The following is a 144,179-nucleotide window of genomic DNA, read 5'->3' on the forward strand; positions in this document are numbered from 1 at the left end:
CGATCAATGACTGTCATGCCAATATATCAATGACTGTCATTAAAGCATATGAATGACAATCATTAGAGCATTAGGGCATTAGCGATCAATGACTGTCATTAAAGCGTATGAATGACTGTAAGAGGCACATTTGTGACGTTGTATACTTAGTGTCACTTGAAGCGTATGAATGACTGTCATGATAATTGTCATAGAAAACGAAAAAGTTTTTTTTGCAAAAAACGAGGGGTATATCATAGAAAACGAAAAAGGTTTTTTTGCTAGTGACCGTTGTTGTTAGTGTCATTGAAGCGTATGAATGGCAAAAGGTAGTAATTGTCATGAGGAGACGCAAGAGGGTCATGAAGAGGCACATATGCGAATAGGTGTGTCATTGACGAGAAGCGATCGATGATCATCATGCCAATATATCAATGATCATTCATTAAAGCATATGAATGACAATCATTAGAGCATTAGGGCATTAGCGATCAATGATCTGTCATTAAAGCGTATGAATGACTGTAAGAGGCACATTTGTGACGTTGTATACTTAGTGTCATTTGAAGCGTATGAATGACTGTCATGATAATTGTCATAGAAAACGAAAAAGGTTTTTTTGCAAAAAACGAGGGGTATATTATAGAAAACGAAAAAGTTTTTTTTGCTAGTGACCGTTGTTGTTAGTGTCATTGAAGCGTATGAATGGCAGTGGTAGTAATTGTCATGAGGAGACGCAAGAGGGTCATGAAGAGGCACATATGCGAATAGGTGTGTCATTGAAGAGAAGCGATCAATGACTGTCATGCCAATATATCAATGACTGTCATTAAAGCATATGAGTGACAGTCATTAGAGCATTAGGGCATTAGCGATCAATGACTGTCAATAAAGCGTATGAATGACTGTAAGAGGCACATTTGTGACGTTGTATACTTAGTGTCACTTGAAGCGTATGAATGACTGTCATGATAATTGTCATAGAAAACGAAAAAGTTTTTTTTTGCAAAAAACGAGGGGTATATCATAGAAAACGAAAAAGTTTTTTTTGCTAGTGACCGTTGTTGTTAGTGTCATTGAAGCGTATGAATGGAAGTGGTAGTAATTGTCACGAGGAGACGCAAGAGGGTCATGAAGAGGCACATATGCGAATAGGTGTGTCATTGAAGAGAAGCGATCAATGACTGTCATGCCAATATATCAATGACTGTTATTAAAGCATATGAATGACAGTCATTAGAGCATTAGGGCATTAGCGATCAATGACTGTCATTAGGACATTAATTGTCAAGCCAATGCGATCAATGACTGTCATTAAAGGCCAATGGATCAATGACTGTCATTAAAGCGTATGAATGACTGTAAGAGGCACATCTGTGACGTTGTATTCTTAGTGTCACTATTTCACGAATTCTCATGTATGACGTTGTAAGCTTGTGACAGATAAGTACTACCAATGTAAATAGTTAAGACAAAAATAGATGTACTCACATAAATAATACTTGACCCTACCCGTCACTAGGGAGATTTGCTATAACTGTTTAACTCACAAGACCTTTTTTGTACATTTTAAAGGACCACAATATGTGTACAAAGCATACACACACAATGACAACCATACTTCAACTCGAATAAATCGCCTAATTATTCAGTTTATTCTACTTTTGGAGGTCACATGCTCACGAAGTTGGTCCTTTTGCTCTTAGCCATTCTTCTGTCCGTTACCATCAAGGCTCCGATGTTATAGTTTACCTTAATGTTGTTGCTCTAGCTTTTACGATTTTTATGCTCTTGATAGGTATGACTTTGTAGTGCTAGATTTAGCTTTTGGGTTTCTGGTGCTACCTAGTCGAGTAGCTTACATTGTAACTCGTAGATCATTATAAGTTATTCTCCTTCCGTTGTCAAAAAAAAAAAATATGTTGAAACCGAACGCATTTTGGTGCAAAGCATATCCTGCTAGCCCCTCTAGCTCTACCACTGACTTTGAGGGTCTTGATGTTGAAACCGATCGCATTTTGGTGACCTAGACTATATGAAACTAAATAAAACCGACATACCGAGAAAAGGAAGCTTAATCTAACATGAGGCATTAGCCAAATGCCCAAATATATCATCTTGTAGATACACTATCAAAACGGCCTTGTAAGCACGGTTACACCATGTTAAATTCAACAACGGGCCTGGGCCGCACCCAAACTGAGGAGAAAGAGTCCACAACAGAGGCCCAAGAGGGTTCCACTCTAAAACCAATTGGCAGTAGATGGAGTAGCCCCTTGCCTTATAAAGTGGTAATTCTTCTCCTCTTTTATCAATGTGGGACAACCCGCACATGTGAGGCCCACTTTTCACACAGACGGGACAAATTCATTCAACTGAGCAACTTTGCTCGTCCAGCTGCAAACATGGCCCAGTATTAACTCAGACCGGACAAATTCAACTGAGCAATTTTTGCTCGTCCGACTGCAAACTTTGGCCCATGAAAACCCAGATCTTTATCCATGGGCTCTGATACCATGTTAAATTCAACAACGGGCCTGAGGCGCACCCAAACTGAGGAGAAAGAGTCCACAACAGAGGCCCAAGAGGGTTCCACTCTAAAACCAATTGGCAGTAGATGGAGTAGCCCCTTGCCTTATAAAGTGGTAATTCTTCTCCTCTTTTATCAATGTGGGACAACCCTCACATGTGGAACTTTGGGTTTCTTCACACACCACACCTAAGGTGCTAGCTCGACACCTCCTCGTTACACAGACGATATGACAGTCACAATAGACGGTATATACACTATCAATACAATAAAGCCGTGACGGCCTTTCTTGGTATAGAAGACAGCATTACATAGAATGACTTAACTAATTAGTTTCTTTGCCGAACCCTTCTTTCAGTTGTATCTCCACCATCCGAAAGTTGTGCCCACACACTTTGGGACTTTCCAACTGCGCTACTACAGCCGCCTTCACAACCAACAACTGTCTTCAAGAGCTCTGACTCAAGTGTTGGACAATGCTCTTTGAGGTATTCAAAACCATCAGAGCGCATAACAGCTGGATAGATGAGCCGCAGAAAAAAATATCAGTTCAGTGTGATAAAAATATTACAGCGAGACTCTTTCAGATATCAATTATTATGATCGTTATGAACAGTACACCAGAAAAGGATACCTGCAAGATTTTCAGCTGCATATCTTATACAAACAGCCTTTAGATCAGTGGCGTGGTAGCAATCTGATAATGCTAAAAACTCTCCGACCAGAGATACATCGAGCTTCTCACACAAGGAAGATTCACACAACTGCTTGAGCCTAACAAACCCATATTTATCTGCTGCTGCCAGCAATTTTGCTAAAAACCAGTCAGATACAGGAGACTCGGAAGAGGAACTTGATGATACGAGAGGTTTGTCCCGATCATCCATGAGGGTATCTTTGTATACGAAATGCAACATAGCCTGCAAAGAGAAAAATGATGTCAAAATTAGATTTATCTACACATGGCTATTTATAAATGAAGAATTAAAGAGAAAATTATACATACGACTCCGGAGTATAGTACATTTCATTTTCAATGTGTGAGCAAGTTATATGACAGTATAAGATTTATAATACAGAATAAGCATCATAGCCACCTTGAATACTGTAGGTTCCATGTCTGTTACAATTATCTCTTCGTTTCGTTCATTGGAGCTCTCAAAGAATTCAGATTGGAATACAGATGATCGAGCAGCCAGTACCAGTTTGTGTGCATGAAATATCTCCCCAGCGACATTGAATACAATATCTGAACCCTCCATATTTTCTAACAATGACCCAAAATGCGCTCCCATATCAGATTCAGGAATCCAAACTGGATGTAATCTAGGACAATCTACAGATGACACTACAACACCCACGGTACAATTAATTTTCAGACAGTCGTCCTTGAGATAAGATGATTGTTCAAGCAAATTTCTCTTAAAGAAACGCTTGTATCCCCTGCATAACATTACAAAAACATTCATTAGAACCATACACCATTGTTAGAATGATGACGAATAACCACAGGTCCGTAGAGGAGAAATCCAACATAGTTGGTCAACAAAAACAGGTTGCAAGTGGATTTAGACATAACTAGCTTGCCTAAATACTTCCACATACAGAAGTCACATACAGAAGTCGGAAACAACATTTCACGAGCAACACATAAGGTAAGGATATGCACAAACACAACCCTATCATATCTTAACACAAGGCTAATGCTTGTAAAGGGACTATGTAAGTTAGTTCAGAAAGCATCATTCAGACTGTGATTAGTTCTTCTGTACTGAAATAAGACTCGTAACAAAACCTTGATTCCCCTATAACCCTCCTTCCATCTGCTTTAGATTTAACGAAATATAAACGCATCATTCAGACAGCTTCAGTATCCCCCTAACTAAATGCAATGAAAGACGGGTCTTAGTGAGTATTCTATAAGCATAAACTTCATCTCTCCACCAATGTCAAATTTGCAAAACAGCAATTAACCTACAACAATTCCTCTTTCACAAAGATTTCACAGTTGTAGGTTTGCAGCGCAATATTCTGAATCTCTAACAGAACTCAAATTCCACCACTTATAGCTCCTCAAATAATTCAACATTCCCAGAAATCAATCGATAAAACACAAAACCCTGAAATACCATTTCAACAAATCAATCAAGCAATCACACAATGGCAACCTTCTTCCAGCATAAGTGGTTTTTTTTTTTTTTTGGAAATTAAACACTCTCCAGTCATACCTCAAATTCCATACTAATTTAATCAACAGTTAATCCCCTCGCATTTTATCGCACGACAATTAGGCCTGCCCTACTTTACGGCTCCGAGTCTTGGGCCGTCAAGCATTGTCACATTCAAAAGATGAATGTGGCGGAGATGCGCATGTTGAGGTGGATGTGCGGACATACAAGGAAAGATCGGTTAAGGAATGAGGTGATTAGGAAAAAGATAAAAGTGGCGCCAATAGAGGACAAGATGATGGAAAACCGGCTAAGATGGTTTGGCCATGCGAGAAGGAGACCTATGGACGCACTTTTGAGTTAGGGCTGGAGACTTGGAGAATGTAAAAAAGGTCCCTAGAGGCGGAGGAAGACCGAGACAGACATGGTTGAGAGTGATAGAGCACGATATGAGAGTTCTGGGGCTTGAGGAGAATATGGTGACGGAGAGGGCACAATGGAGGGAAAGGATACATGTGAATTTTTAGTATTTGATATTTTTTGACAGATTTAGTGTTTTTTTTTTATTTAATTTAAAGAAATTAAATTATTTATTCGTCTCTCATTTATTACACTTTTTTACCAACCACTTTCTTATAGATTTTACCTGGTTCATTCCGAATCCTTAACTCTATTTCGGTTTTTAAAAATCGTTTTAATCTTTTCTCTCGATTTAAATTTTAAGTTTTTATAAAAGAAAGACGGAATTCGATTTTAAAACCGCTAAGTTTACCTTGACTTTCCCTTACATTTTCGTTCTTTCTTTTTGTTTTTCATCTTCCCTTTTTTTATTCGCATTTTGAGGCGTGCGTTCACCCATGGACGGTTCGAAAGGATGATTCATGTTAGCCGACCCCAAATCATTTTGGGATTAAGGCTCTGATGTTGTTGTTGTTGTTTAATCCCCTCGCAACTCCTCAATTCGACAATTTCAGTAAACAATCAACGCAACAAAACAAATCTCAAACCAGTTTTCTAACAAATCAATCACACAATAATAACCTTTTTCAAAATACAAAACTAAATTAAACTATTCATAAACAAACCACATACTCCACACTAACCGAATCACCATTTTCACCTCTCAAAACTCCCAGATAATTCAACTTCTCCCACTTCTCCAGTAAACCATTAATGGAACACGAAAATCTCCAGCAATGTAGGTTTATATAAGGGACTTAATTTGACTAAGGCTCTCTTTTGCAAGGCAAAAAAAATCGGATTAAATGCTGCACATTCACATCACTTGCTCCTTACCAATCAAGCCAAAATTTCCACCTCTTACAATTCCTCAATAATCCAACATTTCGAGAGATCATTCAATCAACGAAACACATAATACCTCGAATCAACAATTCATATCTCATACACCAATTCAACATCTCCAGAAATCAATCAAACAATATCAAAACAATAATTCACACAGCACAATCAACTTTTTCAAACTCTCATACCACATAAGCACATATTACCCCTATACTTAGCGTATAGGGCCCATTTTTCAAAATTGATCAGGCGATTGCCAATGAGCTACTGACTATTACCAATTGTTCATAGTCGAAACCTACTTAAGCTTATAAAGAATCTATATGCCAGGTCCATACATGTGTTTAACAAAACTCGACCAAATCACAAAATAATAAAATCCCGAAACAAATAATTCAAAATTCTCATACCACATACTATTCCCTATACTTAAACGTATAGGTACTTGAGTACTTCTCTTACTGCCAATTGGTTTTAAGGCGGAAAGTACAACATAATCCCGAAACAAACAATTTAAAATTCTCATACCACATACTATTCCCTAAACTTAAAGCGTATAGGTAATTCTCCTACTGCCAATTGGTTTTACGACGGGATCACGGGAAGTACAATATAATCCCGAAACAAACAATTCAAAATTCTCATACCACATACTATTCAGTATTCCCTAAACTTCCTACTACCAATTGGTTTTAAGACGGAAACTAAACCACATAAGCCAGGCTCATGCACATGTATGTCTAACAAAAATCGACAACTCGACAACAAAACAATAAAACCAAAACCCGAAACAAACAATTCAAATTATCATCATCATACCACATACTACCACGATACTTAAGCGTATACGGACCGCTTTCCAACGACCGATCAAAATGACTATGAACCTTATGCTTCCCATGATCACCTTGATCAACAAGAGTAAGCTCAAATAAAGCTCTAACATCAGTACCTTCACTAGCAAGCGCAATAAAAACCGATACGTAACCCGAATTATCCTCAGGATTTTTACCGTCTGGGTAAAAGTAAATCGCCCATTGATAACCACCAACGGTAAAATTATCGGATGCTATGTGTTTACCCACACCCATTCCTTTTGCTAAGGAATAACCTTGAATTGTGAATTTGTGGGACCCGTTTACTGTTTCTGTTACTACTTTTGAGGTTGTTGGTGATGACATGGTTGATAATTGGGGATTTTTGTTAGGGTTTGTTGATGAAGAAATGATTTTGATCGTGGGGGTGGTTGGTGGGAGTTACGAATTCTTGTGTAAGACGGTTTTTAGTAACCGCTTTTTTTTTTACTTTTGTAACTGTATATTTGATTTGTAGATTTGTTTCTGTTAGAATATGTAAATATTCTGTTTTGATATTAAATTATCACCCAAATATACACAGTAGCCGGATGTCGAACGACGAGTGTCGGGGCAACCCCCCCAATCCGCGTCACTATACGCGGTCAAAGAATGAATAGAGGAGGCAGTAAGGTGTAGGCCGAAAGATTTGGTGCCTTGAATGTACCTGATCACGCGTTTTAAGGCAGCAAGATGGGCAGCTCGAGGATCGTGCATGTGTAAACAAATTTGTTGCACCGCATACGAAATATCAGGCCTCGTAAACGTTAGGTATTGAAGGGCACCAGCAAGAGAGCGATAAAGGGTCGGGTCATCTATTTTGGGGCCAGACTCGGCGCTTAATTTGGCTTTGGTGTCAACCGGTGTACTAGCAGGTTTACAAGTAGCCATTTTAGCCCGTGAAATTATTTCATCAGCATACTTCCGTTGGTGTAAAAACAGCCCGTTCTTGTGACGAATAGCGGAAATGTCAAGAAAATAATTTAAGGGTCCAAGATCTGTCATGTGGAATTCGGACCGTAGGGTACCAATAATAGAGTCCCGTAGTGCGTCAGATGAGGCAGCAAGTATTATATCGTCAACATATAAGAGTATATAAGCGACATGTTGACCTCGTTGATAAACAAATAATGAATTATCGGACCGGCTGTGAATAAATCCGATAGTAGAAACAAAAGATGCAAACCTGTTGTACCATGCCCGGGGTGCCTGCTTTAGACCATATAAGGATTTTTTAAGGAGGCAAACGTGATCGGGATATGTACGGTCACGGAATCCGGAGGTTGGTGCATATAGACGGTCTCAGCTAAATTGCCGTGAAGGAAGGCGTTTTTAACATCCAATTGATGTATTGGCCATTTTTGGGATACCGCAATGCTTAAGACCGTGCGAATGGTAGCCGGCTTCACCACTGGACTAAATGTCTCGTCGCAATCAATACCGACCTGCTGAGACCTGCCATTGACAACAAGTCGAGCTTTAAACCGCTCCAAGTCACCATTAGATTTGAATTTATGTTTAAAAATCCAAATGCACTGTGTTACATTAACATCCTTAGGACGAGGAACCAAGACCCAAGTCTTATTTTTAATAAGAGCGTCAAACTCGTCGGTCATGGCCTGCTTCCAATTTGGGTCTTGTAGTGCGGTGATAAGGCTTTTTGGGACGGGTGAAATAGTGGTAATGGCGGAGAGGTTAAGCATGTGTCTGGGCTTAAAAATTCCATGTTGGGCTCGGGTCGTCATTTGTGGTGAGGTTTGAGGTGGGTTGTCTGTCAACGGGGGGACGGTTTTCTGGGTTTCAGGAGGTGTGTCCGGGGTGGCAGTGGGAGAGGGTGGCTGGGTTGGTGACCGAGGGGGTGTCTCGGGGTGTGGGGTGTTGGCAGCCGGGTTTTGAAGAGTATGGAGGAGGTGTGTCGTGTATGGGGAGGGGTCACTAGTGTCCAAAAAAGTGTAAGACGGAGGGGAGTGTGTACCTTGGTTAGCGAACGGGAAAACGGACTCATTGAAGGTAACATGTCTAGCCACGATAGTCTTACGGGAGGACAGGTCGAAGCATAAATAGCCCCGATGATTGGACGGGTAACCAATAAAGACACACGGCGTAGTACGGGCGTCAAGTTTGTGGATGCTTGTCTGGGGAAGATGTGGGTAACATAAACACCCAAATGTACGGAGATGGGTATAGGAGGGTGTTTTGTGGTACAGACTAGAGGTTGGGGATGCCATCTTGTTAGCTTTGCTCGGAAGTATATTATGGAGGTATGTCGCCATTGCTAAGGCAAAATGCCACATGGAAGGAGGGAGGTGAGCGTGAATAAGTAGGGTACGGATAATGTTGTTGAGGGTACGTATTTTGCGCTCGGCCTTACCATTTTGTGGGGAAGTATGGGGACAAGAGAGACGAAAGGTCATACCTTGTTGTTTGAAAAACTCGTGAAATGAGGAGTTGTCGAATTCACGACCGTTGTCACATTGCATGGTTTTAATGAGTCGGTTAAATTGTGTTTTAATTAGATTGTGAAAATTGGTAAAAATGGAGAACACTTCAAATTTATGTTTAATCGGAAATGTCCACACAAAATTGGTATAATCATCTAATAACAAAATATAGAACCGATGTCCCATTGAACTCAAAACGGGTGACGTCCATAAATCACTATGAATTATGTCAAACGCGGATAAAGTATGAGATAAAGAAGGCGAAAAAGGAAGCTTAATATGTTTTCCGAGTTGACAAGAATGGCAAAAATTGTCTTTTAACGAACCACAAGAAATAGTCAGTACATCCTTCTAGAATTATTTGTTACCTAATACAAAGGCTATAAACTAGGAACATATCAGTACAAAATATATGCAATATCAAAACAGAATATTTACATATTCTAACAGTTTCATACTTCACCATGGTTGGTTGGTAAAACCGTCTCATAGAAGACCGAATTAATTTTGACTCGATAAAGTTTTTTTTTTTCCATTTAATGGCTCGACTTTGTTTATTCATATCATAATGGTTGGAGTCGTCATTTTCTGTGGCGACTTTACCTGATTGTTAGCTTCAGATAGAGCTGGCCATCAGAACGGGCTGACCCGGCTCGGCCCGGATCTGGCCCGCCTTGCCCCGACCCGATCTAGCCTTAGCCCGTCGTCGGCCTGGGTTGGCCCGGGTCCTAAAATTCCAGCCCGGCCCGTTCTTGGCCCGTCATTTTAGCAAAAATTAAAAATAAATTGATAAGGCCCGCCAGTCCGGCCCGCCTCTAGTCCTGGCCCGGGTTAAGCATATCCCAGCCCGGCCAAGCCCGCCCCTCCCCTAGCCTGGCCTGGCCCTGGTCTGACCATGAGATCCCGGCCAGCCCGGCCCGAGTACAGGTCTAGCTTCAGACGCTCGTATGAAAGTCGTTGTATGTGACCTCAAAGCGATAATTTTTTTTTCGGGGTATATTAGAATCGGAAATGAGAGAATTTATAAAGACAAATGTTATTGATAATTGATGTTGTTTGACGAAGATAGTCGATGATCTATTTATACTATTACGCATCTAGATAATATAGGAAAGTCTATCAATCTAAATAATCTTCTACTCTAATCTCGGTAACAACAATCTTCTACTCTAATCTCGGTAACAACCCAAGATATTATTTTATATGATCATATAAGATATTACGATATTATATGGTAGTATATTTCATATACCATATCTCCAACAGGGTACATTTTGACAATTCTTTTAAGCATTATTTTCAAAGAAATTCTTTCAGAAGGGACTGTTGGTATATTTCCCAAGAGTTGTGCTATGTTCCGCTTTAGTGACTCGAGGTTTGGAAATGTACCCGGCAATTGTCATCCAAATTAGTGATTCATACTATTATTTTCAGATTTTATTTGTTGATTGAAGGCCAAAAGGAGATCCTATATTACATTTCTAAGAACATTGTTTAAGAAAATTTGTTATTACTGTATAAAAGAAATCTCAGTATGTCTAGTTTTACAACTGTTTGTTCTAATTTACTGTCAGTAAACTTTACAGAAAATAAACCAGTAGAAAATTGCATTCGAGGAGGAATAACCCTCTACTGCAGCGTTAAGGCGCCTGCAGATCTGGTGAGTTGTCTGACAAAAATCGCATTCTCGACTTTAAAAACTTGTTCGCTGTTGTAACATGGTTTTACATATCCCGATCCTGTGTCCTTGAATGAGGCTCCGTTTTCTAGAATATCTCCTACTGATTTGAAATTCCATTCTTTTCCGTTTTCCTGGTTGATCTTCCTTGTTACCTCTTTATTCTCAGATGGCGCGACAAACAAGTTAGACTCGCTCTTTATGCTTGGATTCATACTCCCTCCAATTGCATACAGTTCCCATCCTAAGTAAAGATTATTAACGACGTGTGCATATCCATGACGAACCCTGCAAATGCATAATATCAAATCAGTGCACCTGACTTAGAGATGCGGGTGTGCTTTGTATAAGAAACCTATTTTTATGGCTGCCAAAAAAAAAAAACAATTATTTCATATGTCGGTACCTTGGCATGCGCTGGTGACAGTTAGGCCCAAATCGGTTATACACGACAGTGACCTTCATATTTTTGTCGTCCTTAAAATCATCGTCGTGACCAAGGAGCATGACTTTGTCATGCTCCCTAAACCAGTTATTGGAAATGGTAATGTTGGTTGAGCCAAGAGTTACATCAATAAGGCCGTCCTCGCATTTGTATAGCGTGTTATGGTCTATCCATACCTTTGTTGACGCAAGTAGCCTTATCGCATCCCCATCCATCTTGCTTAGCTGCATCAACTTCGCCCCTGGTCCCATTACCGACCCAGCAGGCTGAGCTCGACAATGGTGGATTCGTAACCCATGGATTATCACATCAGTCACCTGAAAATATCATGGAAATTTAAAATCTTGTTTTGGTCGCGACTGACTGTGACCTAGTTAAGCCAACTAACATCGACAGTTTCTGAAAATATCATGGAAATTTAGAATCTTGTTTTGGTCCGACTGTGACCTAGTTAAGCCAACTAACATCGACAGTTCCTGAAAATATCATGGAAATTTAGAATCTTGTTCTGGTCGCGACTCTGACCTAGTTAAGCCAACTAACATCGACAGTTCCTGAAAATATCATGGAAATTTAGAATCTTGTTCTGGTCACGACTCTGACCTAGTTAAGCCAACTAACATCGATAGTTCCTGAAAATATCATGGAAATTCCTGAAAATATCATGGAAATTTAGAATCTTGTTTTGGTCGCGACTGTGACCTAGTTAAGCCAACTAACATCGACAGTTCCTGAAAATATCATGGAAATTTAGAATTTTGTTTTGATCGCGACTGGACCTAGTTAAGCCAACTAACATCGACAGTTTCTGAATAATGTACCTTATAGAGCAAGATGCAACCACCCCTTGAAATGTGAATACTAGCGCCTCGACCATCAATAGTTGTGAAGCTTCCAACAACCAAAGTCCTTTCAAGCTTGATATTCATATCCTTTTGAAATGTGATCCATACTCTTCCCGGTAGCATACTAACACCATATCGAAGAGTTCCCGGCTTAGGCTTCAAAGGGTCATCACTAGGGTCAGTAACAACATACCTAATTGTCCCTTTACCAATGTTATTGGTCATCTTCCCTGCAAATCCCACCGAACATCTTGCCATTTGTTGTCGTTGCACTTTCCATTTAGGGTTGCGCCGCCAACAAACATCAATAGCATTCAGTTTCGAGAGTGCTGGTTTTTGAGCTAAAGACGACATGGTTTGTACAGCAAGTATTATTGAAAACATAACGAACAAACGAATGGATGAATGATTAGCCATTTTTCTCGGGTTTAAAGAGAGTTTTTGTTAAATGTTTTTGTTCTGAAGAAATTGTTTTCGACGAGGTATTTATTCTAATGAGAATGTCTGTTATGTTGTTATATAGCCAGGGGTTTACAGAGCAATGAACTATTATTAGCAAATTATCAGTTTTTTTTTGTTTTTTGTGTGCTGTGATTAATTTGTTGAAACAATGCCTAAAAATAAAGAGAATTCTTGTGTATGTACCGTTTGTCGGGTACACACTTGATAATAATGATCGCTTCCAAATAATATACGTTTATTGAACGTATCTTACAAATATATATTTGATTTATGGTAAATACAATAATAATAATAATGCTTAAGAAAATGGATCATTAAGCCTTGGGAAGTAAGGTGCCCTGTAGAAAGGAAGAGACCATAGTCAATGCTCTCTTAGGTTGATAACTTGGAACTAGATGTCCTGCTCCTCTTACTGTCACAAATGTCAATCCTTCGTACCCGACTACGTATCCTCCAACCTACAACACCATTTCATGTAGTTGAATAAGCATACAAATGACGGAATCTCATAAAGATACGTGACACTGAGATAATGTTATTGTTGTTAAGCTGTCGTATTTTTATTTCCTAGGTGTTTGACCTGTCATATTTTTGTTTTTTCTAATGTTACGATTTCCAAACCCATTAACTAATATTTAACGAGTTAAAAATATTTAAGACCGCACATGTACCTGACTATCGGTGTACCATGGACGCCAGGAAGATTTAATCGGAAGCTTAAGGGTGTTTATGGAGTACTTAGACGATGTAACCGGTACACGTCCATCAACGTCTCCGCTGCAAATTAAAATTAAACTACATGGTTTAACCATTTGAGAGCTTCATTAGTTACTGTAATTAACTTCAAAAAATTTTAACCTTTATTTACCTGTAAATCCATACACTAATGTTGCTTGCCATGAGGTTCCGAATGACCGGTAACACCGTGTCTGGACTATCTTGCCAATCAAATCCACTGAAATTTCCAATTAATTAGCAATAATTTTTTACTCTGCTTATTATAATTAAACAGTAAAAAAAAAAGTGAAGAGAAATGTTACAAATGTAAATTTATTAACCTGCAGGACTCCCATTTTGTGTGTTTTACATGCAGAGCTTTCTGAACTTCTTCTGAATTTAAGTAAGTTTCGACATAACTCGAAGCACATGGATCGTATAACTCAACCTGTAAAATTTCAAAGTTATTTGCAGTATAAGAGCTGGCCATCAGGACAGGCTAACCCGGCCCAACCCGCATTGACCCGTTATTTTATGCAACTTGGCCCAGCCTGGCCCGGCCATAGCCCGCCGTTAACCCTGGCCTAGCCCCGGTCCTGAAATTCCAGCCCGGCCCGGCCTTGGCCTGCCATTTTAGCAATAATAGAAAATAAAAAAATAAAATGGTAAGGCCCGCCAGCCCGACCCGCCTCGGGTCCTGGCCCGGGTCAGGCATATCCCAGCGGCCAGGCCCGCCCCTTCCCCCTGGCCTTGTTCGGGTCTGACCAGGAGAGCCCGGCCCGAGTACAGGTCTAAGTATAACCAATTTTCGTAAGGACTCGTAGTTGAACCTAAATCTGTACTCGGGTTGGGCTGGCTAGGGTGCGGGCCGGGCTCTCCTGGTCAGACCCGGGCAGGCTTGGCCGGGCTGGAATATGCTTGACCCGAGCCAGGGCCTGGTGTGGGCCAAAGGCGGGCCGGGCTAGCAGGCCTAACCTTTTTTATTTTTGCTAAAATGCGGGCCGAGCTGGAATTTTAGGACTTGGGCCAGGCCAAGCCAGGCAAACGGCAGGCCAATGCCGGGCCGGGTTAGCCCGTGCTGATGGTCAGGTCTAGTTAATTAGATTTGACCGCGAAATAGGTCGGTCAATGTGGCCTGATCTCAGTTGTTTTGAAAACGGCTGCAATGCGATATCCCCTAATTTAATACCGTGATTTTAATTGAATGTGAGTATGTGACGTACCGAATCAAGAATATAGGCTTCTTGATGCCCGGTATTTAGACAAACTGGAGCGTAGATGTTGTAAATGTCGATACTCCCTACTTCTTCACTAGCTGTTTCAATGGCATTATAGCAATCTTGGGAAGTCGTTGCGTCCGAAAAATTACAATACTTGACGACTTGGGCATGTGCTTCATCCGAAAACATAGCATGACTCCAAAAGAAATCGTACATTCCTGCTGTATTTGTTACATCGTCTATCCATGCATTTCCTATCTGCAAATATCGAGACAACATATATCATTCCTAAGAAAAAATAATAAAATTAAACATTGAGCTCAAAAAATCATGTTGATATGCAACGTATCGACTCACATGTAATGTTTCGCACCTAGTCATGACAAAAATGACATGTTTGATTAACATGGTTACGTTAAAAATGATATACTATCAGACCGAAAACAAACTACATAATTTATAACTTCAAAAATAACTAGAGAATGCAGTATATTATGATTTATGACAAAAGCTGAAATAAAATTGGAATGGAGAGAATAGTCGATATAACCAATATAATCGCACTATAGACTAGAAAAACAAACAAGTCGATATAACCAATATAATCGGCATATATCACTTACGTTTAAAATGATATACTATCAGACCCAAAACAAACTACCCCATATACCAGAAATTTATAACTTCAAAAATAACTAGAAAGCGTAGTATATTATGACAGAAGCTGAAATAAAATTGGAATGGAGAGAATAGTTGATAAAGTGAGACGTACGTACCGCAATGCCTTTGAGGTTAATATGAGTAAGATTTGTATGTTTATTGTTTTCAAGAATTGTATATGCAAGTTGAGGTACATAATGACCAGCATAACTTTCTCCAGTTAAATAGAAATCCCTAGTTTTATACTCAGGGAATCTCTCTAACCAATTGATTAGAAAAGTGTAAGCATCTTTTGCAGTGCTTGTATCTCCTGTTTGTTCATATACTGTTGATGCATTTCCGTACGAGAATCCTACTCCTGCTGGAGATTCCAAGAATATCACATTTGCCACTGTCATTTTGCACATATTCGAGTCGTTATTAGTGGCGGTTTGACCAATACGATATTCAGTTAGCACTTAGTCTCCTGTAAAGTTATTTTAACACCTCAAGTAGTTTAGCCTTGTTTGGCAAACAACATAAGCAGATTCATGATAACGGATAACAATAGTAGAATACGGTTAGCAGGTTTAGGTAGCAGGTTTGACCAATACGATATTCAGTTAGTCTCCTGTAAGATTATTTTAACACCTCAAGTAATTTAGCCTTGTTTGGCAAACAGCATAAGCAGATTCATGATAACGGATAACAATAGTAGAATACGGTTAGCAGATTTCGGTAGCAGGTTTGACCAATACGATATTCAGTTAGTCTCCTGTAAGATTATTTTAACACCTCAAGTAGTTTAGCCTTGTTTGGCAAACATCATAAGCAGATTCATGATAGTGGATAACAATAGCATAGTATGGTTAGCATATTTCGGTAGCAGGTTTGACTATCAAATAAATTAGCAGAATTAGAAAATGGTGTTTGATAATTAGCAGATTTTAAAATAATTAGAATGGTTTCAGGAATAAAGTGGATATGTTAATGCAATATGCTGCTATTAGTAGCATATTCAAAAACAGTAGATTCCGACCAATATGCTATCAGAATACGGCGTTTACCAAACACATGAAAATAGTAGATTGCTTGGTCAAACTACTAATTAGGACGGAATCTACTAATTTTGCTCAATATGTTATTTACCAAACAAGGCATAACTAGTAAAAGGGTGCCTCAGTACCAATACCCTAAATCCGTCTCTAATTCTAACGAGTTGATATATACCAAATTACCAATACATACCATTATTCCATGAATATGGATTTCGGTATAGTGTTTTCCCATCACTTTTGACTCGGAAAGGTCCTAATTCTAACAATCCTCCGTTGCCAAATGATGAGCATCCCGGTCCTGAAAATAACACACAGATCGACACAATAATTGCATATATGATTACGACTTACGAGTAATTTACAAGTTAATGAATTGCTTTTCGGCTTTGTGCTTAGACAAAATCTCATTTGTGACGGTATGTACATGCATACAACCGGCTCACATCATGAATTCATGATATTACACATGTTATTTCACTAATAAGTTAACGCATTTGATTGTATATATATACATCGTTCTCATACAAGACTAATCGATTGTAGAGATTATAGTAAGGCTAATCAAGTTAGACAATTACAATAATATAAAAGCCAGCTTTACATCATGGTAGGTACCCATTCTATAATGTTACCTTTATTTTGTATGATTTCTAAAGTCCAATCAATTAAGTTTTGCTTTCCACTAAGGCCACCATAGCACGTTATTTGGCTTTTGAACGAATTGGAATCAAGTGCAATAATAACGAGTGATGTACGTGATAACATTTTGAAAATGAATTATCATTAAAAATAAATTATTTCAAGATAAACCTATAAAAAAAATGTGTCACAATTAAGTTGACCGCGACTATTAATCATCAAAATAAAATAAAATAAAATAAAATAAATAGCAAGAGAAAATTGAGTGTTTGTTGAAGAATTATACGAGTAATTTGTCTTTAAAAAATCGTCAAAAATATATTTAAACAGGCTACTGCTGATCATAATTCATAAATACGGAGTGCTTGTGTAACACTACTTTATAAAGGTACGATGTTAAGACAGATTAGTTTAATAGCTACGTATTATTCACTGTTGGTTAACACAATATTTACGTAAAACCGTCTTATAAGACAAAAACTTTAATAATAACCGATTGAATTTTACAAAAGTAGTTAAATAATTACCTCCATTAAGCCATAACACCAAAGGCTTAGAAGAAGAGTTATGAGGAGATTCGGCAAAGTAATAAAACAGTGCTTTCTCAGAAGCTGGACCAAGACTCACATAACCAGCATACTGATTAAAATCGATGGAAGCGGGTTGACCCGGCAATGAGGTGATCATATCCGCTTCCTTAAGGCCATTTTGAGGCGATACATGGACCGTGTGATGGCCGGCCTTACTATGAGCCGGTAATGTGGCCCAAGATGAGGCAAATGAAGGGTTATTCTTTAATCTCTTTGACTTGAGTAATCTATCTAAGTTAGTGGCTTGATTAGTAGCATTGTTAGTGTTAAGTATGGTTAATAGTATGCTTACGTATAGGGTTAGAAAAAGGGAATTATAAGGTTTCATGTTTATAGCTATGGTTGTTATGCTTTACAACATGTTTGAAAACGTGGTGTGGTTCATGTGCTTATATATAGCATGTAAAAGGTGTCTTAGGTGGGGATCCGATTATTGGTTAAATATATTGACTTTATTTGACAAATAGCAGAAGCAGATTTATAACCGCAGAAAAGGTTAGCGGAATATGATTAGCAGATTTTAGTAGCAGATTTGACTAGAAAATTAATTTAGCAGATTTAAGAAAATGTTCACCGATCGTGATTAACCAATTATACCATTTTCATGTATAGATTGAATATTCTATTGCAATATGCTGCAATACAGCAGCATATTTAAAAACAGTAGATTCCGACCATTATACTATCAGAATATATCATTTACCAAACACATCAAATTAATAGATTGATTGGTCAACATACTATTTAGGCCGAAATCTACTAATTTCAGCCAATATCTTGTTTACCAAACAGGGTCGTTACCTTTTTTTTCTATTGATTAGGAGTATTTCATATCGAAAGTTGAGATAATCTTTTTTAGGATATCGAAGGCAACTTAATAGTAGACCTCCTCCCAAGTTTGATTTCTTTATTTGTAAGAGTTGGGAATTAGACGCCTAACTAGTAACCATTTGTCTAAAAAAATGAAAATTCTTACTACATACTCAAACCAACCAGTTTTGATTTTACCAGGTTTTTTTATGACGTGATGTTTTCACTCTTTATCTTGATAATTTGACTTTTAAAATCATAAATGAAGAGTTGGGAAACTATAATTTAAACATTATAAGAAAATTGGAAAGTGACAATACTTTCATAAAAGTATGAGATTATAATTTGGTAAATGACTAATAAGATCAAAATAGGTGCTTCGAGACTAATGGATATTGCAAAATATATTAGTCTTGTTTGATTTATCAATTATCATACGAATTTTCAAATTCTGTAGAGAATAATTTTTTTTATCACTATTTAAGAAAAGTTAATATATTTGTATAATGTGAGAGTTGAGACAGTCTTGTATTCATTTAACATGAGCCTAAGCCAATAAATCGAATCCTATATTTAATTAGTCTTCTGATAAACCGTCATACTATCATTTTTTAATTAATACAAGTAAATCATACTATCATTTTTAATTAATACAAGTAAATCGTCATATGTCCGTCATATATATGTATATGACGTGAGACCGTCTTGTAATTTATATTGATTAAGACCAAGCAAATGAATGTGGAAATATGGAATATTTTGATTGCAAGCAAACAAAAGCACTCGAGAACAGTCAAGGAGAGTGAACTAGGGGGAAGACGTTTTCTTAAAATATAAGCTACTTGTCACTTACGTTGATCAGTTGGTCTCTACGATCTTGACGGTCTAGTCAACATCAAATGTCACCATTTTAAAATAAAAAATAATTACTTGTAAAATATTATCTATTAAATAATAATCACATTATTTTCTCGTTAAAATGGTTATATTTAGATCCGTTACAATTTATAACGTAAAAGAAGCGGTCACAAATGAGAATTTTTTTTTTTTTTTTTTTTTTTTTGATTAGGTAAGAAAACTAGGTTGATCCTCTAGGGTAGGACCAACCTATCTCATCCTTTCGAATGAGGGAGGTAAGTTGAAGCCCACCGCTATCAAACCACCTCGAAAGAGTTGGACATGAATGTCCAACTCGAAACCATGAAGTCAAGAACTGGCTTGTTGGGCATTTAAAAGAATGTTTAATTATCACTTCATCGAAAAAATGAAGGTCTAATTTCACATCCTCGATAATACTAAAATTTCCCACTAATTTGCCAAGACTTAATCGAGTTAATAACACATAAATTATCACCCTCCACAATTAACTTTGAGATTCCTAAGTATTTAGCTGCTAAAATACCTTCTTTTAAAGCAAGTGCTTCCGCAACAAGGATACTATTGGATCCGCACTTTTTTGCTCCCAACAAAACGACTTTACCATTGTGATCTCTAATAGAATATCCTAAAGCAGCTTTATTACCTTCTATTCTCGATCCGTCAAAATTTAGCTTTAGGAAACCGTTTGTAGGTTTTTCCCACCAAATTTCTTCCTTACTATAATTGTTTCTAAATCTCTTCTACCTCCTGGATTATTGAGATCCTTAAATCTAGTCACATTCCAAGTCTTAGTGCTATTATTACATAAAGTAATAAGTTTGCTGATACTTAAATTAACATTATTAAATATAATATCATTTCTATGGAACCATGAATTCCACCAAATAAAAATAATCTTTATAAAGTCATCTTTTGGAATTAAATCCTTGAGATAATTAAGTTTCGTTAGAAAACTTTGACTTGTAATAGTATCATAATTTGACAAAAACTTGTTGAAACTAATAATGTTCAGGTCTTGAATGACAGACTCAATCAAGGGACATTCGTAAAAGAAATGATCTTTGTTTTCAATAGGGTTATTACGTAAACACAATGAGGTGGGGGATCAATATGACTTTTCTTGAGAAATCTACTTTTTCGTCGGGTTGGAAACACAGTCCAAAAAAAATTTCAATTTAGGAGGAATATATATACAAGGTCACAAATGAGAATTTGTATCCGTTGATTGATGGTGTTTTGTGTGAATATCTTCTAGTCATGCATCGTAAGTCGTAACAAATGGTGTTTATAGAGGACCATTTGACTATTCTAATTTTTCACTCTTGACTTCTTGACTTACTAATTAGGTCTTCTGTTTAAAGTTTAGTTCAAAAAAATTTAAAAAATATAAGTTAGTTCAATTCAACTCGTATAAATTCGGTGTAAAAAATTAAGCTTAATTTATATCCATTTTTCTGTAAGTTAAGCTTTTATAAACTTGGTTCAATTTCTACAAGTTCAGTTTAAAAAAATTAAAACATCTATAATTAAATTCAGTTCAGTTAAATTTTGCAAAATTAAGTCTAACAGAGCATAGCCTAAGTTATGATTCTTTAAAATATCTTTGATGTCGAGCATATGAAAATTCGTGGAAATTTTGTCGAACACAAATTCTCATTTGTGACGACACATATCCGTCACTTTGGAGTGACGGATATCATTTTCCCTCACAAATGATCCAAATAGAGGAGAGAGTGAAGCACATGAGGGGTGTCCCCACCTTGTCCCCCCTATCCGTTTTGTAAGTGACATTATCCGTCACTTATTCCGACCCGTCTTCAGCAAGACTAATTGTTTGTCGAAAATGTGTGCATACATGCAAACAAAATTATTAACCGGACTAGTCTTCATATAGGAAGAGTATGTACACATTTTTGCTATTTTGTGAATTAAGTATGTCATCTTTTAGGATACCTTACATTTCATATATTGGAAGAGTCCATTATTCTTTGTGACAATAACTAAGATTTATAATTACGAGAGTGATGAAATATTATTATTCAGTATGCATTAAAGGTAATGCGATTGCGAGTTTTAAATCGTAAATAAAAAAATTTACAATAAAATATTTCGTTAATATTACAATTTTTAAAAGGCGGCCGTTTTTAATAACCTCACTAGCTCATTCACTTTGTAAATTAGCTTATTTTTAGTTTATCATCTCATAATTTCCTAGAGAATTACGACTTACGAGTATAAAGCAGGCAATGCTTATGCTAGTATCATCAAATTACAAACAATTATGAATACAAGGTATTTGAGACACGTGATGAATAACTATTAAGTAATTTTAATGGGGATAAAAGATTGGCTTTTATAATTTTAAAAGAAAAATCTGGCTTTCTCTCTTTAGTGAGTGGGTTGTTAAAGTAATATCTTAAATCTAAAATAAATGTAATAAAAATTTAAGAAGATGAAATAGCATGTGCATGTTATATATGGTCCTCCCTTTTTGCTTAAGGTAACATGTGGGTTTAAAGAAACTCATAAATTATTAGAGGGAATTGAAAAAGACATTAAAAGTAACATAAAATTTCATTGAAGACGGGTATTATTTGTCATAAGCTGAAGATGGATAATGTCCCTCTCATAATATGCAAGTGACACTATTTATAGGTGCTCCATTACCTCACCTGCCCTCCCACTTGTCTTATTGTAAGAGGGACACTATCCATTTTTAGTTTGTGACGGATAGTGCCCGTCACAAGCAAGACCAATTGTAAAAGTAATTATCCTCTCTTTACTTTATTCAAGTTTTGACGATAATATAAATCATTTCAACTCTTTTAGCAAAAGGAGCAATTAGTATTAAATGCATGCATTAATGTTTTTATATATGTAATCCATGATATAAAAGGACGAAGGGTATATCAGGTAAGTCACCCGAGAGAGAGATGCATCAAGTTTAGAAAGTATGGACGCAATCACGCAAACGCAAGCCATGAATATTCCACAAAATTGCTCTTGATAGACTTGAACCCGAGTCTCCTGAGAATTTCATCCAAATTTTAACCACTAAATTATACCTTTGCGAGCATAATAAAGAATAATTAGTGATAATTAACTCATTGTCTCCGAGGCTTAGTGAGTTAGAGCTAAAACTGCCAAAATCCATCCGACCAGATTGACCCGATCTAAAAAGTTGACTAGAGATCCGATTGATCCGAACTACAGCACTCGAATATAATTCGAAATTTGAATTGGCCCGAACCGGCTCAAAATTTACTCGAGCTTTCGGAACCCGTAATTGACCCGACCTGAAATCACCCAAACTTTAAATAACCCAACAAAACATAACTTCAATTGACTCAAAAACTTGAAATGACTTTTTCTATCTTAATCATTGACCCGCTTAACCCAAAAACGTCCCGAAAAATATATCGGAACAAACCCGAAATAATCCGCCCCAACCCGAATTAACCCAAGAAAATGAGAAACCCCGAACTAATTCGACTCGAACTGGCTCGATCCGACTGACCCGTTTGCCAGGTTTACTCAGAGCTATATTGAGCAAAGCGGCTTGTACTATAGGCTTGTAAGTCGTTAGGTGACAACGGAAATGGGCTACAAAACTGCTAGCCCGTCTATTAATGTATCAGTCACAAAATACATGTTAGCCCAGTTTATGTCAAAACTACAAATTAATACTCGGTACATAAAATGAATTTTAGCCAACCCAAATAAGTCTGGTTTTCGATCCTTATTTTTGAATTTCCGGTTTTCGGTCTATCCAACACCGGTAATATTAGGTTCGGATGAATGGATCGAAATTTATAGTTTTTATGATTAATCTTTGAAACTTTGTAGAGGAATCTGATGTTTTAACTTTTTATTATTAAAAATAATATAAACTCAATAGTAATAATTATTTAAGTTCAATTTTCCTTCAAACAACTAATTTATTTGGTTTAATGAAATAAATGTCTAATTATCCTATAGTAAATAACGATAAATCTTAGTTTTCATTCCATTTTGGTGTAAGATCGGAACGAACTGAAAAATTGGGTTATATCCGGTCCAAGACCGAAAGTTATAGGCCCGATTTTCGATTCGGTTCGATCTGATGTGGTCCGGTCCTGAATCTATGTTTACCCGACTATGTTATAAACCTTATGGTAGTTTTGCTGGTTTTGTTACACACATTGTGTAATCTAAAATTCGAGAACTTTGTAAAGGAGATTTGTGACTATTTATGTATACAACATTCATTTTGTTACCAAAAATATTAGAGCATGACCCGAAATGCTAATTGCCCCAAACTAATATAACACGATTCGAAAGTGTATTTACAAACTGACCATTATCTATGAAAACTAGTTAATAATAAACCTGAAATAACTCGAATTAATGCAAACTACAAAATGAGCTAGCCCAAACTGGCCTAAACTGAAACTCAACTCAATTGACGCATTTACCAAATTTAATGTTAAATACTTAAATGGACTTACTATGTTAGTATATAGAGAAGGCAATGGGTCGTGTCGTGCCAGCCCGGGTCCCGGCTCGTCGTGCCTAGCCACAATTTTGGCCGGCACATGCACGGTCAATCGTGCTTTCGAGCCGTGTGTGCCACCTCGCTTCCCCCCCCCCCCCCCATCCCCCACCGCAGCCCGCCCCTTGACCCGGGCATAGTCGTGTGAGACTCGTGTCGGACTCGTGCTTGGGGTATTTTTAATGGTTTTTAAATTATTTACCTCTAAAATCGTCGTGCCTGACCCATCATGCCTCGTGTCGAGCCGTGCCTAAGCACGAGTTTTTTTGAATTTTGGCGTTGCGTCCCGTCTCTTACCCGGTCGTGCCAGACCCGAGCCACCTAGTTTTCTTCACCGTGCCCGTGCTCGTGCCGGATTCGTACCGCCCACCCTAGCCCGGCCCGAAATACCTACTCTATTTGTTACTTGGTCTTCCAAAAAAGTCAAAGCACCTCTTAAGACAGTAGTGAGCAACAAGTGCAAGACTAGAATAACAGTCATACTCCCAGTCACCCAGTCACCCTTTTCCGTATCCAATTGAATTACGAAAACGGTGATGTCCTTGCACCCTTGAAATATTCTAACAAAGGAATATTATAATTATAATTATAATTATAATTACAATTTATTATCCAGATGTTTGTCCACTTATGATTATGACAATTAATCTACAATTACTTCCTTAAGCATTTGATTATGACACTTTATTTACTCATAAATCATAAATCTAGTACAGTAGTACCATGAACTGATACTCATAATCATAATCAACCTCAAAAGTTTCAATCTTTAAACAAAAAACTTGAAGAATTTAGTTTGAATGCTTGAAAAATGGAAAACCCAGAAAAAATAGTTGGTAATTTGGTGTTTGCTGTAAATGGTGTCAGATTTGAAGTACCAAGTATTCATCCTTCAACTACTTTACTTGAGTTTTTGAGAACTCAAACTCCTTTTAAAAGTGTTAAACTTGGTTGTGGAGAAGGTTAATCTTTGCTAATCTTGTTCTTTAATCAGTAATTTATATTTCATTCATTTATTCTTTGGTTTGCATGAATTCTATGAGCATTGATGTTTTGTGGGTTTTTTAGTGTTTGATTTGTTTCAGTTGTTTGATTTCCTGTTTCTTGTGTTTTCTTTTATTTATATGTAATGGGTTTTTGACGGTTTTAAATGATGATTCATGTTAGCCAACCCCAGTCTCCGTATCATTTTGGGATTAAGGCTCTGATGTGTTGTTGTTTGTTTAGTTGTTGATTTGCTGGCAAGAATATTCAATGTATTATTTACTCATTCCGTCTCAGTTATTTGTTTACATTTAATTAAAATCCGCTGTAACAAATGAATGAGACAAAGGGATTAGTTTTCATGGTGATGTTAGTTACTTTTTCAAGGTTTTCTGTACTACAGTATGTGTTTTTGTTGCTGTGGCCTGTGAATATATGATTAAGCACAAGGGTTTAGTATATTTTGCTGCAGACATTTATGAAAAGTGGACCTTTTGATAATGGTGATGATGATTTATTAGTGGAGTGGACAGTAGACTGTGTCATATGACTCATATATGCACTTTGTGGCTTATTAATGGCTCACTTTATCTAGTACAGTACAGAGAATGTAGGCCTGTAGCTAATGATTATATCATTTTGTTGATATTGCTGAAAAGTGCATCAAACTGTTAAAAGTTTATTAAATCTAATGAACAATGAGTAGTTGACTTGTTCCAATTAGACTTGGCAAACCGATCAAGTCGTGTGGGCCAGGGTTCGGGTTCGTGTCACCTGTAAATATTAAAGCTATGTATGTCCGACCTCGTTAACTCGCTTTGAGTAGGTTTCTCTTATAAATGCAGGTGGATGTGGAGCTTGTGTTGTGCTGTTATCCAAGTATGATCCCGTGCGTGATCAGGTGGAGGATTACACGATAAGTTCATGCCTCACGCTTCTTTGCAGTATACATAATTGTTCTGTAACGACAACTGAAGGCCTCGGAAGTAGCAAAAAAGGGTTTCATGCAATTCACCAAAGATTTGCAGGTTTTCATGCCTCTCAGTGTGGGTTTTGTACCCCTGGAATGTGTGTTTCTCTATTCTCAGCCCTTGTAAACGCTGAGAAAACTAATCGACCAGAACCCTCTCCTGGGTTTTCCAAGATGACGGTTTCTGAAGCCGAGATGGCTGTTTCTGGAAATCTATGTAGGTGTACTGGTTATCGACCTATTACTGACGCCTGCAAAAGCTTTGGAGGTAATGTGGATATTGAAGACCTAGGATTAAATTCCTTTTGGCACAAAGAGGAAGGCAAGGAAGTTATGATGAATAAGCTACCATTATATGAACCGAGCAGTCAGATAACGTCATTTCCTGAATTTTTGAAGGATGAATTGAAGTTAAGTATGCTTTTGGATTCGGGGAGATATTCTTGGCATAGCCCTTTTACTATTGAGGAACTCCAAAGGTTACTGCATTCAGTTAAGGCCAATGAAGTGGACCGTGTTAAAATAGTGGCTAGTAATACAGGTTCAGGCTATTACAAGGAGCTCACTGATTATGACACATATATAGATCTGAAGAATATCCCTGAACTGTCGATGGTCGAGAAGGAGTCTTCCGGTGTCAAATTTGGGGCAGCCATCTCGATCTCTAAAGCCATCACAGAACTGAATGATGGCAACCAAAATGTACTGGATGAGGGCAGTATGATGGTGTTAAGAAAAATTGCCAACCATTTTGAAAAAATTGCCAACAACTACATACGAAATTCAGCTAGTCTCGGGGGAAATTTAGTAATGGCGCAAAGGCGTGGCTTTCCCTCTGACATTGCTACAGTACTTCTTTCTGTTGATGCAAGCGTAGAGATAATAAGCAGTTCTAGATTGGAAATCTTGACGTTGGAGGAATTCTTGGGAAGACCTCCTTTAGATTCCACGAGTATAATAGTGAGTATCAAGATTCCCAGTTGCACCACTAATTCAAAGTCGCGATCTAAACTTATGTTTGAAACTTATCGAGCTGCTCCTCGTCCATTGGGTAATGCATTAGCTTATGTAAATGCTTCTTTCTTGGCTGAAGTTTCTGAATCTAAAGTTGATAATGGATATGTAATTAATAAGATTCAGTTGGCTTTTGGTGCCTATGGAGCTAAGCAAGCAGTAAGGGCGAGAAAAGTCGAAAAGTTTTTGGAAGGACAGATTCTCAACCGTGAAGTTTTGTTTGAAGCTGTAAAATTGGTTCGGGGTATTGTGGTGCCTGAAGACAGCATTTCAAATTCTTCCTATCGGATTAGTTTAGCCGAGGCATTTATCTTCGAGTTTCTGCATGGTTTAGTCGATACTGGTTTTGAATATTCTAAACATGACTTGAATGGACATGCTGAATCCCAGTCAAGTAGGGAAGATAGTCTATATGAGAATGGTAACTGTAAATCTCAGCCTCTGATATCTCCTGCAAAGCAAGTGATTGTGCCTAGCATAGAAAATCGTCCTGTGGGAGAACCCATTACCAAAACAGGAGCTGCTCTACAGGCATCTGGTATGTTTTTTTTAAGTTCTGATGATAGCTCTCTTTCCTTTAAAGGTTGATATCCTTGTTAGAGTTTCAGATAGAGAATTATTCTCCCTTAACATCTGAAGGATTTTGCTTTGATGTGTTGGTAACCAATATTAATCATGTTTCTGCTACTTTTCTGAAGTAAGCCTTCTCCGGTTACTGTGGGGCCACATAGTCACTATTTTTTTTGGCTCTGAAACATGGTGCAATAGAGCATAATGGCTGATTAACTGGTGCACTGCCTGTACTGTGGATGATGTAGATTTCATTATGGGTTATATTTAATTAGTGTCTGACTGTTTTCTAACATAGGGTGATGTTTTCGTTGAGATGTATAAGCCCATCACGTATAAAATGTGTCCTCCCATCAGTGACAAGTCGTATAGTTAGTATTCATGCTAGCTAGTTTTCTCATGAAGTCGGACATTAGTTGCATTATTTCATCTTTGATGTCAATATCTTACAGGTGAGGCAATCTATGTCGATGATATTCCTTCTCCTAGTGACTGTCTCTATGGAGCATTTGTGTACAGCACAAAGCCACTGGCACGTGTCAAGTCCGTGCATTTCCAGTCTGAATCACTTCCAAATGGAGTTCATGCACTTATCACTTATAAAGACATTCCAGAAGAAGGGCAGAATGTCGGAAGCAAAACATTGTTTGGTAATGAGTCATTATTTGCTGATGATCTTACAAGGTGTGCTGGTGAACGTATCGCATTAGTTGTAAGTGATTATTCCTCTTAATATTCTTACGCCTTGTTTGGATGGAAGAATTTGGAGGAAAAGGGAATGGACAATTTTCGTCGTTGGCCAGTAAGTTGGCTGGCCTCCATTTTCCTCCATTCAATCCTGTTACTGTACTATATCTTGCCTTTTAATGTATAAATAAACATTGTAGACCATTATCAGGTTGCAGAGTCTCAGAAGCGTGCAAATATTGCCGCAGCCAATGCTGTGGTGGAGTATGACACAGACAATCTCGATCCTCCCATTCTAACTGTTGAAGATGCTGTGGAGAGATCTAGCTTTTTTGACGTCCCACCTTTTCTTAACCCAAAACCAGTCGGCGACTCTGCCGAGGGAATGGCAGAAGCTGAACAGAAAATACTTCCTACTGAGGTACTAATGCAGTCATATGTTTGGTGAGATAATTAAACAGTGGCCACGGTTGCATGGTTCCAGATTTGATTCACCGATCTCAAACCAATTCGCCCTTGACAGAAGAGTTTTTTTTTTTTTTTTTTTTGCAAGCTAGATTCCCCGAGTTCTTTATATTTGCACCTAGTACCGTTCTATAAACTCAAAACTCATTCTGTGAAGCAAATCGAACTTTGAACCATGCAACAGTGACTTTGGCTGGATGAAACTGCTATATTTGACTTCTAAGTTAATTCTTGTTTGTTCTCTCTATAGATCCGGCTACCATCACAATACTACTTCTATATGGAGACGCAAACTGCTCTTGCTGTTCCAGATGAAGATAATTGCATGGTTGTCTATAGCTCTCTTCAGGCTCCTGAATATACACATTCTACGATTGCTAATTGTCTTGGAGTCCCTGAACACAATGTCCGTGTCATAACCAGAAGGGTGGGAGGTGGATTTGGTGGGAAAGCGTTAAAAGCTATGCCTGTAAGTATTTTACTGTATTTTTATAGTTCGTGATTTTTGTTTCAGAAAATTTTCATTTTTGGAGCTCTAAGAGGCTCTGAGCTAGTTCAACTTTTGGCTCCTTTTTTTTTTTTTTTTTTTTTTTTACAAATTACACTAGCTCAAACCTCGGGTAACCAAAGTTGAATTCATGAAATCTGAGAGTAAGTAGCTCAAGTTTTAGGGCACTAAAACTTTTCCTCCTATTTTTACTTTTAAATCTGTGTCACTCAGACACGACGACACGTGTCAGCGTGTCGGACACGGCTATTTGGGGTGAATTTTCCTGTTTTGTGGTCTAAATTGAAGTGTCGAAGTGTCGTGTCGTGTCGGACACCGACACGTGTCTAGCACGCGACACGGCAACAGTTAAGTGAAGTGTCAGAGTAACATAGTTGTAAATGACGCGTACATATGAGCTTGTAGGTGGCGACAGCTTGTGCGTTAGCGGCACATAAGCTTGGCCATCCCGTCCGGATGTATCTCAATCGCAAGACGGATATGATCATGGCAGGAGGAAGACACCCAATGAAAATCACTTATAGTGTGGGATTTAAATCAGACGGGAAGATCACAGCCTTGCATCTGGATCTGTTGATTAATGGAGGTATAGCGCCCGATATTAGCCCTATTATGCCACATAACATTATTGGTGCACTCAAGAAGTACGACTGGGGTGCTTTCTCATTTGATGCGAAAGTATGTAAAACAAATCATTCAAGTAAATCCGCCATGCGGGCTCCTGGTGAGGCGCAAGGGTCATTTATTGCCGAGGCTATAATAGAACATGTAGCTTCTAGCCTCTCCATTGATGTCGATACTGTCAGAAACAGGAATCTTCACACATTTAACAGCTTAAGTTTGTTCTATGAGCATAGTAAGGGAGAGCCAGTGGAGTACACTTTACCCTCAATTTGGGATAAGCTAGCTTCTTCTTCAAATTTTTACCTAAGAAAGGAGACGGTACAAAAATTTAACGAAACCCATAAATGGCGTAAAAGGGGAATTTCTAGGATACCCATTTTGCATGAAGTGATGCTGAGAGCAACGCCAGGTAAAGTTAGCATTCTCCCAGATGGGTCCATTGTTGTGGAAGTTGGAGGGATAGAGCTTGGCCAGGGTTTATGGACAAAGGTTAAGCAAATGGCCGCATTTGCTCTAAGTTTGATAAAGTGTCCTGGGACTGAAAATCTGTTTGATATGGTACGAGTCGTGCAAGCAGATACATTAAGTGTGATACAAGGAGGATTTACATCTGGAAGTACGACTTCTGAATCTAGTTGTGAAGCAGTTAGGATTTGCTGCAATACATTAGTTGAAAGATTATCCGCTCTCAGAGACAGACTCCAGGGACAAATGGGATCTGTTGACTGGAAAACACTTATTTTTCAGGTAACTTTTGTAGGGGACTACCTAATTGGTAATACAATAATTGCGCTATTTGAGATTTCTGAACCAGGTCTAATGTTCCTTAAGTTTCTAATTTCAGGCGAGCATGCAATCAGTACATTTGTCAGCAAGCACTCTCTATGTACCTGAGTTTGCGTCCATGCGATATTTGAATTATGGAGCTGCTGTCAGTGAGGTAATTTGTTCAAATAACGTTCTTTTTTTCACTTGTACCCCTACTAGGCTATTAGTACTGGTTTTTGGCTTTTTTTACCGTCACATCTTAATCATACAGCTTTCTTGTGACAGGTAGAAGTGAATCTTCTTACAGGAGAAACCAGCATTTTACGATCAGACATCATTTATGACTGCGGACAGAGTCTAAATCCCGCTGTTGATCTTGGACAGGTTAATTTATGCCTTCTTATTTCTTCCCATCACATTGCTCATCACTGACAGTCTGACATCCCGAAACAGTCCTTTAGCAAGCATATATCTGACCCTCCATCCTTACTCCGCCATCTGCGGGAACCTTTAAGGCATTGTGATGATATATTAAAGATATACCATTTCCATGGTTTCTTTTGATTTTTACAGCAAACTTTCGGAAACATTACGTAGGACTCACATGATATCGACATGACATTTCTACAGATAGAAGGGGCTTTTGTCCAAGGAATTGGCTTTTTCATGCTGGAAGAGTACCTAACCAATCCAGATGGACTAGTGATTGCTGATAGCACATGGACATACAAGATTCCAACGATTGATACCATACCCAAACAATTTAATGTCGAGATTATGAATAGCGGGCATCACCAAAAGCGTGTTCTCTCATCCAAAGGTGTGTGTGTCTAACTGTGTACTGTATGATCTTATTTCCTGAAATCCCTTTTATTCTTACACAAGTACGGAGTACCTCAGTTAGATTGGATGGTTTTACAATATCTTAATTCTTAATACAAATTTGTTTTACGAGAGATTTTTTGTTATTCCAACGCCTTTATCTAACAGATATAGCGATATACTGATTCTATGCAGATCAATCGTGTCATAAAAAAACTTCTTTTTGTAAAACTGTATGTTCATGCTAATTAGACGGCCTCGTTTACAATATCTTACTGTAAAACCGTTTTAACACGAGACGTTTGATTTTGTGTTTCGATTCTTTGTAGCATCCGGAGAGCCACCGCTGCTGTTAGCAGCATCAGTACACTGTGCAGTAAGAGCAGCAATCAAAGAAGGCAGAAAGCAACTTGCTTCCTGGGGCGGTCTAGATTCCCACGATTCCCCTTTCCAGCTTAGCGTTCCCGCCACCATGCCAGTTGTCAAGGAGCTTTGTGGCTTGGATATTGTCCAAACTTACTTGAAGTTTTCTCTCGCAAATCAGTAGTATCGTTGATTGTTCGAGAGTATAGAAAACCAACTGCAACAAAAACACGCACTCCAATGCAAGTTTCTTGCATTCCCTCCCAAGATTATTTTCTTGGTATGGAAAGCTTAAGATCGTTTTGGAGTGCCAGTTTCCGATCAAATAGTCCATATGTTTTTTTGGCCTGAAACTTGAATTAAATGTTTTCCGTGTTGCATTATTTTAGTCGCGTCTTCATCATCGGTGTAATGTTAGATGATCCGATAATCATAGATCCGATAATCATAATCATTGTGAATAAGGCCTTGTTGATGTAATGGTCAAACTTGTGTTGTACATTATATGAAAGCCACATGCTATACAAAATACACATCAATCCATTGTAGTTGATTATGACTACAAATTTCGCTACTTCCATCTAAAATGCAAGCTTGTAAATGCTTTATACGCAATTTTAATGCCAAAACATTTCCTCTGTTTTTGTATAAATTCAAATTTTCGTTAATATTTGTGTAAGATAGCGTTGCCGTAAGTATTTTGTACGACGAGCTATTGTAATAACTATTACCCTGTACAACACGTTTAACTTACATGGGTCATGAATATGATCGTTTAGTGAATAAATCAGTTAAATTTTTTTTTTTTGAAAAGATTAATCAACAATAAAAAATAAATTATAATTGACATTAAATAATACGAGTAAATTAAATAATGGACATTAAATAATAAAATAAATATTTGGTCACAATATACCGAAACATTAAAAAAAAAAGTTAGACGGTTATAGTTTCTCCTACATATAATAACAACCAACAAACTTTTAGTCAAAGGATTAATTGTGTGCTATGCCACTACTCTTCCCACTCCCCTGTTTCCTCCCTCATTTTTTCCTACGTGGGTATTCTTTTCCGTCAATAATTCTTGTATAAAACCGTTTACATTATTCATTAATCATCCCATAAATCCTATAAATCTTCGATACATTTCATAAATAAATTCCTCTACATTGCATTCCTCCACATTATTATCAAAATTCAAAATTGAGGTAAATGTTCCTTTGTCCGTCTTACAATACTCCTTACAAATGAATAAAAACGTAAAGAATCAGTTGACACGGATCAAGTACTCATGTGACTGTTTTTCTTTCCTTGTTGTGTTTTTTCAGATTAACAAGAAGAGAATGGTGAAGATATTAGTAGCAACACAGTTGGGAATATTGGTGTTCGTGTTATGGACATGTTTAATTGAAGCGGATTATATCAAATATAAAGACCCGAAAGTTGGAGTTGAAAAGCGGGTTGAAGATCTTTTATCAAGAATGACTTTGGATGAAAAAATTGGACAAATGGTTCAAATTGAACGTAAAGTCGCTTCATTTGATGTTATGAAGACGTACTTTATTGGTATATTTACGCTTTTTCCTATTTATTTAATTTCCTCGCGTTTTTCAAATTATGTGAGCGAGATTTTGAACAACGTATATAATTCAATGTAACCGTCAAAGATTACCTGTTTTGATACCTGTTTTATTGGTATATTTACGCTTTTTCCTATTTATTTCCTCGCGTTTTTCAAAATATGTGAGTGAGATTTTGAACAACGTATATAATTCAATGTAACTGTCAATTATCAAACACCTCTAAAACAATTCTGGTAAATAAATCTGCTAGTCAAACCCGCTAAATCGTTATGCTAGTCAAATCTGCTTTCTAAATTTGTTTCTGCTAATATTAATCCGCTCTTTACCAAACAGGACCTTAGTTTTGATACCTGTTTTATTGGCAGGGAGTCTTCTGAGTGGCGGTGGGAGTGTCCCGGGCCCAAAGGCAACTCCTGAAGCTTGGGTTAATATGGTAAATGAATTCCAAAAAGGTGCTCTTTCTACACGTCTTGGGATACCGATGATTTATGGTATTGATGCTGTTCATGGTCATAACAATGTATATAACACCACCATTTTCCCTCATAATGTCGGACTTGGTGTCACAAGGCAAGTTCGATAATACTATACTCTTAACTACATAATTCTTGTATAAAACCGCTTTCAATTTTCATGATAAGGTCTTTGTTATATGGTTTTACAATGATTTATTGTAAAACCGTTTTAACTTGTATTAATGCTGTTCATGGTCATAACAATGATTTATTGTAAAACCGTTTGTGAAATTGTTGATTTCAGAGACCCTGAGTTATTAAAAAGAATAGGAGCGGCCACTGCACTTGAAGTTAGAGCCACCGGAATACCATACAGTTTTGCACCGTGTATTGCAGTGTGTCGGGATCCTAGGTGGGGACGGTGTTATGAGAGTTATAGCGAAGATCATAAGATAGTTCAGATGTTGACTGAGATGATTCCAGGCTTACAGGGAGATATTCCGGCTAATTATCCAAAAAACTATCCTTATGTCGCCGGAAAGTAAGCCTTATTTCCATAAATACTGACTTTTCGCAATTAAAATGTTCCAATTAAAAATCAGGGCTAATCCAGAGAGACTGTTTCTGAACGGAAAGTAAGCTATTGACAACAAATGTTAATTGATTCAGAAACAGTCTCTCTGGATTTTTTCGACACATTTGTTGTCAATAGCTTGAAATTCGGTTCTTGTCTAATTACTCGTGATTACGACATTTAAGGACTCAATCACACAAGGTCTACATAATATCATTCGGTTCCACTAATCCTTACTTTTCGCGATTAAAATGTTTCATTCAGAAACCGTCTCTCTGGATTTTTGACACATTTAGTCGTAATTTAGTCGTGATCGCTCTTAGTTTGATGCACGTTCTAGTAGTGATGGACTAGTCATATGTATATTGCATAAAGAATTAAGAAATTATTAACACAATCGAATTTTAATTAAATATATTCCTCTAATTTCAACCGCGATGAATAATTTCAAGTCGGAATATATTTTGTATTTTTAAGACACATAAAAATTAGACTCTGGACATGAATATATATCAATATGGTTGATTTGAATATAGGGTGAATGAATTTGCCACACATGTAAAACCGTCTCATTAAAACTTCCTGTGTTTTCGAATTATCAGGAAAAATGTAGCGGGTTGTGCTAAACATTTTGTGGGAGACGGTGGGACGCAAAATGGAATAAATGAGAACAACACAGTGATCTCCTTTGATGAACTGATAAACATTCATATGCCAGCTTACCCTGACGCCATAGAGAAAGGCGTTGCGACAGTTATGGTATCCTATTCTAGTTGGAATGGTAAAAAAATGCATGCCAATCGCGATCTTATCACCGGTTATCTCAAGGACAAGCTTCAGTTTCAGGTAACAAAAAAATTACTATGGTCTTCCACAATGCAATGCCAATCGCGATCTTATCAGCATTGCAAATTTAGAATTGGGAAAATGCACGCGGTATCCTTGAAGTTTCGGATTTTGCCAAAAATACCAAATTTTTTGTTCCGGAATACTTTAAGAGGCTAGAACTCGTGTATACGAGTTCATAAAGAGATAATTTTTTTTTCAAATTGTTTATCTATCCGACAATTACGATTTGAAAAAAAAATTTGTCGTATTTGGATCCCGTGGCTAGGAGTTTTTGTACGTCAAAGTTTTTTTTACCGAACAAACTTTGAGTGACCATATCTCTTGGTCACAAATTCCAAACTCGACAAATTTTTTTTTTCAAGTCGTAGTTCTCGAAAAGATAATCAATTTGAAAAAAAAAAAATCGTCACTTTCTGAGCTCGTAAACTCGAGTTATAGCCTCTTAATGTTTTCCGGATCAAAAAATTGGGTATTTCGGGCAAAACCTAATGTTACTTCGACTCTTCTGATTCCCCCACGTACCTGTGTCCGACACTCGACACTCGGACAAGGGTATGACACTTCGACACCTCATTTTAAGCCAAAATATGCATATGTTTCAATAAAATGGCCGAGTCCGACACTTGGATACTTCTAAACGAGTCTGGGCAACATAGGGCAAAACATAAAAGTTCAAGGGCACCGCGTGCATTTTCCGTTTAGAATTTGATTTCGAGTGCTTTTCTTTCAGGGCTTTGTCATATCAGATTGGGAGGGTATCGACAGAATCACATCTCCGCCTCACGCGAACTATTTTTACTCGGTTCAAGCTGGAGTTGAGGCTGGAATCGATATGGTCAGTCCGAGTTTAATCCAAATTTTCTTAAATCTTGTTTAGCATTCAGGGAAGATTATATTATCGGCCTTAACTAACTCAGATACTCACGTCAAACTATATACATTTCAGATTATGATTCCGAATAACTATAAAGAATTTATCGACATTCTAAAGTTTCAAGTAACAAACAACATTATCCCAATGTCGAGAATTAATGATGCTGTGACGAGAATCCTAAGGGTGAAATTCATCATGGGATTGTTTGAAAACCCGATGGCTGATTTCAGCCTCACCAATGTAATCGGTTCCCAGGTAATATTGCTCGTCAGTCTATTTCTCGGTTTTGCAATCTTATTATAATCTTATTATAAGACCGTCTTATATAGAATAAATGTTTGGGAAACTCTCTCGTGTACTCCTCAACTTTTTCATTTTCTAAGATGTACCTCTTTTTTCTTGCAAAAAAAACTTTGACGTCAATAACTCTTGGCTACAAGTTCAGAATACGATAATTTTTTTTCAAATTGATCGTTTTTAACAGGTGTTCAGTTTGAAAAAGAATTCACCGACGTCTCAACTCGTAGTCGGGAATTATGGTCGGTCAAAGTTTATTCGTTAAAAAAGCTTTGACCAACCATAATTACCGGCTACGAGGTAAAAAAACGATGAATTTTTTTTTTTTCAAATTCAAGGCTTTGACGAGATAATTGGTTTTAAAAAAAAAAAAATTACCGATTTTTGAACTCGTAATAGAGAATTATTGTCGGTCAAAGTTTTTTGTGAAAAATGAAAAAGTTCAGGGGTACACGATAAAATATCCCTAAATGTTTGTCACTTGAACAGGAACACAGAGAATTGGCAAGAGAGGCGGTGAGAAAATCGCTAGTCCTTCTAAAGAACGGAAAATCAGATTACGAGCCATTAGTTCCGCTTCCGAAGAAGGCAGGCAAGATACTCGTGGCTGGATCTCATGCTGATAACTTAGGTTATCAATGCGGTGGATGGACTATTGAATGGCAAGGAGTTAGCGGCAATGACCTTACTACTGGTATGATTTTTGCCTTAACTTTTTAAAAGAGACATTTTGCATTATTATTTTCCACGGGTGAATTTTTTTTGTATTTCCAATATTACCACTGGTGGGCCCCATTTATTTTCGACGAAAAAAAAAAGTGAGACTTGACAATATTTGCTATAGCTACGGCGAATGTCACTTTAAATGTGGTCGTGGTAACCTTCAAAACCTTTATAACTCAGACATGATGATAGTATTATATCGCGAATTTTGTAGTATACAGTGTTGTTAAGCTTGCCGTTGGTGGTCCCGTTTACTTTAAATGGAAAAGAGAAGTGAGACGTGACCGTATTGCTATAACTAGTACGAAAATAACTTTAAATGTGGTCGTGGTAACCTTCAAAACCTTTATAACTCGGTCATGATACAATATTATGTCACGAGTTTTATAGCATACCATGATCGAAATTAGACGTGAAATATATTTTTGATAGACGAATGCAAACGGGTCGTGCCAACATGACTCCATCCCAATTTTTTTTTTTAGTTTTTTTTTATTACTAATATATTTTTTTTTATTACTAATAATTAGCTTGGCTCTCTAACAAGGCATGTTGAATCATCTAATACAGTAAGTGTCTACACTCAACAGGTACAACTATTTTGAATGCTATAAAGAACACGGTAGACCCGACAACCCGAGTAACATTCAACGAGAACCCGGACCCGAATTTTGTCAAATCAGGTGGATTCTCTTATGCAATTGTTGTTGTAGGAGAGTTACCATATGCAGAGACATTTGGTGACAGTAAAAATTTAACAATTTCCGAACCTGGCCCAAGTACAATCAAGAACGTTTGTGGATCAGTCAAGTGTGTCGTAGTCGTGATTTCGGGTCGGCCTGTTGTCGTCCAACCGTACCTTCCGACAATTGATGCCTTGGTTGCTGCATGGCTTCCTGGTAGTGAAGGGCAGGGTGTTGCAGATGTGTTGTTTGGGGATTATGGATTCACTGGTAAACTTGCTCGGACTTGGTTCAAGTCGGTTGATCAGTTACCGATGAATGTGGGTGACCCGCATTATGATCCGCTTTTTCCATTCGGGTTTGGGTTGACTACTAAATCTACTAAGGGGTACTGAAGAAATGGAAAATATTTGTGTAAATTACAATAGTGTTAGGGTTTGAAAACATTTATCGTCTTCTTTAATTATTGTTATTTTCGAGTAACGAAATTTTATTCTGTTTTTGATCAATCCAAACATGATATTAAATTGTTTTGTAATCATGAAATTATTATTAACTGAATTTTTTGGACTTGGATTTATGATGTTCTTTTTCCCGCACTTCTTGACTTTCGTTTCTATTATGCTTTGTATGAAATTGATTTGAGTTTTTATAAGTGGTACCTTTGTGTTTTTTCGACTTTTACGTGCTATTTCTAAGTTTTTCAAAACATTAGCGGTACATGGGTACCTCTGAATTTAGTAAAATGTTTTTAAAATACTTAAATTACAAAAAATCAAATTTTTAAACATTTAAATTGTAAAGAAAATATGTTTACGATTGGGTAAACATATTTATGTGAATAACATGACAAATTGTTGGCAAAGAATCAATAAAAAATGCATAAACATAACATTTAAAAGAGACGAATTTAAGCATTTTGGATATTTTAAGATGTTTTCATTAAGTTTTTAGGGGTACTACTGAAATTTTCGAAAAGCGAAAAATATCACGTAGAATTTGAAGAAATACAAGGGTAACATGTAGAAAAACTCAAATATCATCTTTGTCTTAGCCACCTTCATTCCGGGCTAATTTAACTGTGGCTATTGAATCGAACTTACCACCTTTCGAACCGTAGTATGGTTCATGTAACAAACCAACTTCATTTTACTTAAAAACTGAATCGAACTCTTCTTGCTAGTTAATTTAATCAAACTCCTTGATGTTGCGAATTGTATGGTTAGCTAGGTAGCAAGACAAAAAAAAAAAAAAAAAAAAAAAAAAAAAAAAAATGTAAACATGTTTCAAATATTTGTAATAGTTTTTTGTTCTTCTGGGTAAAACGGAATTGCATATAATTGGACTAATTGTTACTCGAAATCCATAATAGGTTGTCTAATTATTTAGACAATTCTTTATTAACGATTTATTTCGGATTAAATAATTTATAAGAACATCTAACATACCTTGAGTTGATACATTAAGTTGATACAGTAATTGAATTTTCAAATAAACTTGTTAGTTATTAGCAGACTGGATTAATGTCGCGAACTTGTGAATTGAGATACACACTTCAATGACGTTCTGTGACATGCACATGATTTGCTGCCAATACCGTGCTAAGAAAATAGCGAAAAACACCACATACAGAGTAAACTAACGACATTTCTGTCGCATTACATATCTTGAGAATCCGTAAATATATGAGTACTACAACCTAGTACAGAACCCTGAAACAAACGGTTCTGGAAGCAACATGCATCAACCCGATAATCTGTCAAATTTAGCTTAATCAAATTTACGACGTCAAATACCTAACTCGTTAGTACATACGGAGTCCATAACAGCAATTTACAGGATTCTATTTGCAGTTTCCATGGCATCATCACGAAACAGAATCTAACCATTGAGACGATCAGGTATCAGCATGACCCTGGACAAAATACAAACTAGGCAGTGAACAATTTTATACACCATATGACAGCAGAAGCATAAATAGACGACACGCATCGCCAGGGATTGATCGACATGGGATCCCTGGAGGTCGGGACACTGACGGAGTACATTTTACCCAATTTGGGCATTGAAAAATTTTAAAATTCCAATATTTTAAATGACTCGAGATATCTAACATAACCGCACAGACAATTTTTTCTGGGTCTATCAGTGCATTTCTCTCTGTAGATCTTTCCATCAGAATGCAGGAAAAATGTATCAGAAACATATCAGTGACACGGAAAAACGACGGACAATAGTTCACGACCTAATATTGGAAGATAATAGTAAGCCTTTGCTAGAGCCCTGAGGAACTGTGAATGCTTTACTGTTATGAAATCACATACACAGAACAGAAGTAAAGCATAAATTAGATGCAAACCTCATTCGGCATTGTGAGACTGGTCCCGCTCTATAAATAATAACGCCTCGTCTCTGGTGACGACATTGACACGACTCACACGTTTATTATGTGTGACCCCATAAATCTTGTCAGCAACTTTCACAAGCTCAGGCCGGAATGTCGTGGTTATGAACTGTGTGTTCACTTGGTCTGCCAACCTACGAATCATATCTAACACATCGATGGTTAAGGAGCATAAAAAGATCGATGATAACTTGAATCTCCCCAGTGGTGGATGCAGGAAAAAATTATTGCCACAAGAATCAAGACGAGGAAGTCAACCACCAGGACTAATGCGTTAGATATCAGATCCCCATTTTCAAATGTAGGTCAGAGCAAAATCGTGACTGAACTTTGTCAAATGTGAAGCCCACAAAGTTCCAACTTGACGGGGACTACCGAGTTACTCTCTGCTCAGGGGGGTAGCTTTTTCTATATTCACAAGCAGGTGTCACTCAAACTAACTACTACTCATTTTCATCCCATTTATATAGTCCTCATACGACTAGAGGTCATATTTAAGATTTAGTAATGAAGCATCATTATCAGCCCTAGACTTCAGGAATTTACATGCAGAGATACCACATGAACCTTGCCAACGCCATTATATTACTCAACCAGGGATTGTAGATGTTCGCTTTTTATTTTACTAGATACAGAAAGGGGACAACTATTTTAGGATGGACAAAAAAACGGGGACAATAGAAATGGGATGGAGAGAGTACTTTAAAAGATAAGATTGCACATACTATAACAGAGCATAACAACAGAAAAGAAAAAAAAAAAAGGATACTTCCGACTGCTGTTCGATACTGAGGATCCAAGGCTGCATCTATCTCATCAAAAAGATAAAAAGGAGCAGGATCACATCGTTGTATTGCGAAGATTAATCCCAACGCCACAACAGTTTTCTGACCCCCAGATAATTGCTTCATGGACTGTGTCTCCCCTTGCCCTGTAAATGAAACCTGTTTACAAAATCCAAAGCAAAGAACATTTAGATCAATAATAGCAATCAAACTATCATAGCAGTACATCTACACTAATCATGAATCCTGATAGTTGCTCTGAAATTCATACATCACTCATCAGTCTTGGCATGAGCAATGAACATATCTGAACTTAAGGACACGTAAAATTATGGTGCATGTCAGCAACAAATAGAAAAACCCCTCCCAGAACAAAAAAGACTACAAATGAATTTCTGCATACCCATTTTCTTAAACTCTCTCTGGCCAAGTTACGCAAGAACATAAACTCTCTCTAGCCATGCTAAATTAATGAGTTTTTTCATTCTTGCTGCTTCACTTGATTTCTATCACGCCTTCACTTTACTTCAATTTTACTCTGGTCTTTTTTACTTCTTTTTCAACTCTTCCCAACCCTTATCTTCAATTTCTTCTTTCTTGGCAAAAAAAGTTGTTTCACTCTACAGTTGGTATTTGTTTACTCTGTTTCCCCCCAAAGATATATGTTGTTTCAGTTTTCAAATAGTTAAAGAGTTACTTAGGGCCAATATTTTACAAGTAATCCACAACCAATAATCAACAATAAATACTATTTCATCTTTAAGACGTCAAACAAATCCCATTTGTAACTTTTTTTCCTACAAATTTGGAAATACAGATGCCATAGAGTGGTGAAAATGAAATCCATGGAGAAAAAAAATAGTTTATTCATTAAGAGTGCAGCTATAGTGATATACTTGCCTTCACTTTCACTCCTATATATTTCTCAACTCTTCCCTCATTATCAGCTTCACGAGGTCCTTCTTCATCCTGGTCATCATCACCAGTGTCACCATCCTACACAAGGGCAGATATGAAAGCATCATTCCCTTGCTATGGTATTCCAACTCGGCTACAAGTGTCAAACACGAAACAGTGTCCAAGTGTCAAACACGAAACAGTGTCCAAGTGTTGACCATAGCGATTTTTTTAAAAGTTCCATGTGCTAGGCCAGCTATGTCTGATGTGACTATGCATGCATAAACAACAAAGTTCCGAGAAAGAAGAAACATCCAAGATTTCACCGACCTTTTTCTTCATCATTACCAAGAATCCATGACCACCTTGAACAAGTTCGGAGAAAACTTCTCGGAAATTGCGGGCAACACCCTTAAAAGTCCGTTCTATAGACTCATCTTTCCGCTGATCCAGCACTGATATAAGTTCGCGAATTTTCTGCCACAAGTACAAGTAATTTTACTCAAAACAACGTTAAGAAACAACCAAGACTGTAAAAAAAAATAGAATAGAACATGCTACTTAAAATGGACTGTAACATCAGAAACACAATACCTCATCACCTGCATCCAGTTCAGCCTGCCTTTTCTGAAGTTCTTCACGTTGTTCAGTAAAATTTACATATTGATCCAGAGCTTTTTTGTTTACATGACTGAACTGTTGAAGTTGGTCATTACACTTATGCAGCATCTTATGCAATTCTTTGATACTTTTCCGTCTATACCTGTTTCAATTTAAGAAAGCATGTATTAGACATTACTAAAGAAAATCACTGCATACCAAAAATGTACATTTGGGTCTAAAGTACTCCGTAGTTATTTACTTCTAGAACCATCAATTTGTCAATAGAAACTTCTCCTTTGACTTATAGATAACTAAGCATAGTACCTATTAGTTAATTATATATTAAATTCCTAAATGGTTATTCAGGACTACAATTTTAAGCATAATACAAATTGTATAACCGGCATCTTAATCAATAAAATCTGCATACTTTCTTGGTCTAGATATGCACAGTACATCTAACACTGCCAAACTATATCCATCTCTTACAGGTCGGTTAGTAAATAGCAATCTTAGTATCTTACTATTCTCTTAAGTGAAAAAGGCAAGCCAGTAAAAGCTGCCTCCCCGTTGCCCATAGAACAGTGAATCAAGAGTTGGAAGGACCCCAAAATTTATTCCAAATTCCGAACAAATCAAGTTGCAGGACACAAATAGAATTGCTAATAGGCTACACTAACATGCAATAATAGTATACTCCTCTTCTTGAAAAAGAAAGACCTGCTTATTTATTGAAATCATATTTTCAATTCTTTGAAAAAAGAAATTGTTTGAAATTTCTGGACTCCACAGTCCTCCACACACACACACACACACACACACACCAAGAATTTACGGCTGGCTTATACTTCCCAAAACCTCAACAGCAGTCATCGTAAGGTGGTTGGTGTAGTGGTAATGGTCTCCTTCATCCCAGGTGTAATTTGAAGTTTGAACCTTATCAAGTTAAGAGCTAGACACTTAGGTGTAGCAATTATTGTATATAAATGTCTCTTAAGAGACAGAAAATTGACCTCCATATAAAAATCGCTACTATTAGCAAATATACCATATAACAACTTCTGAAAACAAAAATCCATCCATCCATCCCAGTCCTCATTGTGAAAAATTTAAGGGGGAATAGCTAAAAGAACGTCTGGAAGCTAAACTTGATCACTGTGTTTGGCCTATCTAGCTGTCTCCGACAAAATAATTTTAACTTGTTAAGGTTACCTATTTTTCATCCTCTTCTCCTCCTAAGAGATAACATTAGATAAGAACAGATTCATTTGGGTGAAGATTGCTACTTAACTAAATTTAGCCAGATACGCCGGAAAAACACACCACCAAAATATAGATATTGAGTCTCATGCCTATCCAATCTAATATATGATTATTTGAGTATTTTGTGTATCAGTTCAAAACAGCAGCTTTTTTGTGCTTGGTGGTCATAGGTCTAAGCCATCTAACCCAAGAAAACAACGGGTGAAGCGCGTGTCCTTTATCATGATTTTCTCAACCATGTCTATCCCGCACACTTGATCTCAAAAAGAATAAAAAGTATGTAGGATTGCCTAGGCTAGAATACTTTAGGCAAGTGGAGAAAATTGATTACGTTTCAAAGGCATCTGACGGCAATGGCCCTAATTCTCTGATCTTCTTTGAGTACTCCTCCTGTCTAGCAAGAAGCATATTTTTGTTACTTATTAGCTGCTCCAATTCTTCTGCCTCCTTCTGCAGTTGCTTTTCATAGTCTTCTCTTGATTTCTGCAAAAAATTAACCATATTACAACAAAAAGCAGAAGCAACAGCAGTTGATTAAAATTTCCGTTATAACAAGCACCTGCAATTTATCAAGTTCAGTTTTCTTTTTCTTGAGGTCCTTCGATATCTCATCCATTGACCGAGAAACCCCTACAGAGCAGATAGCAGATGGTTATAAAGGACGTGTTGAGCATGCAAGGTAGATGATCTTATTACAAACTCACGTTGCAGCTCCATTGTAGCCTCTTCCACAAAAGATTTAGCTTCATCCAATTCTAGCTTCTTTGACTCAGCTTCAGAAGACAAAGTTCCATCTTCTGCAGATGATACAACAGCTTCCAACTCCTGCTGGCGGCGCAATAGATTTGTCGAAAGGTTGGTTTCAAGCTCCGATTTTTTTGTTTCAAGCTGTAAACAAGTAAACAGTTATTAGTAATAATGCTTATAAGATACCCTAGAAGAAAAGAAACCCATCCAAGTCCAACCACAACAAACAAATTATACTGAAAATGGGATGATGTGTCAATGAGGGTAAATTTCCATAATCTCACATTTTTGGGACACACGATAAGGTTGCGCACACCTGACCCCTGACCCCCATGCTACCGACTATTTGTGACCCTGTTCAGGTATATTGGTGATGTAGTTATTGAGGAAGAAAAAGAAACAAGGCAGCAAGACTAATTCTTGAAAATTATATTCTTCTTTATAGTCTGTTCAGATGTGTCACTAACCTCAACGCGCTTTGTCCTGAATTCAACAAGTTTTTCTTTCATCTCCATAATTTCAGGATTCAATCGAGACAGAAGATCCCTCTCTTCCGAGGTCAAATGATCAACAAGCTCTGTACCCATCTCAGTCCGTTTCAGGGCTATATTAGAATTAACTTGTTCAATCTGTGTGCGTACACTAGAAAGCAACTTCTCCTGCCAAATAAAAAAAAAAACTGTATGTTAAAGCTGCATAATATATTTAATTTAACAAACTGACCAAGTAAAACATCGTCTTTAGTGTACCTTTTTTTCAAGAGCACTGGATGTGGATCGTTTCTGCTTGTTAGCATCCGCAATATCCCGGCGAAGCTGCTCCACTTCTGATCTTTGATGAGCACGGTCAGCATCAATTTTCTGCTGCTCAGTTATTCGCTCAGTAATTTTCTGATCTATATGTGAGAAACGTCAAGTGAAAACAAGAAGAGAATGGACTTTTGAAATAGAACTATTAACAGATATCAGAGATTCATTACTTGACATAAAGAGTGTAGCGGTTAATGCTCTAAAATGAATCTATGATTAAAAGAATTTAATTTTAGTATCAGTAACAATATACACATCAGTTGATAATTGGGCAAAAGAGTCCTTGATAGAATTAGAAGACACGGGGAACTACAAGAGAAGAAATAGCTTTAAGGACATCAGGTGCCACAGTGCTAAAAGAAAGGATATCTTGCAGTTGCCTCCTGACTTCGTCCAGTTCGCTCTCCTTCAAAGCAATGAGCTTCTGATTCTGTTTTACTATATTCATAAATTTCAGTTTTGAGCGCCTATAATCATAAAATCCTCCGGTCATCCCACCTTTCTTGCTTACCTGATCACCTGATTCAGGATCAAGATGACATCAGAAAGACCACCACAGACGAGCAATTTCAATTAGCAAGTTTATTTTTTTGTGACTATTTCAATTAGCAAGTTAAGAGCACGTCCAAATAACCTTCCAGTGTAATGCAATCTAAACCATCACCACGAGCAACTCTCGTAGCTACATCCAGATTTCGGCAAACCACAGTTCTGCCAAATACCTGTAGGAAAGTAGATGACAGCATAAATATTAATATATCAATATCAAAATCCTAACAGTGTTACCCCACCTGCATTAGCACCTAACTGGATGGGAAACCATTAGTTTTGGTCTGATCCATCAATACCACAACCACTTTGAACTAACCAAAAATAGTATGAATATACATTACAACCCAGTCGACAAAAGAAAAAATGGAGCGCTGACCTGGGCAAATGCTCTTGAATAGCATTCTTCAAATTTCAGTTTCTTCAGCAACGGTACAACATCGTCAGTCTGTGGACAGTTAATGTGTGGAGGCTTAACCTTGTTCAGAGGTATAAATGTTACCCGTCCACCCTTACATGCATTTAGATGTCGAATAATCTGAGAGGCCGTTTCATCCGAATCAACTACTACGTGAAATAAGCTGCAGGAAGGAAAATAAAGGGAGGGGGGAAGTCAATATAGTAGCGACAATAACACCTCATACATAAAGCCAACAAACGTGAGCTTGAAAAAATAATTTCCATGGTAGGAATATAGGATATACCTGTTTCCAGCAGTAACTTCAACTGCAGTGATAAACCTCTCATCACACTCCAACAATTCAATAAGTGGCCCAGATACTCCAGAAATCTTATACTCTCTTATTATCCTCTTTACAGAAGTCAGCCCCCTTCTAATATCCTGTAAAATTTGTACAAGATTGCATAATAGTTTTAAGTAATGAGATAACCGTATTTATGACTTATGAATAATAAGGAAACAACCTTAAACTCGGTAATGAAAATAAAGTACTTATCAGTAAGGAATGATATCTATAAAAAGTAGAATTGCTGTTAGTCTCCGGACACCCACCCAAATAATTACCAAAAAGTAAACCGTGGTGCTCCGATGCTTGGACACAGCAAGATAATTTCTATATCATATAATCTCATGCCAATCCTCAGTTGCAAACAATTACTCCGTAGGAATAACTTCAACTTCCCCAAATAAACGCTATTGTAATACCCTTAAAAGCACCCAAACTTTAGCTCACAAAGAAGCAGGAAAAACAACCCTTGCCCAACTTCAATCAATCTTTATCAGATGCATTTTTCGAATATCAATCAAAACCCTCTAGACTAACCACCAAGCTGTGCCATCTAGATTATAATTAATAAAGATAAGAAAGCATAAATTACTCACACCAGGGGTAGCATGATCGAGGTTTTTTTCTGCCTTCACCATTTCCGACCTTAATTTCTCAATATCAGAAGAAAGTTCATTTTCCAGTTCCCATAAAGACCTAAGACATTCACATCCCACAATATATTAAATCAGTAAGTCTCCCTTCAGACAGCATTATCCGTCTTAAGCTTAAGACGGGTCAAGTACATACCATTTGTGTATATAATAATGCATAAGGAAAAGCAATATATTTGTATTATATACACAAGTGGTATGATACTTGACCCGTCTTAAGCTTAAGACGGATAGTGCCGTCTTAAATGAGAATTTGTGATATTAAATACTCTACTGATAAACAGACTAAGTGCAGGAAGACTAAAGGCAATAAGGTTAAGTTACAACACTCACTTGCGCTCATCTAGTAGCTTGTCTCTTTGCCCCTTGGATGTGATAAACACTTCATTTGATTGGTTAATGTTGCTCTCAAGTGCAGCCAAATGTGTTTTCTTGCTTTTAATTAAATCATCTTGTTCACCGAGCTGCACTGTTAGGTCATCAATTTCACGCTCCAGTTTCTGTTGCTGTAAATACAAAAGGCACAAGCAACATCAGACATACAATTGCATTTTTGAGCTATATGTGCACTACGAATGTTATGTATGCAGTAGCGATGTATGACCTGCGACATATTCGTAGAAAGAACTCTCTGAAGTTCATCAATTTCCTTTTGAAGCCATCGGTCACGGTCAGCTTTACTTGTAAACTGAGTGGCCCTACCTTGCTTCTGATAGAGAATACTGAGCTTCTTCTCACGCTCCATAATGCTGCACATTACCACAAAAAGTTTAGGTCAGCTACAAGCCGACTGATACTATTAGCAACATGAGAATAGATGTTCAAGATCAAAAGCATAAGAGAAGGAGAAGAAAATAGATGCACAACATTTGGAAGTCTCTTAAGACTTAAGCTTTGGCCAAACATACCCTTTTGTCATTTCATCTTCTTGGCTCTTTAAACCATCATAAAATGGATTTATATTATCAAGCTCATTTTTGGACTCCAAAATTTCTTGTTGCACAAACTTAAGTTGTTTAGCTGCCTCATTCTACAAAAATTTCAAAAGGAAGAAAATAAAATTAAAAGAGAAATAAAATCTTGATGGGGACTCCATTTAAACTTGGAAAATACTGTTGCGACAAGTAAACACAAATAGACGATATCAACCTTGGATCGGGAGCTTCTAGATATCCTCTCTTTAATATCTCTGCAGTCAAGTTCAACCTGCGTCCTCCTTTTTATTGCTTCTGTACGCCGTTTTTCAGCTGCTACTTTTTCTTTGCTTAACACTTGAAGCTCTTTAGTAAGCCTTTTGTGTTCTTTATCTAAACCCTTGCTCTCTTCCTCAGACTCAAGCACAGCGTTATACATCTTGGTTGATTTCTCAGAAACCTTGTCCCGCTCTTCTTCAACCTAGATACAAAATTAATTTTGGATCAAAAATCATACAATATGAGACAAGGAGCAAACATCATCAACACGGTGAAGTAATAAAATGACAAATTAAACCAACTAAAGAAAACCTGAAAACATTTACGATAAAATACCAAAGCCTAGAGTGGTAGGTATGTGAAAATTTAGTGCAACAATAGTCTCATACTCTCAGCACTAACATTTCCAATAGTTTGGTACATTATATCATCCATATATACATACACTATAAGCTATGTTAAACGGGTTTGGGTACGAGTGTGGAACATGGGTACGTACCCATCGAAGTGTTGGACATGTCATGACTCAAAATTCGAGACACAAAGACCTAGTCCAAAAATAAGGACATGAGTGCAGCACTACAGCCGTAGAGACACGTCTTGAAAATATAAACTTGATTATAAATATTATACCGTTGGGATTACTATAAGCGAAATGCAGAGATGTATGAGACATAAGGCATAGAACTATCCAAGTTTTTATAATAACTCCTTTAACATGTGCTCTGTTTCTTGATTTAAACATTGGCATAAAGCCTTCATCAAAGACCAGGATCCCTACGTATGAAAAACATAGCAGTGACATCTAGTTTGGAAATAATGACGCAGAGAATAAACAACACAACCAAAAATTGATTGTAATAGTGATGATGGATTTACATGATTGGCAAGCAGTATGACTATAAGAGAGCACCTAAAAAAGGAAGGGGTTCTCTGGCACAAAAGCAGAGAACGCACGAGTTTGCTTTGCTATCAGTGACAGCGACCAATTAGCAAATAACGACCAGTAAACTCTTTCGATACCAAATTTGAGAATTGCACTGGTAATATTGGAAACTGAAAATTTATGATTTTTATCTCTTTGGCTATAATCTTTAATTTTACAGCAATTCCTTATTGTGATGGAGTTCATATATTAACTACCAGATGAGTTGAAATCAAAAAAATATATATATACTGTAGGAGTGGAGGGAGAGGGAATCAAAATGCAAAACACACGTTGGCAACTTAGCCTAGTTACCTAACAACACAGGCCTAGATCGAAAAGTTCACAGGTTTGTACAGTCACTAACAAAAAGTTCATAGCATTGAATATCTATTCTTGCAAACTTCACAAGTAAAAGAGATAAATAACCAAGAACGGATAGTTTTCACAGTATGATGGTGGCAAAGATTCAAGGATAGTATTAACCTTTGCTAACTTCTGGCGAGCATCCTGAAGTTCCTTATCATACATGGTATACTCCAAGGACTTTCTTTGCCTGTCAAGCTGTTGATACTTTCTCAAATCTTCCTTCTCCTCATCCAGCTCCTTCAACCGCTCATCCAAGTATTTAACCACTTCAATAATCTGTTTTCTTTTATTACCTGCCACCAAAAGGAAGATATTAAACAGAGAAAAACATGAGACTGTTTGATGTGTCAATAGCACTAGAGTATATTGTTTCTCACCTGTTTCTTGCATAATTTTTAAACTCTCACGACGTCTCTCCTCATAAACTCGAGTACCACCAATTTCTTTTAACAGATCTAGCCGTTCAGCGTCCTTCATCAGTGTTAATGATGCAATCTACAGAGCCACAAAAAAAAAAAAAAAAAAAGTAGCATAGCAACTGATGAGAAATGACTGATTTAGAAGCTCTTAGTCTTTACCCATTATAAAAATATTTGGACACAGGATATAATAATCAATAAACACCTTTCCTTGCTGGACAACATAGTAAGGGTTTGATCGAGAAAATCCAGCGCTTTCTAGAAGATTCATGACTTCAGTTTTCCTACATATAGCAGATAGAAATTGTAAATCATCACAGAAATCAATGTGGAAGCAATTAAAAATGATATGAAAGCTGATGAAATCAACAAAAAGTCAGGAAAAAGTCCATACGTGATGTGCTTCCCGTCCAAGAAATATTCATCCTTCTTCAGCCCAATTGTCCGCCGCAAGCGTACTTCCTCTTTATCAACCTTCAAAACAACATATCAAAGCGACATAATTGATCCATCACAAAAAGGCTATTTTAAGGCAAAATATACTGTCTCAGATGGAAAATTTGGTAACATAGTGGCGATGCTATAGAGCCACGTAAGTTCATATCAGCATATGTGCTACAGTTTCCCAGTCTTCACTACCAAGCCAAGCCCGTGATTATAGAACTGCAGCCAGCAGATGAGAATGTAGAATGGCAGTGAAAGAGACTGGTAAAAATCTTATTGCAAAAGGCATAGAGAAGGAAAGGAAAATAATCCTTAAGAACCGAAACAGCAGCACTAATATTAGAAAAGCACAGCTAAAAAATTTGGAATACCGGTATTCGATTGTCCATATTATCAAACACGATCTCCACAAATGCAGATAATACTTGATTTCCCGCCCCTTCCTGTTAAGTATAAAGCACAAAAGAAGGCAAATTGCTCGTTAAATCATGCAACAAAAGTTCATTAATGGGAAACTTGGCACATAAATTCCCTTGATGTGCAACATCTCATAATTGTCCTATGGTTACATACTTACATACCACCAGTAACAACAAATAGTGACAAAAGCTAAGTGATGTCAGTAATCCAACGACATTTGTTTCTTTCCATTTCATGTAAGTAGTGCCTCGTTAAGTAACCCAAAGAGCGCACTTTTACTAGTCTCAAACCTCGAATCAATCAGAATCTAACAGTGCGGGCAATTGGCAGCAAATGACCATATAAGGAATTTCTAAAATTTAGATTCAAAATCTGATGGCAATTTTGTAGTTAAATGACACTAAACCATAGAATTCCAGAACGAATAGATACTGAATACAGAAATTTGGTAAAACAAAAGGCTTACATGGAGCAATGCATGTCTGTCTTCACTGCGAAGGTTTTGGAAAAGATCACTGAGCACAAAGCGGATGGCTAAAAAAGCAGAAATTCAATCAACAATTCATGCTAAGTCTTGAAAGCAGTGAAAAAAAAAAAAGGCAAATTCAAACAAGCAACTTACCATGAAAAAAGTTTGACTTTCCAGAACCATTAGCACCAACTGCAAATAGCAGTAAAGCACATAAATACGAGAGCACGCATACACAGAAATTCACACACACACAAATGAACATACAAAAACATTGCCAAACAGCTTATTCAGTTTTTTGTCAACAAAAGTTTGTAAATTCACAGGGTACCTTTATTCTATAGTCAATACTAAGAACTTCTTAAGTTGGTAAATCTCTAATGTGACTTAATGGTCTTAATCAAATGCAACTCACATAAATTCACTGGGTACGGATGATATGGTGTGTTAGAACTTTTAGTACAAGGCCCCATGACCAGCCTCTCGACTTCCGTTGTCCAAGAGAATATGCTTGATCCTGTCCTAGCATTTGGTGTTCAGATGTACATCTTTCCATCATTAATGATAAGAAGTCCCAAGAGTGAAGTGACCAAAAGGTCAGCGAAATAAATATCAGCCATGCGTACATGCGGGAAAGCGTAGAAATTATTACTAGTATCTTTGGAAACGTTAAACTTATGTCATCAATTAGCTATGTTGTGTAAAGCTCAATGGTCAAAGCATAAAACTACAGCTAAGCAATTCCATAAAACTACTCAAAGCCAAGGAGAAACGCATTAAAGTGCCCAATATCATGAATTAAACAGACACCAAAGTAACCGCCAATCTGGAACGCCATTTACACTTATTTGTAAGAGATGCAGTTCGCATGGCCCAAACCACAACTATAAAGGCATATCCCACAAGTCTCCCAAAACGGAAAAAAAACAAAAAAAACTTTTGACGACACATTGTGCCATTAGTCATTAGTCATTACACCACATAGGCACTCATTCCATGCACACTCCTTCCAGTGTGCCTATGTACACTATTTCTACAATTCATAGACTATACATCTGAGGTACTACCTCTTATTGTTTATTTTCTGAGTTTTATTTTAAGGTTTTTGAGTTCTACTTTAGTATAAAGTTTTTGAGCACATTTACTAAAACATTACACTAACAAAATATAATATAGCTCAAAAAATATATTTATAAATGATAATAAGCTCAGAAAAAATGTGTATATACTCAAAAACTACAAGGTCTGAGGTGCGTAATCATTTTTCTCCTATTTCTGCATCTGTAACAAATTCCTATTTCTGCACTATTTCTGCATCCGTAACTCAACTAGCTATTGAACAAATTCCTTAACAAAATAATGGAAGAATATCACTATTTCTGCATCCATAACAAAGATTTCTCATCTTAAAAGACGGCTCCCACCAAGGCAAAACAATACTAGTATCATTTCAACTTATATAACAAAACTAAAACAAAAACCGCGTCGATTCTGCGAAAATGATAAAACGAGATCCCTACCAACACAATTGACTTTCGGACTGAATGATTCCGTCGCGACTTGCTCTTTATAACTCTTAAAACCTTCAATAATAACCTATACAACAATCATTAAATAATTAAGTGCAAAATTAACATAATCAACTCAGATCAACTACTAATTACAACAAATTAAGGATTTAACTTCGAAATTAAAACAAAAAACAATCAAGTATCAAAAAATCAACAATTACCTGTTTGATATGCATGATTACAGTTGCGAAAACAGTTACGCAACTTCTGCAAGTACAAAAATGAAAAATTAATCGTTTCGCGAGTAAATATTTACCTATATAATCTTAGAAAAAAAGGAAATTAAGCTTACGAAATTGAGTGTAAAGTGAAATTCGACGGAAAAAATATGATCAATTAGAGAAAAAATGATGAAATTAGAGTTAGGGTTTTGGTAGAGTTACCAGTCGTACAGGTCAAAGTGAGGTCGTTTTGTCGAAATTTGGGGAATTAGGCGGGAGAGAAAGAGGGGGAATAAAAATGAAGCGGGAGGATGAAATGATGATTTTTGTTGCAGCAAGTGGATTATACAACCGATTTACTACCACCAGTTTATACTTTCTGAGCATTATAATAAAGTTTTTGATCTTTGTTTTAAAAATTATGAGTTTTACTATAAAGTTTCTGGGTTCATTTACTAAAATATTAAACTCAAAAAAATTATAATAAAACTCAAAAACATTACATATAAAACCTACATAAATTTGAGTTTTGACAGAAAAAAAAATTAAAATCTAAATTATAAACTTTATTAAGCTCAGAAAATATACACATATGCTCAAAAACAAATAGAGTTTGAGATAATAAGCTCAGAAAAAATAGAAAAATGCTCAAAAACAAGTAAAATTTAAGGTAATACATCCGATGTATGTTCCTTTGCAAAGTAGGAGTGTATTAAAACTAAAAATTAAAACTAAATTAAATAAAATTTAATATTATAATTAAATAAAATTTAGTATTATAATGAGAGGATTTTAAATTTTTTATTTGTGAAATATTTTTATTTTGTTTTTAGTTGTATTAATTTATTTTATACAATTTTATAGCGTTTATTTCATTTCGCAATTTTTTTGGTAAAGCAGTCTTACACAAGAATTTGTGTAAAATGACATTTTTGTTACCGTTTTTTATAGTTCTATAACCATCTTCTTTGTATGTGGACCTGTTAACCGTCTTATAGAAAACCAATTATATTTCATTTATTGATACTTGTGGTTCAATGGAAGCAAGAACTATTAGTTGTCAAAGGTCAGCTCATCAGCCACTGTTCGCCATTCGCTAGCACGTGGTTTGGTAGCCACCAGACCACTGACTCTGCTCGTCGATTTGTCACCGTCACCGGCAGCAACATACTGGCAATTGATAGCTCAAGTTCACGAACTACATATCCATCCTTTGCTCCACCATCCATGCGTCCACCTGCACCAACACACTCACGCCTCCAGATACAAGTGAACAGTCAATGTGGCGACTCCAGTTCTTGATAACAGTAGGAGGTGTCGGGTTCCAAATCGTATACAAACAGAAATAGATGAGGAAAAGTGCAAAAATTGGGAGTTTTAAAAATCAAGGAACAAAACCGATATCCTCCAAACAAACAAATAAATATCGCAGTTTCATATTTCTGGGGTTCCTTCACTATTACACGGAGAATTTTCAGTGAGGAACCTTCTGCTATATGATCTAAGAAAAAAGCTACTGTAAAAAAAGAACAATGATACATACATATCTGGAACTTCGAAAGAGAGAAAATTGAAAGAAAACATAGCTTACTACCACCAATTGTAGTTCCTTCTACTATCAGTATGTTGAGTTGGGTGACCAAACCTTGACGCGGTATATCTATGTTCATAAGAGGAACCATACCCACCACGTGAACTTGAACCAGGACTATAATTACTACTCTTGTTCCTAAAAGGCCGATGGCTTGAACCTTGACCACCAGCAGTCAAGTCGAATATCCTGTGATTTTTATTTGGCGTCCACGGAGACTTCCAACCATTTCGAGGGGGAGAATCATATGGGTCATCTGGAGTCCAGCCTCCTCTTCGTTTAGGTTTACTCGACCAGTTAGGACTTTCTTCATCTAAATATAAGTGCTTCCTACGAGTCTTACCAAAATCTTGAAATGCAGATTTGTGGGCCTTGTTTGCCTTTTTGTCTTTTGGGTATTTCTTCCCTGCTGGAGTTGAGTCACGTGCCCTTTTCTTAGCCTATAGACGCTCGGAAGTTTAAAATTGTCAGTGGGGAATATGAACAAGTAATCAAGGGTAAAAAAACAAAAAAAATTATAGCAGATGATATAAACAACAAAAACCACATTTGACATTACCAAAGTGGCTTGAGTGGTTCCGCAAATGGCATGGGTAAGGGGGTTGAATGTACGCACACAACCTTACCCTTAACAACACAAGAGAGGCTATTTTTGTGGTGAACTGTGATAAGAAATTAGAATCATGTCGACAAATTGAATTGAATGATTTCTACCTCATAATAAAAAGATTGGTCATTAAAGACCATTTAGCTTTCTTCCGCCATAATTGAGAGCCAAAGAATAACAACAAAATGACCCTAATGACTCAAAGGTTTGCACTCATAGCAAGATAATCCTATGTTTAAAAGCACAAAGAGGCTGCAACCAAATGACCCATAAAGAATATTGCATCATGTTGCAGTAACCGCCTACTATATGTTTTCAGGAAAAGAAAAACGCTTTGGGGGGTTATTTGCTTTATTCCATCATACTCAACCTGAAGAAAAGAACAAATCTCCACCAAAAATGAAAAGGAGACAATGAAAACCAACAATGTTAACCGGGTATCTCAAGGGATCTCACAAGTAGTAGAGTATAGAGGGGTTGGATGCATACAAGTATACAACCCTATCTCGTGTTAATAACACACAGAGGCTAATTCCAGATGAAGCCCAATGAACAAACAGGTAGAAAAAGTTGGCAAGGATAATCAGAACTCAGAAAGAAAAAATTAGATCAAAAGTCGGTAAACTTGTAGCAATGTAGCAGATTTATACCTTCCCAGAAGTTTTGCACTCACGCGCAAAATGCCCTTCTTCCCCACACTTAAAGCATGAACTTGGTGTACCACTAGCAGATGTCTCACCTTTTGAACCTCCTCTGCAATCCTGTAGAGGAATTGTCATCAGATACATATCTTCAAAAAGGGATACAACAACAACAACAACATCAGAGCCTTAATCCCAAAATGATTTGGGGTCGGCTGACATATCTTCAAAAAGGGATACATATCTTCAAAAAGGGATCTATTTAAAAAAAAAAAAAATCCGGGATGTAAATATACAGCATAACGAAGCTAACATAAATAAATTTTGATGAATGCTGTTTAGTCTTAGTTCTGGCTTATGATGGAATAAAGCAAAATGGCTCACTAAAGTGATTGTGCTTCCTTCTATTGTGAAGTAGCAGTACGTGACGCAATTTTCATCTTGGTTACTCGACAACAGCCCTCTTTGTGTTGCTAGCACAGGGGTAAGGTTGCGTACTTACATTAAAGAAAGGTCAGATAATTATGTTCATCAATCCAGGAGATGTGAAAGGCTAAAAGGAAATACCACGTGGAAGGCAAAGTACCTCTTGGCTCTTACCATATCAAAATCAATCCTAATGAGTACTCCGTACAAAATTACAAACAATAGGCCATTTTTCAAAAAAGATTTAACTACTTTACAACAGCAGGAATACGGGATATAATACTGCAAGGAGTCTCATTAATAAACGATAAGCTTTCGAACAGAAATCAAGAATCCTAAGAGATCCTTTACTCTTTCACTTCCACTTCCTACTTAAGGCCAAAAATATGTTTACTACATACAATTTTGGTAGTTTTTAGAAAGTACCTGCCCATTATGTCCAGTGTGACCACATTTATAACATGAGTCTTCGCTCGCAAGAATATCAAAGTAGTTTGCACAGCAGAGATGTCCGAACCTCTTACAAACATAACACTGAATGTCCTGATGATAATTAGCACAAGAATAATAAGTAAGTATCACACACCTCAATCAAATAAAAATTATCAAAGATAATTGTAAAAGATGTTCAAACGTCTGACATCGAAGAACTTTTCATGTTTACTTAATGAATTAACTTATGGCCATAGTTATTTATCCGAGAATCTCAGGTGTGCAACAGTGTGCGGATGCACATAACTAATCAAAGAATCTGCTTCACTAAGGTTGGTAACTAGAGTGGCTGCGCTTCTTTCTGTTCTGAAGTAGCGGTCTTTCGATGCAGATATTAATGCAATTTTAATCTTCATCTTGGGTCATTCAAAACAGCCTCTTTGTGTTGCGAACACAAGGGTAAGGCTATGTACATCCAAACCCCCCTACCCGAATTTGCGGGAGCCATTGAGGCCTTGGGATAATGTTGTTATAATGTTGGTGACAAGAATCAACTAATTTATAAAAGACGTCTTGGACTAGATTAGCTTTTTACAGTGTACTTAAGTACAGATGCAGATGTATCCCTACTTGGTATCCTTTTCACCTTACTTTCTGTTTGCTAAAATGGTGTAAATTTTGGAACACGAAACAACACAAACCTTGAGATCATCAGGCGAGTAATCATTGTTACACAAGTGCATTACATGTGCAGTAGAACCACATTTTAAACAAAAATCAGACGCAGATGAGCATCGCTTCATTTTTTGAGGACAATCTTTTGCCCTGTGACCCTGTCCCTTGCAAATGAAGCAATCCTGGCCCTACACAGATGCAATAGAAATATTGTAAAGAGAAGTCCACAAACTTAATTCATTGTCACATCTAACTAGGACCGTCAGCATATAAGAGCACTATAACACGATAAAGGTATATACGAGACAGCAACTTCATTTCATTGAATAATTTACATGAAATTCTCCTACAGAAGCCTATATTGGGTTCACCTCCAAATGTAAGATCCTTTCACTTAAGAGTACAAAAGGGGTTCAGAGAAGTGGGGATGCTGTGAAAAGAAACAAATCAACAGATTTCCACAGAGTGTTACAAGTTCAAACATCTAACTGATCTTAGACCCTAAGCACATTATAATCCGTAACCCGCCTAACCGCAAATTGAACACAAAACGCCAAGAATGCCAAGAATCACAATCAGCGACGACAAAAGTACAAGATACAGACCATCAATCACTATATGATAATTTTTTCACAAATCTGTGAACTGCATTTCCATCAAATGGCTTATACAATACTTGATCCTAGCTTAACGAGATACCATAAATCACATACCTTTTGACATTGTTTCACCTCGTGCTCCAGACTTCCGCAGACGAAGCATGGTTTTTTCCTCCTTGCTGATGTGCAGTTCACTGCAGTATGACCTTCCTCCCCACAATTAAAGCATGATCCCCAGCTTTTATCTGGTGGGTCAAAGTATCTTGGGCCACGCTGAGGGATAAAAAGAGATACAAAACTAAGCCTCTAAGTAAATTTACTTCCAGAAATGGTATTCAGGCCAGCAGTTTAACTCACAAGAAGCCTTCGCAGAACAGCGTTCTCAGAATTGGAGTTCTCGGCTGCATTGGAGTCAGATAAGTTAACCACCATTGAGTCTTTAGACATGTCCACTAGCTCTTCTACCGTTTTTGTTGTGTCTTTAGACATGTGCTCAAGCTCTACTACCGGTGTCGTTGGAACCTTAACCAAAAAAAAACAATCAGATAGAATAAAGAACGGTAAAAATAGAGACATTGTGATTTTATACAAACTTAAATTTCCTCCTCTATATAACCAACTGTACTCTTAACAAAATCACACATTTACGGAGTAGCTCATAGATAAACAACAAGAAACTAAAATGTTTGAATTGATTGAATGATCGATAATGTTCAATAAAGACACCTTTTAACATGTAAAAATTGATGCTCTGAAAAATCATATTTTATCAGCTCTATGCATGTGCCATTGTGCCCTATACCAAGTATCAACACAGAGTACGATTATCTATTTACGAAAAAACAGAAGGCTTGATCTTAATGATAAAGACGTGATCCATTCATCCTCAACCCATAATAATTTTAAAGCACCATAAGGCCTCCAGTGAGAAAAGGCAACAGAAACAGATTCGTTTGAGATGCCTGATTAGCGACTTTCTACCCGGATACCCATAATGACATACTACATAGTACAAGTATACAAGACTCATTCAATATCGCTTATAGATTAATCGTTTGCCAAATGCACAAATGCAAAACACCCTGAAAAATTCTTACCTCTCATACCAATAATCAACCGTGTCATAGAATAATATCTAATCAAGACAAGTTATACAAGCAAGCTAAAAACATACTTCCTCTGTGTCATACAATTGTATACGTTTTCCAAATTATGCAAGGGAGATTTCGGGGAAAAAAAACATTTACTTCCACTGTCCCCATCATTGATTTACCTTTTTTTTCTTTGTGGGGCATTTAAATCGAAGGTAAGCAAATAAATGGGACGGAGGGAGTACAATCTAATGGACAGTTACTCCGTGAAGCTCACAAATACTTCCACTGTTATATTTAATTGTACACGTTTTTCAAAATCAAATTATGTAAGGAGCTTCCGAAAAAAGTATACAATCTAATGGAACAAAAAGAAGGAAGTGCTCTGTATTAGGTTTGTCGAGTAATTTAAACTCTATACAACAACAACATTACTTAAGTGCCTCAATGGCTCCCGCAATTTGCGGGGTAAGGGGGGTCAGATGTAAGCAGCCTTACCCTTGTGTTAGCAACACAAAGAGGCTGTTTCCAAATGACCCAAGATGAAAATTGCGTCGAGAACTACATCGGACCGCTACTTCAGAAAAGAACGAAGAGCAGCCACTTTAGTGAGCCATTTTGATTTATTCCATTATATTCCATAACCAAAGAGTAATGAGTGTTTGGCTCCATTGGAAATATGGATTAATTTAAACTCTATAAACCAAAATAAATACTGGTCTCACAGTATCGATCCAGCTTTTTTTGCTCCAAACAATAATCACTACCATAAATAATTTAACTCGGCACAAATATCAGTATATCACGCAAACAATATGGCCGAGTTATCAAGGTTTTGAAGGTTACTGCATATTCGACAGCATTGGCAACATTTAGCGAGATCAGACCACCACAACTGGTACCTCTCGAAACCTTAAGGGTGTGTTTGGATTGAAAGATTTGGAGGGAAAGGAAAAGAGGGAGATTAAGGGATTTACAATCCCTTGTTTGGATAGCAAATGAGGGTGGAGGGAAATGGAGGGGGAATGATTTGGAGGGATTCAATTTTCCTCCACCAAGTTTAATCAAAATCTCTCCACAATAGGCAAGATTTGGAGGGAAATTGTACCCAAACACCCACTCCCCACTCCCCATTCCCCCTCCCCTCCCCTTCCCTTCCCTTCTCTCACTTTCCCTTCCCTCCTTCCCCATGCCCTCTCTTTCCCTCCACTGTTGCTATCCAAACACACCCTAAGCTACCCAATCAAAAACGAGATTCAGTTTTCAGTCAACTATCAAATCAAAAACGCAGAAAATACCAACAGAATAAAATCAGCACCAACTTCATCTTTCACAACTTTCTGATTCTTCCTTTAATCACTCCCTCCGTCTCAGTCAATCGTATCGAGTAACGTATTTCAATCAAAGCTAAACAAATGACTACGACAAAGCGAATAATAAACCGAATCGAAAAACAAAAACACAGAAATTACCAAAGGAATAAAATCATCAGCAGCAGCAGAATCAGCAGCAACTTTCTGCTTCTTCTTTTTCACCTTCTTAACTTTCTTCTTCTTCTTTTCACCTTCCGACGACACCACCTCATGAACAACCACTTCCTCACCGGCGGTAACACTAGAATCACCGTTAACATCAGTACTTTTTACCGAATTAGAAGCACGTGACATAGCTTTTTCGATGATTTTAAGGGTTAAATCTTCATTAGCAGCTTCATCATCACTATCACTATCACTATCAAAAACTCTGCGATTCTTCTTCGATTTCGATTTTGATTTCGAATATTCTTCATCTTCTTCTTCTTCTTCGTCAAACAATGGCTTCGCTCGAGGTTTCTCTCTCCTCCGCATTGTTGATTTTTGGGAGAAAAACTGGAGAAAATAGGTGGGAGGAGAGAGAAGGGGGTGTTCGTTCGTCAAAAAATGAGGAATTAGGGTTTGTACGCCGTCTATTGTGGCGTAGTGGTGCACTCGTGCTGCCCTTCCAGATTTGTGTGATTTTGTTTGGGTACCTATTTTTTTCAAATTTGACGTGGGCTATTGCTCTTTCATGGACATAAATTACTTATTCATCGACTTTTTATCATTGCTTTTCCATACCATACCCTTTCTTCAAAAAAACAAAATAAACACACCCTCTTTAATTCTCTTCCTCAAATAAATTAATTATGAATGCTAATTCTCATGTGGATTGAGTAATAATTCTAATTTATGAACTATGTTATACTCCCTCCTATTCATTTTAATTCTCCCCCTTTTTTTTTTCATCTATTCATATAACTCTCCCCCTTTCCTTATTTAGTAAATTTTTATACTTATTTTAATCACCTTCCCCACAACAATACCCCACAATACTCATACTTTATCTTACTTTAATCACCTTACCCCACAACAATACTTATTTTAATCCTCTTACCCCACAATAATATCTTCCCTCTCTCCAATTACCTTACACCACCACAATACTTTACAATAAAATAATTCTACCCTTAATTTGCGTGCCCTTTTGAAAAGGGAGAGTTAAAATGAATAGGAGGGAGTATCAAATTAGGAGATTTAATTAATTAAGACTAATGAAATTAGGGTTTGAAACCTGAATCTTTGAAGCTAATAAAACGTATAAAAGGGATTGCTTGGTCGGTGATCGGAGTTGTAACAATTAGATAGATGATTGATACAGAGATCAATTATGTCTTAAATTAATTAAGACACTGTCAAGCAAACAGTTAAAGCCTTAAATTAATTAATTAACCCACTGAGATTAATTAACCCACTGGCACACCATGAATTTCTATGCAGAAATGCTATACTATGTCCTTCATTTGCAAAGTTCCATGAAAGCCTAGTGTTAAACTTGTCGGGCAGTGATCTCGGTGGTGCGCGAATGGACTGTGGTCTGGGTGGTACGGTGGCCTGACTGGTGGTGGTTGGTGTAGTAATTGAGAGATTATTTGGATTGGAAATAAGAGAGAAGATGAGGGTGTAGAAATGATAAGGGTAAATTGGTCATTTATGTACATAATTGAGTAAATCATGTCCATGAATGAGCATAACCCTTTTTTTTTGGTTTGATGCACCGAGTATATAATCGGTTTTAGGTTCGAATCTCGGATTTTCATTTATTCATGGGAGAGTTTCTTAATACCATTTTTCCATACCCCTTTTGTTTCGTACTCCTTTTATTGTTAATGGTGACTTAAAATGACTCTTTCATGTGGTACTCGTACCTAGGGTTGTTAATGAGACGAGACAGCTCGCGGGGAGCTTGAGATCGGCTCGGTCAAAGCTCGTGTGAGCTCGACTCGGGTTCGGGCTTGACTCGAGAGCTTAACAAGTCAAGCCGAGTAAACGTTGGCTCAACTCGAAAAGCTCGCGAGCGACTCAAACTCATGTGATTATATAAGGTATTGCTCATATGTTATAAAAATATTTTTTCATGATTACATATTTGTATCACACATACCAAATGTCATACTAAGTTGGCAAATATTTTAACATATAACCTTCGAGCCTTTTTATTTAAAAATATCGGAAGAAAAAAAATCAAAAAATTAACAATTATATATATATAGGCTCGATTTGAGTTCGAGTTTGGCTCGAGCTCGCAGTAAAGCTCACAAGCTTGATAACCAGCACATTTTTTTCAAGCTTGGATAAGCTCGAGACCGACTGGAGCTCATGTTTTGGTTCTTGAGCACAAGCCGAGCAAGACCAAACTCGGGTTCGGCTCGGCTCGTTAATTCCCTACTCGTACCTACTATAGATCGTTAACAATTTAACCAAACGATATGAGAATGGTTCATTCGATGGCCATGACTTGCAGGGGCGGACCTATATGGTAGCAAATGCTACCCCAAGCCCAAAAAAAATTATTGAAACGACGGTTTTTTGCAACCCCAAACGCGTCGGTACATTTGTTCAAAAATAAATAAATGAAGTGTTCTTTCCTGACCAGTAAATTCATTAGTCCAGTGGTGAAGAGTAATTGTTTCACGTGGTTGACAAGGGTTCGAATCTTCTGGCAGGCATTAACCGTGTAATGTTTTTTATTCTTTATTAACCGCATTCTTTTAAATAGAAAATTATTTTCTTCCATAAATAAAAATAGAAATTTATTTTCTTCCATAAATAAACTTCTTAAGATTCCTATGAAAATCAATCCCACCACTGTTGGGCTCCATTAAACATGGTAACAATTCATCATTTACTTTAGCTATTTGTATTATAGAATAGTATATTAGAGATATTATTATTAGGAAAATTTATTATCATTAGATAATATACGGTTTTTCTAACATGTGCTCTTATGGCACATGATAATAAGTTAAATAGGGCACATGATAATAAACTAAATATTCACAACAATATTTCCCTAATTAGATTATTATCATGTGCCCTTAGGGCACAATCCGGATAATATATTATAGTTAGGATATTATGCCGAGAAATATTCTTGGAGTATTTCACGAGATATTATCATATCCTATATATTGTAATCTGTTTATCAATAATACTCACCTCATTATATCGTATTATCCTATCTTACAATTTGTATGAAAATTGATCATCTATTGTTTCGTAATTTCAAATATAAGTTACGTTTTCATGTTTGCTATAATATTATACAATATTCAAGCTATTAGACATATATCGTGATTTTTTTTATTTTTCGCTACCCCATATTTGAAATCCTGGGTCCGCCCCTGATGACTTGTGAAAAACTTAACAAGCACAAAACATTATACAGATGGAATGTAGAAGACATTATAAGAGACTCAATATTGATAGCTATAATTTAAACATGAGACAATTGGTAGTTCACAAAACTTCACATAACCAAAGGCGAGTGGTTAACAAGAAAAGGATCGTGTTACTTTTCCTATCCACCTACTACTTATAGGTCGTGAACAATTTGACCAAACCCGGCAACAAGAACCGGGAATTTCTGCAATGATTAAACCAAAACAATTTAAGGATAGAACTAGTTCTGTTACCCGCGAAATTCACGGGGTTATCTATGTTGTCACGTTGGTGGTGTTATACAAGCCCAGATTTGCGGTCGTACTGAGCCTTGATGACAAACGGGAATCGTAAGAAGAAAAAAATTGTTAATCAATACCTATATTGCCGTAATATATCGTCAATGTATTTGTTCCGCAATTTACTAAACGTTTGTCACGAATTATTAGTATTATGCCTCGAATATTGCTATGTTTATTAGTATTTTATCACGATTATTGTCATTATTATTATAATCGATTTCTTTAGCTACGTAATTAATTCAACTTAGAAGAATTTTTTTATAAGAGAAAGTTCTATATTTTTATTTGTGAACTATAATTCAAGGTAAATTGAATGATTGACATTGTTTTGAAAGATTATGGTGAGAATTATAAAGACTGAAGAAATAAATGATGATTTTATCTGTAAAATCTATTCCAACAAATAAGATCCTAAAATTTATTTAGGGTGTGTTTGGCCTGACTTTTAAAAGTGTTTTTGGACTCAAAAACACTTTTTGGCCAAACACATCATTATCTAAAAGCTAAAATAAAATTTCTCAAAAACCATAAAAACATCTTTTTGCCCATAAAAATAGAAGCAACAATTTGTTGCTTCTGTTTTTGAAAAACATTTTTAGAAAATTAAGCATGAAAAACAAAAACTCATTTTTTACAAGTTAGGCCAAACATCCTCTTAGTATTTGCTTTAATGTTTAATTTACTTTTAGAATGATATTTTTTCCTGATTTGATTAGAAGTGTTTTTTAATGGTACCGTTGTAAGTTTTATTAATTTTAGTGTAAAACTAACTATTTTTTTTGTTTAGAACTGGTTCAACTATAAACCAACTGAGTTCGTCTCCTTCATGGATCCAAAAGATGACATAGGCATCATGAAGGGGTTGCTGAGACGACCTTTGTTAGCCTTGATAAGGACAATCCCACGGCTCGACAAACTCTCACCTATAAGTCCTTTTTTTTCCATATGTTAGCAATAGTGTTGTAACCAGTCATTACTCCCTGCACATATAGTTATCATTCTGTTTCAAGATCTTTTTTTGGTGCAACTGATACTCTTTTTTTTTTTGGGAAGACTTGCATGAAAACTAATTAACTGTACTTAAAGTAGTGACTTGAACAATTCTGATATATTTTAGTCAAATACGAATGAAAAGCCAAAATTTCATGATTGTATTTAATGATACAAATTTTCAACATTTTTTTCTAGATAAATACATGATATAAGTTTTCTTATTAAAACTTAGACGTTTATCTTAATACTAAAAAATGAACATTAATATTTAACTGAAGCTAAATGTATAAAAATTCTTGCACAATTCATGATATATATAGTAGCACAAGACAATTACATATTGTGTTTGAAACATAAATAGTTTGAATTATGAAAATAAATATGAAAAAGTGAAAGAAATTATCCTAATATGAATAAAATAGTTATCCATAATATATGAAATACAAACTTTACAAACAATTGACATTTGACACAAAACACATTTTTTTTTTGTCTTTATCTACTAATAAAACGATGAATCAATAAGTTATCAGCTTCTGCCCTAATTTTTTACAATTTATTTTACCTCAGTCTTGTATCTTTTCTACATGAACGTGCCTTTGATGATGGTGTAAAGTTGATACACAAATTTTATAGATCAAAAAGGAAAACATCAACATGATGATGTACAGTTGATACACATTTAACAATAAAATTAAACCAAGTGAAAGTATGAATGTGAATATAAAGCAAACAATTTATAAAAATGAACAACATAACAGTTAAAATATACTTTATCAAACTACAAAACAACAAAAATAATAAATTAATATAGGGATGTTAATTTCATTTTTACATACCATACTCTATACATCCATACCCATCATAATCAAATACAAAACAACTATGAACTACAGTATGCAATTTGATAATTCACTAGTTTTTGAACCCGTGCACTGCACGGGTGGTAACGTAAAGTATTATTAAAAGTAAACTTACGTGCTTTTTGAATTTAGTAAATTACTAATTAAACTTTAGAAAATGGTCTACCCATACACTTTTTATAAGTTTGTGTTGCTTAATTGTGAAGTACTATGCTTTTTTTTTCCTCGACTTTTTAACTTATGAAAAGCAAAATCTGAAAAGTAAATATAAAATTAGTGTAGATTTCATAACCTGTTTATTAACGCTATATACATTTAATTTTACTCATTGTTGTACGTTTATATATCATATTACCCCGCTTGTTTGTTCTTCTCTCAATTATTTACCTTTTCTCTCATCACTGACTTGACATCCTTGAAACCCACCAACAAACCTTTCATCACAGTGATGACTGCACTGCACTAAACACCTCGAACCACAACGTTCCTCTCAACCCATATCTCAGCAGCCCCCACAACTAACCATCACTCTGCAATCCATATCATACGTCCTTCAGCTACTCATCCCCCTCTTGCCTCTACCATCCCCTACGTCCGTCCGGCCCCACCCCATGCGTGACTCCCAACCCTTCTCGTAACCTTATGCAACTCCCCACCCCATTATTACCTACCCATCGTTACCCCTCCCCTATCACGAACTCCCACCATTAACACCACCCATTCATTCTCTATTTACTAACACGTTATTTACTCATTATCTTTCAATGTCGTAATGTTATGCATTAATTGTTAGATAATTTTTTGAACTCACTTCAACTTATATAAATTGAAAATAATATGAAGTATTTAAATTGATTTTTTAATAATTTTTTTAATGACTCTATATTATCTATTAATTACTCGTGATCTGATATATTTTATGGAATTGGTTGAGAAAAATCACAATAATCATTTATGCATTAATGGTCATTCATTAGTAAAATACAATAATTTGTCTAATTTATATATATTTCGTTCTATCGTTCTATTCCTAAGGCACATGCTAGAAATACCCTTATTCCTATATGTGTGGACGTGTAAAAATTAAAATTAATATGTCAAATACAAATATATGCCAAAAATGAAAATAGATAATTATTGACCGATACACCCAAAAAACAAAATAGATAACTATTGACCAGAACGGTGAGAGTATTTTGAAAGGATTTAAAAAATTAAATAAATTAAAATCTTATCCCTTAGTATTATAAAGAAAGAGACCAATGTCACTTTGAGAGAGGAAGTGGGGGTCACTTAAGGCAATATTCGTAGTTTAATTATTTACTATAATAAATTTATAAAGATGACATTTAATTTAGAATAAATTTTAGAGAAAATAGGACAATAAAAGTAAAATAGGGGGAGTATCACTCTTGTGTTACATATTATATTTACAACCATGTTGTATACTCCCTCAGTCTCGATGATTTGTTATCTATTGTATATAGCACAAAGACCAAGAAAGTGCAAGTGGATATCTAACAAAGTAATATAATATTATTATTTCATTACTTTCCCACTACCTTTTATATATAAAACTTACTAAAAATAGAAATAGATAACAATTCACTGATATACCCCAAAATAGAAAATAGATAACAAATGACCGGGACGGAGGGAGTATTTATGAGCGTGAATAATCTACACGTTTATAATTGTTGGAGCTTGTGTCCTCCAGTTAGTGCGGATAACGTCATTGCACATACACTTGTACGGACAAGTGGGAGCTTGTTGGGGTTGGTGTCCTTAACAGTTAGTGCAAGGACTTATAAACCTCTAAAAGGATCAAAGGGCATACTTTTGGTATTATTATCAGTTGATCCACGTTTAATCAATAACGGTTGGCTTGCTAGATAAGTTTGACGTTATTGTCATACAGATGGCGGTGATCAACTGGTCCCTAAAAGTCACACCTATAGGATACGTTTGAGAGACGTGACAGTATGAAAATACAGTCATGTAGATGCCAATTTTGACTAACCAGTTAGTCTGAGTTATTTGACTAATATTTAATCAAAATGTGATGTTGAGATGTGTTATTTAATACGGATTAAATAATAATGGCTAAGGCGAATTAAGCAGTTAATTCGTAAATTAAATATAAACGATTATATTGAATTAATGTATATTGAAGAAATTATACAATATCGTCTTTGTCGGACATGTATTAATAATTCAACTAACCCGTGTTATTAGTTGATGTTTTAATAGCCGATAACCGATGACGATTTATAATAAAAACCGCGTCATATACATTTTAGCGAGTGGGGTCGGTTCAATCGGATCACGAGTTAAATGAGGAGAAAGTGGAAAGCCCACTCCCTCCTCTCATGACCCGCGGACCGAGGCAACAAAAGGAGAGGCTCCCTCTCCTTTTGACCTAGCGATTTTCATTTACAGAAAAACTAGGGTTTTGGAGATTAAGTTTTCTCTGAAACCGAGATCTCACATCTCGAGAAAAACTCACATCAAGTTCTCCCAATATTGCAAGGCAATCGGAGAACACGTTCTAGCACAAGGGCATTTCTCGGACGGTCTTGGGTGCAACTATTAGGAGGGAATCTCTGTTGATTTCTGTTCTTTACGCCGTGCATCAAAGGACCCGAGGTTGATTCTTTATCTTTATCGTTTCATTGTCGTATTTCGTTTATGACCATATTTCACATGTTAAATTTACGTTATAGTCCTAAATTTAAAGGGTATTATACGGATATTACCCCACAATAATTGGGTCTTGTATCATGCTTACACCTGTGTCGTATATCATGTTAATAACTTCGTAAAGAAACGAATTATACCATGTGCGAAGTTTTAAAAATGTTTTTAATAAAATAATTGTTGTAAATAGAGATAGAAAAAGGAGGATAAACTTATTAAGATTATGAAATGGTAGTTGGTACTCGATCTATTTCGTTTTTTTATTTCATTTTGGAGGGTCTCAGTTAATTGTTTGTCTTTATATTTTAGATTAATCTTTGATGGTCAAAACAAAAAAAATTGAATCCTCCCCACTTAATTTAGTCTACTTGTCATCTAATAATTGACTCCTTTTTTTCCTTGTCTTTCTGCCAAAATAAAAGGTAAACAAATCAATTGTATCTTTTTATTTTAGATTTGCCTTTAATAGGCAATTGAATTCTCCCCATTTTGTACTTGTCATCTAATAATGACCCTTCTTCTTTCATTGTCTTTCTCCAAAACAAAAGGCAAATAAATTGACCAAAATAGAGGGAGTATACTCTATTTTATTACCCTACTTCTATTTTGAAATGATTTTAGGAAAAAAAATTCATAATAATTTTATTAATATAATCGAATTACCAACACTACAACATTACATACACATTCAAAAGTTATAATCTAATACGTTGGATATCCAAATACTTACTCTAATCGAAATATGAGACATCAATATAGTTAATGATAAACATTTCCATTTATTTAGAGAGATTTTATGGAGAATGATATGCAATATCCATTTTTGTTATATACGGAGTATCATCTTTCCCTGCAATATATCATGCGATGGAACTTGGAAGATACAACTTTAAAATACAGAAAACATAGAGTAATATGTACATAGTTATATCATATATACAACTAATATACTCCATATAAGGATTAAAGATGGCAAAATATGAAGAATGCAAAAATAGTAGGAAGCATAATGAGTATGTTTGAAATTGATGAGAGACAAAAATAAAATAAAATTATAAGGATATGAGAGACTAAAAATTACGTCCAATAGTGACAAAATAGTAAAAAGCTTCCTTTTTTAATTGCCCTAAAATTACGTTCAATTAGTCACAAAATAAAATTATAATGTCGTGAATTTAACTTGTTGATTATATTTCTCTTATGGAATTTTTGGTATTTAGGGCAATTAATTATTAGGCCAATATTCTTGTTAATAATGACACCCGAGATTCTTGCCATTAATGATTAAATTTATTACTTTAGACATAATTTATGTAGTATTTTAATGGCAATCAAATTAATTGTTATATAGTGCATATTTTTTTGCTATTTAGGGCAATTAATTATTAGGCCAATATTTTTTATGTGATAATCGATTTGATTTGGGCGAGATTTTTGGCGAAATGAAATTGACATATTTGTGATATTTTAAAAATATTAAAAAGATTATACTTTCAACCAGTTAAATTGGGTAACAAATATAATCTTGATCAAATATCTCCTTAAAAGTATACCGAAAATTGTAATTTCAACCAGTTAAATTGGGTAACAAATATAATCTTGAGCAAATATCTCATTCAAAGATTATACCGAAAATATGTTAAAAAATCAACAACTTCTAGTTTTCTTAGCAATGTTTACGTGATTGCCTTTCTTTTTTTTAATAAAGTGGAGATTGACACATGACATCGGAAGGGAATATGACACGTGGCAATCAAAGGAGGTGGCGGTTAATTCTTCAATATAATATATGATGTATTAATTATTAATAGGTATAAAGATGAGAGAAAACTAAAAAGTTTATTACATTTACATTTTTTTGTCACATTAAAATTTGTCATTTTAGGTACCATTTAATTAAATTGCATAGACTTAGTTATAGATGAGTGACTGAAATCATTGCTGTGGACAACGCCCGCGGGAACTGCGTCCGCGGGATCCACACTAGGCATAATCGACTCGAGGTTCCTTCGAATCGAATTAAGACCAATTAGAATCGCCACCAAGTTTTTTGGGAACTTGGAACCGTTCAAGTCAACTTTACACCTTTCATCGAAAAGCATAAAGCCAATCGGCTACGAGTGATTAAAGATAAAGACTTGTACCCTATATCACTCGATTTGAATGACTCTCGTAATCCAATGGTATTTAGACGGATCCACAAACCATAGATCTTGAGTAAGGGGTGAGGGTACGTGTTGGGAAGCCCATAAGGACACCCAACCCCGCCCGTCAATAACGGCCTCTACTAAGTCAAGTATGGATTTCAAACAAGGTCATAGCTACTACGATATATGATATGCAAACATCGTTTTAAACCCTAACATGTGACAACAATTTCTATGCCGTTTTAGATACAACTAAACTAACTTTGTCAAAGTTGTAATTTAGCATGTGGATTGATTGATCTAAGCAACATACAAAACAAAGCAAACAAGGCTTAAGGGGGAATGGGGGAGCCCTTGGGATCTACCTATTACAAACCAGGCATTTCATGCCGACACAACAATAAATTAAAGATACAACTCGATCTAAATACAATTGCTATATACAATACTATACACGACACATCACACGGCCAATCGGCCTAGAAAAGCGTGCACAAGAGGGGTGGCCCACGGCTTACATTACTCACGGCCTTGGGTCACTCCTCGTGATGTGTGCTTTCGCTTAATCTTATCGAATTAGACATTGGGCTACGCACCAAAGCATGCATTAGCATAAATCGGGCCATGTTGCTTTAAACAACATGCGATTTACTACGCTCTTACATGCATTGGGAAACAACCATCTAACCAAACAAGACTAAGGTTTTGAAAGAGGTTTTGACTCGATAAAATAAAGCTAACTTGAAAATTACAACTCGATGAACAAACGATAAATTACAAGTGATAAAGCAAATAAAGAACAAACGATGCAAAACGAACGAAACAAGAAAGATCAAAAGACACGGCCAAATCACGGCTAAACCAAACACGGCTACCCTAGGTCCTAGGTCAGGTTCATTAGTTAGATCAATTGATTGAGAAACGGGATAGGAAACAAGTTAGAAAACGAATTGGAAACAACGTTGATCGATTGGAAGGATGTCGCACGAAGGTGTATTCTACACGGCCTAAAGGGGGTCAAATTAGGTCAAGTTTGCTAATTAATTTAACTCATCGAGTGTCAATAAGAAGGTGCTAATCACGCACTCTTATACTAGCGAGAAATTAGGTGAAAGAGAGAGATGCATTCATTAAGTTACAGAATTGTTAATCGGTTTTAAAAGCTATGTCGATGTACCCTAAAGTGTCTAATTAGGTTATCAAATCGATCTAATGTCATCTAAATGAGTTATATGTTAACAATCAGAGGTCATACTAACATGTGACGGGTCCTAAGATGGGTCGAATCATACGAGAGAAGAGGAGATGTCAAAAGCGAAGAACGAAGTTAAAATTTGTTTTATTAATGCTCTACCTTGAACACGAGGATATGTAAATGAGACGGGGGTGTACGACCGACTGATGTAGCGGTTTCTTTCCCATCTCAAGTCAACGCGGGTGTTTATGGTGGTACTTTAACTCATACTCGGACTAAACTAGTTTCATAGTTAATTTAAACGATAAATAAAAGCGATAAACAAACAAAAACAAACTATAAGAAAAGCAAACATGAAAACGAAATAAAAAAGGAGAAAGAGGAGGATTTGATGCACCCTCAACCTACATGTATCGTTGACACCGTCTTGGGTCGTAATCGATGGTAGATTTTATCTCGAGAGGCCGTCGTCGACGAAGAAACAAAGCAAACACGCGTTTTTATCGAATCTGGACAGCAACTTTCAAACAGCGATTTCTCCCTCGTTTCACGATGAAAATTCGATTTAAAAGATGTTTTGAAAACTAGAAAGAGAGGAGAACAGATATCTTAAAGCAACCCCTGCTCGTTTTGAGTTATTGGGCACGAAAAACGAGCACAAACAGAACTTGACAGACAGAACAAACCGCGAAAAACAGAGTGTATAACACTCTGTTTTTCGAGGGATTTCGTGTACTCTCAAGGGCAATTTGGCTCGTAAATCTTTGTCTAATGTGTATATGGATGTTATGTGGTTAATTAGGAACAAGAAAATCGAGTTTTGATGGAGGTTTGAGGGAGGAACGAATTGTTTTTCGAGGAGGACACACAAACTATTTCAGTTTGGATGTCGGTTTTGTGGAGGGTTTTTGAGAGGCAATTAGGGTTTGTTTCTGAGGTTTAAAGCTTGTGAGTGATGGTAGGATGTGGGGAGAACTTAGACGAATGAATGTATGGTGAAGGGGTGGTATTTATAAGGAGTTAAAGTAGGGTAAAAGGGAGGAGATGCAGACGGGCTCGGCTGAGCATAGCTGCTGTCCAGCAGCTTTTGGGGGGTTTTCTAGGGTTCGTATGGGGGATTTTCTTGGTGATTAAGGTAATGTAATATGGGTAGGATACTAGGGTATGGGTTAGGGTTAATGGGCACGGGTTTTGGTGGTATTTGGAGCGGGTTTTGGGCTCGGGATTGAGCTGCCAAAACAGGGGGGCTGCTCGTTTGTTGCGGGCTGTTTGTAGGACGATTTGGGATGGAATTTTGGGCCGTGGATAGGGGGTTCGAACTGGGGTGGATGGGTATTGGTCTAGGTCGGTTAGTGTACTCGATATTCGTGCCAACTCGCAAAGAAAACGGGCCCAAAAACCGAGCTAAAATCGAGCTCAAAACATGCTTTTAAAACGAGTTTTCTTCGCTTTTTAAAATCGATTTTTCAAATCAATTAACACATTAAAATAAATGATTTTTCAAATCAAATATATTCATAAAATGATTTTTCAAATCAATTATTTATTTTATTTTCAATAAAATAAACTTGGGAAAATAAATTCAAAATAAAATAAAATAAATTGAATTCACCTCAAAAAAATCATAATTTAAATATCATTTAAAATAATAAAATGAACTCACTAAAAAAACATTAATTTAAATATCATTTAAATTAATAAAATACTTCATCGACGACGCCCATTCTACATCGTAAAACGAGCTCCAAATAATGACAATGACAACTAATAAATACATGTGTCCTATCATCATCGGGTGTTTGTCGGGTTCTCTATAAATTCCAATATCGACGGATACGGGTATCTACAATTGCCATGTAACTATAAATTGATAATCCACGTCACATTAAAATTTTTATGTTACATTTAATTTAATTTGTCATTTTAAGTACCCCTTTAATTAGATTGTATAGATTATAGATGGGGTTTTAGGGCCGCCGCATGAAACTTCATAGTGAAAAGAGTTGTATATTCAACTAATAAAAAATTGCTTAAGGTAATATTTTTAAATTATGTGAGTATGTATCATCCTCCTGCAATTTGAAAATAAAAAATAAGATTCTAATTAATTCAATATACAATAAAGAAAAAAAGTAAAAAAATATTATAGTTATCTATGTAAACTTTACATACAAATTTTTGGAATAAAATGGAAATTTTGATTGTTATATAATGGTGAGGGGAAAGCAAAAAGATCATCATTAAATAAAAGTAATAAAATTAAATAAATAGGGTACATTGATGACTAAAGTTATGAGAGGGAGATAAAAAGTTTGAATCAATTTTTTTTAATTTATTTTGTATGTTTGAGACTTTATATTTTTTAAATTTTTTTTACTAATAAGCATGTGACACATGATAATAAAAAATAATTTTTTTTATGACACATGGCTTAGTGAGATGACATAGTGAAATATTTAGTCTTGCCTTTTTATAATATTGTACTTTACATACCAAATTTTTGAATAACAGGGAAATTATGATTATTGTTATATAATGGTGAGGGGGAAAGCAAAAAGATCATCATTAAGAAGATAATAAAGTTAAATAAATAGGGTAAATTGATAACCTGTGACACCCCTCGATAGGGCATCAAAATTAAAGCGGAAAATACGAGATTTTTAAAACCTTTAAAAGCTTAAAGTGCGAAATCCACCATAAGTGATCAAACAAAAATGAAAAGAAAGATAATTAAGTTTTACAATTTAAAACAAGTGCGTTGCGGAAAAGATATCCCACGAATAAACACAAGTCTAACGATAGGTGAGTCTAAGCAACCTATAACTAAGGTCCAAGGGTCAACGTTCTCGCTAGCTCACACGTCTTCCCCATAATCTGCATCACAAACCTGTCATTCATGTAAACATGAACGCCACAGTCAGTGGGGAGTAACTCAGGGTTCTCCCAGCCACAATATGTCGAAATGCACATAAGCAAGAACTTAATTGAACATATTGATCATGCATCATACTTGAATAATAATGAACAAGGGAATATAACAATAATCATAACGATATAGGCATGTTGCATTCTTAATGAGATAGGCATCGAATCATATGAAGAAGGTAAACAACGGATCAATTAAATAGGAAATACATGGATGGAAACCAATAGCCATTACTTTGAAAACCTCTTAACAACCATAGCACGGGACGTGGCTACTAATGTCACATTCATACTTATGGCTTGCATCTCACCATAAGAACGGATGGGAACATCAATCCCGGCGATCATATCGCAACTAGGGGCTTGCATCTAACCACTAGTATCCGATAGGACCAAGACTCTCACAAACAATCATAGAAGACGTGCACTCTCGTATATAAGAACACACCAATGACCGTAACAAGCAAGACATTTACAAAGGCTTTGACTCAAACAAGACAAACCCCTAGACTCCAACCTCCTGGTAGGACGACGCTCATAATACGGTCCTAGTCTAAATCGGCGGACTCTCGGGATGGACGACACCCGATTCGACATACAATCCCAAATCGTATCCAAGACTCGATCCATGACACCTAGCCGTGCCCCAAGGTCGAGTAACCCCAAATCGGAACAATGGTACCTAGCCGTACCCCAAGGTCCGAAGAGGCGGAATGAAGATAGCCCAACTCGGAAACAATGGCACCTAATCGTGACCCAATGTCCGAGGGCAAATAAATAAGGAATGTCGAGTAGTCACACAATGTAAACCGTCACACTCCGGTCACAAATACGAGTAACAATGATTGCACAAACATAACGTAAACAATTCATGTGAAGCATGTATAAACATAAGAGTATAACAATTACCAGGTACTCTCTGCCGGCGTGGGCACCGGCTGCCGGCCCACCGGCAGAGGATTCATGCTAAGGTGAAACAAGGCCAAAAATAGAAGTAGGTGTATTCTCTGCCGGTCCACCGGCTGCCGGCCCACCGGCCGGGGGATACAAGCCAAGGTAAAACAAAGCCAAAAAGGCCGAAAGTGTATTCTCTGCCGGTCCACCTGGCCTGCCCACCTACAGGAATACAGTCAAGGTAAACAAGGTCAACAATGCTCAATGTGTATTCTCTGCCGGCTGACCATCTTGCCCACCGTGGGAATACACCCTATAGCCAAATAAGCTCAACATTGCACATTACGTATTCTCTGCCGGTTGACCGGCCGCCGGCCCACCGGCAGGGAGTACACCCTATAATAAAAGACAACAAAATCGCATATACTCGCTGCCGGTTGGGTAGGCCGGCTGCCGGCCTACCGGCAGGGACATACAAAGGCTTATTTCCCATTTTTCCAACTTGGAAATTCAATGACGCGCTGCCGGTTGGGTAGGCCGGCTGCCGGCCCACCGGCAGGGACACCCTGTACACGAAAAACCCAACAAATGACCATCCAAAGTTCTTCAAAGGCAATCATCTTAAATTCAATCATTTCATACTTCTCTAATATGATGAATACTTAGAAATTTGGCATGTTAGGGTAGTATAAACATATGACATCAATCATGAACCTTCAAATAAGATAGCATGTCACTCAAACATATGAAAATTCTCATAAACTACTTCATTCAACACAATAATGTAATGAAACATGAAAGTTACCAACTTTAACATTTATATGCATCCAACCTCACATAAAACACACAATTTTGACATGTAAGTCGAGTAACCCATCACCGTTACCTTTTTAGCTCTTAATCTCTAATGTAATCGTCTCACAAGCAAGAATCCACTTCCGGGTCAACTAACTTTTCTCCTAAACATAAGAAAACACAAATTAAGACTAAGAATCGAAACTAGAAAAGGGTACCGTGTATAAATGGCTTGACAACCCTATAAAAGGAGGAAAGTCGGTATCTTTCTTACCTAGAAAGATGGAGGGTGATGAGAGGAAGAGATAGACGCGAAAATCGTTGAAAACCGATGAGAAATGAAGGTTTTATGGCCAAATTAGTGAAGGAGGTGGAAGTTGTGTAACAATGGTGTTGTAGTTGTGTGTTTGTTGGGAATTTTCAGAATTTAGGAGTGAGGGAGATGGAGTTGTGAGGGTTTAGTTGGGGGTTTTGTGAAGGGAAAAGAGGAGAGAAAAGCCCATGAGTTATAAAAAGCCCAACAACTCAAATTGAGCCGGTCTCTACTAGAAATTACGTCTCAAGCCCACTACAACTCAAGACGGGAAATATTATTATTATTATCCGACCAAAATATTTATTTTTGTATAAGATAAGCTTTAAAAATATAATATTTATAAAAATCATGTTTAATGATGAGATTAATTAAATTAAATAATTTAAAATATAAATAAGACAATAGAATGGTTAATTAAATTATAATTGCCAAAATGGAAAATTCGCGGGTGTTACAATCACCCCATCTTTTAAAAAGTTTCGTCCTCGAAACTTGAAAGTAGAAAAGAAAGGTTATAAAAAGTAAAACTGAACTTTTAAAATCGGTAACCAAAACATTAAAAGTTTACTTATTGTAAGAATCAAAATCCTTTCAAAAGTCTCAATTAAAATTTTCCGACAGAACCAGATTCTCCTCAAAGGAACGAAAATGCTCTCGTTGCGCATTCAAGAACATCACATTCCAAATCGAAGATATGGTCAAAAGCAAATCATTTGTATAAATCGAAAGTCAAAATACTTTCAAAAACATTATTATGAAGAGTTTTCAAAAGTATAAGTCTCATTCATGGAACGAAATTGCTCTTGTCGTGCACACAAGAACGCTAACTTTCCAAGTCAAAGACAAATCTAAGACAAAAGTCACTCGTCGACAAGCGCAGAACAAGTTATTAAACGTTTCAAATAACGAGTTCTAACATCCGATCAACGTCAAAATCAAAAGAGAAGGCAATTCACTCAAATTTTCTTTCGCACAGGTCAAAATAGAAATAAAGGTTTCATTTCTAAATTCAAAAGGAAGTCAAATTCCTGGAAATATAATATTAATTAAACTCTTGACAACGAAATCATAAGTAGATCAAAGCTAGTTAGAAATCGAGCAAAGTTAAAAGTAACTCGGGTTTAGCAATTAAAAATCAATAAAAGGAGTTATACTCGTAGAACAAAAGGAGAACTAAATCAAATTCTCATTTTCAAACCTTTAAAATAGGTAGGGTTTTGTAAGAGTAACATAAAATTTTAACAATAAATCAAAAATGGTAGTTTGAAATGTTTAGAAATTTTATGAATTGAAAAGTAACTTAGATATCAAGGAAACAAGGTGCGCTAAGTTAACCAACAAAAGAGCTACGATGAACTTCCTAGGAGTAAGAATTGAAAACAGATTCACAAAGATGTCAAAGACAAAGTTTCGTAAGTTACGAGTATCAAATTTAAAGGAGGAGCAAGCTGAAATGAGGAAGAGAGGTATGAACGGTAACACTTATGGTCAAAGAGGACGGGAAATTAGGCAACAAGGAAACGCCAGCTACTTAAATCTCGAACAACAAAGTCATCCTGAACGGTTCCGAAAACTTCCTAATAAAGTAAATCTCACAACCATATTACCTCCAAGGATTACTCAAGATAACTTACGTCACTCTACATCTAAGCTATTCCATGAAACAAGGTACTTCACCACATTTGTAATTCCATAACTCTCAAATATAAATCATCTATAAACGATTTCCACGAAAGATCAAAACTACTAAAAGTGTTACACACATAACCAACTATCGACTACTAGGAGTTCTCACTATGGTAAAATCCTTAATCAAAGGTCAAAATCTCAAGGTCTTTATACTTTCTAACACTCCAAACCAAAATCTTATTCACACCCGAATTCACAAGCATAGATGATCACATTCCCCAAAACATAAAGACCACCAAACAAAAGTAAATAGGTTTGTCATACAATTTTTCCTACCCAACTCAACTCAACTCAAGTTTCACTAATCCAATTTTGACGAAATCAAGGTTCACAAAGAATCCTCAAAGAGCATCTCACTCACTCTACAACGTAGCCAACAATTTCATCACTCCACTAAAGAAACAAAGAGTAACAACTAGGTCAAGAAATGATAGGAAATTTCAAGGGGATACATGAACATGACGAGGTGTGAGATTAAAGGAGTCAATAGTAAAGGTAACTAGTTAACACCAGTAAGAGACATTAGAATTAGAGAGGTATTCAAGGCAAGGAAACAACAAGTAACTTTTATACTTAAGAAATAAATCTAATCAAGGTATGAACGGAGGGAAGGAAGACACTACAAGAAAACACGAAAAAGGCGACAGACATACTACAGTCGCCAAATTGGCGACAGGAAAAAAGACACGGGCGACCACTATCCGTCGCCAATTTGGCGACTATACCTTTTTATCCAAAAATCCGTATGAAATCCACGGGCGACGCAATATTATCAATTTGGCGACCGAAATCGATCGCCAAATTGGCGACCATTACCCGTCGCCATTTTGGCGACCAAAAACGGTCGCCAATAGCTCATACATTTTTTTTTTTTTTTGACAGATTCTTCTCACCCCGTCCCTCATTCATTCTATCTATCAACAAAACAAAACAAAAATCGCCAAGAGTTCCGACGCCACCACCAACTACAACGACCACCGGACGCCACCACTCGCCGCCGCCATCCGCACACTACATCCCTACCGACCCTTTGTTTATAATAAAGGTTTGTTTTCGACTCAAATCGATTTAATTACTTCAATCCTTCATATTTTGTTTAAGTTGTGATCCTTATTTAGTATCTAGTTGTAATTTATACATTAGTGATGCTTATTATTGTATGTAGTTGTAATTTAATTAGCATTTTTGTTAATTAATTTGAGTTAGGGTTAGAAATTGGGGTTTTTGTTAAATTAGTAATGTGATTTGATTAGGGGATTGTATAAGGTAGTATAGTTTTATGAAGGTAGAAATTGGGGTTTTTGTTAAATTAGTAATGTGATTTGATTAGTGATGCTTAGTTTTAGTAATATTGAAGTAGTATTGTTGAAGGTAGTATAGTTTTATGAAGGTAGTATAATGTTAGGATTGTATAAATTTGCCTTATAATTAACCAAATTAAGTTAGAATGATTTAATTAGCATTTTTGTTAATTAATTTGAGTTAGGGTTAGAAATTAGCATTTTTGACAACTTGTATAATTAACCAAATTAATTAAGTTAGAATAATTTAATTAGCATTTTTGTTAATTAATTAGCATTTTTCTTGAATAGAATGAGCATGATGTATAAATTTGCTAAATTAGTAATGTCATTTGATTAGGGGATTGTATAAATTTGCCTTATAATTTTGACAACTTGTTTAATATATAATGACCTAGTACCCGTTCAAGAATTACTCATTATGAGCAATTCTTGAATAGTCCCCATTTTGGGATTGTCTTTGTACGTTTCAAGTCACTTAGGTAGTAAACACATAGTTGTGATTTTATTAATGAGAAAAGAATTTGGTTGCAAATTTCTCCAATGTTCTCTGAATACATATGTGGAATATGTATCTTTTCCACATTGTGTATTTGGAGAACTAAGGGGAATTGCTGCCGAATTTTTTTCTCATTAATAATTCACAAATGTGTGTTTGCTAGTGACTTGAAACGTACATTGATGGGTTTAGGTTGGAGTGATAAGGACCCAATTGAAATCTTGAAATTAGCATAAAATGGAGGATGAGATAACCATTGCTTTTTTTGTTGAAATTAAATATTATTATTTAAAATGGTTAGTTTGCTATATATTGCTTATAGATTAAAATGAAGAGATCCGAACGTAGCCGGATGTACGAAGAAAGAGTAGATAAGAAGAAACGTCCTATCGCTAGATTTGTAAAGGAGTTCGTGGATTTATTGAATTTGCTAGATGTCAAGATTCATATGATTTGGAACAACATAAACTTAGGTGTCCTTGTACTAAATGTAAAAACTTAAAATATTTATTTGACATTGAAGTAGAAGAGCATCTTGTTACAAATGGTTTTTTTCCAAACTACTACAATTGGATCTCCCATGGAGAAAAATATTATCCCGAAGAGCCTCAAATCCAACAAAATGAGAACCCATATAGAGAAATGGTACTTGATGCCTTTCAGTCTAATGATTTCATTAATGACGACCGTGTACCAATGATTGATGAAGAACAACCAAACCCAAGAGCAAAAGCCTTTTTTGACATGCTAAGTGCTTCCGAAAAAACCTTATATGAGGGGAGTAGAATGACATTGTTACAAGTTGCATCCAGGATAGTTTCTTTAAAATGTGAGTATAATATGCCATTTAAAGCCGTTGATAGTATTTCTACGTTGGTTGAGGATGTTATACCCGATAATAATGTTATGACCCGAAATTTCTATAATACCAAGAAAGTGGTCAAAGGTCTTCAACTTCCACATGAAAAGATTGATGCATGTCCTAAAGGATGTATGCTTTTTTGGAAAGATGATGCTTTGCTTGACAAATGTAAGAAATGTCAAAGGGATAGATATGAGACAAGTGAAGGAAATATTGTTTTGAAGGGGAAGAAGGGTAATAAAAGGAGTGGAAAGAGAAAGAAACCAATATCAAAAAACACATTAATTTATTTTCCATTAGCTCCTAGACTTCAAAGAATGTATGCCACGAAAAATCTTGCCAACCAAATGAGATGGCACAAAGAAAATCCTCGTACACCAGGAAAGATGTGTCATCCGAGTGACGGGGAGGAGTGGAAGCGTTTTGATAGGTTATATCCCGATTTTGCCGAGGAACCTCGCAATGTGAGACTTGGTGTGTGTACGGATGGGTTTGACCCTTTTGGTCGATTTGGTAGAAACTACTCGTGTTGGCCCGTAATGACCACGCCGTACAACTTACCTCCTTGGCTTTGTCTGAAAAGACAATTTATTTTCCTCTCTTTACTTATTCCCGGTCCTGATAACCCAAAAAACCATCTGGATGTTTATTTACAACCGTTGGTGGAGGAACTGAAGTATTTGTGGGAAGTTGGTGTAGAAACATTTGATGTGTCGAAGAAGCAAAATTTCCAACTAAGAGCTTCATTGTTATGGACTATAAATGATTTTCCCGCATATGGTATGCTATCAGGATGGGCAACCGCCGGGCGAAAGGCATGTCCTTATTGCATGGATAGGAGTAAAGCATTTTATCTTCCTAATTCCAAAAAAATTAGTTGGTTTGATTGTCATAGATGTTTCTTACCGGATGGACATATTCATAGAGAGAACAAGAAATCTTTCTTAAAAGGTAAGGAGGTGCGTGACAATGCTCCGGTTCAACTCCAAGGGGATGAGATATGGGAGGTCATACGTGATTTGCCAACAACCGTCGATGGGACCAAGAAGAGTTTAAAGAGTTGAAAAAGAAAAAAAAATGGTTGGTTTAAAAGAAGTATTTTTGGGAGCTTCCTTCTGGAAAACAATGTTGATCGGACACAATTTGGATGTGATGCACATAGAGAAGAACTTCTTTGAGTTACTTATTCATACGATTATGGATGTAAAAGGAAAGACACGTGATGATATTAATTCAAGAATAGAATTGAAGAAATTTTGTGATCGTCCTAAACTTCATATTCGTAAGGATGGGGCTAAACCAAAAGCCATATTTACTCTTGACAAAGCTCAAAGAAAGGTATTGTGCGATTGGATAGGAAACTTGAAGTATCCCGATGGATATGCATCCGATTTGAGCCGTTGTGTTGATTTGAAGGAACTGAAGTTGAAAGGGTTGAAAAGTCATGATTGTCATGTTTTCATGGAGCGCTTATTACCCGTGGCTTTTAAAAATTTACTCCCGACTACGAGTTTGGAATGCGATTCTGAAATAAGTCAATTTTTTAGAGATTTATGTTCCTCCACGATATCAGTTGAGGACATGAGTCGTTTAGAAGACCAAATACCAGAAATTTTGTGTAAACTTGAGATGATATTTCCGCCTTCTTTTTTCAATTCGATGGAGCATCTACCTATCCATTTGCCATATGAAGCTAAAGTTGGTGGACCCGTCCAATATAGGTGGATGTATCCTTTCGAAAGGTTTCTTAATCATGTGAAGAAAAAAATTGGTAATAAAGCTCGTGTGGAAGGTTCTATATGCAATGCCTACCTAACGGAAGAGATTGCCAATTTTTGCTCTCTTTATTTTGAAAAACATATTGAGACCAAAGCAAAATACTTGAATATTGATGAAGCGGATGAACTAGACACAAGTATACCCAAGTGTTTCCAAATGCAGGATGAAATAGGGTGTTCATCAGTTGGGGGAACAAGATTTCTGGATGACAAGGAGTATAACCGTGCCCACCAATATGTACTATCTAATTGTGAGGTTTTGGAGCCATATGAAGCTCAATTTGTGACAGATTTCATTAAAGATCACCCTAATGTGAACAGAGAGGATGTTTGGCATAAGCATGAGGATCAATTTCCAGCCTGGTTTCGGAAGCATGTATGTAAGCTAAATATTCAAGATGATGTGATAAGAAGCTTGGCTTTGGGTCCTTCTCGAAAGGTTGTGACGTGGAATCGATATTCAATTAATGGGTTTAAGTTTCAAACATTTGACTATGGCAAAAGTAAGGCTAAATGCAACTACGGCGTTACTATTTCTTCTCTTGATGGCAATGATTATTATGGCATATTAGAGGATATCTTTGAGTTGTGCTACAATGGCCGGGATAGGAGTTATAAAACCGTCTTATTCAAGATTCAATGGAGGGATAATTCCGTAGCTGGAACGAGAGTCCATGATCGTTACAAACTCGTGGAAGTGAATCATACTCGAACCTACTCTCAATATGACCCATTTATACTTGCACAACAAGCTCATCAAGTTTATTTTGCATCTCTTCCGAGCACAAGTAATGATAGACAACAAAAGCAATGGTGGGCCGTTTTTAAACAAAGGCACGATCGTAAGTTGATACATCTTTTTTCCAAGAAGAGGTCAGATCGAAACAGTTTTGTCCCCGATTGATCATGATGAAATTATTTATGCAAATGAGATAGAAGCGGAGGAGGAGTTAGAAGAGGAAGAAGAAGAGAATGATAAGGAGAGGGATGGGATAGAAGAGGGGGAAGAAGAAGAAGAAGAGGAGGAAGAAGAGGAAGAAGAAGAAGAAGAAGAAGAAGAAGAAGATGATGAGGATGATGATGATGATGATGATGATGATGAGTAAGAGAAGGTATTAAAAGTATACATATCAAAATTTGGAAACAATTATTAGCGTTTTATTTTGTCTTTTATACTTGTTTATTAGGTTTTATTTTTTTGTATCTTATAATAATTATCCTGTAATATTTGCTAACACTTTTTATTCAATTGTAGTACACATGGCTCCTGGAGGAAGTAGGCAGCGCGGAGGCTATAGTGAGGGAGGTAGTAGCTCCCGAGAGCAGGAGGAGGACGTTGACCGTTCTACTACGGAGGTGAGTGAGGAGGAGGAGGAGGTTGCTATACCCCGACATACTGACAACAGGATGATCCTTGATCCGAATGGTCTTTGGTAATTTTTTATTCATTCTATTTTGTAATTTTTTTATTTAGTAATAAATGACTTTTTTTAGACATATGTTAATTATACATTATTTTTTTTCCTATATAATTATGTTTTTAACATGTTTGATTTCAGGTTTAGAAGTCAAACAGTTGTTCGTGGTGTGACTAATAGCACCCAAGAGAACATGACACACGGTGTTACTTGTTGGAGTAACGCTAGTGATGAAGATAAGGAGATGTGGTTCAACAACTTCCGGGTATCTATTTATTAAATATAATTTATTTATTCTTTTTACCTTATTATTAATTTGTTTCTCATCTATGTGTTTACTTTTTGTAGCGTGTGTTCTATTGGCCAACCAACCTTGAGCGCCTAGTTTGGCAAAGGTATAATGACATTGGCAAGAAGAGGCTAAGGGACAACATGTATAAGGTGTCTAGGAGGAAGAAGGCGCCATCTTTCATGAAAGGTATTTAGTTTCTTTTAATACCCGTAATTAGTTAAAATTCATTACATATTTTGAAAATATATTAATTAATAATTGTTATTTTATTGATTATAGGTTCGTCATATGAGGAATATACCAAGTACCGGAAGTCCCCGAGTTCAAGGAAGCATCGGCCCGGAACAAGATCAACATGAAAGGAGGAGATAAGGACGCGGAAGTTGAGCCTACTCATTATGGAGGGTCTCAATCTTTTCATGATCGTGTGGTGTTAGATGTAAGTTATTTGTCTTAGCTTTTAATTTAATAGTCTTCTAATTTAATTAGTCTCATTAATTATCATGTTTGAGTAACAATTTCCTTGTTTTTTTTTTTCCGTAAGACCAAGAAGAATAAGGGCAAGGTACCCACGATTGTTGATCTCTTTGTTGACACTCACGCAAAGAAGACAAGTAAGGGCAAGTTGATCTTCGCGAAGGAAAAAGATCAACAGTTATATGTAAGTGTCAAAAAATAAAAATTTCTTAGCTTTTTAAAGTATATGTTTTATCAATTTTTAGATAAGTAACCTCTAACCATTAATGTTTTATCAATTTTTTAGGAACAATTCCTTATCCGTAGGAAGAACAACCCGGAAATTGATGACAATGAGCTATGGTTTGATCTTGTTGACGGGTTCCAAAGGGGAGATGTGTATGGAGCCGGGTCGGCAAAGGAGATTTTCTACCCTCCTACAAGAAGAAGGGGGTCAATTTCCTCCCAACAACAACCTTATACCCCAAGTGTCGTGAGTGTGCTCCAAGCTCAATTAGCCGCCAGGGAGAGGCAGGATGCCGAGAGAGAGAGGCGGGATGCCGAGAGAGATCTTTGAAATTCGGAGGATGAAGGAGGAAATGGAACGGATGAACTCCTTCTTCGCCAATTGCAACACTGGGTGGCGCCCGCAACCAAAGGATCCTAGAGATCCTGATTATGGAGGTGGTAGTGGAGCGGGAGCAAGTTTCCCTGTTATGTAGTAGAACTCGTAGTTATGTAGTAGAACTCGTAGTTATTCCCGGATAATGTTAGATGACCAAAACTCGTAGAACTCGTAGTTGTGTGTATGGAACTTGATTTTCTTTATCAAGTTTGGTTGTGTTGGCTTCCCATGTGTTCTCTGCTGGAAGTGTTGGTTTATTTGCAGGTTTTACGTATTTGGCTAGGTCAAAAACGATTTTTAGGCAAAAAAACATGTAATTTTGGCGACGGACACTGGGCATTTGGCGACGGCATTCCGTCGCTAAGTCTCTGATCATGAATTAATTTTAGGGACGTTGGCGACGGAAAACAGTGCCATTGGCGACGGAAATCAGTCGCCAAAATGGCGACCAAGTTCTGTCGCCAAAATGGCGACCATTACCCGTCGCCATTTTGGAGGATATGGAGATGACGTGTATATTTAAAAAGCGACTAATGGCAGTCGCTAAATTGGCGACTAATGACAGTCGCCAATTTTGGCGACGAATTTCGGTCGCCCGCTTTAAAAAAATTCAGTCGCCAAAATTGGCGACGAACGCCTGTCGCCAAAAGCGACCAAACCTTGCTACGAAGTGCGGGCGACGGGCCTTAGTCGCTTTATTCTAAATGGCGACTGTTCTCAGTCGCCTTATATGGTCGCCAATTACCTTATTTGTTGTAGTGAGATGATTAATGGTACGAATGAGGACTTCAAGGCTTAACCCATACGCTTTCTAAGACTTAAGGTTCTTTCTAACAGGGTCACACCTATTAGGATATTGTACCATCATAACAAAACAACCAAATTCCAAAACATGGGTCAAGGCAATTCATCTCATTCCTTATATGCAAGTCTCTCTTAAAGGGTTACACCTCTATGGCTGATCAAGGTAAAAATAAACGCTCGCTTAAGGGTTGATACATTGGTTAGACTCATTGTTCACCTATCCTATCACATATTAGGATATTCCTAAAGTAAGTCTACCACTCAAGTATAACAACATTTCTTTATCTCAAGTTCTCGACACAACCTCGATGTTTTAAAAACCAAAGAACGAATTAACAAAGACTCCTTCACAAAATTCTCAAGGGACAACTAATATCAAATCACATCACCATTCTATACGGGATCATTAACATCAAAAATGGGGTTTCTTCCAAATTCATATCCTAAACTTATCTCATGTTTACTCCTAAGGTAACGACGCTCAACCTACTAAGCTTTCAAATCCCAACCATAAACAACGAAGTCAAGTTCTATAACTTTAATCACATAGGCAACTCATTCCTAACACAAAGAATCCACCAATCAATTATACTCACTTGGTCAAAGGACTAGGTATAAGAATCACTAAGTATTTATCATTTGACACCCTCAATTTAAGCCTTAATTACTTACGTAAATTCTACAGAAAAACTGGTAGGATATGTTTGTAATTGGTTCAACTAGCCAAAAACCTGTAATTTCAAAAACTTTTCTAAACCAATCACAACATTCCCAACATTCCCAAGAGGCGGGTGTCAAAACCTGCAATGCTAACGAACTACTTTACATGCCATAGCTAAATAAGAAAATAGAATGATACAAACCAAAAATAGAAAAGGGAGACATATGTCCCTTCAAATTATATACAAAACCAAAAGGTAAAAGGTTTACTAATAGAATAGCCAAAACTAGGTCCAAGGTTCCTTGCTCACTAGCTCGTCTGTGACCCCCAACAAAGCATCAACAACCTGTCAATCGCATTTTATACAAACATGAAAGCCACAATTCAGTGGGGAGTAATTTCGAGTCCTCCCAGCCACGAATCGTCAAAATTAATGTAACATGTAATGTAACATGTAAACAATATGATAAACAATGTAATTATCATGTAATCTAACCTATGACCCCTAAACTGACCAAACTAAACTATCATGTGAATCATATAACAAATAGTAATCCAAACTCTATCAACCATAGCCGGCTTGCATCTCACCTTCTATGATTCATAGAATCATCAAACAAGAAAGGGCAATATATCAAAGACAGGCATAAGTTCTTAGCACGGTCAATAGTCACTTTGTAACTCGAGTCTATACCACGAGGTAGGGAAGGTAATCGAACCGGTATCTTGGCTCAGCGGTTAATATTAATAAAACATGGCCAAGAGACAACACAACCCTAGCCTAAAATCTGCGCAGACCTAGACATGCGGATACACACCACCGCACCCAAGACCCGCAACTTTTTTTAAAACAAAGTGAAGTGAGTACCCTAAGGAGTCCACCAAAGGATTGGCTAGTACTTAAGCTGACCCCTTACTATCAAAATAAGTAACTGAGGTCATGCCCCAACTTGGATATAAATCCACTAGTCAGGAACACAAAGGCTATCAAGCAGTGAACATATACTCGTCAAAGACTATAAAGACCTATCTATGATGAAGGCCGAAATACTCACCTAGGACCTAGTCCCAGCTAGTCCCAGCTTGAATACTTTAGCCCACACCACACAAGACTCACCACACAAGTCAAGTAAGACACCCACTTAACCATAAGAGGGCAAAAAGTCCTACTTACCAACATAAATTCTAATATTCTATCATGTGAAAGGCTATATAAATGTCTAATCAGCAGATAAACCAACAGAATCCTCAATACCAATTTCCAATTCTAGCAATTTTAACAATATTAAAGGCTTTAGGGGAAACTAGGGCCATTTCTACAATACAAGACACTATTAAATTCAATAAGCTATACATGTGAACTAAAGCTTGATAAATGGCCTAAAACAAGAAAAAGGCCGATTATCTAAATCATTCAACCGAATTTTTACCCGCAACCCCACCTGCGCGATGCGGTCAAATTGCGGTGACCAATCACTCAATTAATCGACATCGCATCATCAAAGGGACTAAGGCTCGCTTTTCGACAATCAACAAAACATTACAATTATCGCTATAAAATTCATTTTGTAAACTATCCTAACATGTGATAACTATTAATATAAGCACAATTTTACCATTAACATAATTTTTATTACTAGTATGATTCAATTAAAAATACTACCCATTTGTTACTTATATTAATTATAGCATTAATCAACCTAAAATGACCAATATTGTACGAAAAGTCGCGAAACAAGCACGGACCAACCCGGGCCAACCCCAAGGCCGGCCGTGGGCTGCCGTGGGTCTGCCGGCTGCTGGCCGTCCCCCTACACCACCATTTTTTTTCCATTTTTGTTTAGTAAAAGACCGTCTGAAAACTAATTAATCGTTCCCAATTCAACTTTGTTAATTTAAACTAACAAAAGGCATAAATTAAACATGCATGCGATCAATTTAACATGTGAAATTACCTAACTAATTAAAAATCATAAAACATACAAAAACAACACAGCATGTGACGATCTTTCGTCGAGTAACTCGAAATATGTTACCTTAAGCTAGAAAAAGGCAAAATAACCCTTGAGAAAACCCTAAAAACAGTAGCTACCCATCATCCTCTACTATATAGGAGTCCCCCACATCATCCTCATAATCTTCACCTATTAAAAACAACAAAAACACAACAAAAATCACCAAAACCGAAATTATACCCAAAAATCATCTTAAAACAACTTCAAGAAAACTGAAATTAAATTATACCAAGTTGTAGATCTCGACGAGGGGATTCCGGAAAGGTAAATTTCGTGAAAATCCGATAAAAAATGAAGAAATTATGGTGATTTTAGCTTGAATTTGTGATAAAATGGTGTTTTTGGAAAGTATAAGATGATGAACCATGAAAATCAGAAAAAAGAAGGGTAGGGGAAGGGGGTGCTGCGTGAAAGGGAAGGAGAAAAGGAAAGGAGGAAGGTGCGGGATTTTTAGTCGGGATTTTTACGAGTCGGGTTTGACTCGTTTCGATAATAATTAAAACCGTAGGTCAAATGCAAAATCCGACAAGACCAAAGTTCTTAAACACGAGATTACAAGAAAATTGAATACTCACACGACCCATTTCCAAATTCGTTTACCCAACGTTCAAAAGAATTGTCATTCCCCCGATACGCCCTTATTTCGAAATAAAAAGTTTTACACGGTTTAAACTATTTTTAAACATTTCGAAACTATCAAAATAAATACTTTTCTTCAAAATATAATAAAATTATATTTCTTTGAATTATTTTTACTTTAAATACTTAAATATCAACTTTTATTTGATTAATAAATTATTTTCGAAATATGTTAACGGTCCGAAATTACGGGGCGTTACATATCATCACATTACCTAAGTATTTTCTAACATCACGACCTCTCAAAACCGGGGTTAAGGGTCAAAACACAAACAAACTCCACAAAAGCCAACTTATCCGACCGAAGTTAACATTCCATAAGGCAAAGATGAAGGTATACACGAGGGGCATTATAAGGAGAAAAGGTACAAAGACAACTCCTAAGATATGGAATAAGAGTTGCGAAAGACATAGAAGCACAAAGATAAGGGAATATGACAAGGTGCTCGAAGAGAGGGAGGCATCTTCAAGACGGTAAAGACATTCTTCCAGAGAAAGAGATTCATATGCAAGATGTTACGTAAGGAGAAACAAAAACGAAGAATAGGTCGGGTGGGTACCAAACTAGCTCTCCAAGGTAAAGCAAAAGAGAGTTTAGAAAGGAAGGATGAACATCACGGGATAAAAGTAAGGAAATGAAGGATGGAAAACACACCCATAGCGGTGTCGGGAGGAACAACAGCTCCGACTTGATTCTCGACAAGAGTGACTCTTCTTGGCTCGGCTTCCGGAGCATGAGGGAGAGGAGGAGGGGTAGTCTTCTTCTCGGGGCAATTCTTGAAGAGATGTCCGGGCTTCTTGCAATGGTAACACTTCAAGGGCATATCATAGCATCCAATCCCGGGGTGATAAGCTTGCCCACACTTGAAGCACTTGCGGTTCTCCTCAAGCCTAATAGTAGATGTAGGGACTTGTCCTTTAGGCTCTTGCACTACTGGCTCTTGTCCTCCATGGTCTTGTACTCTTTGTCCTTGGACTCTCGGCACCAACCTCTTCTTGCTAGAAGGTGATGAAGGTGAGGGCACAAAGGGTCTCTTGCCACGACGGATAGGGCGATGATTCACTTGAGCATTGGCATTCCGTTGATTCCGAAGAATTAGAGTAAGAGCTTCCATGATAGTATTCTCCACCTTGGTTGGTCGTACCATCTTCTCAAGACACCAAAAGAGTCAACCATGTTAGCACCTAACAAATAGCATGCACAAAGAGACTACCAACTTAGGTCCTTAAGTCTACCCATCTCTCATTCATTATTCAAGGTCAAGTTCAAGGTTAAATTCGGGGTACACGTGTGTGCGTCGGGAGCAACATATGCTCTGATACCAACTGTGACACCCCTCGATAGGGCATCAAAATTAAAGCGGAAAATACGAGATTTTTAAAACCTTTAAAAGCTTAAAGTGCGAAATCCACCATAAGTGATCAAACAAAAATGAAAAGAAAGATAATTAAGTTTTACAATTTAAAACAAGTGCGTTGGGGAAAAGATATCCCACGAATAAACACAAGTCTAACGATAGGTGAGTCTAAGCAACCTATAACTAAGGTCCAAGGGTCAACGTTCTCGCTAGCTCACACGTCTTCCCCATAATCTGCATCACAAACCTGTCATTCATGTAAAAATGAACGCCACAGTCAGTGGGGAGTAACTCAGGGTTCTCCCAGCCACAATATGTCGAAATGCACATAAGCAAGAACTTAATTAAACATATTGATCGTGCATCATACTTGAATAATAATGAACAAGGGAATATAACAATAATCATAACGATATAGGCATGTTGCATTCTTAATGAGATAGGCATCGGATCATATGAAGAAGGTAAACAACGGATCAATTAAATAGGAAATACATGGATGGAAACCAATAGCCATTACTTTGAAAACCTCTTAACAACCATAGCACGGGACGTGGCTACTAATGTCACATTCATACTTATGGCTTGCATCTCACCATAAGAACGGATGGGAACATCAATCCCGGCGATCATATCGCAACTAGGGGCTTGCATCTCACCACTAGTATCCGATAGGACCAAGACTCTCACAAACAATCATAGAAGACGTGCACTCTCGTATATAAGAACACACCAATGACCGTAACAAGCAAGACATTTACAAAGGCTTTGACTCAAACAAGACAAACCCCTAGACTCCAACCTCCTGGTAGGACGACGCTCATAATACGGTCCTAGTCTAAATCTGGCCAGACTCTCGGGATGGACGACACCCGATTCGACATACAATCCCAAATCGTATCCAAGACTCGATCCATGACACCTAGCCGTGCCCCAAGGTCGAGTAACCCCAAATCGGAACAATGGTACCTAGCCGTACCCCAAGGTCCGAAGAGGCGGAAGGAAGATAGCCCAACTCGGAAACAATGGCACCTAATCGTGACCCAATGTCCGAGGGCAAATAAATAAGGAATGTCGAGTAGTCACACAATGTAAACCGTCACACTCCGGTCACAAATACGAGTAACAATGATTGCACAAACATAACGTAAACAATTCATGTGAAGCATGTATAAACATAAGAGTATAGCAATTACCAGTACTCTCTGCCGGCGTGGGCCCACCGCCCACCGAGGATTCATGCTAAGGTGAAACAAGGCCAAAAATAGAAGTAGGTGTATTCTCTGCTAGGTCCACCGGCCGCCGCCCACCGGCAGGGATACAAGCCAAGGTAAAACAAAGCCAAAAAGGTGAAAGTGTATTCTCTGCTTAGGGTCCACCGGCCTGCCCCCACCGCAGGGAATACAGTCAAGGTAAACAAGGTCAACAATGCTCAATGTGTATTCTCTGCCGGTGACGGCCGTGCCCCACCGGCAGGAATACACCCTATAGCCAAATAAGCTCAACATTGCACATTACGTATTCTCTCCGGTTGACCGATCTTCCCACCGGGCAGGGAGTACACCCTATAATAAAAGACAACAAAATCGCATATACTCGCTTGCCATTGGTAGGCCGGGCCACGTGAGGACATACAAAGGCTTATTTCCCATTTTTCCAACTTGGAAATTCAATGATTACTACCGTTGGGTAGGCATTGCCCCACCGGCAGGACACCCCACACGAAAAAACCCAACAAATGACCATCCAAAGTTCTTCAAAGGCAATCATCTTAAATTCAATCATTTCATACTTCTCTAATATGATGAATACTTAGAAATTTGGCATGTTAGGGTAGTATAAACATATGACATCAATCATGAACCTTCAAATAAGATAGCATGTCACTCAAACATATGAAAATTCTCATAAACTACTTCATTCAACACAATAATGTAATGAAACATGAAAGTTACCAACTTTAACATTTATATGCATCCAACCTCACATAAAACACACAATTTTGACATGTAAGTCGAGTAACCCATCACCGTTACCTTTTTAGCTCTTAATCTCTAATGTAATCGTCTCACAAGCAAGAATCCACTTCCGGGTCAACTAACTTTTCTCCTAAACATAAGAAAACACAAATTAAGACTAAGAATCGAAACTAGAAAAGGGTACCGTGTATAAATGGCTCGACAGCCCTATAAAAGGAGGAAAGTCGGTATCTTTCTTACCTAGAAAGATGGAGGGTGATGAGAGGAAGAGATAGACGCGAAAATCGTTGAAAACCGATGAGAAATGAAGGTTTTATGGCCAAATTAGTGAAGGAGGTGGAAGTTGTGTAACAATGGTGTTGTAGTTGTGTGTTTGTTGGGAATTTTCAGAATTTAGGAGTGAGGGAGATGGAGTTGTGAGGGTTTAGTTGGGGGTTTTGTGAAGGGAAAAGAGGAGAGAAAAGCCCATGAGTTATAAAAAGCCCAACAACTCAAATTGAGCCGGTCTCTACTAGAAATTACGTCTCAAGCCCACTACAACTCAAGACGGGAAATATTATTATTATTATCCGACCAAAATATTTATTTTTGTATAAGATAAGCTTTAAAAATATAATATTTATAAAAATCATGTTTAATGATGAGATTAATTAAATTAAATAATTTAAAATATAAATACGACAATAGAATGGTTAATTAAATTATAATTGCCAAAATGGAAAATTCGCGGGTGTTACATAACCAACGTTATGGAAGGGAGATAAAAGGTTTGCATCAATTTTAGTTTTTTTTTTTTTTTTTTTTTTTTTTTTTTTTTTGCAACTTATATTTTTTAATTTTAAAAAAAAAAATTATGAATGAGGTGAAATATAAGGTTTTGTTTGTCATGTTGAACTCAAAGCTGGTAAAAATAGAAACTATACAAGTATACATATATGAAAATTAAAGGGTTAAACAAATAAACAAAAATGGAAAAATAAAACAATAGGCGAAAGTATAACTTACAACATAACAATAAAGCGTTCACATCAAAGAAGATCATGACATTGAATCCTATAAAACACAACAAAATAAAGAGGTCAGACTTAATTTACTAATAGAAATGTTAAGAAAACCATAAATAAAAATCAATACCAAGTTATACACAAGAGATATGTAATTTCACTTAAAGAGATGAAGTATATATATATGAAAAAAATGCTATAACATTCATTAAGATTAAGAATTCAAGAGTAAGATGAAAGGTTGAAATTAGGTTACGAACTTACAATGAATGAGAGAGGAGGAAAAACAAAAGTGGAGTAAATGCATAATAAAACATCTTGAATGTGTTATTATTATTATTATTATTATTATTATTATTATTATTATTATTATTATTATTATTATTATTATTAGAACTTAATTAGACATGAAATATTATACCCTATATTAGGAGGTTTTTGAGAGTTGTCACATGACAATTAAATACTACTCAAGTTAGTCTTTTAATGATATTTTATAGATGATTTAGCTAGTCATTTAACTATATTGTATAGATAGAAATATATTTCAACGCGGATATCGGCAATCCAAATGCATTTTGGCAAAAAAATTGGGGAAGATGATATTCTGAAAATTGTATATGTAGTTGATTCATATGTGGGTGGAGTAAAAGAATAGGGATTACTAATCCGATTTTGGTTTTTTTAAAGAAGGAAAAAAGGGTGGATTAAAAAATAATTTATTACTAGGTGACAGTCGATGTCTACGTAACATTTATAATCTTAGGTGGCTTTTAGTCGATGTTTACGTGACATTTAATAGGTGTTTCAAATAGCCTTTTAATAAAATTTTATAGATTAGAGTGACACGCGGATTAAGATGTGGCATTGCAAATGCATACGTGGCTTTTCCTTATCCTACGTGGCATTGTCTGCGTGGTCTTTTGAGGCTCAATTGGTCTCCCTTGTGACGGGTTACCATTTGTGGCGGATATTTTGTGAGATAAAATGGTAACAAAATGGGTTAGTGGAGAAAGGGGACCACATGAACAGTGTTGCAGAGAGAGAAAAAGTGGGTACTTTGTGCGGTAAAATGGTATCCGTCACTCCAAAGTGACGGATATTGTTGGTCACAAATGAGAATTTGTGTTTGAGGCTAGTCTTTTAATAAGATTTTATAGATTGCGAATTTACTAACCTAAGATTGTGAACAACAATCCCAAAATCATAAATCAGTGCTTTGGTCTTACGCTCCATGATCGCCATCCTCAACGAAGCGGAACAAGTAGTACAGAGAAAATAGACCGACACTCAGTTCATGTGCCAAGGCTTCGATAATACAGTAGAAGACTAGAAGTATAAAGACAATCAAGCCATGATAAAGATACAGAATACAGAATAATTAATAAATCGTGCCGGGAAAACTTTGCCTTATCAATCCATTCACAGAGTACCAAAATATCCAAGAATCCAAGATTAATCAGGCTATTTTCAACATTGTGCATTGCAGAAAACAAAAAAGTTGAGCATTACAGTATGTATGTCGAAACCAAAATACCAGGGTAGCAGATCTTCACGCTTTCATGTATTCGATAAACTAACTAGACCTTGCGAGCCAAAGTCCTTTGCTTAGTTGCATGTTGCACTACTTTTTCCTCGACTGGCAGTCCTTTCCTCCTCCTTACAGCATCAATGAGCTTTCTGGCTGTATTCTGAGGAACACTCGAACCGTCTCCAAATTCTTCAAGCTCTTCCTCAGTTTTAGGGACAAAAAATGGGTCCTCCATGAGCGCTTCCCAATGACTTAAGACGAGCAGGGCACTGGAAGATCCGGACGTCTTATTCCTAAGTTCATCAGCAAATCCAAAACTTTCAGAAACTGGCAAATAAGCATGCACTGTAAACAATGGTGAACTTTCTTGCATTTCTTCCTTCACTACTCGAACCCTTCTTCGACCCAGGACACCATACATGGCTCCTAGATACTCGGCTGGCGTGTTTAGCTCACAAAAGTACATGGCCTCCACAAGCCGTGGTCTCTTCTGAAGTACAGCAGCTCTACATGCTTCCTTGACAACTGTCATGACCTGACCAGTGAACATCCCATATTGGTCCAGGGACTGTTGCGGGTTTTCAAGCTCGTTTGAGTGAACTTCAGATGGGTGAATGTGGGCCTCGACAATAAATGCCAGACCCCACATCGGTTCATCGCATAAAGGACCTGCTGAGGTGGCAATTTGAAATCCTGATAACACACTATTCTCCAGGCTAACAGCTTCAGCATGGTTATCAGTATTGCCTCTAGAATCGGTATCAAACCCAAGTTTAGCAGAAACGTAAGGGAAACCCGAAACAATCACTGAATTATCAGTATTTTCTACTTCAGAATCTGGGGTAAGAAGTAGATTCGGGCCAACTTGCCCGGGCCCGAGGGCCCAAATTCTCTTCACAAGCTGTTCCCAAATCAATTTACACTTTTTATTCTTCTCAGCATCGCTTTTCTCATTTGCAGAAATAATATCGCTTTCTAGAGCATCCATAATTCTTTTCCTCAGAGCTTCAAGTGGTTGTTCATCTTCTGGAACAATAGCACCAATCTGGGACTCCAATTTCTTATAAGTTTGTCCGAGTTTACCACTGATTATTTCGCCTAGGGTGTCCGAACTTTCATCAAGTAATTTTGTGAGAGCTGTTGGGAGCTTCATGACACGTACTCTAACGGTACATCTACCATTAGGTGTTGTCTTTTCGACATAGTCAGTAGCACCAGTCAACACTTTGAGATTATCTAACGGGTTAGGTCCTTCGCCCTCAATAGTCTCTTTATAAGAGACAAGTGGTGGAGAAACTTCCAAGCTCACCTTAGCAAATCTTTCCCTCAAATCTTTAATGCATCGCTCGATATGGACCTCTCCTGCAGCAGCAAGGACATGTTCTCCTCTCGAAGAGACAGTAACCTCTACAAATGGGTCAGCCCGATTCAAAAGAATCAAACCCTTCAAGAGTGCCCCCATATCTGCTGGATCTGAGGGCTCGATTGCAACTTTAAGCATAGGCGAGACTTGAAACATCAAACTTGAAAAAGGCCAACAGTCTTTCGTGGAACAAAGAGTTGCGCTTTTCAAGATATGATGCCCAAGCCCTCGAATAGCTACAACATTGCCGGCTTTCACTGACGATACTGGCTTAAGACCCTGACCCATCATAAGGTACAGTGACCTGACTTCAGCTTCCTGTAAATGCTTCTGCTTGGTTTCCACTTTCAATGGATCATACAAAGCAGAAAGCACAAATATCTTCTGCCCCATGGTAAGAACTCCGCTAAAAATTCTAGCAAAAGCAAGAAAGCATTCATCGGATTCTTCTTCAGAAGAAGTGTCTATTGTTTCATTATTGGGACCCCTTGCCGGGATCAAGTTCAAAGGGACGGCAAAAATTTTGGAGACAAATGCAACAGTTGGTGCTTCAGGACTAGAATCACATGTTTCAACGCATCGCCTCACATGTTCGGCCCTGGCAAACACTTCAGAGCCGGCCATTTGATCCACAACTTCTCTCTTTGGAAGTAAACGTGAGATTCGGAAAGATTGAGCATCAATAGGGTCCGGCATACATTGAACCACCATAGACAAAATGGTATTCGAGAGAGGAAGCCAACGGCTCAAAACAGCCTGAAGCGCAATTTTTGGATCTTTATGCTGAAGCTCACGAGGAGGCACAGACAACTGAAAGTTTTTTACGACCTTCTCTAACATAGCCCTACCACCATCAGGCTCAAAAGCACCTTGGTATACCTGCCACAATGGTTCTAGCACAAATTGAACAAACATAGGTCGTAAATTACTTCCTCCACCCATAGCTTTTTTGCTCACAATCATTTTCGTCTTTGGGTTAAAATACCTAGGACCCCATAACGCCTTCTTAAAAGAAGCAGCGCTTGCCCCAAATTTTTTAGCATAGAACTCGGCAAACTCCCCAACACAAAAACCCCATCCATCCAAAGCACAAACAAAAGCCACATTACCCTTTTGAGGCTGAAAAGTATCTTCCTCATCGTCCTCAACAAACTCCTGATTTTCATCCTCACCCAAATCACCACCAGACGGACCTGCAAGTATAGAATCGACATCCGACAAATACTTCTCCGACTTATAACCACTCACTATATTATTCACCTCATGAACAATCCTCAACAACCTATTATAAGCCTCCATAGGGGTAAGCTTCAATTCATATATCAACCTATCAATCTTATTAAGCACTAAACAAGGCGTAAGCTTTTCGACCCACGCTTGTCTCAAAACAGCATGGGTCTGAATATGAACACCCTCAACAGCATCAACCAGAACCAATGCACCATCACTCAACCGCGCAGCAGTCGAAACCTCACTACAGAAATCCATATGTCCAGGGGAATCTATCAAATTAATATGATAATCTCTAAAATTAAGACCAATTGATGAACTTTTCATTGTAATTGCTCTCCTTTGTTCCTCATCTAAATAATCCATAAACCTCAATTTACCAGCTTGTTTCGGGTGAACGGCACCACCACAACCAGCAATTAAATGATCAGCAAGTGTAGTTTTTCCATGATCAACATGAGCAAGTATACATATATTCCTAACTTTCTTACAATCAAAATCAAAATCACCCATTTTTTGCCCTAATTTTTTTCCTAAATTTTCAATACCCAGATCAAATTACAACAAAACAAGCTAAAATCTCAAGTACCCAGATAATAAAATTCAATCTTTGAACAAAATCTCAAGTACCCAGATGATAAAAACTCAAACTTTGAATCTATTGGGTTCTTTTCTGTGTAGAATCGGGGAAATTCTTGCTAATATTATGCTAATTGTGTTAATGGTACAATTACTTTTGTCTGAAAATCCAATAAACATATCTTATATAAACGAAAACGAGGAAAAATAATTGGGGAAATAAGGAAAGATTGAGGTTACCGACTTAAATTGAAGTGAAAAAACATGAGCAAATTGTTGCAATTCGGCGGCTGAAGGATGAAACAACAAAACGCAATGAAATATAGAGAGTATATGATTGTTGTAATAGGGCTATTTGCGAAATTGCCTGGCCCGAATACTCGGATCCAAACCCGACATTAAACCCGAAACCCGAACGAAGTCCCGAGTATGACCGTAATCCTAATTGACCCGAATTAGTAATGACCCCTGAATGTTTATTGTTGTAAATGAGACAATTATTATCCATGAAAAACTTGATAATAATAGACTCCAAAATGACACAAGATGTTGTGACTTGTGACCCAAATTCTGGCAAACCCGAAAATGACTCGGTTGACCCGACTCAGTTAACCCGGTTATCAGATATATTTCTAGCCCACTAAAGATGTAGTGACGTTTCAATTATTTTTAATCCGGATTCAAGTCGGGTACGAATATTGGGGAGATAAAGTTCTCTTTCATGAGTGTTAACACGTCTATATTCATATGGCTCGAACACAAGACATATGATTAAGTTAAAAGTAATTCAACGGCTAAAGATAGACCTGGCAAAAACGGGTCAACGGGTCGGGTCAGTTCGGGTCTCTCATTGAACTCAGGTCAATTTGGGTCGGGACAGGTCTTTTCGGGTCAAGCGGGTCGGGTTGTTTCGAGACGGGGCATTTTCGGGTCAATGAATAATAGAGAAACAGTCATTTCAAGTCTTTTCAGTAATTAGAGCTATATTTTGTCGGGTCATTTTCGGGTTTGGTAGTTTCGGATCGGGTCATTTTCGGGTTGGGTCAGTTAGGGTCAAGAAAACTCGGGTCATGTTCGGGTCGGGCCAGGTCAATTTGGGTTTTCAAGTCCCATTCAGGTGATGTAGTTCGAGTCACTTCAAATTTCGGGTCAATTAGGTCAGATTACTTTTGCCAGGTCTAGCTAAAGGTTACACTGGATAAAATGAGGCTCTGGGGAACATTTGGAGAAAAGAAAGCTAGTGTATGACAAGTTTGGATCGATCAATATACTCGTAGTGATTTTAAATTTTTAAGCTGTCAAATGACAAGTTTTCCACTCTTTTTTCTTGTAAAAATAAACAAAATGACAATCCCTCCACTAATTAATTTCCTCATCTATGAATGAATGAATGAAATAGTATTATTTTGTCTTTGTATTGGTGACTCCTACTCCCTGATTTAGACCTCTCCCTTGACTGCTGAGTGCTGCCAACCACAGATTCCATGGCCTTCCAAAACCAAGTCAATTCCTTATTAGACTAAATTAGTTAGTATAAGCCCGTCTCATATAAGTAATTACTATATTATTAAAAATTCGCAACAATTAACATAATGTTGTGCTTTACGCACCATGTTACGTTTATGTTTTACGCATTAACTTACATTTTACAGATATCCTTTACGCTCTTTACATACGTTTTATCTTTACTTAACTGCGCTTTTTTCTTTACGACTTTTGCTCACGTTTCATTCGGATGGATATTTGATCCGTCTATAACGAGAATTTGTGTATAGATATTGACTTGGACAAGTGACACCCCTAATTTTCCTCAACCCTTGACGTATTTTCAGCATTATACTACTCCATATCACATTGTCTTATAGCCTATATACAAGTCTTTACATGAGCTATGGTTGCATTGGTTGAAAATGTGTCACCACATTGTTTTTCTATTTCATTGAGTTTTGGATTACAAGTGTACGTAATTCATAAATGGAATTGTAAACTATATATATATTTTAATCAATATAAAAAAAAAAAAAGGTTAACATTAAAAAGAAACCTTCACATAATATTACGATTTACAATCATTTGAAGAAACGCCATTGGGCAACTAAGCAAGCACTATTAACAGTGACAGAGCCAGAATTTGAACTCAGCGGAGGCGAAAGGGTAATTTTATAAGGGAACCTCAAATTTTTTTTTGAAAATTTTAACTAAAACTTTCGAAAATTTCAAGCGCGAGCAGGGCGAGCGCCCCTACTAACCCCCCTCGTTCCACCACTGACTCTTAAAATGATATGACCATTGTCCATTCATCTAAACAAACATTGTAGAATGATGGAAGATAATAATAATTAATTCGTATAATTAAACTCACCTAAAAGTGAAGATAGTAAACTCAGAATTTCTATCAGTTTAATTACACCTTGCGTGAAGAAACCCAAAGTTCCACATGTGAGGGTTGCCCACATTGATAAAAGAGGAGAAGAATTGCCACTTTATAAGGCAAGAAGCTACTCCCTCTATTGCCAATTGGTTTTAGAGTGGAACCATATTGGACCTGCGTTGTGGACTCTTTTTCCTCCGTTTGGATGTGGCCCAGACCCGTTGTTGAGTTTAACACCTTGTCCTTAGATCATTCATTAGATGGATTCTTACTCTTCATTATCGTGTTGTTTCTTCTTTTCTCGACTTGTTCCCAATCGCTTCTTGAGCATTTCAACAACATTAGTAAGGGCAACATCAGCGTCTTCGCTTCGTATCAACTCTTCAGCTACTTCTGCTGGAGTTGCATTTGCAAGTTCAAGTAGTTGCTCAATCTCCTTAAACAGTGCATGCTCCCCTGTAACTCCAAGGTAATTGTTGACAAGGATCCTGAAGCCACCCATGGTCAAGTATGACATATGTATATGCATGTCCATTCGCCCTGGACGCAACAAAGCAGGGTCTAGCCTTTCCTTTTGGTTTGTGGTGAAAATAATTATTCTCTCGTCTCCGCAACTTGACCATAGACCATCAATGAAATTCAATAGCCCCGACAGTGATAACTGCACTACCAAAAATGTTATATTGTTAGCAATATAATAGACCACACAAAACATACTCAACCTGAAATGACATGATAATAACACGCCCAAAATACAACTGGATTATACTAAACTTTCCCTTTTCCACCGATTAATACAAAATATTAATAATAATAAATTTTACAATTAAATATCAGGTTTTATAATTGTTACTTTGTATTTTCTTTAATATTTCTATTTAAAAACCGTGCCTTAGCGTGGGATCTATACTAGTATTATACTTAGTATCTCCTATTTACTAAAATGAATAGGAATTCTCACATTTTTCCCTCCAAAAATATCTTGTTAAATAAGGAAGGTAACTACAATTATGTGCATTTACTAAAAAAGGAAACTAATAATTACATTTGTATTACATTAAATTATTATCTTTTAATTAAAATTAATCTTTTACTCAATTATATTATTTTCACATCTAACTCCAAACTATAATATTTTAATTAAAATATAAATAAAATTTATATAAAACTATAAATTGCTAAATCTTTTATTGATACTATTATTTAAGAATGACTTGATACATGCTACATACAAAACAAAACTGATCACTGTTATTACTTTCGTGACAAATAAAAATTGAGATGACTAAAAAATTGAATTCATTAGCTTTATGGGTAAAAAATATTTTGTTTTAAAATACATTTAAGCAAAAACAAATCTCTTGATTAATTGTCAAGAAAACAAAATACAATAATGAGAAATATGGACAATTAATGAAATATCACTATTTTATAAGTTATTTATTTATTAAAAAAATATTATATATACCGTGCATTTATTGCACGTAGTCTAAACTAGTTTAATAGTACAATAGAACCAAAGAATCACATGTAAGTAAAATTGTGATGATGAGTCACTAACCTCTTTGGAATTTGCCTCCACAGTATCATTAGCTCGAATAATGCTTCGATTCTCATGTTCATGTTGATCGAAATCATCATTATCAAAACCATCATAGTCCCAGCTAGAGTATTGCCGAGAAAGGCCTAAGGCACAATCAATATCTTCAATGACCACAATCGACTTATTCTGAGTAGAAAGCATCAACTTCCTTAAAGTTGCATCATCGTGTACACCACCAAGTTGTAGATCATAGATATCAAACCTTAGGTAATTCGCCATGGCCGCGACCAAGCTAGATTTCCCGGTACCAGGAGGCCCATATAATAGATACCCTCTTTTCCATGCTCTTCCTACCCTATTATAAAACTCCTTTCTCTTAATAAACTTATCTAAATCACTAATAATACCTGCAAATGATTGAATCCCTGACCGTGTCATTCTATTGATACGATATATATAATAGGAGTACAAGTTTGAACGAAATACAAGATACGAATATTTACGATATACAGGCTCTGTTTGGTAAATGGCATATTGGCCAAATTTCAGCATATTGGAGAGATTTAGCATGTTTGACTTACGAATATGCTATTTAGAGCGTTTGGTTAATGGCATATTGAAATAGCATATTGGGGTCCAATATGCTATTTTGCAATATGCTGCTCCTACTAGCATATTAGATTAGCGGATTAGAATGAAAAAATATTGTCATATTTACCCCCTTAAAAAATACTAACATTCCTTTTATATATTTAATAAATAATTTATTCATATCCTTATTTGTCATTTTACAAAGAATCTAAACAATCTGCTAATCTAAAACTGACAATTACCAAACACCTCTAAAACAATTCTGCTAAATAAATCTTCTAGTCAAACCCGCTAAATCATTATGCTAGTCAAATCTGCTTTCTAAATCTGCTTCTGCTAATATTAATCCGCTGTTTACCAAACAGGGCCACACTATCTTAGAATATAGAAAGATAATATTGACATATTATATTATACATATTTACTAATCCCCTACTACTAAGAGAATAAAAATTCTCTTAGTTTTCCCTCCAAAAGGCATCTAGCTAAATAAGGTAATAAGTAAAAAAAAATCGTTACATTATTATCTTTTCAATTAATATATTCTTATAATTAAATTCTAATCTTCTAATTAAAATTCATATTTATGACTTTTTCATTAAAATCCATAATTTATTATGCAATCATCTCCATTCCATAGATATTATTCTTCATCAATTACACTCTAACATTGCAAACTTCTTCTTATGCAGTCTTTAACATAATTATTGTTATCATTAACACCCTAAAATTACGTAAATATATTTCTTATATTATCCTTCATCAATTACATTCTAAATGTTATAAGGTTTATACGCGTTTTAATTAGATTTTACATTTTTACATCACTTAATTGTAATTTAATGTCATAAGTTAGTTTCATGCAATGATATAGCATTATTGAGTTAATTTTTATAGTAAAGTAAAAATGGTTTAAGGCAAAAATAACTTAACTTAAAAGTGTCTTTTGATGGTAATAAATTTTCATTTACTACCTTTTACTAAGATTATATTAGTATATTATAACATTAAAGATACCGTTAATTTATGCAATTAATTTAATGAGAATGTCTCTTTATAAAAAAAAACTAAAAAATACCGTGCTGTAGCACGGGATCTACACTAGTATAATATAATATGTCAATATTATGTTTAAAAGAATATTTACAATAATATGTATAATATAATATGTCAATATTATATTATACATATTTAATAATAACACAAATACTATCCTACAACCAGTTGTATAATAGCATTATACAACTTCATCAAAGTTATCGAGCTCTCACACAAAGTTGTTGAATTATTTTACAAGTTATTGAGCTATTTTACGAAGTTATTGAGCTTAATAATTATTCTGTTAAGCTCAACAACTTTGTACATAGCTCGATAATTTTGTTAATAGAGCTCGACAACATTGTAACAAAGCTCAACAATATTGAATAAATTGTATATACAACCAATTGTATAATACATTAACTGTAATAATAATACCTTTTTTAAGATCTGGATCTAAGGCCAATGCATCGAATGTAAACGGATGTTTAAACTCGACCGATTTCCAACCATTTCCTTGACCCTCCAATGTATAAAGATAAATATCTTTTTGTAGTTCCATTTTTTCTTCATAATACTTAACCACTACACATGGTAAGTGGAAATCAAGAACATGATTCTTATACGCAATGTCGAAACATAGCTCAAATGACAACTCACCCACCGTGTAATTATCCTCCTCGCCCTTATGGTTTCTACAAACAAGTTTCCAAAGTATTTTAATTCCATCCATTTCTAGGGTTTCGACATATTCTTCACCTTGTGTAATTCGATAGGATATTGGTTCATTGACGTTCGTGTAGCCGGCGTTAAGCCGTGTGGCACTCATACGAAGCTTGTTGGAAATGTAGAGTTCACAAGCCTGGTAGAGTATGTTATTGTAACCCATGTCGTCCACGTACCTATTTACGACCAGAGTTAGAAACTACATTGTTATTGTTGAAATATATAGAGAGACAATGGCTATTAGACCTATTAAACGGGTCGGGCGGATCGGGTCACGGGTCGGGTTAGATACAGGTCACGGGTCAGGTTAGGGTTTTAATACGGGTCAAGAAATAATTTTTAACGCCTTTTTTAAACGATTTTTTTAAAGAGTAAAATATATTTAAAATTATTATTTTAATCATATACAATAAATATTGATATAATTATTAAAATAAAGTTTTTTTAATAATTATTTCATTACTACATATTATAAAAGTTATATAAAATTGACTTTTTAGTTGAATTTTTAATTTTAACTAATAAAAAAAATAATTTTTTAACAATATTTTCAAATATAATATATAAATATCAATATTTTTAATAAAATTCAGAATTTTCCCTTGACCCAACGGGTCGATCCTTCGGGTCGGGTCTCGACCCTAAAATAACGGGTCATTTTGGATTCGTGTCAGAAGGGTCGCGGGTCGAAAAAATCGGGTTTGTAACCCTAAAAACGGGTTGGGTTTTCGGGTCGGGTCGAGTTTTGACAGGTCTAATGGCTATTGTTGAAATAGAGAAACTACATTGTTATTGTTGCATTGTTATTGTTGGAAATGTCCGCGTACCTATTTACGACCAAAGTGAAGGATTCCTTGGGAGAGGGTTTGTTAAACAATTGCTCAATCTTAGCAAAAATGTAGTTTCTAACTTGTTGAGGAATGAATTGGTTGTAAAATTGTTGAAATAGAGAGACAATTGCAGTCAATGTTGTGTAGACTGTGAATAATGATGCAGCTGAAAATGAACTCATCATGGTTTTATAGTTGATGCTACTTCCTCTTTACTTAGCTAGCTCCTTGGTTGCAACCATCTGAAAAACAAATACAAATATATATGACTGTTAAATCCAACAACAGGCCTAGGCCGCATCCAAACGGAAGAGACATAGTCCATAACGCAGGCCCAAGAGTGTTTTACTCTAAAACCAACCAATTGTCAAGGAGTAGCCTCTTGTAGAAGTAGTTCATTGCCTTAATAAAGTGGTAATTCTTCTCCTCTTTTATCAACATGTTTTATCAACTTTGACCTTAAGAGTTTTTTTTTTTTTATTTAAAAAAAAACCTTAATTATCGGATATGATTTGAGAACAGCTCGTTAGTCTTAAAATTAAAAGATGCCATATTAAGCATAATGAATACAAGTTGTTACCAAAAAAAATAATCCTTAAACTTTGACAGAGAAAAATCTTACATCAAATTTCATACGAGTACAAGGTATTGTTATAACAGAAGCAAGAAAGACAAATAAAAATAATGTGTTAGTTACGTCCACAAGGCAGAAGGGAGTTTTATTGATCAGATTACAGATTCAGACGAGTCTTTTGCGAAATTAGCAATTTCTTTCAAAGTATTCGCCAAAATAGCCGTTTCATTAAAATATTGTCCAAACTAAGGATATTATCATTCTAATTACTAGAATAGCCATTAAATTATTAAGTTGCCTTAGAAAATAATACTAGCTGGTTTGGTTCGGTTTAATTTGACTATAAATTATATTTAGTTATTTACCAATCAGCACAAACTCACTTAGAAAGAAAAAGAGGAATTAGGAATTTTGGACAAGATGATAACATCTTAACATCGCTATAAATAATTCACAATTGAATATAAATAATTAACTAAACTAGATTGTACTGTATATGAATAAGAGAACTCACCAATTATGATCAGAAACTCGATTTCGTGCCTTGTACGTTGAGATTAGAGAACTTCAATATTATTGTATAGGCTGATGTCGTTGAATGAATTGGGAATTCAAGGGTTTAGGTTTAGGTTTAGGTTTAGGTTTGGGTGGAAGTGGACTTACAGATGATTTTTCGTTAACCGGTTTTGATTGCTAGGTCAATAGGCTAGAAAGAAGAGAGTTTTATTGATATAATGAGGAGTTTTTCGGATCCACACGGTATGAGCATGACTATTAGGGAGATGTTTAGAGAGTTTATATAATAAACTCTAAGACCTAATATAGAATGACCTAATAAGGCCCCAAGCTAAGACAGATCCGAACCCAATAACAGATTACGACTTTTGCTCACGTTTCATGACTGTTACTAGAGGTGGTAATCGGGCCAGTCGGGTCGGTTTTGGGTCGGGTCGGGTCGTCGTATCAGGTTCGGTCATATCGGGTCAGCATATCCTTTCGGGTCAGATCGGGTTTGGGTCGGGTCATTATCGGGTTCGGTTACTTAATCGCATTACTACAATTTTTTACAATTAAATTTAGTTTTTAACCTATTATTTGGTTTAATTACTTTATTACTAAGTCAAACATATCAATCTAAGGTGCTGTTTGGCATTGCTTATGGAAAATGACTTTTTATTTTTAAAAGGAGTTTATTCACAATTTACTTTTTGGAAAAGTTTTAGTTGTTTGGCCATACTTTTGTAAAAGCGGTTTCTTACAAAATTTACATGTTTGGCCTAACTACTTTAATACAACTTTTGTTTGCTTATTTGGTTCTTTATGTAAAAAGGAGAAGTAGAAGTAATAAATATCTACTTCTGCTTTTAGGGGTGAATAATCAGTTTTTGACTTCTCAAAATCACTTTTAAAACTCTATAATTTACCATGTTTGGCCAAGTTACTACTTTTTCAATTACAAAATCACTTTTTAAGCTTGGCCAAACAACACCTAAATACAAAATCACTTTCACTTTGATAAAAATTAAGCTTAATAATTATCAGGTCATCAATTTAATCGGGTCGAGTCAATATCGGGTCGGGTCGAGTTCGGGACCGGGCCACAATATTTCGAGCCCTGCCGGACCGGGTTTGCTCGGCCACTCGGGTCGGGTCAGACTTGTCCGCTCTAACCGTTAGGGAGAGGCTTTATGATTTATGGTTTTGGAACAGAATTCAGTTAATCTGTTTTACAGCCGAATTGAAATAATACCCATAGTAACAAAAAACAGCTGTACGTGACACCCATTATATATCCCTCTATATAATTTCATGCACAATATTATTATTACATGTATATACAAATACACCCTTTTTCTTTAATCATGATTCATAAATCATAATACCAAGTTTCTCATAAAACCATAAAAAAAAATGTCAGGCCAAACAGTGACAAGATCAACATCAACAACGTCGACAAACCGACGACAACCTCTAATCGCCGTATTCGCAACAACTCGGTCAACCTCAACGTCGTCTACAAACGTTAGAGAGGTCGCTGGAGGGACGACCGGGAACGTATGTTTATTATGTTGTTGTTGTCCATGTGTTTTGCTCGAGTTTCTAGTCTTGGCCGTCTATAAGGTTCCGATGAATGTCGTACGTCGAATGTGGAAGAGTCAACGTCGGAAGACGTTGACCAAGAAAAGGAAGAAGAAGAAGGTGATTCTTGAAGAAGCTATGGAAGTCAACGTGACAAATCAGCAGCAGCGGCATTGTCAGCATCAGCCAGGTCAGCATGTGGTGGGGTATATTGATGAGTTGTCGGATGTTGAGTTTAAGGAGTTTGAGAAGGTTAAGGTTTCGATTGATGGGTTAGCGGAGGCGGTTGAGTTGGATAAACAGATGTGGGATCGGTTTAGGGATGCTGGGTTTTGGAGGAGCCCTTCTCAAAAGTTCGATTAACTTTAAATCCTGACTCCGTCGTTTGAAATATCGAGTCCATTACTTGGACAGATTATATATTCTTCTTGGGTTCGGGTCACTGATAATCGGGTTTAGGGATGCTGGTTTTTGGGTCGTCACCATTTTAATGACTGTTGTTTAATTTGAATTATGGTGTTTGGGTCATCACCATTTTAATGACTCCTGTTATTTTATTAAATCGAGAGTCCTAATGATATCGAGATTTATTGAATTGTTTCGATTGAGGTTTGGTTGGTTATAAGATCGTACCATCTACAACTCCACAATTTGGAGTCGTAAGAGTACGAGACATCAATTATTATGTGTGAATTAGAAGATACTGATTGTACATGATCGTGTCCATGTTTGTTTATTGTTTAAGGCCAATTTATAAAAACGTTTTTCTAGTGTAAGCCCTAAGACAGGATTTACGGCAAGACAGAATGGGGCATCTTGAGCAAAAGGAGTCACAACAACAACAACAACAACAACAACAACAACAACAACAACAACAACAACATCAGAGCCTTAATCCCAAAATGATTTGGGGTCGGCTGATATGAATCATCTTTAGAACCATCCATAGGTGAACGCACACCTCAAAAATCGAATAGAAAAGGGAAAATGAAAAACAAAAGGGGGAGCGAAAATGTAATGGAAAGTCAAGGTAAACTTACAGGTTTTAAAATCAAATTTCAGATTTCTTTTATAAAAACTTAAAATTTAAATCGAGAGAAAAAATTAAAAAGATCTTGAAAACCGAAATAGAATTAAGGATCCGGAATGCCTTAAAAGTGAACCGAGTAAAATATATAAGAAAGTGGTCGGTAAAAAAATGTAATAAAGGAGAGAAGAACAAATAATTTATTTATTTTTAAATTAAATAAAAACACTAAATATGTCAAAAAAAATATCAAATACTAGAAATCAACATGTATCATTTCCCTCCATTGTGACCTCTCACAAACAAATTATTTGTACTCTAGAACCAAAACTATTATATTCTAAAAGGCATTCAAATACGGAGCATTCTAAATTTGGTACTGCTGAATTAACATTCTATATATGCTTCTATAAGCCCTCTAGAAACCAACAATGTCTGAAGGAGCAAGGCGTTGCCGCTAACAAACTACAGATGTGGAACGCGGGTGACCACCCCTGCTACTCTGCTAGCCCCCGCTTGGCTCCCCCCACGTTATAGCTAGGTTCATTTACATAGAAGTATAGAACTATGCCCGGTTATATATTGAGGTGGTGCTTCAAACTTGGGATTTCATAATACAAAAGCAGAGTTTGGATCATCTATAGTTGTCAAATAAAAAAAAAACAAAAATCGAAAAATGAAATATAAATTGCTTTTTTATGTAAAAAAATTGAGTTATTTACAAAGTTTTATAAATATATTAAAATCTAAAATACTTCCTCCATTCAACTCCACTCAACCTATTTGAGTTTTACACAAATATTAAGAAGGGTGGGGTTGGGTGGAATATATTATAAATAAATAATGGGGTATGATGTAAATAAGTGGGGTATGAGTGGAAAAGGGTGGAGTTTGATGTAGAAGTAGTGGGGTATGAGTGGCAAATATTGTAAATAAGTAATGGGGTATGAGGATAAAATGGTCATTTGTCATTCTTTTTTAGGAAATAGGTAGAGTGGAGTTGAATGGATGATAAAGGAAATATGGTAGAGTGGAGTTGAATGGAGGAAGTAGTTTTTTCTTTAAATGCGGTATTTATCCCAAAAAAAGAAATAGTCATTTTATTTCGCACTTTTGTCTAAAAATTTAAATAATATTGTGTTTTTTGGAAATATTTTTATAAATTTATTTCGAAAAACAAGATTTCTTGATTGAAAGTTAACGTTTTTAGAGATTAGTACAAAAATAGAATAATATTGTATTAGAATTATTATAGGGTTAAGTGTAAATAATTGATATTATTCATTCAAGGTGATTCTGACAGAATACAATTCTATGCTTTATATACTTACATATTGAATAGAGAATATGGCTAAACTAGGAAGGCAATTAAGGATTGCCATATATACACAAATATGGTGTGGAAAGAATTATAGCTAGCAACTATTATGGGATTTGCAACGGCTCTTTTCCAAGAATGGGGCAACAGCTATATTCCGTGTTTTACCCCCCCTCAAGTTGGAGCGTGGAGAGTCGAGACGCCCAACTTGGAGAGAAGTTCTTCAAACGATGTCCGTCCGAGTGCTTTGGTGAAGATGTCAGCTAGTTGACTTTTTGTGTGGACGTAACTTGGGTTAATAAAACCTTTAGTATACTCGTCTCGAATAAAATGACAATCCACTTCGATATGTTTGGTCCGTTCGTGAAATACGGGATTGCGAGTGATGTGTAGTGCCGAGTCATTGTCACAATGTAGATCAACTACTCTTTTGAGTAATGCCGAGTGATGAGAGCAAACCATTTAACCATTTTAGTTCGCATACCGTGAAAGCCATGGCGCGATATTCGGCTTCGGCGGAGGACAAGGAGACGGTATTTTGCTTCTTAGTCTTCCACGAAATCGGGGAGCTGCCCAAGAACACTAGATAGGCAGATATAGACCGCCGAGTAGTAGGGCAAGACGCATAACTAGCATCACAATATGCTTGTAACGTCAAGGGGCTGTTGCTTCGGTATAGAAGGCCTTGTCCGGGATTGTTTTTGAGATAACGCACAACATTAAGAGCGGCATTCCACTGTTCAACGCGTGGAGCATGCATGAACTGTGCTAGTATATGGACTGAGTAAATCAGTTCTGGTCTCGTTATAGTGAGGTAGACAAGGCGGCCAATGAGACGGCGATAAGGTTGTGGGTCGGTGAGTAAGTCGGTTGTGGAAAGTCCGAGTTGGTGATTGGGTTCCATTGGAACGGTTGCAGGTCGTGAGCCAAGGAGGCCGGACTCTGTAAGTATGTCGAGGGCGTACTTTCTTTGAGAGATAAATAAGCCGGTTTTATTTCGAGCAATTTCAATTCCCAAAAAATATTTAAGTGGCCCGAGGTCTTTCATATGGAAGCACGTGCTTAAGTAGGTCTTGAATTCTTGAATTTTAGAGGAATTATTCCCGCATATAACAAGATCATCGACGTAAATAAGTATATGTACCTCGGTTTCAGCCTTTGTGAATGAGAATAAGGAATGATCGTAGGCATTTTGACGGAACCCGTAGTTTTTCAAGGCGGAGGCTAATTTAGCGTACCAGCACCTCGGAGCTTGTCGGAGGCCATATAGAGATTTGCGGAGTCGACATACTTTCCCGTCTTGCCGTTGATCATAGCCCGGGGGTAATTTCATGTATACTTCCTCGTGAAGTTCGCCGTGCAAAAACGCGTTATGAACGTCCATTTGTTGTAGATCCCAATTTTTGGAGGCGGCAACAGCAAGTAGTGTGCGGACTGTAACAAGCTTAACGGTAGGAGCGAACGTTTCATTGTAGTCGACCCCTTCCACTTGTCGGTTTCCCATGACCACGAGCCGTGCTTTGTGCCTTTCGATGGTGCCATCAGCATGATATTTAATCTTGTAGACCCATTTTGAAGCAATGGCCTTTTTATTAGGAGGTAGAGTTTCCAGTGTCCATGTGTTGTTTCTCTCGAGAGCTTCGATTTCCGACTTCATAGCGTCCCGCCATTGAGCAACCTGTACGGCCTGTTTAAATGTGCTAGGCTCGTGATTTTTAGTCACGGCCGAAAGAAAAATACGATGTTTATGTGTAAATTTACTGTAATCAAGAACATGGGAGATGGGGTATTTCGTATCTGGAGACAGTGTCGATGCGGCGTGAGTAGAGGGACTGATAGGCGGTTGTTCATATCCGGAGAGACGGGAATTTGGAAATTTTGTGCGATGACCTTTGCCCATGTCAGTAGCGGTTTGTGTAGGTGCAGAGGAGGTAGATGTGTCGTGTTCAGGGGAGGGATTTGCAGAGGGATTTTCGGTGGTGTTGGTGGCGGAAGTCTCTGGTGGATTTTCTGTTGTCTCTGGTGGATTTTCTGTTGAGGGCCGTGTTGAGGGTGATGAAGGTTGGGCCGTGTCACATGTTATGGTAGGCTGGGACGTTTTGTCAGTGTTCGATGATTGTGGTGGTATGGTGTCGTTGGGCCGCGGGACTGGCACTTCGGGAGGGATAGGAGCAAAAGCATCGTCCAAAAAACAGTAGGTTTGATTTAAAGGTTTTGAAATATTATTATAAGGAAATTCATTTTCGATAAAAACGACATCACGAGAATTAAAATAAGTCCCGGTTTCTAAGTCGTAGACTTTCCACCCCTTTTTGCCAAAAGGATATCCTAAGAAAACACACTTGCGACTTCGAGATGCAAATTTGTCTCGAGATCGGTTAATATTTTTGGCGTAACATAGACATCCGAAAACTCGAATTTGATTGATGGGGGGCGGTTTTTGAAAAAGAAGTTCATACGGGGTTTTACCTTTGAGTATAGTTGAGGGAGTTCGATTAATAAGGTAAACGGCTCCCAAAACACACTCTCCCCAAAAGTATATGGGTAGATTAGCTTGAAAAAGAAGAGCTCGTGCTACGTTTAAAATGTGGCGATGTTTTCGTTCCACACGACCATTTTGTTGGGGTGTGTCGACCATTGAGGATTGATAAATAATACCGTTTTCGTTAAAGAATTTTTCAAAGCACGTGAACTCGGTACCATTATCACTTCTCAAGGATTTGATTTTCTTATTAAATTGTCTTTCAACGAGAGTGAAAAATTTAGCGGCGTTTGACGTGTGTCACTTTTCTGACGAAGAAGATATACCCACGTCGAACGGGAAAAATCGTCAACAATAGTTAAGAAAAACGAGACCCACATGAGGCATTTTCAGAATAAGGCCCCCATAGATCACAGTGAATTAAATCAAAAATATCCGATGCAATACTTAAACTTAAAGAAAAAGGTTCTCGTGTTTGTTTCGCACGAAGACAAATATCGCAATGTTTGCTATGAAAATTAGAGTTTAAATGTTTATTTGAAAGAAATGGTAAAAAACGAGAAATACTCGAACCCGGGTGACCCAAACGACGGTGCCAAAGTTCGGTTTCATCCGGTGTGGAAATCGTGTTTATTTGAGCTGCCAGATCACGCACGCCCTTGAGAAAATACAGTCCCTCATGCTCCTCACCCGCACCAATCACCGTCTTCGAGGAACGGTCCTGTATTAAGCAAAATTTGTGAGAAAATTGGATTGTTAATGACGTATCAATAAGGAGTTTGGATACGGAAATTAAATGACAATTGAGGTCAGCAGCAAACAAAGCATCTCGTAAAATAAGGCGGGGAGATAATCGAATATCCCCACTTTGGGTGGCAACTGTAATGTCACCATTGGGCAAACCCACTGAACGTGGTGAGATTGGTTTAAGATTCGAAAAGTCGGACAAACAACTAGACATATGATTCGATGCACCCGTATCAATAATCCAATAGAAAGGAGAGAATTTACCACTGATGGTGTCATTTTTGAGCGTGGCTTGACGATTCTGCCACATTGCATTCAACTCCTCAAGTTGTTGAGGGGTCATACTGTTAAGATCGAGCTTGTCGAAGGTGGATACGGAACCAGTGGCACTGACAGTTCCTGCAAAAGAAGTCTGACCAGCGGAGGGCTGGCCGGCAGTACTGGGCACGGGTCCAGTAGTACTGCTGCTCTGTTTCAGTCCTGCCCCCGCCCCCTGTTTCTTCAAACGCTCCCAACGAGCTCATCCCTCAACATCGGGGACGAACACAGCATTACTCAAGTCCGTGTCATTTGGATTAATAAAGATGCGATCACGGGGACGGTCACCCCACCAGTCGGGGAAATTTCCCGTAACACGGTAACATAATTTGAAGAAATGGCCATTCTTTTTGCAAGCGATACAAAACGGTCGATTTTGGTCACGAGCAGTGTTGGAGTTCGAATGATAAGACTGATTGGAATCCCGCCCCCCATGAGGTCGATTATTATGATTAACGCGAGCAGCAAAAACCATTGTATCAGGCTTGGAATCAGACCGGTTAGATGAGATATTACGCATTGCTTCGTCTTGTAAAAGACGATTGTAAATTAAGTCTAAATTTGGAAGGGGACGGATTGCAAGGATTTGGGACCGTGTGCTATCAAAACGGTCATCGAGACCCATTAAAAAGTCCCTGATCTTTTTCTTTTCTCTATGGGTGTCAAGGAGACTTACCAGATTGCAGGCGCAAGGGTCGCACGAACAGGTGGGAAGCGGGTCAGACTCGAGAAGCTCATCCCACGCTTGGATCATGCGGCGTAGTAATTCTGCAAAGATTCCGTTGGGCCTTGTCGGCACGCCATTAAGTCAGCGTGTAATTTGTATACCCGTGCTTCATTTGTTTGACAAGAAACGGTTTTTGATATCGTCCCAGATTTGTTTGGCCTGAGGACGATAGGAGATCTGTTTTTGGAGTTTGGGGTCGATGGAATTGTAGAGCCAGAGAGTGACCAGCGCGTTGGTAGATTGCCAGGAGTCGAATTTCGCGTCGGTGGCTGATGGTGGTTTAACCACGCCATTGATATACCCTAACTTGCCTTTCGCAAGAAGGGCGAGATGAAAGGAACGGGACCATTCATCGTAATTGCTTCCATTGAAGGAAATAAGGGTAATTCTGGTACCGGTGTTTTCGATTTGAACAATATTTGATGAAGAATCGGGGGGATTGACGATCTGTTGTTCTTGATCCGTCATCCTGTGTTTGTGTGTTTTTCGATGAAGAAGAGGGAAAGTCGGCAATTAGGATGAACCTGTAGCTGATACCATATTAGAATTATTATAGGGTTAAGTGTAAATAATTGATATTATTCATTCAAGGTGATTCTGACAGAATACAATTCTATGCTTTATATACTTACATACTAGTTTGAATGCCCGTGCGTTGCAACGGGGTAATTAGCTTATTTATAATGCAAAAAAAAAAACGTTATAAACGTTTAATGTTTACATTATATGTCTAATGATTTGTTTACATATTATTAAAATATCTCTTTCAAAAAAAAAATAAAAGATTAATATATACGTGGGTTAACTCTTATTTATAATCATATAATCACCCCACCTTATACTAATCTTTCGATGTGGGACAATTATACTATTTATAAGTAATATATTCACAAAAATTGGATTTTTTTTTTCTGATGTGGGACAATTCTAATATTTATACGTAATATATATTTATCAAACCTGCATTATTTTTCAATGTGGGACAAATAACATACTCAGAATTACTCCATCTTTTTTGTACTTAGTTCGACATCCAACCAGATCTCGAATACCGAATACAGATAATTGCTGCTCATTATATCTAATAGTTATATTTAAATTTAATAATATGATCAAGTACTCTCCATTAATATTTGTACGTTGTTTTTCTTCAAAAAAAATTTAACATAATTGAGATACGGAAATTTTCCGTGGTACCCCTTAATTTTGTTAGATTTTCCATATTACCCCTACTTTTAAAAATTTGCCTATAGTACCCTTGAGGTTCCATTTTTTTGTCCATGGTACCCCCTAATGTAAAGGTTGTTAAATGAACGTTAAGTTTGATGGCGTGACAATAAAATAACTATTAAAAAATAATACCCCCTTTATTGTTTTATTGGTACGGATATCTCTCTTTTAGATGCAAATTTTATTAACTATATCATTATAATATTTGAAATTTCTCATGGTAACCTTGAACTTTGATAGATTACACACGCTACCATGGACGTTTGTTTTCTATTTTTTTTATCATAATTAAAATATGTGCAAATGATAAGAACCTATACTCTAATGATAGAATATTTTTTAACACAATTCTAATTATATTATTTAAACATAGTATATTTACCACACCTACATCATTTTTCAATATGGGACAAATAAAATCTATAGGTAGAAAATATAATGATATAAACTTTTAAGAGCTCTCCAAGACAATACTTAAGCGACTCAAAAGATTTTGAGTTGATGCCTAAGTTCCAAGGATGCTCATAGAATCACCCACCTTATGCTATATTTCGATATGGGAAAATTCTATTTTTTATATGTAATATATTTATCACACCTATATTATTTTTCAATGTGGGAGATATAACATACTATGAAATACATCATCTTTAATATATGCAAATTATATGAAATCTATATATACTCTAATGATAGCATTTCTTACCTTGAATCTAATAATATTATTTTTATAATTTTTTTATCTACATTATTTTGTCAAATGAAATTTAAAAGTTTTTATATAAAAATTAGAAACATTACTTGAATATAAAATAAGAAATACATAGTATATATTATAATAACTAAAAGATTTTTCAAACATTAACTTAGGTTAGAAATCATTATTGTAGAGACAGTAATACAAACTCTTTTAAGAGTTATCCCTGATAATACTTAAGGGAATCAAAAGATTTTGGGTTATGACTTCTATTTATAACCATAAGATCACCATGCCTTATGATAATCTTCCGATGTGGGACAATTCTAATATTTATACATAGTATATTCACCACATTTACGTTACTTTTCAATGTAGGACAAATAACATACTAAGTACACCATTTTTTTTTTGCACCTACTTTGACATCAACCCGATTTAATAATGAGAAAATACAATACAATACAATATACTTCCTCCATTCAACTCCACTCTACCACTCTCTTTTTTCACGTTTGTCAACGCGTGTTTTACGCGTTAAATATCGTTAGCTACGTATTTGCAAAAAATATAAAAGTTAGATATTTTTAATATACTCGTAAAGACGAATCAAACAAGATCCCACATGAATATATTTCCACTTACGTATCGAGAGAAAATCGAAATTGAACACACAATTGTGAATAGTGTACAAAAGTGAAATAGGTAGAGTGGAGTTGAATGGAGGAAGTACACTCTAATGATAGCATTTTTTTATCACAATCTAATTATATAATTTTCATACGATACTTTTTTTTCAAATGAAATATAAAGTTTTTATATCAAAATTATAAACATTACTTTAATATAATATAGAAAATGTATATATAGGGGACATATCTATTATTTATACATAATATATTCACAACACCTACATTATTTTTCAATGTGGGACATATAACATGCTAAAAAGTCTATATCTTTTATATCAAAAATTTTTGGATTAATACATAAGTTTCAAGGATGCCTCCTATTTATATTTATAGAATCACCCTACCGTATACTATTATTTCAATGTGAGATACATAATTTAATTATTTAGACGTAGTATGTTCATAATGCCTACATTATTTTTCAATGTGAAAGATATAATATACCAAGAAATACATGTCTCTTCTTAAAAAATCACTATTGTATACATATTATTTTTCTTTGAAGGTAAAATCACTTAGTCTCGATTATTAGATATGGATCTCTACATCGTACATATAACGACTCATTAACGCTCTATTACTGCATTCAGAAGACGACCATTAGTAAAATCTTTAGTTTTGTATTGTGTCAGGAGATTACCATTAGTAAAACCTTTAGTTATTTTTTGATTTTCTTGTTCATGTTTTTAACCCTTTCCCGGGTAGTTTCCAACGATTTCCACTTTATTTTTTATATCATATCGTAGATAATGATAAAAAATCTTAAGAGCTCTTTAAAACAATATTTATGAGACTCAAAAAATTTTGGGTGGATACATAAGTTCCAAATATGCATCCTATTTATAATCATAGGATCACATTTATACTAATCTTTCGGTGTAAGACAATTCTACTATTTATATGTATTATATTTACCACACCTACTTATTTTCCAATGTGGGACAAAACATACTAAAAAGTACACAATTTTACGTATTAAGAAGTACACCATCTTTAATATGTGCAAATAATATGAAATTTATACTCTAATGATAGCATTTTTTAACACAAAGCTAATTATATTATTTTCATAATTTTTTTAACGATATTTTTTTGCCAAATGAAATGTAAAAGTTTTATATAAAAATTGGAAATATCACTTGAATTTAATTTAGGAAATATACATATTATAATAATTAAAAGATAATCCACTTTATTTTTTACATCAAAAATTATACTTTCCTAAATTGATTTTTGATGATGTGGACGCTCCCAGATCGCTCGAAAAAACTCTCTTTTATATATATACTAGATTTAATGCCCGTGCGATGCACGGGCCTATTTGTAGTATTCTATCTTTTATAATATAATAATGGGTCCTATAATAATTGTAAAATGTTAAAAAGTTTATTATTTAAAACTCTCTTGAAAAAAACAAAATTTGAAACGACATAGTTTCTAGGCTTAATAAAAAAGTTTCGAGCTAAATTTTAATGTAATGTTTATGAGGTCCTTTACGTATACATTAAGCTCAAAAACTTATTGTTTTAGCTCAACAATGATACAATATTAGCGTGGTTTTATTTGAACATTTACTTAAAAAATTAAAATGTAATTTAGGATTTTTTAAATGCTTAGAAAAAGTACTCATAAGCTTTATTGATATAATTGTACAATAATATTGTACATCTGAATGTATAATACTTTCCGTTCAACAAATAACAATGAATTAATTTTAAGTACAAATAGCAACGGACCGGTGGAAGTAGAATTATTGTCTATAACAATATTGATTGTAATGGCAATTGTGTAATTTGGACTCGGCTAGCTTTATCGAGCTTTCTCCTGACCCTTCCTCCTCAAATTGTATCTTGACATTGGCATCATTCTCGTTTACTATAATGTTCATACTAAAAAATAATTGTCTCTAGCAAGAATTAACTTATTAGAGTTACTTTGGTCGTTCAAAACTGAGATGGCTATTGCATCTAGAAAATAAACAAATTTAAATAAATCATGATGTAGCTTCATCTAGAAAAAAAAGTATATCCCAATTTTTTTAACTAATGTGACGCTAAACATTAACAACGTTCTCGATTAAGACGAAGGAAAAACCTTGTCTTTCTTGGTACTTGCGAAGTTCGTTTAACCACACAAAAACTTTGAAGAAACGGTCTCTCACTAAGTTATACGGTCTCTCACTAAGAAGAAACGGTCTCTCACTAAGTTATTGAGAGACCACTTTATCGTACCTTTTTATATATGTTTCGTATTCCTTTTGTTAATGATTGTGGCTTAAAATGTCTATTTCATTTGATACATAATTAATGAGTTTATATGTTAGAGAAGTCCTTTAATCCCACCAAATCCTATGACATTTTGCATACTAAACTTGAACTTGCCCGACATCTAATATAAATTTTATGAAACATTCCCGTTTATCATATAGAGATGAAGTATACGAAATACAGAACCAAAAATATAAAGAAATAATGGGAATTATGTATTAGAGATATATTAGAATAATATATTGATTAGGTGAATATTATGAGGTATAATATTCGATAAGATATTTAGAAAGATTGTTAGAGTGATCTCCAAGACACTCTACTATATATTGTATCCTATAATGACTTGATCAATATTGATGAAATAGGATACAATATATAGTAGAGTGTCTTGGAGATCACTCTAACAATCTTCCTAAATATCTTATCGAATATTATACCTCATAATATTCACCTAATCAATATATTATTCTAATATATCTCTAATATTATGGTCCTATAAGTCTTCGTATTACTGATTACATAATTGCCTCGTTGAAAGATCAATAACAAAAAAAAAATGATATATGCATTTTATTTGGTTACCATAAGATCAAAATGTACTCTCCAGATTTCATAAAATTTGAAACCAATAATTTGTTGGACCAATATTATCTCAAGAATTGTTCACCTCCAATCCTATACTCTTAATAATTGCATAGGATAGATACACATACACATCATATACCCTTAATCTAAGATCAAGACCTTACACTCTTACAGTGCTATGTAAATACATGCGTTTATGTTCAATTAATGAAATCCTAGGTGTCCCGATCCTCGTATTTTGCAAGTAAAGTTTTCGGTTGAATTTTGATATTTTAGGGTGGTATTGATGATGGTTATTCTATGGAATAAGTTTATCTTTCAAGTAATAAGATCAGATGGCGATGAAAGTAGATCTCATGTATGGAAGATAATTCATGTATTAAGTTTATGCACAAATAAAAGATAAATCAGAATATAAGTACTCCCTCCATCTCAATTAAATAAAACCTTTAAATAAAATACGTCTCACAATGAATAAAAAGTAAACAAATGATTGAGACGGAGGAAATATATGCTAAACATGTCCATGCGATATATGGGGTAGTTTCTAATTAAATCAAGTAGTTCATACGTCTCAATCTATTTAGGTTTGATTAAAAATATCTCAGGTAAAAGATATATCAATACTCGATAGGGGAAGATGTAAATAAATAGCTCAAATTTACACCTATCCTAATAGAATCCAAATACATAATGCTACTACAACTTCAGCGCATGCTTATTTAACCCTGTATTGATAGTATTCAGTATTCTAATTGTGAGTCTCATCATCTATCTACCTTATCTACCTTATATTAGAATCAATTTGAACATGGATGAACAATATTAAAAAATCGAACACACGTACAAAAGGATAATAAAGGTAAAAAAATAAAGAAAAGTCTTACAAATAATCAAGTGAAAACACGAAAATTGGTTTACCTTTTACAGAAATAATGCCTGTCTTTTTAACCTTTGTTATTCTAGATCCCCCATGATTATAACTGTGGAACAAAAAAACATGCATTAGTATCATAATAACTGTACAAAAGCTACAAAATTATTACGAAAAATAAATTGTGCATCATGTATTATTTATAATGGGGCATGTAATTGATAAATTGTTCACAATCAACATAGCAAGGAAGTTAAAGACATTAAAGTTTCAAGCAATTAAACGTAAGCAGTAAGCTGCAAAAAAAAAAAAAAAAACATAAGCCGTAAAAAGACTGATCTCTCCGAAGTCTTATACCTTTATATATATACACATATATGAACCACTATGAAGTTGTTTGAAGCATACTAAAACTCTTGTTTTTATTATTATTTAATTTTATGGAAATTGGTCTTATCTTCTGATTATAATCTATCTTTTAGTTTTTAGTTTTATTTGAATATGTTTATATTATTTTTTTATGAGAAATTGTATATATTATCTTTTGTTTTAGGTAGCTCACAAATATTGGAGACTCTGTAATCGCTCGAAAAAAGCTTCCTTTATTAATATAGATAGATATAGATTGAATAGAGAATATGGCTAAACTAGGAAGGCAATTAAGGATTGCCATATATACACAAATATGGTGTGGAAAGAATTATAGCTAGCAACTATTATGGGATTTGCAACGGCTCTTTTCCAAGAATGGGGCAACAGCTATATTCCGTGTTTTATATTGACAATTGATAACTTGAGATACGGAATATTTTGGAAAGATCGAAATTATTTGGAATTAAAAATAGAATTTGTGTATTTCGATCTTGTAGAGTCATTATAACTTTATAAGCATAAAATAAATCCAAAAATATATTTCTAGCACCGATAATAGTTTCTCAACGGATATAATCGTATAATAAGATTTATCTTAAATTGTTTTACACGTTAGAAATAAACTAGACTCTCTTCTTCGTATATATGAGTGCAGCTAACCAAGTGGTGTTAGTCCAGTGGTAGTCAGGTTAAACCTTGAAGCTTGCAGAAGTGCAGGAGTTGAGAGGTCCCGGGTTCGACTACCAGCTGGGGTGATGATCACTTGGCCACTGTAGCCCCCGAAGGGGTGGCTTACATGGTCCATGTGGTGGTGCGGGAATGCATGGACCCGGGGGGATTCAACCCCTCGTCATCAAAAAATTTTGAGGATGATCCGGGGTATTCACGGGTACCCGGCTAGTTTGTACATGGATTTTTCTTGATTTTTTAATATATTCTTACATTTAACCAAAAAAAATATATGGGTGCAGCTCTGGCCCGATAATGTAATCTTATCACTTCACAGGCTCAAAACCGTCTTGTCTTCCGTAGGTATATATTCTTCCAACATAACTCATAAGAAACGTTACGTTGACTCAATCAAAACGCTAACAATGGCATTATAGACAAATACGTTTAGTAATAACAAAAAATAAAAGATGCCACAAAACTAATCACATAACAAAACGGCATAATTAAACACGTTGTCTTCAACTACTAATCGATCACCCTCAATTCCTCAAATGCCAAGTCAACTCACCCACACATCATCACCGGAGCTGCTAACCACACCGTCTTCTTCGAAAAAACCGTCTCCAAATGTCCGCGAAGTCGCTGGAGGAACAACCGCGAACGTATTCGTGGTATGTTGTTGTTGTCCCTGCGGTATGGCCGACTGTCTAGTCAAAGTATCGGTAAATTTGTTACGTCGGGTATGGAGGCAGCGGCGACCTAAGATGACGGTGGCAAAGGCGAAGAAGGGACCGTCTCTTGAGCAAGGTAGCGGTCGTGGTGGTGGTGGGGTTGTGGAGGGTTCGGGGGGTGTGAGTTGTGGGGTCCATGGTGAGGGGTATTTTGAGGAATTGTCGGATGTGGCGATGAGGGAGTTCGATAAGGGGAGGGAGGTATCGGGTGATGGATTGATGTCGGGCGAGTTGGATGGTCAATTGTGGGATCAGTTTAATGATACCGGGTTTTGGAGGACGGTTTCTCAAAGACACACTACTTGATTCTAGTTATTGCGAATGTTTTGGTTAATATTGAATTCTCGGTGCTAGCTATGCTCCAATATTTGTCTGCTCTATTTATATGTTGTGTATGAGAACGAAGACGACATAAAATATTTGTGAAAAATATTGAAAATTGTATTGGCTTGTGATGGGGTTGGGTTAGGGTTTTGTATGTAATTATTAGAATGAATCCAAATTGATTCACATAATGTCATAAGGTGTTAATACAAAAGTGCATGATAACATAAATGTTGCAAACTTTGCTTGTGTATCAAATATAAGTCAACTAATGATTTGATGTACTTGTGACTTTGTGAGTTGTGGTACGGAGTATTACTTATTTGTCAATGTGTACCACCATTATTATTATATGCCCAATTCATTTTATCATGTGCATGATTGATCGGAGGTAGTAATAACAAATAGAAAAATTACTGCGTCATCTTGGAGGACGACCTTCCTACATTTAAAGGAGAATTTGCAATAAGTAAGTACTTATTATTCTCGCATCCGGCACGGGTAAGCCTGGCCCAACTCTACTCGGTCTGACAGTATTATCAGGTCAACATTTGAGAGGCTAGTTCGGCCCACTCAATATGGCATGTCCGGCATATAAAAAACTATTCGGGCTTGGTTACGCCAAGGTATGATTCCCGATTCCAAACTCATACCCATATTGTAAATGAAATATATTATATAATTAGTTGATTAAATTTTTATTTTCATGGATTTATATGTTAAAATTATTATTTAAAGTATTGAATTTTACATATTTCAACTTTAATTCGGTTTTAAACCCATACCGCTTACAATTGAAACAAACACAAGGTATGAGGAATGGAGTTCCAACACCATACCACCCAGGTATGATTCCCGATTCCAAACTCATACCCATGCGCGAAACAAATACCTCCTTATACTCAAAAGAAATACAAATATTATTCTTAAACTTCACAATCTTTTGAAAATAAAATATTTTATTTTGGAAATTAGGATATACTTGCGATACTTCCAATGAGTAATGAACCAATGATACTTAAAGTCAGCTTCCATCACCATCGTGAAGAACTAATCAAAAACGCGCCATCTTCATGATTTAAACAACGAGAAAAAGAAAAAAAGAAAAAAAAAAAAGGAACTGAGCAAAAATAGGATAAAAAATAGTCGTGTCTTTATTTGCTGATTGTTTCGGAGTAGACCCGGTAAAATTGACCTGATTTGAGTGACCCGCCTTGAATCTGAACTAGCCCCAAGTCTGAATTGACTCGACCGGAATGTTTATTATTGTATTAATATCTATGAATAACTTTATAATAGAGGACCCGATCCCGGAATAACCTGATTCATCCGAAATTGTCCCAACCTGAGTCCGACCTGATCGACCCGTTTGCCAGATCTATTTCGGAGACAATCGCCCCAAATACTTGTCTAGGCGGGTTTATATCCATTTATCGTAAAACGGAGCTTTTACTAACCACTTTTGGCGCCATCTCATTCGATTTGTTGCGGTCTATCTTCTCTCCTAGGGTTTCAATGTTCCAACTTCCATTCATCATCGTTTGATTATCGATTTCTCTAATTATTCGCGGAGGTAAGTGTTAATTTCCGTTGATTGTGCTATAACACTTGTAAATTATCGCATGATTCTGTCTACTTTAACTCGAATTACTAATTTTCTGTCAAGTATGTATTGATTTTGATTTCAATTGGATAATATGGTTATGCGTAGATGAAATGGTTATAATTAATTGAAGAAAATATCTTAATTTTGAACTATGGTTTATGTAATCGCGGTGATTTTTCCGGGTTTATGTAATCGCGCTGAGTTTAAAGATGGGAGGAAAGCGAGAAATTAGGAGAAATGTTATCTATCTTCTCTTTTCGTGACGGAAATTTATGTTAGTTTAATTATTTTTAAGAGAAATGAGATGGCGGAAAAGAGAAGGTAGATAGCATTGGTCATTAATTAGAGTAGGCGAAATTGAGGCCACTCGAGGGAGGTAGCATTCAAGAGTAGAAAGACGCTTGTGACGGTTTTTGTAGTGTTTGTCTCGAGGCATTTTTTAAAATTTTGATCCACAATAGTAATTCATTTTGTTTATTAGATATAAGATGGTGAAAGTTTACATCTAATATTCTAATTGGTGCTGTTTTTATTGTTATCAGGTGGCTGGGCGTTTTAATCTTTATTCTTGATTTAAATTCTAAGTTTTTATAAAAGAAATCCGGACTTGGATTTTAAAACTTATAAGTTGACCTGACTTTTGTATTATATTTCACTTCCCTTTTGCTTTTCACTTTTTTTTTTCGCATTTTGAGGTGCGTTCACCCATGAACGGTTCTAAAGGATGATTCATGTCAGCCGACCCCAAATCATTTTGGGACTTAGGGTCTGATGTTGTTGTTGTTGTTGTTGTTGTTGTATTTTGGAATGGTAATGATCTTACTGAATGCTTTATTTGTTGTGGAGTTTTTTCGGCATTAATGTACGAATATCTTTGCTTTAAACTTGGTGCGGTGCTTGTGTTAGTCACAGGTTTTTAGTTTTCAGTCGATAAATTGCTATAGCATTTCCATGTATGCCAAGAGAACTACGGGGTATATTTCAAATAGATAAGCGGAGCTTCACAGCAAACTGTGAATTTGCCCTAGTTTTATGCAATTATGTTTTCTGGTACTTTGGAAGAATGCTATAGCTATTGTTGTTAATTTTTAGTGTATGTTGCTGCAGAAAAATGGTTGTATGTTTTTACCTGATGTATATTTGAAAATTGAGGAGCAGTGAGATGAGTCACGTATGTCATGTTGACGAGTTTAACTATATATTTAGGTTGAGGTAATAGCACTTTTAATAACAATTGCAATTACTTGTACATGGCTAGGAGCAGTGGTTGATACAGTCGAATGCGTCAAACGGATAATGGTAACAATCATGTAGTCTAAGTTCTTTGTAAAGCTCAGAAAAGGCAACCAAACGTTCTGTACATTTGAATTTATGAGTGTGTGCAAGATGTTAACATCTCAATGATGAGGACGGTAGAACTCTATGTTGGTGTATCTGTTCTGCTAGCACAGTGGTGAAATTTCCAAATTGTCTGTATGTACTCCTCTTTTCACATTTTCTTTTCTATATTTTCGCATTTTGAGGTGTGCGTTCACCCATGGATGGTTCTAAAGGATGATTCATGTCATCCGACCCCAAATCATTTTGGGATTAAGGCTCTGATGTTGTTGTTGTTGTTGTTGTTGTCGTCTGTATGTAATCCTCTTTGGTGCTCGCTGAAATCAATTGTATCATAACAACATTTTTACAACTTCAGAGTGCAGACTATGTCTTCCTTTCGTATTGCCATCTTTGAGCTGTGAGAAGGTACAATAATCTATATTAAAGAGCATGCAAGGACGGAAGGGCAGACTGTTTCCTCGCAACTCTCTTATGTCTGATATTGGTTCTGAAGTAAGGAGAGGATTGAAAATTGTAATAGCGATTTGCGATTTGCAATTTTGTCTAGGATGATGGAGCGTCTGAACACAAATACCTACCATAGTGTCTTGATTCCTTCACAACCTTGGATGAGATCCATTTTTTCAAGAACAGGACATTGGTCTCGTGTGCTACAGTGCCTGACTGAGCATAACATCGGCATTACATCAACTGATCAACTCATGGCATGACATTTTTGAAGGTCAGACTTTCCCTTAATTGTCATAAAAAAAATATTGCCACTTATGTGCTCATCAATGAAGTTGATGTTCTTTTTTCTTCCTTTCGACTTCTATTGGAAATGACATTGTACAGAACTAATCATTTTAACAATCTATGTAAGTTATGTGTTAAAATTTCATCTATTTTTACAGTTACTTCTGGTTGCATAGTTGGGAATGGATGTTTAATAGATTGTTTTTATGTCTTGAAAAGCATTATAATAAAGCAAAAGAAGTCTTGGTTTGTTGATGAGTTCTGTTCCGGTTCTTTTCTGAATTCTGTCTACCTCGTCCCTATACTTCATAACATGAAGAGTAGGAGGCAACAGTGTAGGCAGCGGAGATGCAGTATCTTTCTTCCCTGGAAATTGAATCTTTAGTATCTGACCCCTTTTTCATTGGAGGCCTTAGTTTTCATGAAAAGAGACCTTAATTATTTAAGCTGATCTATTCTAGATTTCTAATAGGAATAAATATAATAGTTGGGCCTCAACCATCACCTTAAGGTTTTGGTTGAGAACTTGGGATCGTTCATCTATCATGGTATCAGAGCCAGCGTGACCAAAGGTCGCGGGTTCAAATCCTGGCAGCCTCCAATAACTCACGAAGTGGAATTTCAGCACATGGTTTGGAGCACATGGTTTGAGGGAGCCTGTGCAATAACCACTCGTCAAGCCCAATAGGCATTCGAGTGAGGGGGTGTAATAGGAATAAATATAATAGTTGGGCCTCAACCATCACCTTAAGGTTTTGATTTCCCTCATTAATAGTTTAAAAGTATAAAGCTTAGCGCTTATTGGTGTCACTGATCCTGCTTCATGATCCGGATTTTGTTATTCATTTCGCAACAGCAATCTAGATTAGTTTGAGACTTGGAGGAGTATAATCAGCAGGAAATAGAACTTAGATACCCTCCTGTTGACAAGCTCATAGGGATTATGGCTTAACTCTTAAGCAATGGATAGCGACTTTTGCTCAAGTTGCATCAAATTCTAATGATATGAACGTTCGTGCTCACATCACATTTAGTCATTTGTTTGCCAGGTTAAAGACTTAAAGTTGTCTTTACTATTAACTATTAGGTGGATGCTGGGATTTTGATACAGGTTTCGAAAAATGCTAATTGGTAGAAAGTTTTCCGTTTGAGAAATGCCATTTGTAGTTACTCCCAACTCCCAAAGAGATCATAGAATTACTTGATTCATCATTTTTAGTTTGTCAAAGAACATGCACCTTGCGTATATGGCTGTCGATTACGTAACTGTACATTTAGGCGGTTCTACCTCGTACATTAAATTCTGGTGTATACGGTTATCATGATTCCTTAGCTTTATATGGTGTTTATCAGAGTTCTGTTGCATGTCTTACCCATCAAACTGTTAGTGGGCCTAAATGGATCATGTACTGCTTAATTTCGCAGATGCTTGTATTGTTTGGAGATGTTGATCCATTGACTGTCAGATGATTTCTATATATATTCTGGAAGATGATAGATGGGAATCTAGCATAAGAGCTAATATGGGTAAGGACGAAGCCACGAAGGTGTTTCTCGTATATATTAAGGTTGTGTTTGGATCTGTGTTACTCAGACACGCCGACATGTCGGGCACGGCTATTTGGGGTGAATTTTCCTGTTTTGTGGTCTAAATTGAAGTGTCGAAGTGTCATGTCGTGTCGGTCACCGACACGTGTCGAACACCGACACGTGTCTGACACGCGACACGACACGACAGTTAAGTGAAGTGTTGGAGTAACATAGGTTTGGATAGCGTAAGTGGAGGGAAGGAAAGGGAGTGGAGGGGAAGGAGGGAAGGGAAAGGGAGAGAAGGGAAGGGGAGGGGGAATGGGGTGAGTGTTTGGATACAATTTCCCTCCAAATCTTGCCTATTGTGGAGAGATTTTGATTAGGCTTGGAGGAGGGAAATTGGATCCCTCCAAATCTCTCCCCCTCCATTTTCCTCCACCCTTGTTTGCTATCCAAACAAAGGATTTTAAATTCTCTACTCTCCCTCCATTTCTTTTCCCTCCAAATCCCTCAATTCAAACACACCTGTATGTTTCGGTCAAATGCAAATAACTTCGAATCTAATAAGTCGGTTCTATGAGTTTTGCGTCAACTTCATCTTGTTATTTTCACGATACTAATAGTTTTCCTGAATAACTTCTAGTGATTGATACTGATGTTTGAGAAAGCTAATGAAAATGTAGGGCTCTAAACTTCTAATCAATTAATTGTACGAGTTTTGCGCCTACGTCATCTTGTTATTTTCATGGTACTAATAGTTTCCTTGAATAATGTCTACTGATTGATATAAATGTCTGTCAAAGCTGATGAAAATGTAGGGTTGATATTTTGATGGTCTTAATTCGGCCGTCATTGCCCTTTGGAGTCCCTCATATACCTAGCTTGCACGGTGAGTTCAATACTTTTCGTAATTGAGTAATGATCATCTTTAAATCCGTTCTTAATTTAGTTTGAAAATTGTTCATTGCCTCTCAATCGGGAAAAAAGATCAGTTTTTTTGTTCCGATTTGGGACTTTTCGGACTGAGGTGATTTCCGTTATGGACTTACTAGAACTGGGATAATTATTATTGATTTACGAGCTCATAGATGGAAAATTGGGTGGATAGATAGTAGAGGTAGAGGACGGAGAAATGAAGTTACATTACTAGAAAAACACAGTTTACCGACTGTAAAGTTCTGGCCTCGACACAAACATCCAGCGTTATATAGACTTTTAGCAGATATGCATCGTCTGATCCTTAACAGCCGCAATTTTTATGTTTGGACATTAATTTTTTTTTTTTTTCTCAACCGATATCAGTTCTCAACCGACTGTTGTTACAGCATTGGGAAACTGATACTACTATTTGCTGGTTTACTGGTCAGTAATTCCTTTTCTCAACCGATATCAGTTATTACTGACTGTTTTTTCAGTCGTTAATTGCAGCGTTTCAGGTAATTCTCAACCGATATCAGTTATTATCGACTGTTTTTTTTGCAGTCGTTAATTGCAGCGTTTCAGGTAATGTTGTTATACACTCCCCTACGAAATTTGATACCGGAAATGGGAGACCTGGTACTACTAATTGTCGGTTATACAACTTCTGGAGTTTCTGGTTGAGCTTTATTCAATCATATGCAGCATGTTAGATGGCACAGTACAGTAGTACTCTTGAATTTAGATGTACAGTACTGTCGGTATTATGAGATGGGCCCAACGGCCCTACAATAAGTCATTCGGGTCCAAAACATGCGTAAAACGTCCAGTCAAAATAATACGGACTACTCCTTACTTTTTAGTTATTTTACAGCCCAAGCTATGAAACAGACCGTTTTGCTTGTGAACTCTCACGGTCCCCCTTCCACTTAACCTTCCCACTTGCTCCTTGTGAGATGTTACAAGCTTGTGACGGAATTGTTGTCAAAATCCCGATTCGATCCTACGATTCTACGATTTTACGATCTGAAAATGCTTGACCGATCCTGGATCATACGATTCTATCATGGTTGTAGAATCTTACGATCCTAATCATCTGAAAATTTCTGGAGGTAGAATCATAATACGATTCTACGATCTTACGATCCTGCGATTCGATTTCATAGTAAAAAAAAATTAATATATATTTTTATATAATGACATCGTAAAACTCAAATTTCGAGTAAGTTGTAGGAACACGTTCATATAATAATATTAAAATAATTAATTATCAATATTTTATGGATAAATATTAATAAAAAAGTATTTTGATCTTCAATGATATGTTTTTACCAAATAAAAAACTATAATTGGTGAGTTTGTAGAATCTTACGATTCTACGATCCGATTCTACCGATTCGATCCTACCTTCCCCATCGATCCAAAGTAGAATCCCGATCCTGGCAACATTGCCGTCACAAATGAAATATGAAAAATTTGGAAGCTCATTCATTCATCCATCGCAAATTTAACATGGAATGTAAATGGTATTTAATTTGGTTAGTTATTAGTGATAAAGCGTCATCCCGTGGTGTTGAAAATCATTATTAATAATCTAAACCTAGCAAAACGGATCAATCGGGTTAGATTTAGTTATGCCATTTTGGGTTTGCAGAAATTCAGATCAGATGGTGTGGGGTTGCGTCATTTCGAGTCTCTTAATTTCGAGTAGTTCTTTAGGGATAATAACCAATGCCTAACAGTAAGTATTTCGGGCAATCGGCTGAGTTAAATTGGATCGGGCCAGATCAAGTTACGAGTAAACTTCAATTTTGTAGTCCAGCTGGATAGGGTTACTCGAGTCGGACGGATTAATTATGCCATATATGCACTAAACTAGCTTTCCGCATTTTAGTACTTGTACTTTGTATTGTCATTTTCTTCAATAAAAAAATTGTCGGTAGCATTCTCAAAGGCCAAAAGCATACATCTAGCCTTTCTATTTAGGTTAATATAGCAATTAGCATGAATCGAACTTATAACATGATGAACGTGTTACGTGTACAATATAATACACACTTAACGTAAACATGCTGTAATGCTACCAATCATTTTGTAATCTTAGTTTTCACTCTTTTTAGGTATTTCCCTTTTTCTTTTAATGAAATTGACTTGCTTTTTTGTTAACTTGGGAAATGGAATTTGCATAAAGCAAAGGAAAATAATATTAAAAAAAGGGTATATAATTATATATAAATAAGAAACAAGTAGTCTTGATTAAGACACTATATCTATCTTAAATTTAAGACAGATTAAATATTACCTTACATGGTTATATAAGATAAATTTTTTATTTTTCTAATACATTATGTTTATTTTATTATTTATTACACATGGTATTTCACCCATCTTTATCTTAAAACGGATATATCTATCTTAAATCAGAATTTGCGAATAAGTAAATAAAGTAAAGAGCACTAGAATTAGAGGGGTATGTTTCGTGGGGAGCTGTCATTTAAGTGGCTCGTGACAAAACCTGACAAAGCAACTTAAATGATTAAAACGGCCCACCTAAGTATTTTTTCTTAATTAAATTAGTAAATCCTATAAATGTTTTGTTGATAATTGAGAAAAAAAGCTGTACCGTACCACAAAGGAGAGCATCTATGAAAAAAATGAGGATGCACCGACGGAAACCTTCATTTTCTACAAGAATTGTAAACATTTATTTGCTCTTTCAATCATGTAATATTCATTGCTTGAAATTGTGACGGTAACGATGATAAAAAATAAAAAAGAATGAGAGAAGATTGAAACTACGTTGAAATATATATCTCTCTGCTAACCAAACAAGTAGACCTAGTAAAATTGGTCTGATCTAAATGACCTGATTATTCGTACTCGACCCGACACCCGAATTGCGGATATGAGCTTGACCCGTAACCCGGACTTACCCTACCTAATTAATATAATCCAATTTAAATGTTTATTATTGCACACATTAATAAATAACTTGATAATACTCATGAATACGTAAGAGAACTGGTTAGAGGTTGTTCTACCTTAATCAGAGATCTCATGTTCGAACCCTAAAAATACAGTCGTGTTAAAACTTATGAAGGAAAGTTTTACCACCCTAATAGTTCTATCGGACTTGAATCCTAAGTCAAGACTTGACGAATTAACAATATTTGATAATGATGTTAATTGGGGTGATTAAAAAGTCATCTTGAATATGTTATGTTAATCCTATTCAATCTTCTAACTTAATTAAGCTAGCTAGATTGTCAATAAGCTAGACCAATTCAACTACTAGAGTATTAGTTAACTAATGATGATAAGTCCAAAACCGTTTTAAACTCATACTATTAATCACACTCAATTTGTTCCACTTGTCATTTAGTAGTTCGTCTCCTCTCATTTCCTTGATCTTTGTACCAAAACTAAAGGACAACAATTGACCGGGACGGACAGTAGTTAATTAATGATGATAAGTCCAAAACCGTTCTAAACTCCTACTTAATCATTCTCCACCTAGCTAGATAGCTTAATTAAGGTTTTTATAAACGTGTCATTGTGTGTGAATAATGTGATCATTAAGGGTTTAATGCTTTATTATTCTTCATTCAATTATTTTTGTCACGTACTCGTGAAAAAAAAGTCACCAAAAATAATGCTTTTGGCTGCTAGCTTCTTAACCATGGTTAAAGATTAAAGAATACTTTTACTGTATTATTACTTTATTTTTATTGAGAGAGACAATGAGAAAAGAGACTTACGTCCTTCCGGCAGGAAATTAGTCACCGTCAAACCTTTGCCCTTTTCACAAGCGTTTCACGTTTTTTTATCATAAAAAAAGAAATTTACCTCTTGTCATATGGAAGATATTTTTATTTTAATAATGGTTTTAATAGTTGTGCAAATAATAAGAAATGTTATAACTTACTCGTAATAAGTGAATTTGATTTTGTATTCCTTACACATAGGGGCGGATCCAGGATTTAATGCATGTGATGGGATTCAAACCCGGGTTAATAGGTGGAAAACAAAGCTTTTACCATTGAACCGGCAAATGTTTATTATACATTTAATGGAATAATATTTACTTATCTACTAATCAACAATAATTAGGGTAGGAAAAATCCTCTTTTAAATCGTATTTTTTATTTTTGAGATAGCGGCCGCCACCCTTTTACTACCAGGTGGGTCCGCCCCTGAGTATACACATTGTTTTGTCCTTGTAACAATTTTCACACGAAAAGAATGGTTATCCAATTTTACTTTGGTTAATCAAAATTCGAATAATTATATTTCGATGACAATATAATGTGAATATATCGGTGATGATAGGGTGGGCATATGTCCCCTTAGACACTTTCGCGTAGACTTGACAAATGGACTGATCAGATCGAATTTGTGTCGGGTCCATTCACGTTCGGGGTCGGGGTCTTCAGGTTGACATGAATTCAGGCTGGGTCGGATCGAGTCAGGTCATTTCGCGGGCGAGTCATTTTCGAAAATCAACTTATATATGGAGATAATGCTAAATATGCGATAACAAAATATTTAGGTCAGATTGAATAAGATCGGGTCAATTCGGATTTTGAGTTCAAGTCGATTCGATTGCCATGTCGACCCCCACCCTTGTGATCATCAAACCAACTAGCTATTGACCATGTGTCTTTTGGGTTGAACACAACCATGCCGAACTCAATTGGGTATAATTGAACTAAATTAAACTGGAGTGAATTGAATAAGCTGAATAAAGTTGAAATATAGAAATAAATTGAATAAACAAATTAAACTGGAGTGAGTTGACTAAACATATTGAAGTGAATGAATTTAAACTTCAATGAAATGAGTTAAAATAAATTAAAGTGAGCTGAATAAAACAAATCCCCTACAACGTTTTGTGTGGTGACATTACATAGTCAACTTAATCTCTTGTCAACTTATTGTTTTACTTATTAATTGCACGTTTAAGTAGAACCGTAGAAGTAAGTTGTCATTTAAAAATATGCAAAGTAAAATAACAAACATGTAATATCGTCGTGTGTAACGGATCTTTATCCCTCTACAATAGGTATTCCCTCTGTCCCTATCATTTGTTGTCCATGTCCTATTCTATTTTTTGGGTTGTTCCGGGTGTAATTGCAGAGCAAGTATAGTTACCACCCGTGGCTTGTTGAATGATGTCTTGAGTTTGATTCTCCTTCGGTCTTAATCGTTCCTCTCGGCCTCTCCTGCAACAATGAACGAACTGAGGGCTTGGCTTTGTGCCAAGCGTACTCACTCCGACGCTCAAGTTAGTAAACTTAAAGGATAAGTTGTTATTTGGCTGAATGTATATTGTAGAGAGATAAGGAAGATGTTACCAGATGAATAGTGTATTTAGGTTTAGTTGTGGATTTCTTGGGGTCCTTCCTCAATGAAGGTTGAGAAGTATTTATAGGCTTTCACCTTTTGTCACGTAGTGGCCAAGTGGCCAAGTGGCTAGCAGGTGGAAAGACTAATCTACCCCTCGGCCGAGGGACCTATGGCAGGCCGGCGGGCCCCGTTGACTCACCGCCGAGGGGTCTTGGATGTGAGTACGCGGGTATGTGTCCCGGCTGGCAGGTTGCCATGCCGAGACCAGTGACAGCCGATGGGTCGACGGCTAGGGCATAATAAGTCGTTGACTTGCTGTGGATATCTTTGACCTTGCTCAATATGTTGACTTGGTCAGCGGTGCAGAATATGCCCCATCAATTTGCCCCCAGCGTAGTCTATGCCGTGGTATGGGCTCCGATGTATGCTTGAGCGTATATTCTGCGCAATTTGTAAAAAATTTCCTGCATCGGCTTCTTCTGCGGCGGCTTCTTTTACCTCGGCCCGGTCTTTCTTAGGCCGTACCATATCCCCCCTCCACATGGATGTGTAAAGGGCATCCGATGTGGAAAAGGAACCGACGCCGGCCGAGACCAGGGGTTGAGAGAGACGGTTGTTTTTGATTGCCCCCGACCGCGCTACTTAACTTGGTTGATCATGTTGCTTGCGGAGAGCAGATGCTTGGGAATTTGTTGAGGAAGGTGAATAGGCGGAGAGATATGAATAGGCGTGTTGAAGACGCTTGGTCACTGTTGCATTGATTGACGTCTAACTGTTGCAACGATTGACATCCCGTGGTTGCATGTCCGACACGTGTCTGCACGCTGATTGGTTGACGCTTCATGGGCTGTTCTCTGATTGGTCCTTCTTCATGGGCTTTTCCCTATAAATAGGGCAGTTATCCCGTGAAATTGGCCACCAATTTCTTTCTCCAAAATTTTCTTCTCTCTAAACTTTCAAAGGCTTCTTTGTCTTCTAATTTTCAGAGTTGTTATTCCGGCGAGTATTTTTCTTCAAGGTAAACAAACAAATTTCTTCTTTTTATTTTGTTAAATAATTATTGCTATTATGTCTTCTGCTGACGCCGGGACTAGCACTTCTGTGCCGGAGGGTTCCCCTTCGCGTCTTGATGGGGAGGGGATACTAGACGCCATCCCGATAAGGTTTGGTGGCCCTAGGTTTCCTTCTCCCGTGGCCGATCCACCAACTTTGGGGGACGGGAGGATGAGGGCGACGATGCTTTGATGAGGATGAGGGGACTCCTTCGATGGTGGGAGGTCTGTCTATCCCGGATCATGGCGAGCCCCGCACGACCGGTCTTGACCGTGCTTGGTCCCATAAGTTCGCCGATTGTTCCGGCGAGACACTTTTCGGAGGCCATTTCTCCTTCGGTGAGGGGTACAAGATCGTTATCCCTAAGAAGGGTCAGGCGGTCTGTTGCCCTCCACCGGGTCACACCGGCGTGTACCTCAGGCATCTGGAGTATGGGCTGCGGTTTCCTCTGAATAAATACGTCATGGCCATCATCAAAGCTATGAACGTCGCTGTGGCTCAACTTCATCCGCTGGCCATGAGGACGGTAGTTGGCTTTGTGTGGCTCTGTCTCTTTAGGGGGGAGATCCCGACAGTCAACTTATTCCGCCGACTTCATAGTCTTCGGCCGTCAATTGCCGGTAAAGTGGGGTGGTACAGCGTACAAACGGAGCCAGGCTATGTCTCCGTGAACAAGCTTACTTCTTGCAAAGACTGGCAACGGCGGTGGGTGTACGTCCAAGTGCCGGAGGACTACCCATTGCCCCGGTCTTTCCAGAGCCCTGTTTACTTGCGGTGTGAGAACCGGGAAGAGTATGAGGAGTGTACCTCCCGGGGTAAAGTTAAAATGGACGCTTCGATGGTCCCTCTTACTGAGGACGAGAAGCGGGCGATGCAACTGTTTGATGCTGAGAAGGGATGGCTGCCCCCGACTCAGATCATTCTTCAGGATGAGCCGCTCTGCCATGTCGGTCTCATACCGGCCCTCATCCAGGGTGAGTGGGGTCGGTGTGAGGCCCATCTTTGCCTGTTATGCTCCTGTTTTAAGAGCTATGTTTTATTTCTCATGTAATTCTTGTTTGGTTTCTTGCAGACCGGTTTGGCCAGGATCTGTCCGAGAGTACCTTGAAGAGGTTAGGCCTTGACAAGGACGGGAAGGTCGTTGAGCAGCATCCTACGGCTGAAAAAAGTGATCGTAGACCGGCTCCCAACGAGCTTATGGACAAGCAGCTGAAGTCACTAGATCTGACGGCGGCCCAAGCGCGGGTTCTAGGTGGCGTGCCGAAGAGAGCAAAGAAGGCAGCGTCCAGGCTGGCGAAGGCGTCTGGGTCGACTCCCTCTTCGACCCCAGTGGTTCAGAAGGAGCCTGTGGAGGTCATTGATATTACTGGGGGGTCGGTGACCGTTGCTAAGGAGCCACCGCTTGCTTCCACCGTTGCCGGGGAGAAGAGGAAAGAGCCACCGTCTGCTTCCACCGTTGCCGGGGAGAAAACTGACTCAGCCGGCCCTCGAACGAAGAGGGTCCAAACTGGTACGGATCTAACTTGTGGTTCGGATTTAGCTGGTTCGCTGGACATCCCAGATGACCGGCTTTCTGATGTGTCAATGCAAGGTGACATGGATGCTCTGTGTAAATTTTTTGTAGATCCTCCCTCGGCAACCGCCGTTCTTGCGAACGGCAATCGGGGAAGCGACAGAAGGCTATTGAGAAGGCGGGTGACAGAAATGTCATCGTTGACTCCTCGGCTCGAAGATTCCGCCTCCGAGCTTGTGGCGGAGGGTGTGAAATTGTATAAGAGGTCAAGCGAAATGGACCCAACAAGCCGGCTCCTACATCACGGAGCAGGAGAAAACCATGGCCCAAGCTGCGCCGCTGATTGCGAAGCTTAAACTTGACCTCTCTGCCGCAAGGGGGGAAGCCGCGAAGGCTAAGCTGGATCTCTTCGCTGCCAAGAAGCGCGTGGAAGAATTTGAGAAGTCGCTAGCGGCCGAGAGGGCCAAGGTTGAGGAAGCTGATGCCGCCACTGCCAAGATGATGGAGGAGCGGGACAGGTACAAGGATGGTTATGACGCCGTGGTTGCCAAGGGGGAAAAGTGGAAGGATCTGTTCGACAACCAGGCGGAGGTGCTCAGGGACGCGCAGGCTACTGATATACGATTAATTTACTTCTAATTCCTTCTTTCTTTTATGCATACCGACTCATAACGAGTCGGTTTCGGGTGTTTTTCTTTGCTTTTTGTGCCCAATGCCCGTACTTGTTACCTTGTGCATCCTTTTGTAGGAAACGACCCGAGTATGGAGAAATTGGGGCAAGAAAGGCACCCCATTGCCTTTACATGAAGAAGAGGTGAAGAAATGAAGACTGTGTGTTTTGCCGGCAGACCGGCAGCCGGTCTAGCCGCCGGCAAAACACACCCCAGAGAATCACTCAAGAAATTTGAAGAAAAGCTGAAGAAGGTGCTTTGTCTTTGGCAGTGGCGACCGCCCACCGGTAAAGCACAACAAGTGGAATTAAAAGAAGAATTGAAGGAAAAACGAGCTTGGCCTCGCTGCCGGTAGAGCACCGGCGGCGGTGAACCGGCATTTCACACATCAACAAGGAAGAGGAAGTCCTGAAGAAGGTGTTTTGCCGGCGGGCGAATGGCCCACCGGAAAACACGGATGCCAGCAATTTTAAATCCTTGCGGTTTTGCCGGTAGGAGCACACGGCTGCTGCACCGCACCGCATTACGCAATGACGCGAATTTGGGCTTTTCTTCCTCTTTTCTTCCTAATCTTGTAAAAGCCTATAAATACCCCCTCTTAAACCCTTTTTAACACACAACCCTAGATCCAGAATTTTTACCCTTTCAAGCTTAAAACTTTCTTAATCTCTTTGTTAATCTTTCTTTAATTAGAGAAGTTCTTCAATCAATTAGTGATTGAATTTGGGTTTGTAAGAAGATTGAAGGATTTCCTTCTTTATTATTTCTATCCAAGTTCCTCTTTCACTATTTTGTTGGTATTAATTCTCTACCTATTCTCATTTGTTTACATTTTTGTTCATCTTTTATGTTTGTTGATTGTTTATGTTAAAATTGTTGGTGTTGTTGTTTGTTGTTGTTAATTTCATCATTGTTCATCTTTTCATTGTTCTTCTTTCCTTTGTTTCTCTTTCATTTGTTCATCCTTGGGTATTTGTCCTCAAAGACTTAATCTTTGAGTTGATTTGGTTAAAGATTGTGTCTTTAGGTTTAATCACTCTTGTCATTAGATTAAATCATCTTTCCTTACACCTATTGTTAGATTGTTGCATGTTTAGTAGTGAATTTCATCTTCCCACCATGTTTGTGACCAAAGTTTCCATCTTTATTGTTTATTTTGCAATTAGGACCATGATTAGTGAGTAGTCCTCCACTAGGGCTCGGTTTGACCCAACATGAGTAATTTCATTAATTGAATTTCACAAAGGCTAATTATTTGGGGAAATTGGTGAGGGTAGATTAGAGGAATGACTTGGTTTATGGGTTGACTTTTGGGTAGTGTCGACTTACGACCCTTGACCACCAACGAGAGTTGGTTAGGTTGTGATTTGGATACCCTTGATTTGACCCTATTGTTGACCTTGGTTGAGACCGAAAGGGAGAATCGGGGTAGTGTGGACAGCGGGCCGCCCACGGGGGCGCTTGGGAGTGAAGGGGCTCGAAAACAAGCGTTTGCATTTTGTAAGGAGTCGCCACCAATTTTTGTGGGAAATTGGAACCGTTCGAATACCTCGTGTCATGTCAAGACACAAAGTAGTGACATGAACACTAAGCAATCGTTACCCTTAGCATTCTATGTCTAGAATGACTCTCGTGGATGCCAATGAACACGGGTGCTCACGGAGATCTGGAGTAAGGGGTGAGGGTACGTATTAGGAAGCTCTTTTGATCGAACACCTAATCCCGCCCGCCTCGATAGCGGCCTCTACTAATGATTAGGGAAATTATTCGTACTCGATATATCGTCGGCTATATGCATGCAATGCAACATCCATAGATTAATCATAGCATGTGAGAATTAGGCTAAGTCGGTTGACACGTAATTAGCATACAATTGGGTCGAAGTAGGATTTAATGTTGATTTACATGTGAAAGCATACAAATAATAAAAGAAATAATTGAAAATTACAATAATGAAAATTACATTAATTACATTGGAACAGGCGATTTATGTCGAAAATACCGCTAAAACGGATAATTTGGGAAAAAAGAATAAAAGAATAAAAACAAAGAAATACGAACAAGTCAGAAGGTGATAATACGATTATTAGTTGATTAATACGCAGCTAATTAAACTAGGTCAAGGCAGAAAAGGAATTCAGGGACAAAATTCACCCTGGAACAGGCGCAGCAGAAACTGCGCCCTCTGGAAGAGGCGCAGCAGACGCTGCGTCTGTTCTAAGGGTGAGTTTTGGCTGTGAAGCCGGAACTGCAATCCGTTAATGTTATTTGTTAATTTAATGGATTGATTACGATTTTTAGACTCGGATGAAAGTGATTAATGAATTGTTTTACATATGATTGGGTCATAAAAACAGTAAAACATGGATGAGACAAAATTAAAGACAGATTAAACATGTGAAGGGTCGATGTTAATGAACGAACCAAACAAGCGAATAATTAACTAAACATGATGAATTGATGGCGGATTAGCAATGAACACGATAAAAAAATATATCAACAATGAATCCCAGAAACTCAATATGAACGAATTGAATCCCTAGAACTCGAATTGAATATTAGTGACGAAAACCCGCAAATATGAATTACTCGGGATTTAAGTCGGATTAGATGAATTAAACATGTGAATGAATGATGGTTAATGTACATATGAATTATTAAACTATCATGTGAACGAATTAACAGACGAACAAAACAAAAGAAATAAATTTGATACGAATTGCAAGAGGACGGAGGAAGAAGAAAGAAGCAGGAACTGCGGCAGCCTCACAAAGAGGCGCGGCAGGTGCTGCGCTCCTTTGAAGAGGCGCAGCGATTCTTTGCGTCTTTTCTCGACGTCGCCTCACTGGAAATCCGCAAAAACAGGTTTTAAAGACGGTTTTAGAAATCGATTTTAATGGGGTACTTTCGACATAAATCTTACAATTGTTATACAATAATTAAATACAATAAATAAAAGAGAGATTAATACACCCTCAGACTTACATGTTGACGGAACGAGAAGAACTAAGAAGATCGATTAGTGAATGCTCGACGCGAACGCAAGGAAAGAGTGCCCTCGTAAGAGGAAAACGATTGATTAATTAAATTGATTGAGTGTAGTGGTCAAATTGGTCGGTCATGCAACGGAGAGGCTGGTACCCGGAAAGATCCGAGCTTACGTGGTCGGAAGTCCAAGCACGTAGGCGCCAATTAGTAAGAACGAAGTCTAGAATGCAAAGGGAGAAGAGAAGGGCGGACACTCGCGTCAGAAATATGAGGAACGAAAGCTCCTATTTATACTAATCACGTGAAGGAATAGGGTTTCGGAGACTCTTTGGAAGTGAATCCCCGAAAGATATAAAAAAGATACGTAAATCATGCAAAGAAGGGCCTGGGAAGAGGCGCAAAGCTAACGCGTCTCTTGGAAGAGGCGCGACTCTTGCCTGTTCCCGGAGGTTTCCTCCCGCTAAGAAAGATTTCCGCGTTTTAGTTATGGTAGGACGGATTTATTCGATTATCTTTTAAATATTACGGGATATTATTTGCCAAAAGATAAAATTTAATGAATATGGAATAGAAATATCCTAACATTCCGAACATTCCGACTCGAGATTTAACAACTATCGAGAAAATGGAGACGGTTTTTGACCCGACTCAGAATGTACTCTAATTATTGCCAAAACGACCGTATCGGCACGTAGATGACAACTAAGAGGTTGACATTTATATTTGAGCAATCACTTGACGATAATCTTACGAAATGTCACTAATCGTTCCGCGAATCAAACATGCGGCCCAATCATCACTTTGGGTGGTTTGCGAGGGTGCGGCTTGAGGTGTCTCTGAGCCCCCACTTTGACCGAGGCTTGGACAAGGCGAAAGTCAAAGTATAGCCATCAGGTCAATCGAAGATTACAACTGACGACTATGGCGACGCGAGGCGCTCAAGGGGTCCGAGCCAAGGACCCGTCGTCGGGAACATTTTAGAGTCTGTCGACTATCGGGGAGGGTCGCTTAAAGTCCATTAGACTACGTAAGGAGGCTCGCCAGCCATAAGAAGAGACCATACCTGAGACTTAATCGAACTTCGCGGGAAATAAGAGATATTGAAAACAGCAGGACGTCGGTAGAAACTGCTGGGGAAAATCCGCTTGCGTCAGTCTCGAGCGAATTCTTGTTGGGGACATATCGACGACGAGGAACATCTTGATCGTCGTAGGGGAAACTTCGAATGAGCAAGATCTTGCAAAAATACTATCTGCGGATAAAATGATTTGACGACCGGGAACATCCGAATCGTCATGAAAGAAAGTCTCGAAATGAGCGATCTTTGCAAAATACTCTTGCGCCCGGACAAAATGGTTGAGCAATATCACAAATCTTTAACAAAGGGATAAAATGAACTCGGACAATACTGCGAAATATTGTCGCACTGGATAAAATGCGGGCCGGAACGAAAGGAAATCGTCGAAACGGACCAAAGTGATAAAATGTCATCGAGGAACTAAAGATAGCTTTGTTTCAAATCATGGTAGGAGGCCGGGAACATCCGGTCGTTCTCGGGGTATACGACGGCGATGGAGCATTACGAGCGGCTGTCGGAGGAGGAGAGGGCCATGATTGAGCGCGGAGCGTTTGGTCCTCTGGTTCAGGTTTGGAGGGATATCGTGAAGAGGAAGTTGCGGGCCAACCTTAGCTTGGTTCGCGCTTTCTTGGATCGATTCTGGGATACGACTTCCACATTTCACCTGCCTTTTGGTGAGGTGGGAGTCACCTTGGAGGACTAGGGCATGATTTCGTGCAGGTGCGGGATCGAGGAGATGGTGTGGCCGAGGCGGCATGAGGGCGGACTCGGCCGAGGCGAGGAGGTTGATTGGCTGGAACTTGTCGCCGAAGGTGTTGCGGTGCGGGTTTGGTACCCAGTACCTATGTTCGAGATTACTTCGCGGGGAAGACCCCGTTATCGGTGGTGATCGATGGGAGGGAGACGGCTCCTCCTCCTTGTACAAAACCCGAGCGAGGGCTCGTCGTGGCTTTGGTGGTTCTTGTCTTCGATTTACCTCGGAGACAAGGGCGAGAGGTCACGTCGAAGCTTCTCCCTTTCTTTCGACCCGAGTTCCTTAGGGCGTTGGGACCGGGTCACTCACTGGTTTTGCGGTCCTCATCCGCTTTATGAGGGCCATGGTTCGCCCAGGCCGATGGAGAAGGGGACTTCTCCCGGCGCCGTCGGACCCGGGCCTTTGGAGGTATGAACCTTCCTTTGGATCAACGTAAATTCCTTTCTTTTATCAAAGATCGTCATTGACCATTCTGTTTCACAGGCGTGGGTGTACTCTTACTTTCCGGACCTCGCGCCCAAGAGGACGGAGCCGTTGGAGAGGGCCTATCCCGTGGTGAGGGATTGGGTCATGTGCCGGACGAAGAGCAAGCGTTCTTCTCACAACGTCTACCGGCGGGACGTGAACGCCCTTCACCGAGAAGCGCGTGAGTATCCCATTTGTATTCATTCACATCTTCTCATATTTTGTTTTCAATTGATCATAGGAATGACCTTTGCCTTCATATTGTCACAGTGGGTGCCCAGACCTTGGGCGGAGTACGCTGGAGCGCCTCCCTTTGTTGCTGAGA

The 144,179-nt window shown here is 36.9% G+C and overlaps 9 protein-coding genes, 2 long non-coding RNA genes and 1 pseudogene across 13 annotated transcripts; 4 read left to right on the forward strand and 8 right to left on the reverse strand.

The window, feature by feature from the left end:
- Positions 1 to 2,059: 2,059 nt before the first annotated feature.
- LOC141591602 (BTB/POZ and MATH domain-containing protein 4-like) lies at positions 2,060 to 7,317 on the reverse strand. The gene is made up of 4 exons (XM_074411989.1): positions 6,802 to 7,317; positions 3,607 to 3,952; positions 3,144 to 3,429; positions 2,060 to 3,026 (listed from the first exon to the last, which is right to left on the reverse strand). Exons 1-4 carry the CDS (start codon positions 7,161 to 7,163, stop codon positions 2,839 to 2,841), a joined length of 1,182 nt encoding a protein of 393 aa, XP_074268090.1. The 5' UTR covers positions 7,164 to 7,317; the 3' UTR covers positions 2,060 to 2,838.
- A 3,504-nt stretch (positions 7,318 to 10,821) lies between these two features.
- Positions 10,822 to 12,662, reverse strand: LOC141590857 (putative pectate lyase 4). The gene is made up of 3 exons (XM_074411384.1): positions 12,222 to 12,662; positions 11,362 to 11,717; positions 10,822 to 11,243 (listed from the first exon to the last, which is right to left on the reverse strand). The coding sequence occupies exons 1-3, from the start codon at positions 12,660 to 12,662 to the stop codon at positions 10,907 to 10,909; spliced, it is 1,134 nt and encodes a 377-aa protein (XP_074267485.1). The 3' UTR covers positions 10,822 to 10,906.
- A 216-nt stretch (positions 12,663 to 12,878) lies between these two features.
- Positions 12,879 to 17,946, reverse strand: LOC141591603 (serine carboxypeptidase 1-like). The gene is made up of 8 exons (XM_074411990.1): positions 17,508 to 17,946; positions 16,532 to 16,639; positions 15,421 to 15,695; positions 14,648 to 14,902; positions 13,766 to 13,872; positions 13,576 to 13,662; positions 13,379 to 13,484; positions 12,879 to 13,165 (listed from the first exon to the last, which is right to left on the reverse strand). Exons 1-8 carry the CDS (start codon positions 17,896 to 17,898, stop codon positions 13,022 to 13,024), a joined length of 1,473 nt encoding a protein of 490 aa, XP_074268091.1. The 5' UTR covers positions 17,899 to 17,946; the 3' UTR covers positions 12,879 to 13,021.
- Positions 17,947 to 24,257: 6,311 nt separating this feature from the next.
- Positions 24,258 to 32,108, forward strand: LOC141591605 (abscisic-aldehyde oxidase). The gene is made up of 10 exons (XM_074411991.1): positions 24,258 to 24,752; positions 25,620 to 27,296; positions 27,781 to 28,040; positions 28,227 to 28,436; positions 28,731 to 28,949; positions 29,394 to 30,359; positions 30,457 to 30,552; positions 30,666 to 30,764; positions 31,011 to 31,200; positions 31,532 to 32,108. Exons 1-10 carry the CDS (start codon positions 24,602 to 24,604, stop codon positions 31,747 to 31,749), a joined length of 4,086 nt encoding a protein of 1,361 aa, XP_074268092.1. The 5' UTR covers positions 24,258 to 24,601; the 3' UTR covers positions 31,750 to 32,108.
- A 485-nt stretch (positions 32,109 to 32,593) lies between these two features.
- Positions 32,594 to 38,101, forward strand: LOC141590858 (uncharacterized). Its single transcript, XM_074411385.1, has 9 exons — positions 32,594 to 32,773; positions 32,894 to 33,131; positions 33,514 to 33,718; positions 33,908 to 34,144; positions 34,780 to 35,023; positions 35,757 to 35,861; positions 35,973 to 36,155; positions 36,687 to 36,891; positions 37,511 to 38,101. Exons 2-9 carry the CDS (start codon positions 32,909 to 32,911, stop codon positions 37,996 to 37,998), a joined length of 1,890 nt encoding a protein of 629 aa, XP_074267486.1. The 5' UTR covers positions 32,594 to 32,773; positions 32,894 to 32,908; the 3' UTR covers positions 37,999 to 38,101.
- A 1,061-nt stretch (positions 38,102 to 39,162) lies between these two features.
- LOC141591616 (structural maintenance of chromosomes protein 3) lies at positions 39,163 to 53,361 on the reverse strand. 3 transcript variants are annotated; one of them, XM_074412004.1, is made up of 31 exons: positions 53,162 to 53,253; positions 53,031 to 53,076; positions 52,819 to 52,894; positions 51,714 to 51,815; positions 51,452 to 51,490; positions 51,296 to 51,363; positions 50,781 to 50,852; positions 50,360 to 50,439; positions 50,171 to 50,249; positions 49,924 to 50,041; positions 49,664 to 49,839; positions 48,209 to 48,454; positions 47,968 to 48,089; positions 47,664 to 47,808; positions 47,393 to 47,565; positions 47,003 to 47,102; positions 46,365 to 46,501; positions 46,040 to 46,241; positions 45,746 to 45,833; positions 45,477 to 45,630; positions 45,052 to 45,199; positions 44,770 to 44,961; positions 44,260 to 44,443; positions 44,115 to 44,185; positions 43,887 to 44,038; positions 42,284 to 42,452; positions 42,020 to 42,166; positions 41,693 to 41,788; positions 40,777 to 40,951; positions 39,963 to 40,154; positions 39,163 to 39,518 (listed from the first exon to the last, which is right to left on the reverse strand). In XM_074412004.1, exons 2-30 carry the CDS (start codon positions 53,043 to 53,045, stop codon positions 39,964 to 39,966), a joined length of 3,717 nt encoding a protein of 1,238 aa, XP_074268105.1. In that variant the 5' UTR covers positions 53,046 to 53,076; positions 53,162 to 53,253; the 3' UTR covers positions 39,163 to 39,518; position 39,963. The 3 variants fall into 3 exon arrangements, with proteins under 3 accessions (XP_074268105.1, XP_074268106.1, XP_074268107.1); XM_074412005.1 differs by lacking the exon at positions 51,714 to 51,815 and having other exon boundaries at positions 45,052 to 45,203; positions 45,481 to 45,630; positions 53,253 to 53,361; XM_074412006.1 differs by lacking the exon at positions 51,714 to 51,815 and having other exon boundaries at positions 45,052 to 45,203; positions 45,481 to 45,630.
- A 1,029-nt stretch (positions 53,362 to 54,390) lies between these two features.
- On the reverse strand, positions 54,391 to 61,124 carry LOC141591606 (uncharacterized). Its single transcript, XM_074411992.1, has 7 exons — positions 60,565 to 61,124; positions 58,359 to 58,523; positions 58,116 to 58,274; positions 57,429 to 57,590; positions 56,722 to 56,838; positions 55,879 to 55,989; positions 54,391 to 55,061 (listed from the first exon to the last, which is right to left on the reverse strand). Exons 1-7 carry the CDS (start codon positions 60,937 to 60,939, stop codon positions 54,621 to 54,623), a joined length of 1,530 nt encoding a protein of 509 aa, XP_074268093.1. The 5' UTR covers positions 60,940 to 61,124; the 3' UTR covers positions 54,391 to 54,620.
- A 26,424-nt stretch (positions 61,125 to 87,548) lies between these two features.
- LOC141590859 (uncharacterized) lies at positions 87,549 to 89,842 on the reverse strand. The gene is made up of 3 exons (XR_012520527.1): positions 89,585 to 89,842; positions 89,377 to 89,484; positions 87,549 to 87,686 (listed from the first exon to the last, which is right to left on the reverse strand). It is a non-coding gene; the product is annotated as an uncharacterized LOC141590859 (long non-coding RNA).
- Positions 89,843 to 95,727: 5,885 nt separating this feature from the next.
- Positions 95,728 to 99,470, reverse strand: LOC141591607 (uncharacterized; annotated as a pseudogene).
- Positions 99,471 to 101,582: 2,112 nt separating this feature from the next.
- On the reverse strand, positions 101,583 to 107,314 carry LOC141590860 (AAA-ATPase At3g50940-like). The gene is made up of 5 exons (XM_074411386.1): positions 107,226 to 107,314; positions 106,135 to 106,379; positions 105,020 to 105,483; positions 102,971 to 103,359; positions 101,583 to 102,070 (listed from the first exon to the last, which is right to left on the reverse strand). Exons 2-5 carry the CDS (start codon positions 106,320 to 106,322, stop codon positions 101,678 to 101,680), a joined length of 1,434 nt encoding a protein of 477 aa, XP_074267487.1. The 5' UTR covers positions 106,323 to 106,379; positions 107,226 to 107,314; the 3' UTR covers positions 101,583 to 101,677.
- A 1,252-nt stretch (positions 107,315 to 108,566) lies between these two features.
- LOC141589673 (uncharacterized) lies at positions 108,567 to 109,153 on the forward strand. Its single transcript, XM_074410305.1, has one exon. The coding sequence runs from the start codon at positions 108,623 to 108,625 to the stop codon at positions 109,151 to 109,153; it is 531 nt and encodes a 176-aa protein (XP_074266406.1). The 5' UTR covers positions 108,567 to 108,622.
- Positions 109,154 to 125,132: 15,979 nt separating this feature from the next.
- Positions 125,133 to 129,645, forward strand: LOC141591609 (uncharacterized). Its single transcript, XR_012520940.1, has 4 exons — positions 125,133 to 125,429; positions 126,721 to 126,935; positions 127,159 to 127,524; positions 128,964 to 129,645. It is a non-coding gene; the product is annotated as an uncharacterized LOC141591609 (long non-coding RNA).
- Positions 129,646 to 144,179: the final 14,534 nt, after the last annotated feature.

Source organism: Silene latifolia, chromosome 7 (genome assembly GCF_048544455.1).
Source record: "Silene latifolia isolate original U9 population chromosome 7, ASM4854445v1, whole genome shotgun sequence".
Taxonomy (NCBI): domain Eukaryota; kingdom Viridiplantae; phylum Streptophyta; class Magnoliopsida; order Caryophyllales; family Caryophyllaceae; genus Silene; species Silene latifolia.

What these genes read in the sequence shown, in the direction of transcription:
- LOC141591602 (XM_074411989.1), bottom strand. Translation starts at nt 7,163, where the DNA reads ATGTCATCACCAACAACCTCAAAAGTAGTAACAGAAACAGTAAACGGG. An exon ending in TGGAACCTACAGTATTCAAG is followed by an intron (nt 3,430 to 3,606) that starts GTGGCTATGATG and finishes TTCTCTTTGCAG; the next exon opens with GCTATGTTGCATTTCGTATA. An exon ending in TGCAGCTGAAAATCTTGCAG is followed by an intron (nt 3,027 to 3,143) that starts GTATCCTTTTCT and finishes TCATCTATCCAG; the next exon opens with CTGTTATGCGCTCTGATGGT.
- LOC141590857 (XM_074411384.1), bottom strand. Translation starts at nt 12,662, where the DNA reads ATGGCTAATCATTCATCCATTCGTTTGTTCGTTATGTTTTCAATAATA. An exon ending in GTTGCATCTTGCTCTATAAG is followed by an intron (nt 11,718 to 12,221) that starts GTACATTATTCA and finishes TGATATTTTCAG; the next exon opens with GTGACTGATGTGATAATCCA. An exon ending in TGTCACCAGCGCATGCCAAG is followed by an intron (nt 11,244 to 11,361) that starts GTACCGACATAT and finishes ATGCATTTGCAG; the next exon opens with GGTTCGTCATGGATATGCAC.
- LOC141591603 (XM_074411990.1), bottom strand. Translation starts at nt 17,898, where the DNA reads ATGAAACCTTATAATTCCCTTTTTCTAACCCTATACGTAAGCATACTA. An exon ending in TTAACCTCAAAGGCATTGCG is followed by an intron (nt 14,903 to 15,420) that starts GTACGTACGTCT and finishes CGATATTTGCAG; the next exon opens with ATAGGAAATGCATGGATAGA. An exon ending in ATTAGTGTATGGATTTACAG is followed by an intron (nt 13,485 to 13,575) that starts GTAAATAAAGGT and finishes TTTAATTTGCAG; the next exon opens with CGGAGACGTTGATGGACGTG.
- LOC141591605 (XM_074411991.1), top strand. Translation starts at nt 24,602, where the DNA reads ATGGAAAACCCAGAAAAAATAGTTGGTAATTTGGTGTTTGCTGTAAAT. An exon ending in TAAACTTGGTTGTGGAGAAG is followed by an intron (nt 24,753 to 25,619) that starts GTTAATCTTTGC and finishes TTATAAATGCAG; the next exon opens with GTGGATGTGGAGCTTGTGTT. An exon ending in GTGAACGTATCGCATTAGTT is followed by an intron (nt 28,041 to 28,226) that starts GTAAGTGATTAT and finishes GACCATTATCAG; the next exon opens with GTTGCAGAGTCTCAGAAGCG.
- LOC141590858 (XM_074411385.1), top strand. Translation starts at nt 32,909, where the DNA reads ATGGTGAAGATATTAGTAGCAACACAGTTGGGAATATTGGTGTTCGTG. An exon ending in GTCGGACTTGGTGTCACAAG is followed by an intron (nt 33,719 to 33,907) that starts GCAAGTTCGATA and finishes TGTTGATTTCAG; the next exon opens with AGACCCTGAGTTATTAAAAA. An exon ending in CCAATGTAATCGGTTCCCAG is followed by an intron (nt 36,156 to 36,686) that starts GTAATATTGCTC and finishes TCACTTGAACAG; the next exon opens with GAACACAGAGAATTGGCAAG.
- LOC141591616 (XM_074412004.1), bottom strand. An exon ending in ATGTTGTCCAGCAAGGAAAG is followed by an intron (nt 50,042 to 50,170) that starts GTGTTTATTGAT and finishes GTGGCTCTGTAG; the next exon opens with ATTGCATCATTAACACTGAT. An exon ending in CCAGTGCTCTTGAAAAAAAG is followed by an intron (nt 44,962 to 45,051) that starts GTACACTAAAGA and finishes TTTATTTGGCAG; the next exon opens with GAGAAGTTGCTTTCTAGTGT.
- LOC141591606 (XM_074411992.1), bottom strand. Translation starts at nt 60,939, where the DNA reads ATGCGGAGGAGAGAGAAACCTCGAGCGAAGCCATTGTTTGACGAAGAA. An exon ending in CTGTTCTGCGAAGGCTTCTT is followed by an intron (nt 58,275 to 58,358) that starts GTGAGTTAAACT and finishes TTTATCCCTCAG; the next exon opens with CGTGGCCCAAGATACTTTGA. An exon ending in ACACTGGACATAATGGGCAG is followed by an intron (nt 55,990 to 56,721) that starts GTACTTTCTAAA and finishes ATTCCTCTACAG; the next exon opens with GATTGCAGAGGAGGTTCAAA.
- LOC141590860 (XM_074411386.1), bottom strand. Translation starts at nt 106,322, where the DNA reads ATGATGAGTTCATTTTCAGCTGCATCATTATTCACAGTCTACACAACA. An exon ending in AGATCCAGATCTTAAAAAAG is followed by an intron (nt 103,360 to 105,019) that starts GTATTATTATTA and finishes AATCATTTGCAG; the next exon opens with GTATTATTAGTGATTTAGAT. An exon ending in TGGAGGCAAATTCCAAAGAG is followed by an intron (nt 102,071 to 102,970) that starts GTTAGTGACTCA and finishes TTGGTAGTGCAG; the next exon opens with TTATCACTGTCGGGGCTATT.
- LOC141589673 (XM_074410305.1), top strand. Translation starts at nt 108,623, where the DNA reads ATGTCAGGCCAAACAGTGACAAGATCAACATCAACAACGTCGACAAAC.